The 144,179-nt window shown below is 37.3% G+C and overlaps 3 protein-coding genes and 1 long non-coding RNA gene across 7 annotated transcripts in view; 2 read left to right on the top strand and 2 right to left on the bottom strand.

Annotated features, from left to right (window-relative positions):
- Positions 1-10,082, bottom strand: part of ZNF382 (zinc finger protein 382) — a 22,233-nt gene extending 12,151 nt beyond the window's left edge. The window contains exons 1-4 of one of the 3 annotated variants that reach the window (XM_058530864.1): positions 10,019-10,082; positions 7,705-7,778; positions 5,254-5,405; positions 4,898-4,993 (exon numbers count right to left, since the gene is read on the bottom strand). In XM_058530864.1, the coding sequence (XP_058386847.1) occupies positions 4,898-4,993; positions 5,254-5,392 (235 nt within the window). In that variant the 5' untranslated portion in view covers positions 5,393-5,405; positions 7,705-7,778; positions 10,019-10,082. Of the gene's footprint in view, positions 1-4,897; positions 4,994-5,253; positions 5,406-7,704; positions 8,841-10,018 lie in introns of those variants that run through there. The other 2 variants (XM_058530863.1, XM_058530865.1) reach the window with 2 other exon arrangements.
- Positions 10,083-45,420: 35,338 nt separating this feature from the next.
- LOC131397771 (uncharacterized) lies at positions 45,421-76,268 on the bottom strand. 2 transcript variants are annotated; one of them, XR_009216787.1, is made up of 4 exons: positions 75,395-76,268; positions 72,732-72,938; positions 59,045-59,092; positions 45,421-45,837 (listed from the first exon to the last, which is right to left on the bottom strand). It is a non-coding gene; the product is annotated as an uncharacterized LOC131397771 (long non-coding RNA). The 2 variants fall into 2 exon arrangements; XR_009216788.1 differs by lacking the exon at positions 45,421-45,837 and adding an exon at positions 55,560-56,870.
- A 191-nt stretch (positions 76,269-76,459) lies between these two features.
- ZNF529 (zinc finger protein 529) lies at positions 76,460-111,271 on the top strand. Its single transcript, XM_058530816.1, has 5 exons — positions 76,460-76,522; positions 77,581-77,643; positions 101,730-101,823; positions 102,860-102,986; positions 107,858-111,271. Exons 1-5 carry the CDS (start codon positions 76,494-76,496, stop codon positions 109,276-109,278), a joined length of 1,734 nt encoding a protein of 577 aa, XP_058386799.1. The 5' UTR covers positions 76,460-76,493; the 3' UTR covers positions 109,279-111,271.
- Positions 111,272-140,214: 28,943 nt separating this feature from the next.
- ZNF260 (zinc finger protein 260) overlaps positions 140,215-144,179 on the top strand; it is a 15,682-nt gene continuing 11,717 nt past the window's right edge. The window contains exons 1-2 of the mRNA XM_058530822.1: positions 140,215-140,405; positions 142,921-143,132. The gene's annotated coding sequence lies outside the window, so the exon portion shown is untranslated. The remainder of the gene's footprint in view (positions 140,406-142,920; positions 143,133-144,179) is intronic.

Here is a 144,179-nt window from a genome sequence, read left to right as displayed (position 1 = left end):
TTTCATAAAGAGTACTGGTGTTTTTCTGGCATTCTGTGGCAGCCACAGAGTTGCACCACCAGGACCTCCCTTCAAGACAGAACTTGCCATCCATGTGCAAGAGGTGTAGTTACCTGACAGCCTCCAACTGTTAGCATTTTCAGGATGCTCTTCAGATTTTCAACCAAACCAGAGTCTCTCCAGGGAGTCCCCATCCAGTGACTGAACACTGAGATGGGACTAGAGGCTGGCCATTTCTGCCCACTGGGGACTCCTCTGATGCACAATCTTTGCTTCAGCCTGCCGTTAGGTTGGTTGAGACTTTGTCAGATCTGCATAATGGTCTGAGACTCTCAGCTTCTCCCTTGCCTTCCACAGGTATCAGATCTGTATCACCGTCTAATGGCTTTCTGTGTCCGATCTTACTTTCTTCTCCTTTTATCTTTCATAGATGTCACCTCTAAGAAATCTATTACACTCCTAACTCCATCTCAACATCTCCATCCTGGAGGACCCAACAAACACACAACAGTTATTTTTGGATTGGTTTAATCCTTGTGATGCTTTTGTTTAAGCTCTTTTATGGCAAATCTTGCAAAGTCTTTAATCTATGGCTAATCTAGACCCATTTATTAGGTGTGGCCTTTCTAGACTATCTAGTTAATGTCCTATATATTAACAAGTTCTCCCCACTCTGGCTGGAGGAAAATAAAATGATTCCTGGTGCAGTAGGCTATGGGAATTGTACATCTTACAACACTGTGGTAATTGTATTTTCCTTAGAACATGTCCTTGTCTTGTCTCACGGGGTTTCACCTATACACATGCAGACTCACATTTAGCCAAAGGCTCAAGGGAAACATTTTCCAGATTTACGGAACTCTTTCTCTGCATAGCCCCCTCTTTTTGAGAAGTGTACGCTACAAACTCTAGCCACCTCAATTTCCCTGAATGCCAATGTTGGTCCCCTCAAGTCAGTAAAACTGCCAGGTTCTTTTTGGATTCCTCTCTCTGCCCTGCAGTATGGAAGTTGCCTTCAGATGAAAGCCTGGAATGAGACAGGGTTCATCTCATTTATTTCTCTTCTCTGAGGAATCCAGGCCTGTGCTGTTGTTGTTCAATATCTGAAAATAGTTTTGTCCAGTTTTAGTTGTTTCCTGTAGGAGTATAATTCCAGACTCTGTTACTTCCTCAGGGCTGGAAGCAGAAGTCTTGAATTATAAAAATTCTGGCCCAAATGACTTAGTAATGATTTCATCAAACATCTAAGGAAGCAATAATACCAATCTTACACAAATTCTATAAGAAAATAGATGAAGAAACACCCCCAATTTGTTTGATATGACTGACATAATTCTCATACAAAAACTTTTCGAGGATATTACAAGAAAACCACAGACCACTATTCTTGGTAAAATTATGCATAAAAGCTTAAAAAAATATTAGCAAACCAATTTCAGCAATCTATAAGGATAACGCATCTTGTCCAACTGGGGTTCATCTCAGGAGTCCAAAGTTGGTTTAAAATTTGAATTAATCAATGTAATACATATAGTAACAATTAAAGAAGAAATACCATATGACCATCTCAACAGATGCAGAAAAAGCATTTGTTAAAATCAACACATTCATAATTAAAGCCATCAGAAAACTAAGAAAGGAAGACAACTTACAGTATCTAACAAAGAGCCCTTACAAAAAGCCCACAGTTAATATTAGGCTTAAGAATGAAATAGTAAATGTCTTCCTTCTCAACTGAGTGAGCTAAGAATGCTCACTCTCACCACTTCCATTCAACATTGTACTATAGGTCCTAGTCAGTACAACAGGGTAAGAAAAAGAAATGAAAGCAATAAAGTATGCAAATGTAGAAGCAAAATATTTTATTTCAGGAAGGCATGTTTGATATGTAGAAAATTTAAAGGAATATACCTAAACAAACAAACAAAGAACAGCAGCAATAAAACTTAATACCATCAGTATAAGTAGGCAAAGTCAATATATAAAAATCAATTGTGGCTACATATATTAACAACAAACTGGAAAAAGAAATTTTAAAAATCCTACTGTTTACAATAGCATCAAAAATATTAAAAGCTTAGAGATAAACTTAATGAAAGATGTATAAGACCTCTATGCTAAAAATAATAAAACATTGCTTATAGAAATTATAGAAGCTAACTAAAATGGAAAAATGTAGTATAGTCATGGACCAGAAGACTTATTATTGCTAAGATGTTAGTTCTTACCAATAAAAATTCCAACATGTTTATTTAACAAAATCAAGAAGTTGATTCTAAAATGTATTTGAAAAAGAAAATAACCTAGAATAGCCAAAAAAATTTTTAAAAAGAAGAAAGTTAGAGGACTTACTCTGACTTCAAAACTTATTATAAAGCTACAATAATCAAAGGCCAGGTGGTACTGGCAATAGGACTTAAAACACATCAAAGGAAAGAACAGTCTAAAAACAGACTGACACTAATACGATTAAACAATTTTTGATAAGATCGCCAGAGCAATTTAATTCAATTCAACAAGTGATAGAACAAATTGATATCCATATGGAAGAAAACAGACACTCAGCCCTTACCTCACATCATAAACAAAACTTAACATGAGATAGGCCAGAGAACTAATAAAAAAAGCAAAATATATATAACATTTTTTAGAGGAAAATACAGGAAACTAACTTTACAACCTAGAAGAAGGCAAATATTTGAGATGTCAAAGAAATAATTATAAAAGAAAAAAATAATAAACTGGACTGCATCCAAGTTAAAACTTGTGCTCTATGAAAGATACTGTTAAAATGAATAGGCAAGCCACATACTAGAGGAAATATTTGCAATATCTATGTCAAGCAAAAGACTTCTATCCAGAATACATAAAGAATTCCTACTACTCAAGGAAAAAATTATACTACCCAATAAAAAATGGGTAACACATTTGAACAGGCACCTCTGAAGAAGATATAAAAAGCACTTGAAAAATTTCTTAACATCATTAGTCATAAGATAAATCTAAATAAAAACTACAAAGACATACTACCACACCTTTTAGAACCACCAAAATGAAAATACTGATAACATCAAATGTAGCAGAGAATGTGGGGCAATCAAAATTCTCATACATTGCTGGTAAAAATTTAAAATGGTACAGTAACTTTTAAAAATTGGCAGTTCCTAAAAAAGTGAAATATATACCTGCCTTATGAGTGAGCAATACCACATGCTAGGTTTTACTGAGGAGAAATAAAAACATATGTCCACAAAAAGAGTTTGACAAGAATGTTCACAGTAGCTTTATTCACAATAGCCTCAAACTGGAACATTTCAAATGTCTATTAATAGGAGACGCATAGACAAACTGGTATATTCATACAATTGAATACTACTCTGTAATTAAAACACTTACATATACAAAAACATATAAATCTCTCAGATGTTAAGCTGAGTGAAAGAAAGTAGACACAAAAAAGGTCTAGAATAGACAAAACTAATCTATGTTGGTAGAAATCACAACTGTGATTGTCCTAAGGGAGGGACTGACTTGGAAGAGGCCTGACGGAACTTAATGGGTTAATGGAAGTGACCTTTATCTTGATTAGGGTGTGAGATACATGGGTTTAGACTTCTATCAGAACTCAAAGAACTTTACACTTAAGATCTCTAGGTAGGGCCGGCCCCATGGCTTAGTGGTTGAGTGCGCGCGCTCCACTACTGGCAGCCCGGGGTTCAGATCCCGGGCGCGCACCGACGCACCGCTTCTCCGGCCATGCTGAGGCCGCGTCCCACATACAGCAACGAGAAGGATATGCAGCTATGACATACAACTATCTACTGGGGCTTTGGGGGAAAAAATAAATAAATAAAAAATTAAAAAAAAAAAAAAGATCTCTAGGTACATTATACCTACAAAGCATGGAGTGGATTCTTGGTAGGGTAATAGCAGCCAATATTTCTCTAAACGTAAGACAAACAAGGAAAGCACTTACATGGGGAGTGATACTCAAAACTAAAATTTAGACTTTAGAGGCATGGAAGTCAGTCATGTATAGGCACCTGAAAGATCTCAGGTCTTTAAAAACAGATCCCTAATAAGATGGCTACTATCAAAACAAAAAAACAGCCCAAACCAGAAAACAACAGGTGTTGGTGAGGATGTGGAGCAACTGGAACCCTTGTGCATTGGTGGTGGGAACGTAAAATGGTGCAGCTGCTGAGGAAAACAGCATGGCAGTTCCTCAAAAAATTAAACATAAAATCACCATGTTACAGCAATTCTACTTCTAATCCTTCTGTAGACCCAAAAGAACTGAAAGCGATGACTCAAACAGGTATTTGTATGCCCATGTTAATAGCAGCATTATTCACAGTAGCCAAAAAGTGGAAGCAACCCAAGTGTTCACTGACAGACGAATGGATAAGCAAAGTGTGGTACATACATACAATGGAATATTATTCAGCCTTAAAAAGGAAGGAAATTCTGATACATATTACAACATGGGTGAACCTTGAGGACATTACGTTAAATGAAATAAGCCAGTCACAAAAAGGACAAATACCATAGGATTCCATTTAAATGAGGTACCTATGATTAGTCAAATTCACAGAGACAGAAAGTAGAATGATGGTTGCCAGGGGCTAGGGGGAGGGCATAGTGGGGAGTTACTGTTTAATGAGTACAGAGTTTCAGTTCTGCAAGATGAAAAGAGTTCTGGAGATGGCTGGTGGTGATAGTTGCTCAACAATGTAAATATACCTAATGCCACTGAATTATATGCTTAAAAATGGTTAAGATGGTAAATTTTATGTTATGTATATTTTACCACAATTAAAAAAAATAGATCCCTAAAAACATTCAAAGGTGTCAACGACCTGAGTCCACGGGACTTACTTTATCTGTACAGACTCACCTAGGCAGCTCTGACCTGGGAAAATCCTCTCTGTTGTCCATAGTTCTTCCCCTTGTTCCAACTTGCGGATCATATCGGGCTTAGTCATGTGAAACCCTGATAATAAAAAATGAGACTTGGTCTAAGCTGCTTGGGCTTCAAAACTATCGAAGAAAGAGAAAGATACAGCTCCAAGGCAGCAGACAAGGTACACATTAACGTCTTACCAAAGTTAATACCTTGCACTAAAGCAAGTAAGGATGGACTCATACTTTCTGTTAACAGAAAGGGATTCATCACCTCTGATCCCTGAAATTCAAAGTTCCATATGTTCCAGAAATTCTTGAAAGGAAATGCACAACAGGAGTTTTCATTACCTACAGAGATGAGGTGGCAATAGTTTTCCAACATGACGTCCCTGTAGAGGGTCTTCTGAGCAGGGTCCAGTTGCTGCCACTCCTCTTGGGTGAAGTCCACAGTCACATCCTTGAATGACACTGATCCCTGTAAGGGCATACTCTAGTTCATCCTAAAGTGATTGGAACTAGTGAGAACTAGATATTAGAGATCTAGTTCTGACCATGTTCAGTGGTCAGACTAGTTTTCATATTTTGTGTTTTATATAGCAGAACATTCTCTCTGAAAATACATTCATCTGTATTTACTTATTATCTCATGCTAAAAATATATGAGATCATGCTATTTGCCTTGAATGTGATTGGTTGCCTGGTGGACCAAAATGAATAAAACCTTGACCTTGCTCCTGAGAAGTTACAGGCTAAGAGAAAAGCATACATGTAAATACATACACCCAACAGATATTACAGATGCATTGACAGAAATATGTACAAGGGAAAGTGCTACAAAGTGAAGAAAAATTTCATTCTGTATTCCAAGGCTTCACTGAGGACATAAAAATTTTGTACTCACAATGATTTTGTTTTGTAGGAACACAGAGCATCGGCTTTTAAAATTCATGGGGAGAAGAAAATCAGTTAGTAAACTCAGGAAATAGCAAAAGGCACACTGTTTTAGGAAAGAGTCTTTGAGCTCTATGAAGAGAAAGGTATATGGAGGTAGGCAGTGGGCATATTTATGGAATAATACTGGGTTTTTTCCTATAGAGCAGTGGTCTCAAAGTGTACTGAGCACACTGCCAACATATTTGTATTTATTTATAAATCATCAGTAGGCATTAATGGCAATCCACATTGTTAATGATTACTGCTCTTGAATGTAAATTGCTAGTATTTTCCTTCCTTTCAATATACTGTCTTGTACATTCCATTGTAATGCATACCCCATTTTGGGTCTACTGCTTTTGGAGAATAAATATCATGAAGAAACGTTAAGTCAGCACACATGTTATGTGATAAAATTTGTACTTTAGAGGTAATACTCTTGAAGACTAGCGAAAGCTTGAGGTATGTTAGGTGGGAAAGACAATTAAGTAACCACTGTTAGAGATGTCTCCTAGACTTAGGTGGATTAGTGGTCTAGACAGGGGATAACTGGTTGCTATGATGAGCTGCAAAAGAATTGGTCATAAATTGGTTGTAGAGCGGGAAATAAAGAAGCACAGCTCTGGGGTTATCTGCACAGGCAGGTAGGTAAGAGCTGGGACTAGAAAATGGAAATGAGAAACAGAAGAAAGAATAGGCTGGACCAAAGGAGGTAAGGAGGTAAACCTTGGAAATGTACTTGAAGTGTCTATGGAACATACAGGTGGTGTTAGCTGTTGGAGGTTGGATATATGGTTTTGTCACTCTGGATAGAGGTCTAGGATGGAGAGAGGCATCTGAGGGTCACTGGAGTCAGATCAATATAACCTTTAGAGTGAATCTGATTGTGCATACAGAAAAAGAGATGGTGAAGAGAAGAGAACCCATTAGCATCTAGGGAAAACCAATAGTTTAAAGACTGTTAGATGAAGAGGAATTTTCTGAAAGAAAGATATGAAAATAGGTCAAAGGACTGCCTTTGGTTCAAAAGAATATTTCAACAGTGGACTAGCATATACATTACCTTCTCCTGCACCCACATATAAAAAAATTAGAAGAAACTAAAAAGATAAGACTAAATCTATAACAGCATTGAAATACTGGAAAGGTTTTCACTGGCAGGCCACAGTCTGTAGGAATTGCTGGCAGACATGGATAAAATAGACAGGAAGATCAGAGAGGAGGCATGCAAAATTTCAATTTTCTATACAAGGTTGCAAGCAAATCTCTATCCTGAAAACCTCACAAAACAGGACATCTTACCACAAATTAACACCACGATCTACCAATTCTACCTCCCAACATATCACTGCAAAACGTAGTCAATGGAAATGATCAAGGTTTTTCCGAGTCTGCTCCTTGACTCCTCACAACTTAGATCTCAAATCAGTGTCTAGAGAAGACAGATTCACTCAAGTAATATATTCCCACTTAAGTCAAGATAATACATTTCTGTTCCAGCAGTGCTTTTGTGATAAGACTGAGAAAGGAGATGATGAATGATATACCCAGTCAATATGTGAACATTGGCTACAACTAGAAGGTGCACTTGGGGAAGGCTTAAGTTTTTCTGGTTGGAATAAGAGAAACTGGGAACGGCTGCAACTAGGGTGAGGCTGGTGAGGCACCTAGGGTGCAAAATTCAAGGATGTACAGCCTGAAATTTTGCACGTATGCCACTTGCTTGCCTCACCCTAATCTGGGCCCTAGTGGAGACAAGTTTCACAGAAGCAAATCTCAATATCCAGGAAATTTAAGGATAGGGGAGCAAATGTTCATATAACCTGAAAACAAGGTATTTCAGAAAGAGAAGAAACATCATCTTACCTGAGGCATGGCTTTGAGATTTGCAAGAGATGAACCTTCTCTTTTGAGGTCTTCTTTTGGAACAGGAAAGAATCCTGAGATGGCAGAGATGGGAGGATACAAAGAGCCATGTGAAACCACATTTGACTTAGATCTCCCAGAATAACTCAGTTAAATCTGCATCAATATTCACTGTTTCAGCACTTGCCCACGCTGTGTACCCCACACAAATTCAAGATGGAGATTAGTGGGAAAATGGACAAATCCTGCTCCCTCACCAACACCAGAAACCTAGTCTCTTGGAGAGACAGAATGGATTCTGGGAATCTGTTGTAGCTTGGAGAGGGAATATTGTGCTTTCCCCTCTGCAGCTCTACCTTCCATCTCCCATGGAATACAGGTTTATTATATATTTCTAAATTGTTCTTCACGGACTTTCTACCAATTTACACTGTCACCGCAGTGTGTGAGAATACCTCCACATACACCGAAGAACGCAGTTGACAATAACTTTTTAATCTCTGCCTATCAGATATTGTAGTTCTAATTTACATGTTTCTTATTATGAGTGAGAAGAAGCTCCTTTTATTTCTTTTCTGTGATGGTATCTTCTTATAGGATGTCTATTTTTCTCACGGGTTTTTATTTCCTAATTGGTTGACATTATCTTCTTTTTTAATTTAGTAAATTAACTCTTTGTCTATTTTAAGTTGCAAATAATTTTTCTTAGTTACTCATATGACTATTAAAGCATTTTTGCCTTATGAAGATTTTTTTCCCTGTATGTTTTGTTTAGCAATACATATTATATAATCCATATTTTCTCAATTGATGTGAAATGCCATCTCTATTATATTTACATATCCCTATATACTTGAGAATATCTGGACCTTCTATTTAATTTCTCTACTTCATCTCTTTATTAATTCACCTGTATCACACTACTTAACAAGCATAGTTAATTACTGAAAATTAACTATTATTCATTATTAATTTACTAACAGCTAACTTAAGTATTAACTATTGAACAACACTTTTTAGTAGTACAAGTATGGAAGTAGAAAAGATATTGATCTTTCCACACTATAGGCTTCCAGGCAGAGAGGATAATATTTTGCTAAATGAAGTCTGAAGTATTGACTGCTACAGTATCTTAATTAGCAAAATAACTATTTTAATTACTACAATGAGACTGGCCTTGTGATTAAAATTACACCAAATACTTTTTATTATCTTAGAATGCCTGAAGAAGCTATTGACCTTGTCATCGATTTCATCCAAAAGCAGGAAACCTCACTCATATATCAGTGTTGAAAGTGCTAGGTATGGGTAAAAATTGTTTTTTCCTGTATGCTACTCATGGAACACTATTCATTTCAACACACTGGTTTTAGTTCGTCTAGTGTTTCCCTGAAATGAATCTTATCATCTGGGAATTATGAAATCTTACCTCTTCTTTTCCAACACTTATACCTCTATTTTCTTTGCTAAATTACTATTGAGTTACAGTTTTGGAGGCAGACTCTATGACCACCATTCGGATAATCAAATCTTACATACCTAACTAGACAGCGGTCATACAGAGTTTCTCAATCACAAAACCACCACAAATAATAACAGCAGGTTACAAACACATGCATAGTTACATTCAATCAAACGTATTTCAGAAAACCACCATCCCATAGCACCCACATGTCATTCACAACCTCAGACAGCACATTACATAATCTTGGCCAAGTCACAAAGTCACATCACAAATCACTTTCGTTTCTCCATAGTCACCTACAATCTCAAACACTGCTCACACCTAATCTAAAAATAGACACATGCAGAGACAACCCCAGGCAGCAACACGACTCCGTCCACTTTTCACACACAATCGGAAGCAACATCCCAGAGCAGCACAAACTGAAAACGCAGCAGGTTGGGCAGCGGAGGCCGCCTCTATTCGGTACGAACCCACGCGCGCGCGCGCGCGCACACACACACACACGCACTCGGCGCCCACCGTGTGAAGCCCTGCTCCCTGCGATGACCCTCCTCGGGGTCAAAACAAACAAAATCCCCCCTCGCGGAGCTCACTCCAGGTCGCACTCGATTGTCACCCTCAGGGTCACGCCCACGGACCACGCCCGAGGCCCCGCTTGCACAGATCTGAGTCGGGGGCTACCGCGGGCCCGGTTCTGGTTCCCTCCTCAGAATTACGAGGCCCGCCTCGGACTCCCGGTTTCCTCCCTGGCCTCCCCACCGGGTCCCGCTTCCCTAGTCTGCCTCCCCGGGCCGAGCTCCCAGTTCCCTCTGCCTCCTCAGAACCCCAACGACCCACGAGCCTCACCGCGGCCCAAGGATCAGTCGTCTGCGCCTGCGCACTCCCGCGTGGACAGGCGCTCCCAGGAGTCTGCGGGGCGGCGAGTCAGGGGCGGCGCGGTGGCTGCTGCGGGCGCGTTATGTTTGTGTCAAGTCCGCGCTTCTCCCTCTTGGTCTACGTTTCTCATAAGCCCTGAGAGAGCTAATGAACTTCGACCTCTGGTTCATTTTCCGCTAGGCTTGTGGTCATCGTTTTCCGTGTGGTGAGTTGAGGTGACCCGGGTCTGGGTGCGGGAGGAGCTCACCGCAGGACGCCCTGAGTTTCCCAGGCGCGCATGGGGCATGTGCAGGCAGGGGTCTCGGCCTGTGTGTGCGATTGTGTGACGGCGTCAGCGTCGGATGTGATTATGAGAGTGTATGTCAGAATGTGTGTGTGTGTGTGGTGGGCAGGCCCTGACTGGTTCCGGGACTGTGCGTGGGGGCGGGGCCTTTTGTACGACCGTGGTCGGCTGTGACTGTAAGGTGTGTCATAGTGTGACCGCGTGATCCTGTGACAGCGCTATTGTGACCTCCTGGGGACTGATCAGAACTGGCCTAGTGCAGCTTTTTTACTTTTAGGAGGGAGGGGCTTGATTTTTGCAGTTCTGGGGCCGAGGAATCTGTGGACAGGATCCCGGTGTGACTCGATCTCGGCCTGTCAAAGACTCCGAGGCCCTTGTTAGTCACAGAGGCCCCCTGCTCTGAAGCGCGGCCCTGCTGCCCTGCTTCCATTGCCCAGCCTAGCGCTTAATACACAGTAGGCATGCAGTACATTGTGTACCCTGTTCTGGAGCTAATCCTAAATTACATGGTTTCTTGCAATTTGTTGCACTGGGTTTTCTTTCACTGCCTCTGTCATTTCACCTTATAGCCACACTCATAGAAATGTTAGCTGCACAAAAATGGCTGTCAAAGGGGAGTTGAATATTTGAGATCTAGACTGAAGGTTCCAACTGAAAAAGCACAACTCTGGGGCCGGCCTTAAAAGCAGTTAAGTTTGGGCGCTCTGCTTTGGTGGCCTGGGGGTCACAGGTTCCTATCCAGGGCACAGACCGATGCACCGCTTGTCATAAAGTAGAGGAAGATGGGCACGGATGTTAGCCCAGGGCCAATCTTCCTCAGCAAAAAGAGAAGAATTGGCAACAGATGTTAGCTCAGGACTGATCTTCCTCTGTCTCTGTCTCTGTCTCTGTCTCTGTCTCACACACACACACACACACACACACACACACACACAGCACAACCCTGTGTTTATTATGGAGATTTTAGAGCTGGAATTGCCCTCAGGGCAGGGTCCTTGGAAGACATGATATTGAGGAACAAAGCATAGGATTCCTTCCTCCAAAGATTCCTTTTGGAAGCTCTATGGGGGCAAGCTGCATTTTGCAGATCCACAGCATTTTCACAGCTCTGTCGACAGGAAACTGCAGTGAACATAGAAACAGATTCCAGTCCCAGGCTTCAGTGAACCTGACTTTTCTTTGTGATACAGGAAAGGGTCAACAGTATTCCAGTCTTTCTCCTACTTACATCCGGGTATGTTTAATATGGATGATGGAGGCTTGCTAGTGATGAAGAATGTGTTATTTAGCCTGGCTGGGCTCCAAGAAAGGCCTGGTATGTCATAATTCCCTTTTCCTTCCAAGTTTTGCCTTATTCCAAAAGAAGAGCTATGAGAGGAGAAAAGCGTTGCAGTCGTACATCTCAAAGCCAAGCTGGAGGTCATTTTGAACTTTTTCCTTGCTTTATGAAATGCATTTTCTATTTTTCAGGATATAGAATAACTTCATCTGAGATGTCCTGCCAAATAGTGACTTATCCATTTACCTGGACTCTAGGCCTTCTCTTCCTAGTTAATGATGTTACCATGAGGGTAGATTCCCTTCTTTCCCAGTTTCTCATCAAATGCCCTTCCTACAGTTAATTTTTGTATCACCACTTGGCAACGCCTTCCCCTTACGCTCTTTTTGTCTCGTGATGCAGAAATAGTCCTCCTTTATACGGTGATTTAAGAAAGAGACCAATGCTTACATAGAATTACACATTAGTTACTTTAGATATTCTTCAGAGACATAAGTGGAAAAATGGCAAGGTAGGAGATGGTTTGATTGATTTCGGTAAGTAAGTAATAGTTTTCTGTTTTGGAGGCATTTAGTAGTAAGAAAATTGGGGTATATACAGAGAGATCTCTGTCAAGAAAGACAGGATTTTCTTCCCAGAGAACCCATGACGAGATTTATGTGATACCAACCGGTTCTTGTATAAGATTTGGCAGCATCAGTTTCTTTCAAGTCATATAATTGTGTCGACCAGGAGACAGTACTGTATAATGGTCTGTAAGTCTTGAGCAGGGGTCAGCAAACTATGACCCTGTGAGCCAAATCCACTTGTAGCCTATTTTTTTGTATGGCCTGTGAACTAAGACTGGTTTTAACATTTTTCAATAATTGACAACATATCAAAAGGAGAACAATAATTTATAACATGTGAAAATTATATGAAATTTAAATTTCAGTGTCCGTAAATAAAGTTTTGAATTTTGTCAATAAAATTTGTGGAGGGCCTGCCCTGTGGACTAGTGGTTAAGTTTGGTGTGCTCCGCTTCAGTGGCCCCAGTTCACGGGTTCAGATCCCAGGCACGGTCCTACACCACTTGTCAGCATGCTGTGGCGGCGACCCACATACAAAGTGGAGGAAGACTGACACAGATTTTAGCTCAGGGCTCATCTTCCTCAAGCAAAAAAAGAGGAGGATTGGCAATAGATGTTAGCTCAGGGCTAATCTTCCTCAGAGGAAAAAAAAAATTTGTGGAAATTTGTGATCTGTGTTGTTATATGAGCACCTACATAATATCCTTGATTTTGCCTTTTGGCCCACAAAGCCTAACATATTTACTATCTGGTCCTTTACAGAAAAGTTTGCTGACCCTTAATCTAGAGTTTCTGAATTAAAATCTTGGTTTTGCCACTTAGTATTTGTGAGTTTGGGCAATATATTCAATATCTTTCTGTTCCATAGTTTGTTGCTTGTAAAATGCAAATAATAGTACCAATTTCAAAGAGTTTTTATGAGGATTAGGAGAGTTAATAGTAACAGAGCACTAGAACAGTGCCTGACAATAATACGTGCTTAAATTAAAAACCTGTTATTTTGTAGATATTCTAAGTCATTCCCCATTCATAGATAAAGAGCAATGAAAATATGAAGTCAATAGTAATGGGCACTTGTAAGTAAGAAAATGAGCTGTATGCTCAGATGGTCTAGAACAGGAATCCTTCACCTTAAATGATTTGCCTTGGAATTGTAAACCAAATTATTGTATATTTATTTTATTAATGCATATTTTTCCTGGGGAAAAACTATAATTTTATGAGACCGTGAAAGGTATACATGACGCAAACAGATTTTTGAACCACTGACCTAGAATCAATAGCTTACACCTGGAAGTGAACTTTCGGAGGAGTTTGTACAAAAATAATTTCCTGTATTATATAAATATTAAGTTAATTACATTACATCTAGGTGATTAATATTATATAGATAGAGATTCTAATATAAAAAATATAAAATGTAATACTATGCAATATTCATGTTAATGAACAAAAAGTACACAAGAAATTGCTAAATTATAAATCAGTTTAACTATTATAGGCATTTCTTAGCAATTTTTCAAGGATTATATCCAATATGATACATTAATTGGTCATTCAATGGAGAAAGTCAATGATAAAGTTTATTTATCTGCATTATTAAGCCTTTACTATGGACCAAACACTGTTTAGTCTGAAAGTGTCACTTATCTGAATTGTGCTTATTCACATGGAAGGTGTCTCATTATGTTGATGAAATACGGGTAAAAGAAGGTACAAGGCTTGGTAGGTGTATTTATTTCGGTCACACTGGTTTTAGTACTGTTACCTGTCATTTTGCCAGCCTCTTTGCTCACAGTTTTGCTAATAAGTAGAAGATAGCCCTCCCTACAACTCTTTTTAGAAAAAAATGCTTTAAATAGAAATAGGTGTTGATATATATTCCTGATGATGGAATTAACACAGTCTTACTGAAAAAAAATTAGTAATCTAAGTTGAACTTATAAAATAGAAAGTTAAAGTACTCAGTTTTAGCATCCAGAAATAATCACTATTAACATTTTGGCGTACATTCTTCTAAATTTTTCCTTGTGCGTATGTTTATGTGATTTTGTTTTTTCAGAAAAGTTCATACGGATTGGTTATTTAAATGAGAAAAGACCTCTCTAACTCTTAGTTAGAAAAAGGAATTCAACCCAGTCATTTGTTATTTTGTTATACCTCCATGTATGTAGTGTCAAATGACAAAACAAACAATTTAGTAATGAGTTTGATGTCCTTTATTCAAGGGAAAACAGTCTGTGGATTGGAGGAGTAGAGTGCCTCACAAGCAGTGAAGCATTCTTCCAAAGGGATTTTGGGCAAGAGAGTTTTATAGAATGTTAGAAGAGGTAACTGGGAAACAGGGCATGATTGGCTAGGAGGTCAGGGATTTCCTAGGCTAGCAGGTCCTGTTTTCTAGGGTAAGGAAGCTAGCTAAAGCTGAGTTGGAGGATTGTGATTGGTGTGTGTTAGGTTTCCTCGATAGTGAGATGTTTCCCATAAGTGCAGGCTGATTTAGGCTTGGATTTGTGATTGGGCGGGTCCACTGGGGTGGCCTCCATTTTGTGGGTCCTGATATATGAATTAACTTTATCAGTAGGGATAAGAAGGAAGTGACAATGATGCCTAACTGATTTGACAAAACTTCTGAGTATTTGCACCTTTTGGAATTATACAGATATCAATTTATGCATAATTCCCAGAAAACAAATTATCAGGTAAGGCTACTCATCATTATGTATTTAATTTCTTTTTTTTTTTTTTACAGATTTACATAACTTTCACAAGACAGCACTACTATCTCAAGACCAAATGTCTTAGGAGATGCCATTATCTCATGCCATTAGTCATGCTGACAAGGTGGGTTTATAATTTCAGATAACAGAATTAGATATTAGTAGTTATAAATATGCATAAAAGTCTGAGTTAGGGAACGAGATTGAGTTTTGTTAATATTTTCAATTTGTTACCTAAATGGGTCAGATTCTCTGAACTAGTTTTACAGAGCAGAATGGTGTCCCTCTCTCTCTGTAGCTGCTGTCCTCATTTTCTTTCTAAAAATCTTTGTGGATAATGTTGTTAGTGAAGACGAACATTTGCAAGCTGTGCTCTGAAATATATATATATATATATTATATATATATTTCTCTGTATTATAAGGAAGAGGGGGCCTAAGAAGCTCAAATTTCACTTTCAGAAAAAATGGTAAGAACAGAAGAGAATTTCCTTTAATAGTAATGGATTATAGGACATGAAATAGTCTCTTCATCATCAATAAAAAATAGATAATATTTTCTTGTTGTTTTTTCACTTAAGCCTGACAACAGTTCTTTGAAAAACTATTGTTTTTCTCCTTTTCTGGATAAGGAAATCTAGGCAGTGCAGATACAATTCTTACTAAGACACATGGTAACTTTCAGAGCTAAGATTGACATACTGAAAGTTAAGCCACAGAGCTCTTATCTATGACTGTACATACCCTCTCAATTTTTTCACCTGCCTGTCTTACTCATTAATTCATTACAAATGTCTTTCCTCAACATTTAATGTAAATTAAGGTAATCATTTTTAAAAACTAACATACTAACCTATTAATAATAGCTACCCATAATTTTTTTTTTTTTCCCCCAAAGCCCCAGTAGATAGTCGTATGTCATAGCTGCACATCCTTCTAGTTGCTGTATGTGGGACCCGGCCTCAGCATGGCCGGAGAAGTGGCGTGCACTGGGATCCGAACCCGGGCTGCCAGCAGCGGAGCGCGCGCACTTAACCGCTAAGCCACGGGGCCGGCCCAGCTACCCATAATTTATTTAACCTCTTCCCTACCCTGAGATATTTACCCAAAACTACTCTGTGATGAGTATCCTTGAGATACATCTATGTTTGTCTGTTTTTATATCTATTTCCTGCCCACAATATGCCAGAACTTATTCTAGTACTTGAGGGGAAACAAGCACTAAAAAGAGGTAAGTTTCTCATTATTAAGCAAAGAAGATCACATATATATGGGCATAAATGTAAGGTAGACCAGGATGAAGTCTCTTAAAGAAGTCACATAACACATGTTGGGCATTCATAGGGAAGAGACATTCTGATGACAGCAGGCGTTCTCAGGTTGTGACCAAATTATCCTGAAGATGTAAGAGCTCTCTGGAAGTAAATATGTTTTATTCAGTAAGCTTTATGCCTGATAGTTTTTTATTGAGATCAGATGTAAAGTGAGACTAATAGAACAAGATTAAATAGGTATTTGGAGGGCATCAGAGCTAAAAGGAATGAATTAGAAGCAAATTAAACCCATAGATGAGGAAGACATGAAAGCAGCATTTAGAACATCATCAATACCTATGCGACTTCTCTCGGGGATCTTTAACCATTCTTTTCTAGGTAAAACTCAACTTCCTTGGCCATATGTAAAAATCAAAGTGTAAATCAGGTGTCAGGAGCTGAAGGAAACAAAGAAAAGCCATTCAGGCTAGGCACCTATTTATCCTGAGCATTTTCTCAAAGTTCAAGGGAAGACTGTGTGAGGCTACTTCTTAACAGTGGCCATGTATTAATATTAATATCTTTTTGAAGAAAAGCTTCCTTTTTACAGAATTTAAAAATGCATATTTAGATTAATACATGGTCACTACTAAGAAGTAGTCTTAAATAAAAAGAAAATCATACAGAACACAGAGAAGCAATGCTAACATAAGGCTGCATAACTTTCCAGACATTTTTCTTTTTCTCTATGTTTATATATACACATATTTTACAAGCAAAATGATATTTTATTTATGCACTGATTTTTTTACTATTGAATGTTTTAAATATTTTTTATATTCTTTTTTCCAGTTTTATTGCAATGTAATTGATCATATTCTTAACTGTAAATGCTTTTTGTAAATTTAAATTTAATGACTACATCAATAGTCATGAACAGATCTTCTGTAATTTATTTTAAACCAGTTATTGCTAAAGCTGAATCTTACCCAGGCCATTCCTTCTACTTGCTGTGCAGTTCCTGTGTCTTGACCAACTTTACCTCTCCTTCTGGGACCCTCTGGGATCAGGTGTCTGTCATTTCAAGTGTAGATGTGTTCAGAAACGTGGCATTGGCTTCTGCTGGGTGGAATGCAAATAACAGCAACCTGTTCACATGTATTTATTCAGGGGCGTAATGTAGGAACTGGATAGTTTACCCTATCAACTGGGTCTCACTGAATAAAAAGATCCTCACTATGTACCTCCCCATTCAAAATCTACCTGTTTTGAACTTCACGTAAGTAAAATCATCTTTTTTTTCCAACATGTTTGTGAAATTCATCCATGTTCTTGGATGAACATGGATGTTCATCCCTTTTCTTTTGCTGTATATTCCATTATAGGATGTGACACATTATCTGTTCTTCTATTGTTGGAAATTCGAATGGTTTCTAATTTTTCTTTTAGAGATACTGCTGCTGTGAACATTATTGTATGTGTGTTTTGTGGACATATACATTCATTTTTGCTGTGGAGACACACAGGGGTAGGATTTTTGGGTTATATATCTATGTTTAGTTTTTGTTTTTTTTTTTTTTGAGGAAAATTAGCCCTGAGCTAACATCCGTTGCCAGTCCTCCTCTTTTTGTCAAAGAAGACTGGCCCTGGGCTAACATCCATGTGTATCTTCCTCTAATTTATATGGGACACTGACACAGCATGGCTTGATAAATGGTGCATAGGTCCACACCTGGGATCCGAACCTGTGAACCCCAGGCCGCCGAAGCGGAGCGTGCAAACTTAACCACTATGCTACTGGGCCGGCCCCCTATGTTTAGTTTTGTAAACACTGCTAAACAGATTTCCAGTGTGTCATGCTCTCACAAGTACTGCATGAGAGTTCTAGTTGTAATAAGTTAAGCATAATATTGCAATCTTTATGGTAACCACTAAAAGAATAATGCATGACAGTATAAATTAATGGGGAAAACTAGAATAATAAAATTATTTGACTAATACAACAGAAGCTAAGAATAGTGGAATAAAAGAATAAAGAAACAGAAGAGGAGGGGCCGGCCCAGTGGCGCAAGCGGTTAAGTGCACGCTCTCCACTGTGGCGTCCTGGGGTTTGCCAGTTCGGATCCCGGGCGCACACCCATGCATTGCTTGGCAAGCCATGCTGTGGCAGCGTCCTATATAAAGTGGAGGAAGATGGGCGTGGATGTTAGCCCAGGGCCAGTCTTCCTCAGCAAAAAAAGAGGAGGATTGGCAGATGTTAGCACAGGGCTGATCTCCTCACAAAAAAAAGCAAAATAGAAACAGAAGAGGACACATAAAAGCAAGTGTTGATGCACCCAACATTATTAATAATTAAATTTCATAAAAATGTACTAAATACTCCAATAAAGAGAAAGTTGTCAGACTGGATGAAAAGAACAAAATCAACCATATGCTTTTAGCACCTGACACACTTTAAGTATAATGACACAGAAAAGTTGAATGTAGATGTTACCAAACCAGGTTAGTTTTTGCCCGTCGACCAGAAAGCCAATCACTGAGATGACAAGATTGCAGCAGAGAGAGGATTTAATCACAAGGCAGCCAAGTGAGAAAGCAGGAGAATAAGTCTCAAATCTGTCTCCCTGAAAATGGAGACTCAAGGATATTTATGGTGTAGGAGCCAGGATGGTCTGAAATGTGGGAATAGATGATTGGAGCTAAGGAGAAGTGAGGTACTTGATGATCTGTGCAAGCATAGTCAGGCTTCATGCCTCTTCATAGGATGCATGTTCACAAAATGACGGTGTTACCGTGATCCGAGGGTGGAGTTTTTAGCTCCTTGACATCAAAAAGGTCACTTGTTGGGCATTTGCACAGGCCCAAGTGATGGACTGGTGGTCTCAACAGGCCTGAACTGGACAAGCAGTCTCAGTTCCTGAAAAACCACTCTTTTTTTTTTTTTTAATTTTTTGTTTATTGCAGTAACATTGGTTTATAACATTGTGTAAATTTCAGGTGTACATCATTATACTTCTATATCTGCATAGATTACATCATGTTCACCACCCAAATACTAATTACAACCCATCACCACACACATGTGCCGAATTATCCCTTTCTCCCTCCTCCCTCCCCCCGTCCCCTCTGGTAACCACCAATCCAATCTCTGTCTCTATGTGTTTGTTTATTGTTGTTATTATCTACTACTTAATGAAGGAAATCATACGGTATTTGACCTTCTCCCTCTGACTTATTTCACTTTGCATTATACCCTCAGTGTCCATCCATGTTGTCACAAATGGCTGGATTTCATCATTTCTTATGGCTGAGTAGTATTCCATTGTGTATATATACCACAGCTTCTTTATCCATTCGTCCCTTGATGGGCACTTATGAAAAACCACTCTTAATTACTCTGTTGATAAGATAGGGTCAGTTGAGCTAGTCCTAGAGGGCCCACGGTTACACAGATGTGCCCAGTCTCAGGTCCAGGCCAGCATTAGCAGAGTGGAGCATGGGCCAGAAACCTGCTAAAGTATCCAGATCCTCCTTTCAGACAGGAGGACCCCTGCTTGGTGTCTATGCTTGTCTACTGGATTACTTGTGAGTGGAGGGTTTGGATTTGTCCAGAATCCCTCTTACCTCCCTCATTTTGTATGTATGTTGATAAGGTATTGTTTGTAGGCAGGAAGACACAAGAAAAAAGCTCATATTAATGTACATCATTTTGGGAGCTGAAAGGTACATCTGGTCTAATAGCCAACTTTTCTTTTCCTAGTTTTTGCCTCTGTGCTTCTCCAAGAGGGGACCCCTGAAGAGTACTGACAAGTTCTTAACCATTTTTAACCACAGCTTGGTAAGTCACTGTTTCTCTCTAGTTATTTTTTGAGGAAGATCAGCCCTGAGCTAACATCCAATGCCAATCCTCCTCCTTTTGCTGAGGAAGATTGGCCCTGGGCTAACATCTGTGCCCATCTTCCTCCACACAGCATGGCTTGACAAGCGGTGCATCGGTGCGCGCCCGGGATCCGAACCTGTGAACCCCGGGCCGCTACAGCGGAACGCGTGCACTTAACCACTACGCCACCGGGCCAGCCCCTCTAGTTCTTGAACATAGTTATATATTAGATCATGTGAACATTTCCTTATTTTGAAATAGCTTATGTAACAGAGATCTGTCTAAGAAGCTGTTCCTCCCATACCAGTGAGAGATGATGCCAAACAGCCCAAGGTTCTCCTGATGGGTCCCTCTATTCTCCCATTAATGTGTAGCATCTCCTATAAGTTCAGCCTTCTTTCAAGAAGCGTTATGGAGTAAAATTAAATCCGTTGAGAAGGAGCTATTTGACCATCCAAAGAATGGTGGAGGTATAATTAAGAGAAGTTGGTCCCATTTGACTACTCATGGAAAAACTTAGACATGCTTTGCATTTTCTAGGAAAATATAAGATTGGCAGTTGACTGGCTTCAGTGTTGGTATGTGTTGAGAACCCATGTTCTGTGAAGCTTTTAGGATTGGATAGGAGTAAGATTGGGACCTGCATACAGAGAGATTGGGGATCGACCTTGAGAATCAGTCTCAGAAAGATGAATACCAGGAGGAAGATCTATTGTGTACATGAAAAGATTGTGCTGGTTTAGCATGATTATCTATGTGATTCTGGACCATTCTGCATTCTGTATCCTCTAACTCAGGATCAAGGAAAGTATTCAGTGAGGGATGGTGGATTATCCAGATTTCAAAGGAGTAGATAACTATAGACTCCAATCATTAGAAAAGATGTTAGAGATTTTTTTCCCCAACCAAAGCATAGTATATAAAGTAGTATAGTATAAAAGAATAATTAAGGATGATATATATCTACAAGATGGACTATATTGGAAGTAGTAAGTGGAAATTCCCTGTTTTAACTCCATTCCACTTAGTATATTTTAAGTAGTCCATCTTGTAGATATATATCATAATAACAATACATCATTTTTTTAGTAAAAAAAATTTACTAAATAATTGGCATAAGAAAGATTAGTCCTTAGGATACATTTAAAAATAATGGTCTTACACCCAAACCCAAATAGGTTAGAGAATGATAATTCACTGTGAAATATGAAACCATTAAAACAATAACTAGAAAAAAAATGGTATGTGATATAATGATGCACATGAGGCTTGAAGAAATTCTTTAATTTTATGCAAACTCGATTATGTAAGCTAGAGATTTAATACTATATTGGAAAAGAAATTCCATGGATTATATTTTCTTAGTCTGTAATGGAAAAAGAGGATATAAGAATTCACATTTAGGGGCTGGCCTGGTGGTGCAGTGGTTAAGTTTGGCATGCTCTGCTTCAGCTGCCCGGGGTTCACAGGTTTGGGTACTGGGCACGGACCTACGCACCGCTCATCAAGCCATGCTGTGACAGCGTCCCACACACAAAAATAGAGGAAGATGGGCACAGGTGTTAGCTCAAGGCCACTCTTCCTCAAGCAAAAAGAGAAAGATTGGCAACAGGTGTTAGCTCGGAGCCAATCTTCCTCACCAAAAAAAAAAAAAAATTAACATTTATTGATAATTTATGAGGCAGGCATATGGCATGCAGTATGTTTACATTCACTGTTTCACTTAATTGATAAATTGTGATTATTTTATTCATTTCTAGCCATGTTTCTAGACATGTTTGGATAATTGAGGAATCACATAATAGGCAGTAACTTTTGTCTAACTCAAGTAGATGTCTTAAAAATATGTAGAGAATCTTTCTGAAGCACTAATTTCTTAACTCCTCTACCATAGACTTCTAGTCATAGCCTACTTGCTTGCTGTATAGCCCCTTTCTTGGATTTCAAACATTTATCTACTCTTTTTCTGTTTTGAAAACAGTTTTTGAATTTCACCAGTAATACTTGGGTTTGTGCTTTTAGGGATGGGTAACATTCAGGAATGTGGCCTTAGACTTCTCTCTGGAGGAGTGGGAATATCTGGGTTCTGCTCAGAAGAAGTTGTACTGGGATGTAATGATGGAGAACAGCAACTTGGTCTCACTGGGTAAGCTGTCTGCCTCAAAAAGGTCAGAATATGCTCTCTGGAATATCAAAGCTATTTTGAAAGAAACTAGGTGAATTTTTTCACCCTGCTTTCAAAGGAATGGGTTAAGCCTTGTTGTGTTGCAGATGACACCTCCATTAAACACCTTCACCATTCTTTGTGATTCATATTTCTCAGACCCTTCATATAATTTCTACCTTCCTTGATAGCCAGGGAGCTAGATGTGACTTGTGGGACATGTAAGGCATATTCATTGTCAGAGAAACAAGGTGTTACATTGTGTTTGAATTCAGAATTGGTAAAGACGCTCTATGTTATTTCTGACCCATCTTGAGAGAGTATAGTACCTGGGCCTTGAGACTGGCATCTGAAATGGAGAGTGGGAGGAGGACAGTCTTGTGGGACTGAGCCCTTAATCTGTGGGATCTGATGTTGTCTCCAGATAGATAGCGTCAGAACTGAGTTAAATTGTAGGACACCTGGCTGGTGTTAGAGAATTGCTTGGTGGGGGAAAGTGTATGGTCACCTCGCTATACATTTGGTGACCAGAAGTGAAGTGTGGTAGTAGCGTAAGAGTAAAGGAGAAACACAGGAGGAGCGTGTTTTTCGTATCTAATTTGCTAACGTTTTCTTAAGAAATCTTGCATGAAGCTTTTGGTACATCATTTTCTCTTCTCATAATGTCTTTGTCAGGTTTTGGTATTAGTGTAGTACTGGCCTCATAAAACAAGATGTGAACCGTCTCCTCTATTTTTGGAAAAGTTTCTTTGATTGGTATTATTTCTTCCTTAAATGTCTGGTATAACCCTATAGTAAAACCAGCTGGGCCTGGAGTTTTCTGTTTTTGATAACAATTTCTTTCTTTTTTTTTTTTTTAAAGATTTTATTTATTTATTTTTTTCCCCCCAAAGCCCCAGTAGATAGTTTTTGTCATAGCTGCACATCCTTCTAGTTGCTGCATGTGGGACGCAGCCTCAGCATGGCCGGAGAAGTGGTGCGTTGGTGTGCGCCCGGGATCCGAACCCAGGCCCCCAGCAGCGGAGCGCGCGCACTTAACCGCTAAGCCACGGGGCCGGCCCATGATAACAATTTCAATTTCTTTAATAGGTACTGGGTTATTCAGATATTCTATTTCGTCTTGTGTTTGTTTTATAGTAAGTTGTATTTTTCAAGAATTTTGTCCATTTCACCTGAGTTGTCAAATTCGTTGTAATGAAGTGGTTCACCCTTATTAGACTTCTAATATTTATATATTCCTTGGCGATAAGCTCTCTTTCATTCCTGGTGATTTGTCTTTGCAGTTTTTTATTTTTGATAATTCTAGCTACAGTTAAATCAATTTTGTTGCTCTTTCTAAAGAAATCACTTTTGGTTCGCCTAATTGTATGTCTATTTTCTATTTCATTTCTTTCTTTTCCTATTTCCTTCTAGGTACTGAGGGTTTACTTTGCTCTTCCTTTTCTAGCTTCTTAAATTGGAACCTCTGGTTACTGATTTTAGACCTTTCTTTTCTTCTATTATAACATTTAAAGCCAGAAATTCCCTATTTTAACTCCATTCCACAAATTTTTATATGTTGCAGTTTTATCAATCAGTTTAAAATATTTTCTTATTTCTCTTTTGATTTCTTCTCTAACCCATTGATTATATAGAAGTGTAGTGTTTAATTTACAAACATATGTGGGCTTTCTAGATACTTCATTGTTATTGATTTCCAATTTAGTCCCATTTGATCAGAGCATACATTGTGTATGATTTTGATCCTTTGAAATTCATTGATTCTTTTTGTATGCCCCAGTATATAGTCTGCTTTGGTGAATATGCCATGTGCACTTGAAAGGAATATATATTTGATGGTTGTTGCGTGAATTCTTGTATTGTAAATATTGATTAGACCAAGTTGGTTGATAGCTCATATCATTTATATCTTTACTGATTTTTTTTTTTTTTTCCAATTGTCGAGAGATGGATATTAAAATGAGGGCCGGGACTACAGTAGTGCTGATGTGAGTAAAGCACCTGAGGTTCCAAATTTAAAGAGGCAGTCATTCTTAGGGTCATGCAAGTGCAGCATTGTTTGATGCTGTGTTTTTAGGTACATACACATATATGATAATTATGTCCTCCTAATGTATTGACTCTTCTATCATGAAATGTCCCTCTTCATCACTGGAGTAGTTTATCTGAAATTAATATAGCCACTCTTGCTATTTATACTATATTTACATACAATATAAACCCCATAATACACTATTAAAATTTTTGCTTTGAATAGTCATGTGTAGTTTAAAGAAATTGAGATGATAGACAGAGTTATTACATTTATCCAGAGTTTCCATTTATGCTTTCTTCTCTTATTCCTGAAGATCCCGTTTTTCCGCTGGTAGCATTTTGTTTCAGCCTGAAGAGCTTCCTTTTAGCATTTCTTATAATGCAGGCCTGTTGGTGACAAATTCTGTTAGTTTTCTTTTATCTAAAAGTGTCTTTATTTGGCATTCATTCTTGAATATATTTCTCTGGATATAGAAGTCTGCTTTGTTAAAATTTAAACAATTTTTTAAATTGTTTACTGCACACTGACACCTCTAATTCCAGTCCAGTTTAACAGGGTTTATTAGACCTCTTCCTTTACATGTTTGTACCTCTCTTCTCTGACTGAGAATCCTGTTTCCAGATATTCTCAATATATTTACTTATTACTCAGTTACTCTACATGTATCCAGTCTGCCTTCCATGCAGACCATAAGCTCTTCCTGAGCTTCTCTGTGCATGTCAACACGTGGGCCTAGACCCTGATTCTCTCCCCAGTTGTGGGAGAGAATTTTGAGAAATTTCAAGATCGAGTTCCTCCACAAGCCCCAGCTTCTACCACTCTCCCAGAGGACACGTGAACCCTTCTCTTTTTATACTTATATTTTGAAATTTTGGGGGAAAAAAATCTCATAGAGGCTGTAGGCAAGCAAGCCCTGATACTAAGACCCACCACTCTCATGGCAAATATATATACCAAGTAAATCAATCTCCTTATCCCAGAACTCATCACTCTCATGGTCGACACTTGAGCCCCTGGCTGTGTATATCTTTTTTATTTGGAAAATTTGTATTTTTAAAAATCTGATTTGTCTTGAGATATAGTCTGTGGTTTTATTGATTGTTTTTCTTCATTGCTTGTTTGTCTTCTAGTGAACTTGCATTTGTAATTCTTGAATTCTATCACCTCATTTCTGAGTTGTTCTAATATATACTATTATTTTATTTATTGTAATATTTTCTCAATGTTTATTCTTGTGTAGTAAAGAATTAACCTTACACAGAGAGGTCTTGCCTTTGTCCTCGGCTCCTGGGAGGTGATCACTGTGCCGTCTGAATGTTCTGCCTGATAAGTATCTTTGTTTACCTGAGAGTAAACACCTTATAGTCTAACAATGTGATTTATGATTGGAGTTTTGAGTCATGCAGTATTAGCTCAAAGTCTGGAGGGGCTGGAAACTAAGATCAGCCATGCAGGCAGTCAACCATGTCTATGGGCTGAGCCTCAGTAGAAACTCTGGACACCATGGTTCAGGTGAGCTTCCCTGGTTGGCAGTGCTCCATGCTTTGTCACGCACCGTTGCTGGAAAAAGTTAGTATTGTCCACGACTTCACTGGAAGAGGACACCTGGGAGCTTTACTCTGGGACCTTTCCTGGGCTCTGCCCCGTGTGTCTCTTCCCTTAACTTACGTTCATCTGTATCCTTTCACTGTAATAAACTACAACTGTGACTAATAGCTTTCAGTGAGTTCTATGAGTCCTTCTAGCAATAATTCACCAGAATTATCCTGGGAACCCCCAAACTTGTACTGCCTAAAGTTTATTTTACTATTTCTCTTAAACTTTTTCTGACTTGTTTTTAGCACGATAAGACACTGAGTTTTCTTCTGAAAATAGCTCTACCTTTTCACATAAGATCTGATATCTAGTGTTCTAATTATCTTTTTAAAAGTTTTAAAATTTTAGTTTTTAATTCCTCTTTGACTCAAAAATAACTTAATAGAGTTCAGATGTGAAATTAGGCTTTTGGCTAGGTATATGTAAAAGTTCGATGGATCAAAGGCGATGATTTTTTTTTTTTAGCCTATGTCATAGATAGTGATTTGTACTTTATCAGAATACATATGATATTTGATAGACCCTCTCTTCAGGATGGAAAGATTTACAATTACATTAGGATGAAGGTAGTCTGATCCCTTCATTGTGTAGTTCCAGAATCCTTCTTATAATCTGTGTGGTCTTAGTTTTGCATTCTATGAGTATGTTAACCGTTAACCGAATGGCTTTACAATTGAAAGTCCTTATCCAAATAAAAAATGTTTTTCTAATTCTTTGAGTCTATCCACATTTATTAGTCTCATCATCTAGAGTTATTTGCTAACATTGAAATATAGTTCTACTGGGAAAGTCAGAAAGAATGCTTGATATTGCCTTTTATTTATTAATTTTTTAAGTAATTAGTGATCTTAAATGACATGAGATTTTTCTGGCCTTTTTTTAAAGTCTCACTATGCATTCATTGCTACATATTAAAGCAATATATTTTATTCTATCATATTTTTTAAAAGTATTTTTAAAATTAACATACAGTAAAATTGACCTTTTTTGTGTCGAATTATATGAATTTTAACACATGTATAGATTCAGGTAACTATACCACAGTCCGTATACAGAAGGGTTACATCAGAAAGCTCCCTTGCATGCATGATCCCTTTGTAGTCAAATCCTCCCCACAGCCCTAACCACTGGCAACCACTCATCTGTTTCGCGTCTCTATAGTTTTGTCTTTTCAAGAATGCTGTGTAAAGGATCATATAGTATGAAATCTTTTGAGACTGGCTTCTTTCATTCAGCTTAAGGCCTTTGAGAGTCATCTGTGTGGTTGCAGTTCATTCCTTTTTATTGCTGAGTAATAGTCTGTTGTATGAATGTACCACAGTTTATTTATCCATTCACCTATTAAAGGACATTTGGATAGCTTCCAGTTTTTGAATATGAATTTGAACTTGAATATTCAGTTATAAATAGAGCTGATATAAAACATTCATGTACAGGTTTTTGTGTGAACATAACTTTTCATTTCTCTAGGGTAAACAGATAAGAGTGGTATTGCTGAGCTGTATTTCAAGTGTATGGTTACCTTTATAACAAACTGCCAAATAGTTTTCTAAAGTGGCTGTACCATTTTACATTCTCACCAGCAGTGTATAAGAGTTCCAATTCCTCTGCAAGCTGACTAGCCCTTGATATTGTCAGTATTTTTCATTTTAGCTATTCTAATAAGTGTGGAGTAGTATCTTATAATTTTAATTTGCATTTCCCTAATGGCTAATGATGTTATGCCAAGTGTCTGCTAACTTGCCATCCTTTTATCATCTTTGGTGACATGTCTGTTGAGTATTTTGACATTTTATTTATTTATTTTTAATTTTTTTGGTGAGGAAGATTAGCCCATCTTCCTCTATTTTGTATATGGGATGCCACCACAGCATGGCTTGATGAGCGGTACAGAGGTCTGTTCCCAGGATCCGAACCTGCTAACCCCAGGCTGCTGAAGCAGAGCGCGCAAACTTAACCACAATGCCACCAGGCCAGCCCCCTGACTATTTTAAAACATAGTTGTCTGTTTTTTACTATTGGGTTTTAAGAATTCTTTATATGTTCTGGATTCAAGTTCTTTGTCAGATACGTGGCTTGCAACTATTTTCTCTCAATCTATAACTTTTCATCCTCTTCACATTGTCTTTTAAGAGCAAAATTTTAAAATTTTGATGAACTCTAATTTATCAAGTATTTGATGGATTGTGCTTTTAGTGTCATATCTAAGACTCTTTGCCTAATCTGTGCATTCTCAGTGGAGCTATGTTGCCCCTACAAGGGTCAAAATTGGTTCTTGGTAATGAAAGAAAATCATTCTTGATGTATAAAGCACATATATACATAGAGTATATAAACAGATACACAATGTATTTGTGGTATTAACATTTCATGAGGATACAATGACCAATTGCTCTTGAGCTATTCAAAGACTGAAAAGAGCTAGGGAGATTTATGCTGTGTTATAGTGATTCTACAGTAGCTGCCAATATAGTCACTGAGATAAAAGAATAATGTGTCAGAATTTTACCATGTTCCCAAATGCAATGAAATAGCTAATTTCTGTTTTTAAACAATCTGTTATTCATTTAAAGGAACAATGTGCAATTGATAGTTTTTAAGTGAGAGAGAAAAGCTATAATCAGCTGCAAAGAAGTAATAATAATCACTCCTGCAAAATTCAGGTTGCAAGCCAGCAAAGAAAGGCTAATATTGCACTTTCATTTAACAAAATAGCTTTCCCTTTGAAATGTTAGTAAATAGATTTACCTTGCTAAGATTTATAGAGACTATCAGAAATATGTATTAGAAGTTATTTATTTATTTATTTTTTGTGAGGAAGATCAGCCCTGTGCTAACATCTGCCAATCCTCCTCTTTTTTCGCTGAGGAAGACTGGCCCTGAGCTAACATCCATGCCCATCTTCCACCACTTTATATGGGAAGCTGCCACAGCATGGCTTGCCAAGCGGTGGGTCGGTGCATGCCCAGGATCCAAACCAGCGAACCCCGGGCTGCTGCAGCGGAGTGCGCATACTTAACTGCTTGTGCCACTGGGCCGGCCCCTAGAAGTTATTGAATCATCATGAAATGAACTCTACTTCTAGCCAAACTACAAAATGTTTATAGTTTTCTTTTGATTTTTAACTTTACTGCATACTTTTTAAGGAAAAGTAAATTGGGTTGTTGAGGTAGTTGGTGTTTGACCTGAGCACTTTTTTTTTTTTTTTGGTGAGGAAGATTGGCCCTGAGCTAACATCCATGCACATCTTCCTCCATTTTGTATGTGGGACACCGCCACAGCATGGCTTGATGAGCAGTGTGTATGACCTGAGCACTTTTTAAAGTTAACTCAGAGGAAAGATTTGTGGAAGGTTACAATAAAAGTATTCTGTGTTGAGCCATAAGAATGTCCCTCCTCCAACAAGAAAACTTTTGAAAGCTTAATTTTGGAATTAGTAGAAACTCTTCCTTTGTTAACCAAGATATTATTTAACGTAGAAAGCCAGTTAATAAAATGCCTTAGTTTTAGCATAATGGCAAAAATTTTTTAAAAATTCCTGGGGAGAGTGTAGCTAGGAAAAAAATATCTAAAAAGACTCCTTTAGGGGATACTTTTCTCCTGTTTTCTTCAAAAGGTTATAGTTCTATGTTTTACATTTAAATGTATGGTCCATCTTGATTTTGTATAAAATGTGAGTTTTAGGAAGAGAGGTTTTTTTTTTTTTTTTAATTAAATGGAAACCCAGTTGTTCCAACATCATTTGTTTAAAAAGGCTGTCCATTCTCCATTCTATTGCTTTTATAACTTTGTCAAAAATCAGTTGGCCATATTTGTGTTGGTCTATTTCTGGACTCTATTCTGTTTCATTAATATACATTTCTATCCCTTTGCTAATACCACATCGTCTTGATCGGTGCAGCTTTAGAGTAAGCTTTAAATTTGTGTAGTGTGATTACTCCAACTTTCTTCTTTTTCAAAATTATTTTGGATATTCTATTTCTTTTGCCTTTCCATGTAATCCTTAAAATCAGCTTATCTGTACCTTAAGAAACTCTGGCTGGGATTTTGATTGGAATTGTATTAAATCCATTTCCTCTAAGTTGTCAATTTGGGGAGCGTAGAGATCTTTACTTTGTTGTTTTCCAATCAGTGAACGTGGTATGTCTTTCTATTTATTTCTTTTATCAGCATTTTACAGTTTTTAGCATACATATTTTCTACATATTTTTTCAGGTTTATACCCAAGTTTTTCATCTGTGAGTGTGGGCTATAATAAATGGTATTGTTTATTTAATTTCATTTTCCAATTGTTTGCTGTTGGTATATAGAAATATGATTGATTTTGTGTGACCTTGTGTCCTGCGACCTGGCTTAACTCACTTATTAGTTCTAGGAGTGTTTTGTAGATTCTTTGGGATTTTATAGAATGACAATCATACCAGCTGTGAATAAGGACAGATTATTTCTTCCTTTCCAATCTGTATGCCTTTTATTTCTATTTTTTCTCATTGCATTAGCTAGGATTTCCACTACTACATTGAATAGGAGTGATGAGAACAGATATTTTTGCCTTGTTCTTGATGTTAGCAGGAAGCATTAATCTTTCACCATTTAATATAATATTATCTATAAGTTTTTTATAGATCCTTTTTATTATATTGAGAAAGTTCTCTTTTATTTCTACTTTGCTGAGCTTTTTTTCCCAATGTATTTTAACCTTTTATCACGTCACATAACGTAATAAACGTTATAACGTTTCTCCCCGCCCCCAACTTTACTGAGATATAATTGACAAATAACTTGTATATATTTAAGGTGTATAATGTGATGATTTGATATACGTATATATTGTGAAATGATTACCACAATCAAAATAATTAACACATCCATCACTTCACAGTTACCTTTTTTTTTTCTTTTTGGTAAGGAGAACACTTAAAATCTATTCTCTTAGCAAATTTCAAGAATACAGTATAGTATTATAAATTATAGTCACCATGCTGTATGTTAGATCCCTAGAACTTATTCATATTATAACTGAAAGTTTGTACCCTTTGACCAACACCTCACCATTTCCACACTCACCTCCCCCTTGCCCCTGGCAACCACTATTCCACTCTGTTTCTATGAGTCTCATTTTTTTAGATTCCATATGTAAATAATACCATATAGTATTTCTTTTTCTCCATCTAGCTTATTTCACTTAGCATAATGGCCTCCAGGTTCAACCATGTTGTTGCAAATGGCAAGATTTCCCTTTTTTTTTATTTTATGGTTCATCAGTATTCCCCTCTCTATATATACTCCCACCAACAGTGTACAGGGTTCCCTTTTCTCCACACCCTCACCAACACTTAAAAATCTCTTGTCTTTTTGATGACAGCCATTCTAACAGGTGGGAGGTAATATCTCATTGTGGTTTTGATTTGCATTTCCCTGTGGATGATTAGTGATGTTGAGCACCTTTTCTTGTACCTGTTGGCCATTTGTATGTCTTTGGAAACTCTAGATAAACTGATGTTGGAGGAAAATTACTCGCCAGAGCAAATATTTAATATGGATGAAAGCTCCTTATTCTGGAAATGGATGCCTGAAAGGACTTTGATCCATAAGGAGGCCAAGTCATTGCCATGTTTCAAGGCTTTTAAGGTCAGGATAACAGTTTTGCTTGGAAGTCATGTTGCAGGCTACAAATTGAAGCCCTTTGTGATCTGGCACAGTGAGGACCCCAGGACCTTCAGGTATATCAGTAAGCACACACTGCCAGTGTACTACAGGAGCAGTAAGAAGTCATAGATGACCCAGCTCCTTTTCCAAGATGCCCTCCTGAATTGCTGTGTGTCTTGACATGAGTACAGCCATGTTTGGCCGCTCCATCGACCTACAGCCACCAGCACAAAAAGAAATATAAAAGCTGCTTTCTGCGTGATGGAAACTGGCCCTTCTCCCATGGAGATAGTTGCAATGTGTAAAATTTCAAGGCCCTTCGGGCGCCGCAGCCTGGGACAGACTGGCCATCTGTGCTGGGCTGGGACGATAAGCAGGGTAAACAATACACATACTCAACTACTGGGCTGGGACGATAGCCAGGGGGCTCAGTGCACGTGTGCCACTGATAACCATTTGTGCATGGGAACACAAAATGCTTGCTCTGTAAACTCTGTAACTGCTTATATAAACTGCTGAAAACCGAGGCCTGGTGAGAGTTCCACCTGTGGAACGGACACCTTGCCCATGATGTGTGATTCCCGCCCAGCCGTGTCGATTGACAGGACTCTCCCAGCAGTGGGGCGTGGATGTTGTGAGTAATTGATTTATTGTGAAGCAATTGATCTGATGTGTTCTCTTTTCGGTCAACCTGGTGTTTCTCTTTCCGGTTGATTTGTGTCATTTCCCTTCAGTCGATCTGGTGTTTCCCTTCCCTCTTATTATATGACCTATTTGAATCTGCTGCTATCTCAGCCAATGTGGATATTTTCCCTTTCCAGTCGAGCTGGTGTTTTTTCCCTCTTATTATTTGACTTATTCGGATCTGTTTGCGGACTATCGCCTTTACTATCCTTTATATAATAAAATATACCTTCAGTCCATTTGTTTGGATTCGAAAGTTTCTTTTACGTCTCCGATCGAATCCCCAAACCTCTCATAACACTGTGCCAGCAAAATGGAGAAGTGCTGTTTGGAGAATAACATACCTTTCAAGATTCTGCTTATTTTTGATGATGCTCCCAGACATCCTCCTTTTATTGGTGATCTTCATCCCAATATCAAAGCAGTATTTCTCCCTCCAAACAGCACCTCTTTGATCCAGCCAATGGATCAAGGAGTTATAGCAGCTTTTAAGGCCTACAGCGTGAGGAGGACCTTCGCCCATGCTATTGCTGCAATTGAGGAAGACACTGAGATGACACTGATGCAATTCTGGAAGGATTACTACATCTATGACTGCATCAAGAATCTTGCTTGGGCTTGGGGTGATGTCACCAAGGAGTGTATGAAGAGCGTCTGGAAGAAGACACACAAGAGGTTTGTCCATGACTTCAAAGGATTTGCCAAGGATGAGGAGGTTGCAAAAATCAACAAGGCTGTGGTTCATATGGCAAACAAGTTTACCCTGGATGTGGATGCGGATGACAATGCGAAGCTCTAGAAGTGGTTCCTGAGGAAGTGACTAATGAGGAGTTCTTGGAACTGGAACAGGAACACACAATTGAAGAAGAGGCAAGAGAAAAGGAAAGTGCAGGAGAAGAAAACGAACTCTCCAGAAAATTCACAGTGAAGGGTTTAGCAGAGCTTTTGCAGACCTCAACAAGCTCCTTAAAAAGTTTGAAAATATGGACCCCAACACCAAAAGGTTTTCATTAATAGAGAGGAGTATTCATGGTGCATTCTTGCTTTCTGACACAAGATACGCCAGGCTTACCTGTACCTTCCCTTCCCCGAACCAGACACTTGAATTGAGACAAATGTGTTTTCCTGGCCATCTTTTTTCTGTGTCATTAGATATTATCCTTTATTTGTTTAAAATGTTTATAAAAAACATTTTTTATTTTGATTCTTGTCAGTTATAATGTTGGCCTGTTATAGCCATTTCGGGTTGTATCTGTGGCCTATTAATATGATCAGTTAGTATTCAAAAACTTACTTTTTCCTGACACAGGATGTTCAGGGCTCATCTTGTACTTTCTCTGCCATTGATCAACATTCAGACATTTCTTCGGGGAGTTCATAAAATGTGTATTGATATTTAGTGACCACAATATGAGCAATAGGGGTGCTTATGACTTTTTTGTCTTTATAATGTTTAAGTGTTTTAGCATATTATCTCTTTCTCAAAATTGATCTCTTTCAACTTTTTACGGTTTCTGGGGTTTAGATTATTTACTAGAATTTTTTCATTCATCTATTTCAAGTTGATTGGCATAGGACTCTTTTATCATTTAAATAGAAGTACATGCTCTGTGGAGGCTATTTGTCCTCTCGTTCGTATTTTATTATGCTTTTTAATATGTTTTTTAAACTCATTACAGTTAGTTGTTGCTTAACAAAAGGGATATGTTGTGAGATATACATCATTATGCGATTTTGTCATTGTGTAAACACCATAGACTGAACTTACACAAACCTAGATGGTATAGCCTACTACACACCTAGGCTGTATGATACTAATTTTATGGGACCACTGTCATATATGTGGTCTGTCATTGACTAGAACGTCATGTGGCACATGACTGTACATTCTACCTCTATGTTTATTAATTCCTTCCTTCTACTTTATTTTACTCTTTAATCCCTAACTCATTGAGGGAGATGCCTCATTTAGTTATCTTTATTACTTTATTTTTATTAATATAAGCATTAAAATCTATACTGGCTACTATAGTTGTATGCCCTAGATACTGCTGAAAAATTATATAATGTTTTTAACATCATGGTTTTCTAGAGGTTTTTTTCATTTTGATTATATTTCACAGTTGACCCAAAACCTATTTAGTAGATTGTGTATTTCCAAGTGAAAATGTTTTGGTTTCACTCATTATCATCAGTCTGTTTATTTTATTGCAGCCAAATAATGTTACTTGTTTTATTTCACCTTTGTTATACATACCATGCTTTAGTTATAGGAAAATTATTCTTGGTCCCACCTTACACATGGTCAGTCTATCACTTCTGATTTTCTTTAGGCTATTTGCTAATCTTTATTGCCATCCTCTAGCCAAAAACTAATGTATGATTTGTTGTAGAACCCATGGCACTCTGGTGCCATCAAGGCCTTTCTCCATATTATTGTTAGCATATTCTCCATTGTAGCTCCAAGCCTTTTTGATCAAAATTTTATAAGCTTTACAGTATGGTATACCTGTTAATAATATCTGAAAAATCTTTGAGATGCTTTTCTAAGAAATATAAGAATGGTTAACTTTGGATATGCTTTTATGCTCATCTGAAATGGAAATAATATAGGAAAGAGTGTATTTCATTACTATAGTAAAGTATCGGATGGGAGGCAGAGAGATATATACAGTAACTTAATTATTTATAGATATATACAGTTGCCTATTTTGGTTAAATGATATTCATCTGTCTTTTCAATAGCTTATCTTCCTAATATTTACTTTATTCTCACTGAAATTTCCTTTCTTTTATCCAGTAATTAACTTGTTCTCTAATTAACAACTGCATTGTCCTAGGAGCTTGTTATTTAGTGACATATGAAAGAATGATGGCCTCTGCCCCTGTGGATCTTTAGGGGTAAATAAATAAATGCATTAATATAAATAATTATTAAATAATAGAGAGAAATCAGTGTGTAATGGAGGCAAGGAACTAGGTGCTAGAATAGAAAGACATAGGCATGAACTTCTTTGATAGGGTCAGCTGATGTATCCATTTTGAGTAACCAACCTTTAGATCTGAGGGAAAAAAAGGAGGAAACCACACAATGAACCCATCCATGAGAGGTGAAAGAGATAGGTAGCTCTAAGAGATAAGAAATATTGCATGATCTGGGAACTAAAAAGAAGATTTTAGGGAAAAGGATAGAGCGGAATGAAATAAGTCTTTTAAGTAGGGCCTTGTTATCCATGAGAAATTGCTTGGATTTTATTCTAAGAAAAAAGAAACCATTTAAAAATCTTGTAAGTAGAGACTATCAAATCTTGATCTGCGTCAGAATTATCTAGTAGAGACATTAAAATACAGGTGCCTGGGACCTACACTATAGATGTTAATTCACTTCATCTGGGTTGGTTGCTGTACATCAGTACTTGCCACAACTTTCCCAGTTGATTCTGATCAACACCTAAATTTCAGAACCATGGACTTAACTTTTTGCCCTTTCATAACTTCCTTATCATGTATACAGTCTCTTCATTCTTTGAGTTTTCTTGCTTTTTTCGTCAAATTTCATAACACTATGCTAGCTGTTGACTGCTAATGTTCATTATTTTCAGTTTGGCTCTATGTTTTTAATAACAATTTTATTTTTCTGGTATAGGGAAAATAAAATCATTAGTTTCTTTTCTTCTGTTCTTTCAGATTTGGAGTCCAAATGTGAGACATTTTTAGAAAAAAAAAAATTCCAATGCAAAGTAATGGAAAGAAGTAAAATCCTTGACTGTGAGGACTCCATTTTCAGAAATAACTGGCAAAACAAAGATTGAGGTAAAGGGCTCAGGAGGGATGTTTTCACAGATACTGTGGAGGACAGAAGGAAGTTCAGAAAGAAAAGAGCTATCAAGAGCTTTCAACCCAGAATTCTAGGTCAGGATACCCTTCAGGAAGGAAGATGAAGAGAATTATGAGAATTTGTTGCCAGGGGACCTGCTTTAAAAGAACTGCTAAAAGACATCCTTCAGACAGGAAGGAAACGGTAACAGAAAGAAATTTGGAACATTTCGGATGAAGAAAGCATTGAAAGGAGTAAACAGATAAAAATAATAAAAATAAATACAGTAATGGACATCTCTTGAGTTTTAAAATTTTTTTGACATTTTAAAGCTAAAATTATTACATAGTCTGATGTGGTTCTCAATGTATGTAGAGGTAATCTTTAATACAACTATATCATAAAGTGGGAGAGGTTAAAGAGACCTAAGTCATGGTAAGATCTTTACTTTCCACATGAAGTGGTAAATGTTGATACTAGTAGACTGTGATGAGTATGCATATCGTAATCCCTAGAGCAGCCACTAAATAAAACTGTACAAAGAAAAATACTCATAAACAATATAAATTAAAATGGAATACTAACAAGTGTTCAAAAAAAACCACAGCAAAGGCAGGAGAGGGAAAATAGAAATGAAAGAGTAGGGAAATGATAGATTTGAAAAAAAAAAACAGTGGGGAGAAAAAGAACACAAATAATAAAATAGCAGACTTAAATCTTAACACCAGGAAGTATATTAAATATAAATGATCTAAACACACAATTAAGATTATCAAAATGGATCTTTTTTTTTTTTTGCTGATGAAGATTTGCCCTGAGCTAACATCTGTTGCCAATCTTCCTCATTTTGCTTGAGGAACATTTGCCCTGAGCTAACATCTGTACCAGTCTTCCTCTATTTTGTATGTGGGTCCCCACCACAGCATGGCTGCAGACGAGTGGTGTAGGTCTGTGCCTGGGAACCCAACCTGGGCTGCTGAAGCTGAGTGCGCCAAACTTAACCACTAAGCCATGGGGCTGGCCCCCAAAAATGGATTTTTTTTAATGACCAAAGTGTATGCAGTCTATAAGAAACTCACTTCAAATAATATAGGTAGGATAAAAGTAAACAGATGAACACATTAGGATGGCTACTCTCAAAAAAACAGGTGTTGGCAAGGATGTGGAGAAATTGGAACCTTTGTGCACTGTTGGGAGTGCAATATTATTAAGCAAAAAGGAACCAGAAATTAAATTTGGAAAATTCTCAGCCTATCCATACTGCAAAAAAATGAGAAAGCTTCTTCTGAAAAGAACACTAAAGGTGTGGCCAAACAATCATTTGATAAGGAGATTAGTATGGGTGTGAAGCCACCACAGCAGAGACACTATCAGTTTGAACTGAAGGGACAGAGATGGGAAGAAATGAAGGAAGGCTGTTAGACTTCGTAGATCCTGCAGGACCAGACCATAGAGCTCTTTGGCTGCAAACATGCTATTCTTCAAGACAAGGAAGAAAGACCCCAAAGGTGATTCAGAGATCATCAGGGCTGCCTCCTCAGTTTACAAAGCGGGGGGTCATTACCTTGGTTTCAACAGGCCAGTTGGCAGCCAGCTGGAGCCTTGGAGTGGGGCTTCCCGGAGCCTTGGGAGTGCAACCCCTACCAGGCAGACTCTTGGCATGGCCTCCATCTGACAGAGCCACAGAGGCAGGACTGTCACCCCAGTGGATCCAGGAAGTGGGACATTAAGCCGAAGAGGATTATTCTCAAACTTTAAGATGTAATGGTACTTGCCTTGCTAAGTTTTGGACTTGCTTGGGACGTGTCCCTTGTTTTTTCTGATTTTACCCTTTTGGAATGGGAACATCTATCCTATGCCTGTCCCAACACTGCATTTTGAAAGCATATAACTTACGTGGTTTCACACGTTCATGACTGGAGAAGAATTTTGCCTCAGGATAAACCATACCTCAAGTCTCACCTATACCTGATTTAGATGATATTTAGATGATACTTTGGGCTTTATACTTTAGAGTGGATGCTGACATGAATGAAGACATTGGAGCAGTTGGGGTGAGGTGAATGTATTTTGTGTGTGAGAAGTACATGAATTTTGGAGGGCCAGGGGTGGAATGTTAGGGACTGAACGTGTCTCCCCAAAATTAATGTTGATTGCCTCAAAAAGAATAAAATATGTAGGAATAAATTTAACCAAGGAGGTGAAAAACCTATACACTGAAAACTATAAGACATTGATGAAAGAAATTGAAGGCAACCCAAATAAATGGAAAGATATACTGTGTTCATGGATTGGAAGAATTAATATTGTTAAAATCGCCATACTACTCAAAGCAATATACATTTTCAAAGCAATCTCCATCAAAATACCAATGGCATTTTTCATAAAACTAGAACAAAAAAAATCCTAAAATTTGTATGGAACCACAAAAGACCCTGAATAGTCAAAGCAATCTTGAGAAAAGAAGAAATCTGGAGGTATCATGCCCCCTGATTTCAAACTATATTACAAAGCTATAGTAATCAAAATAGTATGGTGCTGGCACAAAAACAGACACATACATCAATGCAATAGAATAGAGAGCACAGAAATAAAATCACACTTATATGCTCAATTAATCTATGACAAAGGAGGCAAGAATTTACAAATGGGAAAAGACAGTCTCTTCAATAGGTGGTGTTGAGAAAACTGGACAGCTAGATGCAACAGAATGAAACTGGACCACTGTCTTACACTGTATACAAAAATAAACGCAAAATGGATTAAAAACTTAAGTGTAAGACCTAAGCCATAAAACTCTTAGAAGAGGACACAGGAAGTGAGCTCTTTGACATTGGTCTTAACAATATTTTGTTAAACCAGTCTCCTCAGGCAAGGGCAACAAAAGCAAAAATAAATGGGATTATATCAAACTAAAAAGCTTTTGCACAGCAAAGGAAACCATCAACAAAACAAAAAAGCAACCTACTGAAAGGGAGAAGATATTCGCAAATCACATATCTGATAAGGGTTTAATATTGAAAATATATAAAGAACTTACACAACTTAATATCAAAAAACAACCTGATTAAAAAATGGATAGAGGGCTTCAATAGACATTTTTCCAAAGAAGACATACCAATGGTCAACAGGCACATGAAAAGATGCTCAACATCACTAATCATCAGAGAAATGCAAATCAAAACCACAGTAAGATACTACCTCACACCTATCAGAATGGCTATTAACAAAAAGACAAAAAAATAACAAGGTTGTAGAGAAAAGGGAACCCTCATCCACTGTTGGTAGGAATGTAAATTGGTGCAGCCACTATGGAAAACAGTATAGAGGTTCCTCAAAACATTAAAAATAGGGCTGGCCTGGTGGCCCAAGCGGTTAAGTGCGCGCACTCCACTTTGGCGGCCCGGGGTTCGCAGGTGCGGGTCCCAGGCATGCACCAATGCACTGCTTGTCGTGCCATGCTGTGGCGGCATCCCATATAAAGTAGAGGAAGATGGGCATGGATGTTAGCACAGGGCCAATCTTCCTCGGCAAAAAAGAGGAGGATCGGCATTGGATGTTAGCTCAGGGCTGATATTCCTCACAAAAAAAAAGTTAAAAATAGAACTGACATACAATCCAGTAATTCCACTTCTGGATATTTATCTGAAGAAAACAAAAATACAAATTTGAAGAGATTTATGCACCCCTATGTTCATTGCAGCATTATTTACAATAGCCAAGATATGGAAGCAAACTAAATGTCCACTGATAGATGAATGGATAAAGATGTGGTGTATATATACAGTGAAATATTACTCAGCCAAAAAAAGGAATGAAATCTTGCCATTTTCTTTTTTTTGTGCGTGTGAGGAGATCAGCCCTGTGCTAACATCTGCCAATCCTCGTCTTTTTTTGCTGAGGAAGACTGGCCCTGGGCTAACATCTGTGCCCATCTTCCTCTACTTTATATGGGACGCCACCACAGTGTGGCTTGGCAAGCGGTGCGTTGGTGCACAGCTGGGATCCGAACCGGCGAACCCAGGGACGCCGCAGTGGAGCGCGTGCACTTAACCACTTGCGCCACCAGGGCAGCCCCGAAATCTTGCCATTTTCAACAACATTGGTGCACCTAGATGGTATTATGCTAAATGAAATAAGTCAGGCAGAAAAAGATAAATACCATATGATCTCACTTATATGTGGAATCTGAAACAAAACAAACAAACAAAACTAAACAGAAACAGACTCATAGATGCAGAAAACACACTAGTGGATACCAGAGTGGGGAGAAGTGGGTGTGTGGGTGAAACAGGTGAAGGGAATAAGGGGCACAGACTTCCAGTTATAAAATAAATAAGTCATGGGGATGTAATGTACAGCATAGGGAATGTAGTCAATAATACTGTAATAACTTTGTATGGAGTAGATGGTAACTAGACTTATTGTGGGGATCATTTCATAATGTATATAAATATCAAATCAATATCATGTACATCTGAAACTAATAAAATATTCTATGTCAATTATTCATCAGTAAAGAAAAAATTCATGTTGAAGCCCCAGCCCCAAATGTGATGGTATGTAGAGGAGAGGGCTTTGGGAGATAACTAAGTTTAGATGACATCATGAATGTGGGTGCCCGTGATAGGATTAATGTCCATACAAAAAGAGGGAAAGACTAGAGCTTCCTCTTTCTCCATCATGTGAGGACACAGTGAGAAGGCAGCTGCCTGCAAGCCAGAAAGAGTGTTCTCACTAGGAACTAAATTTGCTGGCACGTTTATCTTGGACTTCCTGGTATACAGGACAGTGAGAAATAAGTATCTGTTGTTTAAGCTGTCCAGTCTGTGGTATTTTTTTTTTATAGCAACTAGAGCTGACTACAACAGAGAGGAAATTTAAAAATATATAAAACTGAATGAAAATGAAAATACTACATATCAAAATTTGTGATGAGCAGCTAGAGCAGTGCTGAGAGGGAGTTTATAATGCTAAATGCTTTAGAAAGCATTAGAAAAGTAGAAAAGTCTTGTTCCAATTATCTAAGTCCCTACCTCAAGAAAATAGAAAAAGATGAATAAAATAAACCCAAAGCGAGAGGAAGGTAGGAAATAATAACAAGAGTAGAAATCAAAGAAATTGAAAACAGGAATTAATTGAACAATGAATTAAAATAAAAACTGGTTCTTAAGAAAAAAATTCAATAAAATTGGTAGACTTCTACCAAGACTAACAAAGGTAAAAAAGAGAAGATACAAATCTTCAATATAGGAATGAAATGGAGATATATCAATGCTGATCCTGCAACTACTAAAAAGATAAATAGGGAATACTATTGTGGTAGGCAGAAAAATGGCTCCCCTAAAATGTCCATGTCCTAATCCCTGGAACATGTGAATATGTTACATTACATGGCAAAGGGGAATTAAGTTTACAGATGAAACAAAGTTTGCTAATCAGCTGATTTTAAGTTAGGCAAATTATTCTGGATTATCCAGATGGGCCCAGTAAAATCACAAGGGTCCTTAAAAAGTAAAGAAGAAGGCAGAAAAGGAGATTAAAATGATGTGATGTGGAATAACATCAGCAAAATGGCAGACTAGGAAGCTCCAAGCTTCTCATTCAGTCTTTTCAGCAAATGGTGCTGGGAAAACTTGATATCTTTATGCAAAAGAAAGAAGTTGAACCATTACCTTACACCGTATACAAGAATTAACTCAAAATGGATAAAGACCTATACATATGAGGGAAAACTGTAAAAATGTTAGAAGAAAACATAGGAAGAATCTTCATGACACATGATTTGGCAGTGATTTTTTGGATATGACACTAACAGCACAACAAAAGAAAAACAGGCAACAAAAGAAAAAATATATAAATTAGACTTAATGAAAATTAAAGACTTTTGTGCATCAAAATGTTTACACTATCAACAGCTTCACACTATCAACAGAATGAAAATGCAAACCACAGAATGGGAGAATATATTTGCAAATCATATCTGATAAGGGGTTAATATCCAGGATATTTAAAGAATTCCTACAACTCATTATTAACAGCAACAAAAACCAATTTAACAATGGGCAAAGAACTTGAATAGTCTTTTGAGCAATAAGCACATGAAAAGATGCTCAATGTCACTACTAATTAGAGAGATGTAGAGTAAAACCACAATGAGATACCACTTCACACCCACTAGGATGAATTTTCTTTTAAAAGGCAAAACAAAATAAGTGTTGGTGAAGACGTGGAGAAATTGGAAGCATTGCTGCAAGGAATATAAAAGGGTGCGGCCACTGGTGAAAACTGTTTGATAGTTTCTCAAAAAATTAAAGATAGAATTTACCATCTGATCTAGCAATTCCTCTTCTGGTTATATGCCCAAAAAAATTGAAAGCAGGGACACAAATAGATATTTGTACACCCATGTTTATAGAGCATTCTTGACAATATCCAAAAGGTGGAAGCAACCCAAATTTTTGAATGGAATATTATTTACCATAAAAAGGAAGGAAATTCTCCCACATGCTACAATGGATGAACATGGAAGACAAACTGAGTGAAATAAGCCAGTCACAAAAGGACAAATATTGTATTATTCCTCTCATATGAGGTGCTGAGAGTAGTCAAATTCATAGAGATAGAAAACAGAATGATAGTTGCTAGGGATTAGGGGAAAGTGGAATGGGGAGTTATTGTTTAATGGGTATGGATTTTCATGTGGGAATATGGAAAAGTTCTGGAGATAGATGGTGGTGATGATTGCACAAAAATGTGAATGTACTTACTGCTACAATTGTATACTTAAAATGATAAATTTTAGAGTTAACTATGTTAACTAGCTGAGATGATGGATGTGTTATCTTGATCTTGGTAACCATTCTACAATGTATATATATATTAAATCATCACACTGTACACTTTAAATATATACAATTACTCCTTGATAAAGTTTAAAAAGGTAACTTTTATGTTATGTGTATTTTACGACAATAAAAAAGAAGATACAAATAAGTTGAAAATGAAAATATGGAAAAAGATATTCCAAGCAAATAGTAACCAAAAGAGAAGATATTCCTTTACTAAAATCAGACAAAATACATTTTAAATCAAGAATTGTTACAATAGGGCCGGCCCCATGGCTTAGCGGTTAAGTGCACGTGCTCTGCTGCTGGTGGCCCGGGTTCGGATCCCGGGCGCACACCGATGCACCGCTTCTCCGGCCATGCTGAGGCAGCATCCCACATACAGCAACTAGAAGGATGTGCAACTATGACATACAACTATCTACTGGGGCTTAGGGGGAAAAGAAATAAATAAATAAAATAAAATAAAATAAAATAAAATAAAAAGAATTGTTACAAGAGACAAGAATTTCATTATATATTGATTAAAGGGTAAATTAAGATAAAACAATCATACCTATATGCACCAAACAACAAAGCCCCACAATATATGATGCAAATATTGATGGAATTGAAGAGAGAAATAGAGATTTCCACAATAATAATTGGAGACTTCAATGTCCACTTTCACTCATGGACGGAACAATCAGACAGATGATTAATAAAGAAGTAGAGGATTTTGGTAACACTATAAACCAATTAGACCTGATAGACATATACGGAACAGTCCACCTGCCACAGGATAATACACATTTTTCTCTAGTGCATATTGAACAGTCTTCAAGATTGGCCATATATTAGGCCACAAGAGAAGGCTTAATAACTTTTTTTAAAACTTTGTAATCAGACAATGTATCTATTCCAGTCACAATGGAATGAAACTAGAAATCAATAACAGAAGGAAAATTTGAAAATTCACAAATATATCAAAATTAAACAACACACTCTTAAACAACCAACAGGTCAAAGAAGATATCACAAAGGAAATTAGAAAGTACTTTAGGAAGTAAGAAAATGAAAACACAATATACTTAAACTTAAGGGATATAACAAAACCCCTCAGTGGGAAATTTATACTCATACCTTAAAAAAGATCTCAAATCAATAACAACTTTATACCTTAAGGAACAAGAAAAAGAACAACAAACTAAACCCAAACTAGCAGAAAGAAAGAAATAATAAAGATTAGAGCAGAGATAAAATAGAGAATAGAAAAACAACAGAAAAAAACAACAAAAGCAAAAATGGGTTCTTTGAAAGAATCGATACAATTTACAAACCTTTAGCTAGATTGACTAAGGGAAAAAAGAGAATATTCAAATTACTAATTAATACAAATGAAAGTAGGGACATTACTACCGATTTTACAGAAATGAAAAGGATTAAAATAGAATGCTATGAACGATTGTATGCCAACACATTTGATACCCTAGATTTAATGGACAAAATCCTAGAAACACCCAATCTACCAAAACTGACTCATCTAGAAATGGAAAATATGAATAGTGCTATAACTAGTAAGGAGATTTAATCAGTAATCAAAAACTTTCTAAGAAAGAAAAAGCTCAGGACCAAATAGCTTCACTGGTGAATTCTACCAAGGAAGAGTTCACATTAGTCCTTCTCAAACTCTTCCAAAACACTGAAGAGGAGGAAACACTTCCTAGTTCATTTGATGAGGACAGCATTACCCCGATACCAAAGATAGAGAGAGACACTAAAAAAAAAGGAAAACTACAGTGATATCCTTTAGGAATATTGTAAAATTTATCATAAAAATACTAGCAAATCAAATTTAGCAGCATATTAAAAAGGTTATACACCACAAAGAAGTGGTTTTTGTGCATGAAATACAAGGATGGTTCATCATATGAAAACTAATCAATACAATACACCATATTGATAGAATGTGGGAAGATACCCACATGATTTTCTCGATGCAGAGAAAGCATTTGACAAAATTCAATACCTTTTCATGATGAAAAAAAAACACCCAATAAACTAAAAATAGAAGGAAACTTCCTCAGCCTGATAAAGGCCATGAAAAACCCACTGCTATAACATCATGTTCAGTAGTGAAAGACTGAAAGCTTTTCCCCGAAATCAGGAGCAAGGTTAGGATTCCCACTTTTCACACTTCTATTCAGCATAGTATTGGAAGTTGTAGCTAGAGCAATCAGGCAAGAAAAAGAAATAAAATGTATCCAATTGGAAAGGAAGAGGTAAAATTATATCTGTTCATAGATGACATGAGTTTTTATGTTGATAACCCTAAAAATTCCATTAAAAAGCTGGTCAAGAGGGGCCGGCCTGGTGGCATAGTGGTTAAGTTCATGTGCTCTGCTTCAGCGGCCTGGGTTTTGTGGGTTCAGATCCCAGGTGTGTACCTATGCACCACTTATCAAGCCATGCTGTAGTAGGCATCCCACATAAAATAGAGGAAGATGGACACAGATGTTAGCCCAGGGCCAATCTTCCTCAGCAAAAAGAGGAGGATTGGCAACAGATGTTAGCTCAGGGCTAGTCTTCCTCACCCCCCCAAAAAAAAAAAAAACAAGCTGGTAGAGGTGATAAACAAATTCAGCAAAGTTGTAGATTACAAAGTCAACACACAAAATCCGTTAGGTTTCTATATGCCAGCAATGAACAATCAAAAAAGCAACTAAGAAAGCAATTCCATTTACAATAGCATCATAGAAAACAAAATATTTAGGAGAAAATTTATCCAAGGAGGTTATATTAGTCTGCTCAGGCAGCCATAACAAAATACCACAGACTGGGTAGCTTAACCAGCAGAAATTTATTTCCTCACACTTCTGGAGGCTGGAAGCCTAAGATCAAGAGGTCAGCAGGGTTGGTTTCTGGTGAGATCTTTCTTCCTGGCTTGTAGAAGTGTCACACATGTGTTCTCACATGGCTTTTCCTCTGTGCACATGCATTCCTGGTGTCTGTTCCTCTTCTTTTAACGACACCAGTCCTAGTGGATTAGGGCCCCACATTTATGATCTCCTTTAACCTTAATTACCTCCTTAAAGGCTCTCTCTTCAAATACAGTCACATTGGGGGTTAGGAATTCAACAGTTGGATTAGGGGGGGACACAATTCAGTCCATAACATTCCACCCTCTGTCCCACAATAGTTATGTCCTTCTCACATGCAAAATGCATTCACCCCATCCCAACAGCCCCCAAAATTTTAACCCATTCCAGCATCAACTGCAAGTCCAAAGTCTCATCTAAATATCATCTACATGAGGTATGGGTGAGACGAGGTATGATTCATCCTGAGGCAAAATTCCCCTCCAGTTGTGAACCTATGAAACCATGTAAGTTATGTGCTTCCAAAATGCAATGTTGGGACACACACAGGATAGATGCTCCCATTCCAAAAGGGAGAAATCGGAGGGAAAAAAAGGAGTGAGAGGTCCCAAGCATATCCAAAACCTAGCAAGGCAAATTCCATTAGATCTACGGCTTGAGATTAATCCTCTGAGGCTCATTGCTCTGCCCTCTGGGCCCACAGGAGTGACAGCCCATTTTCCAAGCCCACCAGAGTGGCAGCCCTGGCCACCACAAAAAACACAGCTAACATTATACTTAATTAAATGCTTTCCCCTAGTACTGGGGACAAGGATGTCTGCTCTCACCACTCTTATTCAACATATTCCTGGAAGTTCTAGCTGCTATAATAAGGCAATAAAAAGAAAGAAAAGGCATATAAATTGGAAAAGGAGACATGAAACTGTCCCTATTTGCTGATGGCATAATTGTCTACATAGAAAATCCCAAGGAATCTCAAAACAAAACATACTTCTAGGACTAATAATTGTTCTCATGAAGAATATAAAATTCAAGGTCAACATACAAAAACCAATCACATTTCTATATACTAACAATGAATATGTGGAAACCAATATTAAAAATAAACTGCCATTTGCAATCATTCTGAAGAAAATTAAGTACTTAGGTATAAACAAAACATGCACAGTGTATGTATGCTGAAAATTACAAAATTCTGCTAAAACAAATTTTTAAAAACCTAAGTAAATGGAAAGATGTACATAAATGGTGCTCATGGGTTAGAAGATTCAACATAGTAAGCATGTCAGTTCTCCCCTAATTGATCTATAAGTTTAATGAAATTCCTTTCAAAATCCCAGGAAGATTTTTTTGTAGACATAAAGAAGCTTACTCTAAAATTTGTATGGAAGGGCACATGACCTAACATAACTAAAACAATTTTGAAAAAGAAAAATAAAGCATGAGGAATCACTTTAACAAATATTAAGACTTACTCTATTGCTACAGTGATCAAGACAGCATTGTATTGGCAGATCAATGGAACAGAATAGAAAATCCAGAAATAGAGCTACACAAATATGACCAAGTGACTTTCAATAAATGTGCAAAGGCCGTTCCATGGAGGGAGAATAGTCTTTATAACAAATGGTGCTGGAGAAATTCAACATTTATGAAAAACAAAATGAAGCTTGATCTAAAATTCATACCTTACACAAAAATCAACTCAAAAGGAATCACAGACTTAAATGAAAAATGTAAAACTATAAAACATCTAGTAAAGAATGTAGGAAAATACCTTTGGCATCTAGGATAGGCAAAGGGTTCCTAGCCATGGCAACAAAAGCTTGATCCATAAAGGGAATAATTGATAAATTGGGCCTCATCAAAATTAAAAACTTTTGCTGTGAAAGACTCTTTTAAGTGGGTGAAAACATAAGCTATAGACTAGAAGAAAGTATTCACAAAACATATCAAAGTACTTGTACATAGAATTTGAAAGAACTCTTGAAACCCAACAGTAAAAAATCAAACAATCCAATTAGAAATTGGACAAAAGACACGAACAGACATTTCACCAATGAAGATATACAGATGGCAAATAAGCACATGAAAAGATTTTCAACTTGATTAGTCATCAGGAAAATGCAAATTTCAACCACAATAAGGTATCTATCAGAACCATGTATCTATCAGAACGTCTAGGGGGCTGGCCCCGTGGCTTAGTGGTTAAGTGCGTGCGCTCCGCTGCTGGCGGCCTGGGTTCGGATCCCGGGTGTGCACCGACGCACCGCTTGCCTGGCTATGCTGAGGCCGCGTCCCACATACAGCAACTAGAAGGATGTACAACTGTGACATACAACTATCTACTGGGGCTTTGGGGGAAAAATAAATAAAAAATTAAAAAAAAAAGAACGTCTAAAATAAAAAATTGTGATGGCACTAAATCCTGGCGTGCTTGCAGAGAATCTGGGTCTCACATACACTGCTGGTGGGAATGTAAAATGGTACAGCCACATTGCCAGTTTCTTAAAAAACTAAACATGCTATTACTAGATTAACCAGCAATTGCACTCTTCAGCATTTATCCCAGGGAAATGGAAAGTTATGTTTAAAACCTGTACAAAAATATTCATAGCACCTTTATCCATAATAGCCAAGTACTATAATTAACCCAAATGCCCTTCAACAGTTTAAGCTGTGATACGTTCATACAATAAAGTACTACTGAATAATAAAAGGGAATGAACTGTTTATACAACAACAACTTGGATGGATCTGCTGAGTGAAAAAAGTCAATCTCATACATACTGTATGATTCCATTTGTATAACATTTAAAAATGACAAAATTATAAAAATGGAGAACAGATTAGTGGTTTCCAGGGGCAAGGGAGGTGGAGGGAAGAACATGGCTAGAGCTATAAGAGAGGAGCACAAGGGATGCTTGTGAAAAAACTGTTCTGTATCTTGACTGGTTTGTGGTTACAAAATCTACATGTGATGAAATTGCATTGAATTAACTACTATCACACACAAGCACATGTAAAACTGATGAAATCCCAATACAGTCAGCAGATTGTATCAATGTCAATGTCATGGTTGTGTGGTTGTACTACAGTTATGCAGATGTCGCTACTGGGGAAACTGGGTGAAGGATATATAAGATTGCTCTGTATTATTTCTTAAAACTGCATGTGAATGCACAATTATCTCAAAATATGATAGTTAGAGGTTCCCATTATTAGGACTTCTTTGGATGTTGACAACTTTCCAAGTGGTTTGACAAATCACAATTCCTCAACGGAGTCTCCGTTTGAAGATGCTATCTGTTACAGTTAACTTGGAAGGGGTCTTGCTTCCATTGGCCAGAAAAGTTAGAAAGACCTGGTGATCCTCAAGTACCTCAGAAATGAATCTAGTGATTCCTAGGTCACAGTGGTGTGTCATTGTGTGAGATTTTTCACTTGCGAATGAAACCCAGCAAGAACAATTATTGGCCAGGATGAGGGCTTCTGGTGTGTTTTATCTGGGTGATTTCAAGTGGGAAAAGCTTTACTGTACTCCATCAGTGCCTGTGCTGTGGGAGGCACAGTTAGCCTCTATGACCATCTCATGTAACATATACATATTATAATCAGGACCAAGGAGAACAGAGCATTCCCTTAGTGGTGTGAATAAAGTGATCAGTAAAACTTGTAAACCTCAGAATAATCTGGGGGATAATGATTTAATTGTCATAATTAAAACCTATCTGGAAAGCCTCACCATCTTGCAAATACACTAAGGTTGAGAGACAAATGATAAGCCTGGAATGTGGAACTACGATGTTGAAGAGGCAGGGAAATCGGCAAGGGAGTCTACTTCAAGTGGGAGTAGAGACTAAGTGAATATTAGTGACAACTTTTTCTAATTGATGTTTTAATAATTTATAACATTGTGAAATTTTGGGTTGTACGTTTTTGTTTGTCCATCACCATATATATGTCTCCCTTCACCCCTTGTGTCCACCCCCTACCCCCATTGCCCCTGGTAACCACAATACAGATTTCTCTGTCCATGTGTTGGTTTATATTCCACATATGAGTGAGATCATACAGTGTTTGTCTTTCTCTTTCTGGCTTATTTCACTTAACATAATACCCTCCAGGCCCATCCATGTTGTTGCAAATGGGACGATTTTGTCTTTTTTTATGGCTGAGTAGTAGTCCATTGTATATATATACCACATTTTCTTGATCCAGTCATCAGTCGAGGGACGTATAGGTTGCTTCCACTTGTTGGCTATAGTGAATAATGCTGCAATGAACATAGGGGTGCATAAGCCTCTTTGGATTGTTGATTTCAAGTTCGTTGGATAGATTCCCAGTAGTGGGATAGCTGGATCATAGGGCATTTCTATTTTTACTTCTTTGAGGAATCTCCATACCGTTTTCCATAGAGGCTGCACCAGTTTGCATTCCCACCAGCTGTGTATGACGGTTCCTGTTTCTCCACATCCTCTCCAACATTTGTTGTTTTTTGTCTTGGTGATTATAGCCATTCTAACGGGTGTGAGGTGATATCTTAGTGTTGTTTTGATTTGCATTTCCCTGATGATTAGTGATGTTGAGCATCTTTTCATGTGCCTATTGGCCATCTGTATAACTTCTTTGGAGGAGTGTCTGTTCATTTCCTCTGCCCATTTTTTGATCGGGTTGTTTGTTTTTTTGTTGTTCAGTTGTGTGAGTTCTTTATATATTATGGAGATTAGCCCCTTGTCAGATATATGTTTTGCAAATATTTTCTCCCAGCTGGTGGGTTGTCTGTTCATCTAGATTCTGGTTTCGTTTGTCTTGTAGAAGCTCTTTAATCTGATAAAGTCCCACTTGCTTATTTTTCCTTTAGTTTCCCTAGTCTGGCTAGGCATGTCATCCGAAAAGATTCCTTTATGACCAATGTCAAATAGTGTGTTGCCTATACTTTCTTCTATGAGTTTTATAGTTTCAGGTCTCACCTTCAGGTCTTTGATCCATTTTGAGTTAATTTTTGTGAATGGCGATAGCAGATGGTCCACTTTCATTCTTTTGCATGGGGCTGTCCAGTTTTCCCAACACCATTTATTGAAGAGACTTTCCTTTCTCCATTGTATGTTCTTAGCTCCTTTGTCAAAAATTAGCTGTCCATATATGTGTGGTTTTATTTCTGGGCTTTCAGTTCTGTTCCATTGATCTGTGTGTCTGTTTTTGTACCAGTACCATGCTGTTTTGATTACTATTGCTTTGTAGTATGTTTTGAAGTCAGGGATTGTGATGCCTCCAGCTTTGTTCTTTTTTCTTAGGATTGCTTTAGCTATTCGGAGTCTTTTGTTGCCCCATATGAATTTTAGTATTCTTTCTTCTATTTCCGTGAAGAATGTCATTGGGATTCTGATTGGGATTGCATTGAATCTGTAGATTGCTTTAGGTAACATAGACATTTTAACTATGTTTATTCTTCCAATCCATGTGCATGGGATGTCTTTCCATTTCTTTATGTCATCATTGATTTCTTTCAATAATGTCTTGTAGTTTTCCTTGTATAGGTCTTTCACCTCCTTGGTAAGATTTATTCCTAGATATTTTATTCTTTTTGATGCAATTGTAAATGGTATTATCTTTTTGAGCTCTCTCTTAGTTCGTCATTAGCATACAGAAATGCAACTGATTTTTGTAGACTGATTTTGTACCCTGTGACTTTGCTGTAGTTGTTGATTATTTCTAATAGTTTTCCAACGGATTCTTTAGGGTTTTCTATATTTAAAATCATGTCATCTGCAAATAGTGAGAGTTTCACTTCTTCGTTGCCTGTTTGGATTCCTTTTATTCCTTTTTCTTGCCTAATTGCTCTGGCCACAACCTCCAGTACGATGTTGAACAGGAGTAGTGAGAGTGGGCAGCCCTGCCTCATTCCTGTTCTCACAGGAATGGCTTTCAGTCTTTCCCCATTGAGTATGATGTTGGCTGTGGGTTTGTCATTAATAGCCTTTATTATGTTGAGGTACTTTCCTTCTATACCCATTTTCTTGAGAGTTTTTATCATAAATGGATGTTGGATCTTGTCAAATGCCTTCTCTGCATCTATTGAGATGACCATGTGGTTTTTATTCTTTGTTTTGTTGATGTGGTGTATCACGTTGATTGATTTGCGGATGTTGAACCATCCCTGCGTCCCTGGTATAAATCCTACTTGATCATGGTGTATGATCTTTTTAATGTATTGCTGTATTCGGTTTGCCAATATTTTGTTGAGGATTTTTGCATCTATGTTCATCAGTGATATTGGCCTGTGATTTTCCTTCTTTGTATTGTCTTTGGCTTTGGTATCAGGGTGATGTTGGCCTCATAGAATGATTTAGGAAGTGTTCCAACTTCCTCTATTTTTTGGAATAGTTTGAGAAGGATGGGTATTAAATCTTCTTTGACTGTTTGGTAAAATTCACCGGAGAAGCCATCTGGTCCTGGACTTTTATTTTTTGGGAGGTTTTTGATTACTGTTTCAATCTCTTTACTTGTGATTGGTCTATTCAGATTCTCTATTTCTTGGTTCAGTTTTGGGAGGTTGTATGAGTCTAAGAATTTATCCATTTCTTCTAGATTGTCCAATTTGTTGGCATATAATTTCTCATAATATTCTCTTATAATCCTTTGTATTTCTGTGGTATCCATTGTAATTTCTCCTCTTTCATTTCTAATTTTATTTACTTGAGCCTTTTCTCTTTTTTTCTTAGTAAGTCTGGCTAAGGGTTTGTCAATTTTGTTTATCTTCTCAAAGAACCAACTCTTTGTTTCATTAATCCTTTCTACTGTTTTTTTTTTTGTCTCAATTTCATTTATTTCTGCTCTGATTTTTATTATTTCTCTCCTGCTGACTTTGGGCTTTGTTTGTTCTTCTTTTTCTAGTCCTGTTAGGTGTAATTTAAAGTTGCTTATTTGGGCTTTTTCTTGTTTGTTAAGGCGGGCTTGTATCACTATGAGTTTACCTCTCAGGACCGCTTTTGCTGCATCCCATATGATTTGGTATGGCATATTTTCATTTTCATTTGTTTCCAGATAGTTTTTGATTTCTCCTTTAATTTCATCAATGATCCATTGGTTGTTCAGTAGCATGTTGTTTAATCTCCACATTTTTGTCACTTTCCCAGTTTTTTTTTTTCGTGGTTGATTTCCAGTGTCATAGCATTATGGTCTGAAAAGATGCTTGTTATGATTTCAATCTTCTTAAATTTATTGAGGCTTGCTTTGTTTCCCAACATATGGTCTATCCTTGAGAATGTTCCATGTGCACTTGAGAAGAATGTGTAGTCAGCTCTTTTTGGATGGAGTGCTCTGTATATGTCTACTAGGTCCATCTTGTCCAGTTTTTCATTTAAGTCCAGTATTTCTTTATTGACTTTTTGTCAGGATGATCTATACATTGATGTAAGTGGGGTATTAAGATCCCCTACTATTATTGTGTTGTTGTTAATGCCTCCTTTTAGGTTTGTTAATAGTTGCTTTATGCACTTTGGTGCTCTTATGTTGGGTGCATATATATTTATAAGTGATATGTCTTCTTGGTGGAGTGTCCCTTTTATCATTATATATTCCCCTTCTTTGTCTCTCTTAACTTGTTTTATCTTGAAGTCTACTTTGTCTGATATGAGTATGGCAACACCTGCTTTCTTTTGTTTGCCATTAGCCTGGAGTATTGTCCTCCATCCTTTCACTCTGAGCATGTGCTTGTCTTTAGAGCTGAGATGTGTTTCCTAGAGGCAGCATATTGTTGGGTCTTGCTTTTTAATCCATCCTGCCACTCTGTATCTTTTGATTGGAGAGTTCAATCCATTTACATTTAGGGTAATTATTGATATATGAGGGCTTAATGTTGCTGTTTTGTCACTTATTTTCCGGTTCTTTTGCATTTCCTTTGTTTCTTGTCCCATTTGTTTTAGACTGCCAATTTAGTTTGGTTGTTCTGTCTTATGACTCTTCTAGTTTTCTCTTTGTTTATCATATGTGATTTTGTTTTGATTATTTGTTTAGTGGTTACCTTGAGGTTTGTAGAAAAAATCTTGTGTATGAGATAGTCCATTATCTGATGGCCTCTTATTTCCTTATACTAAGTCAATTCAGTCATTTTCCTCTTCCCCTTCTAAGTCATTCTTGTTATACCTTATTCTATCTTGTGGTGTGGGTGTGCGTTTACAGTGATGAGGTTATATTTATTTTTGGTGAATTCCTTCCTTTGATCTTTGATTTTGGTATTTAAGTGGTTGCTAACCTATTCCGGTAAAGATCTACTATTTTTCTGATTTTGTCTACCTATTTTTCTCCTTGCTCCAAGCTTTGTGTTCTCTTTCTCTTCTTTTTTTCAGGCCTGAGGGCCTTCTTGATTATTTCTTGTAGTGGGGGTCTTGTGGCTATGAACTCCCTTAGCTTTTGTTTATCTGGGAAAGTTACTATTTCTCTATCATATTTGAAGGATATTTTTGCTGGATAGAGTATTCTTGGCTGAAAGTTTTTGTCTTTAGGTATTTTGAATATATCATTCCATTCTCTCCTAGCCTGTAAAGTTTCTGTTGAGAAATCCGCTGAGAGCCTGATGGGAGTGCCTTTGTACGTTATTTTTGTTTTTGTCTAGCTGCCCTTAATATTGTTTCTTTGTCATTGATTTTAGCCAGCCTTACCACTACATGTCGTGGAGTGGGCCTTTGCCTGTTGACGTATTTAGGCAACCTATTGGCTTCACACACTGGTATTTCCTGCTCCTTCCCCAGATTTTGGAAGTTCTCAGCTATTATATCCTTGAATAGGCTCTCTGTTCCTCTTTCCCTCTCTTCTCCCTCAGGAATACCTATAATTCTTATGTTACATTTCCTAATAGAGTTAGATATTTCTTGGAGACTTTCTTCATTTCTTTTTAGCCTTAGTTCTCTCTCCTCTCCATCTGGAGCATATCTGTATTCCTATCCTCTATAATGCTAATTCTTTCCTCCATATTGTCAGCTCTGTTCTTTAAAGATTCCAGACTCTCCTTTATCTCCTCCATTGTGTTCTTCATCTCCATCAGTACTGATTGGTTTTTCTTTATGATTTCAATCTCTTTTGTGAAGAAACTCCTAATCTCATTGAATTGTCTGTCTGTGTTATCTTGTACTTCGTTGAGTTTTTTTATGATAGCTATTTTGAAATCTCTGTTGTTTAGGTTATTGTTATGAGAGGTTCAGGGATTCGATCGGAGACGTAAAAGACACTTTCCACTTGAAACAAATGGACTGAAGTTATATTTTATTATATAGAGGATAGTAAAGGCGGTAGTCTGCAAACAGATCTGAATAGGTCAAATATTAAGAGGGAAAAAACATCAGCACGACTGGAAAGGGAAAACACCCACATCGGCTGAAGAGAAATGACACAAATCAACCAGAAAGAGAAACACCAAGTTGACCGAAAAGAGAACACATCAAATCAATTACTTCATATCAAATCAATTACTTCACATCAAATCAGTTACTCACAACATCCACGCCCCACTGCCGGGAGAGCCCTGTCAATCGACGCGGCTGGGCAAGGATCACACGTCCTGGGCAAGGTGTCCCTTCCACAGGTGGAATTCTCACTAGGGCTCAGTTTCCAGCAGTTTTTATACCATCAGTAATTTTCAGAGTAAGCAATTACAGAGTTTGCAGAGCAAGCATTTAGTGTTTCCATGCACAAAATGGTTATCAGTGGCGTACGTGCACTGAGTCCCCTGGCTAACGTCCCAGCCCAGTAGTTGTGTACGTGCATTGTTCTCTTTGGTTATCGTCTCAGCCCAGCACAGATGGCCAGTCCATTCCGGGCTACAACGCTCCAAGAGCCTTGAAATGTTACAACTTGCAACTCTCTGTGGGAGAAAGGCCAGTTCCCGGGAAAAGGCCAGTTCACCCCACACAGAAAGCAGCTTTGTATTTCTTTTTTGTGCTGGTGGCTGTAGGTCAATGGAGCGGCCAAACATGGCTGTACTCATGTCAAGACAGTTATGAATTTCTTTGTCTTCAGGGTTGGTTTCTGGGTGCTTGTCATTTTCCTCTGGTCTGGTGATTTCATGTACCTTTGCATTGTGGTTCCTGTATTGGCTTTGTTTTTCCTCATCCTGGAAATAACTGGTTGCAGTTTCCACCCACTGCCACTGTGTGGTAGTTAAGGGCTGTGTAATCTCAGCCCCCTGCGCTCTGCCCTGGCTGTTCGCTGCAATCTGCCAGCCGCTTGCTCTGGTCTGGTCTAGTCGGCTGAGCTGCAGTGTCCGGCATGCAGGGAGGGGGGGCTCTCTCTTTTGCCCGCTGGGTCCCTGGCATGGGGGGCTTCTCGAGAAGTTTGCCCCTCATTATCCACTCTCCTGGGGTTCTCAGATGTTGATGGTACCCCTGTAGCAGTGAACTGAGTCCTCTGTGTGGGAGTTTCCCACTGGCTGAGACAGCCTGAAGAGCTACGGTTTCCCCACAGAGGGCCGCCCCTCCCCCCACTCTGGGAGCCATGCAGACCGGGATCGCTGATCTGATGGGGAGGGAGAGGAGTTCTCCTTACCTCTCCCCACGTCCTCCAGGGGCCCAGCACTTTCCACTCTCAGATGTGTGGCAGTGTGGATCTCTCTGATCTTGCTTTTCGCTGTCTAGGAGACTGTTGTTGGTCTGTGACTGTTCCTTTTGTTGTATCTTATTGGAGGAAGAGTTTACGGGAAAGCTCACTCCGCCATGACGCTGATGTCACTCTCTAGTGACAACTTCATAAGTCAGAGAATGTCTCTGTTTCATTTCAGTTATGTGACAGTGCAGAATAGGGTATATTCTGCTTTTTGACCAGAAATGGAGCTTCAGACACAGAGTTACCTTTGTATTGTAAAATTATACATCTTTGCCCTTTGCCACATGACTTTTCAGTTCCTCCAACAACAGGCTATTTCCCCACTTCATTGTTACTGGGCTTGAACATATGACTTGCTTTGACCTCTGGAATGTTAGTGGATGTACATGAGCAGTGACCTTAAATGTCCTTGTATGGTTTGGCTTAGCTCCGGTGCTCAAGCCAGTCTCCATGGAAAGAATGTGCCTTGGGAAACCAGTTTTCAGAATGGGATGAACAGTCAGAAGAAAATGAGACACATGGAACATATCTAAACCCAACCAGCAGCCTGGAGCCTGAAGCCCCAGCCTACACCAGCTGAGTAATAGCCAACCTGTACAAGGAGCAATTTAATGGAGATTAGGATTTTTTTATGCAGCATTAATGTAGGAATAGTTAACTAATGAATAACTAGAAAATCTAGAAATTCAACATGTATTTCCATCTCAACCATAGAATTATTTAATAGAGTTTTAAAAAGCTTTATTGAGGTAAAATTGCACATGAATTATATAATTTGATACACCTGTGAAATCACTGCTGCAATCAAGATAGTGAACATACCCATCACTGCCAAATGTTTCCTGTGTCTTTTATAATCTTGTTCTGCTCCTCTCTGTGCCACTTTCCCTCAGGCAATTACCAGTCTGCTTTCTATCACTATAGAGTAGTTTGTATTTTCCTAGAATTTTATATAAATGAACTCATACAGTATGTACTTTTAGATAAGAAATAAGTAAAAGAAGAAGTTTCTTTTAGTCAGCATAATTATTTTGAAATTTATCCATGTTGTTTAGTGTGTCAGTTGTTCATTCCCTTTTATTGTTGAGTAGTATTCCATTGTTAAGATACGCCACAATTTGTTTATCCATTTACCAGTTGATGGACATTTGAGTTCTATCAAGTTTCTGCCTATTACAAATAAAGCTGCTATGAACAGTTGTGGACAGATCTTTGTCTGGACCCATGCTTTCATTTCTCTTGAGTATATATCTAGGAGTGGAGTATTTTGAGGTTAATTGGGGAAATGTTTATAGGGAAAAGATAATAGGTGATAATAGGTAACTAATATTAATAATCAAAAGTATGATAACTTGAGGTAGGGCTATGACAATGAATGTCTTTATTTATGTCTCATAGGAGAAGATGAAGTACTTAAGAATGAAGTGACATCATGTTTTTCTCTCAAAAGAATCATGCACACATATCAATCAAATATGTTAAATGGGAAGAATGAACGATCGTCAAATCAAGTGGAGTTTATATGGCATTCATGTATTTTTACATTTCTGCATGTTTGAAAATGTTCATAAAGTAGGTTGGAATAATATGGAATACCTAGTCTTAAGTTCAACAAAAAGTTGTAAAAACTTCTAATAAAATGTTTTAAAATTTAATGTGAAACATATGAAAAGACCTAAATAAAACAGCTATTAAAACACAATATTAGGGCCGGCCCCGTGGCTTAGCGGTTAAGTGCGTGCACTCCGCTACTGGCGGCCCGGGTTCGCATCCCGGGCGCGCACCAATGCACCACTTCTCCGGCCATGCTGAGGCTGCGTCCCACATACAGCAACTAGAAGGATGTGCAACTATGACAGACAACTATATACTGAGGCTTTGGGGGAAAAATAAGGAAGGAAGGATTGGCAATAGATGTTAGCTCAGAGCTGGTCTTCCTCAGCAAAAAGAGGAGGATTAGCACGGATGTTCGCTCAGGGCTGATCTTCCTCACAAAAAAAAAAAAAAAGAGTACATGCTATCAAGAAAATAAAATTGAAAAAAAAACTTAAAAAAACCACAATATTATAAATATGTTAAAATTTCCAATTAATTTGTAGATTTTATGTAAACCAATAAAAATGAACTGAGTTTTGGTTTTCATATAATTTCACTAGATGATTCTAAATTTCACATGGAAGCAGAAGAGTCCAAGAAGTAAGACAATCTTAAAAATAAAGAACAAGTTTAGAAGATTTGATATTCTGTATACTAAGATAGTATATAGCAAAGATGGATAAACTAGGACAGAGTAAGGTTATCACAGGTTTAGGCCAAGAACACAATACACAGCTCATAAATAAACCTAAATGAATATATACACTTGATATATAGCAGCTCATAAATAAACCTAAATAAATATATACATTTGATAAATGAATATATATACTTGATGTATATGATGATATTGCTTATCAGTAGGAAACAGTTTTCTCAGTAAATTGTGTTAGGGTCCATATGGAAAAAAGAAAACTAGAACTTTATCAGTCTATATACAGGAAAAGACTCCAGGGATATTAATTATATTAATATGAAAGATAATAGGTGATAATAGTGGTATCCTTATATGTATCGTGCAGAGAGGGATTTCTTAAATAATAAACAAAAAACAACAGCCAACAAGAAATTGATATATTTGACTACGTTAAACAGAAAACGCCTGTTTTAAATACGATCTTCGGCCCTAAAGACAAATCTTGGTGTCACATTACATCCACCACAGCTTACCCTTGTACCTTTGGGAACAGCTCTTCCAGGATTCTGGGGCCTCTTTTCCTAGAGGAAATACAAAATAGGAACATTTGTGGGATAAACAATACTCCAGCCACTGCAGCTAGTCTGAGGGTCACAAATGATAATCAACATTCGCCTAATCTACAGTACTTTTGTTTCTAGGTTTCCCTCTGATGGATTGGGCAGGTTATCTAGTGATATAACCCAGACTCTTATTTCCTAGAGGTCTAAACCCTTGTGCTTCATGCCTTTTTCAGGTAATGGCTGCTTTACTTGTCCGTTTAGCAACAAAATGGGGCAAAAGTATACTAAGACACATCCAGGTATATCGCCTGGGTGGCAAACATATTCTATCCTTCCCCAATTGTGTAATAGCAGTCATATCTTCTTCTAATAATCAGAATAATTTCTTTTCTTGCCTGCTTGTACTTGGCACAAATATCCTCAAGTGCCTGGAAAACAGTCATAAATTATAGTCCAATGGTCTCTTGCTCTGGCCATTGGTGGAAGCATTCTGTTTTGCAAATCAAGACCTCTAAATCCTCAGTGTCCAGAGATATTGGGGTAACACAACTTCCCCAAGTGGTTCACTGAGCAATGGTAAGTGAGGCCACTCCTGATTGCTACTCTTGGTTTCCAGACCCATGATTCTACCTACTGGTGAAAGGGTACCATAATACGGTCATAGATTTAGAGTATATATGCACTGGGGAGACTGGTGCCTTATCCTTACTTTCTGAGCTGGCACTTCAGCTGGGCCTCCTCCTGGCCACTATATCAGTTTGGTACTTTTGGTACCAGCGGATCCCAAGGTTATATGGTTACTTCCATAACACCTTTGCTATAAAGTGCTTCCTGTGCAGTAATGCAACATTATGTGGGATCTGTGTCAGTGAATCAAACACTCGGTAATCTTTCTTATAGGTAGCATGGGTAGAAAAGACAAACCAATAATTGAAATGTTGCCTATCTCAGTCAAAACGAATCACTGTCCTTCCTAGCTGGAAGGGATTTAATGTGGTCTATTGACACCAAAGAATTGGTTGGGCTTCTTGAGGGTTGGAGATACTGCTTGCTGAGCTTTGATTTCTAATATTGGCAAATTTGGAAAATCAGAATGACAGTAGTTTTGTCAGTCTTGTTAAGCAAGATCCCATGCTGTTGGGCCTATAGTAGCCTCCCTCTGCCCCCACGTCTACTCTACTAATGTGCTCATTTTTCTAGCACAGGGGTGGATGTTGACAGAAGATGAGCCCAACTTGTAGAGCAATTCTGTCTATTTATTTAGTGCCACTTCCATAATAGATGCCCTCTGGTGGACTTTAATATGTGATAAAAGATATTCACACTTAGGGTTACTTCCATAGGTCCATCTTCATGTCTTTAACCAAGAACTTTTTTCCCTGATCTTCTCCCTACTTCTAGGTCTCTGACCAAATCAAGCTGTCTGATACTTCTCCTGGATTCTTATATATTCTAGTCTCGAGTCCTTCTCTTTACTCACAAAGTGCATGACAAGGTACACCACCCACATCTCTGGGCTTTGGAGGACTTTTCCTCACTGCTGTCTTTCAAGAAACTCCATGAATAGGGCTGTACAGATGCCAAAGCCCAGTTATGGCTTGCCTCTGAAATAGTGAATCAACTCATCTATGAGCTGTGGTTGGCTTTTCCTGTTCTCCATCAGCTAGTCATAAGAGACCTTCCATGCAGCCAAAGTCGTGTATTGAATTAGAGGTGCTTGTGCAGGAATGTTGGATGACACATGGTCTCTGCCACTTGCTCGTGCAACTTGTTGTGTCAGCCCTGCTCATGAGTGATCCTGGATACATTTCTACCTTATCACGGATTGTTGTGGGCCTGCCTGACCTTATGACTTAGTAGGTCTGAAAATACCTAACTCATTATGGGAATCCTAATCACATGGTCACTTGGTTGATCATGGTCATGTTTGCTGTCTCTTGCATGTTTTTCAAAAGTTGTATAGTTCTTCTCTGAAGACAGCATGGACATGCTCCAGAACCTTGGAGGTCTACCTTGCATGTCTCCTGTGGAGTCTCCCCATTTGTGGAATATGCTGCATCCAGAATCCAAAGAGGCCAACAAGGAATTATGCTTCTTCATGATGAGAGGTGCAAGATGCAATAATTTGTCCTTTATTCCAGAGGGAATGTTCTGGAATGCCTCAGACCACTATGTCCCCTAATATTATCATTGCTGTGGTGATACTTTAATCTTCATAATATTTATCTCGCACCAACTGTTGTGTTGTGTTTTACCAAATCCTTCAAGCTGGTTACCATCTCTTGTTAATTCAGTCTTATTCGCATGATTTCAGTCATGTCGTGAACCAGTATGAAGTCTGTGGGATTTCCAGCTGGTTCAGATCTCTTTGAAATATATTATGACAGAAGGAAGTTGAGATAACTTAATCCCAACAAAATTAAGCAAGAATAAAAATGTGTAATGGCCATACTAAGTGAATGTGGACTGTTTGTGATCCTGCTTTCTGACATGGATGGACAATAAGCAGTCAATACAATGATTGGATAATGTATTTATTTTCTACTGCTACACAAGAAATTACCACAAATTTAGGTTAATAACACCCATTTGTTATTTCACAGTCTCTGTCAGAAGTCTGGGCACAGTATAGATGTGTTCTCTACTCAGGATCTCACAAGGCTGAAATCAAGTGCTGGCTAGGACTGTGATTTCATCTGGATCTAGGGGTTCTTTAACAAGCTCACTCAGGTTGTTGGCATAATTCAGTTCCTGGCAGGTGTGTGATGGAGGTCCCATTTCCTTGCTGGGTGTTCGCTGAGGGTCACTTTCATCTCCTAGAGGCCACCCTCAAGTTCTAACCATATGTTCCCCACCATAGACAGTTCACAATATGGTTGTTTGCTTTTTTCCACTCCAGTAGGAGTGTGTCCCCTGCTGCTTCTTGTCTCTTTTAAAAACTTCTCTAATTAGGTGAGGCCCACAGGGATATTATTGATATGGTTGGATTCATGTGTGCCATTCTACATTTAATTTTCTATATGTATTGTCCTTTTTGTTCCTCTATTCGTAATTTACCACATCCTTGTACATTAATATTTTCTAATGTATCATTTTGATTTAATGACTTTTGCTATATTATTTTAGTTATTTGGTTTTTGAGATATCTCCTTAAATCTTGCTCTAGGGCTTATCAGAAACAGGTTCAGATTTATGCTAACTTAATTCCAGTAAGATAGAGAAATGTTACTCCTATATAGGTCTATTCCCTCTTCTCCATTTTTGAGGTATTACTGTTATACATACTATGTCTATAAATGTTAAAAAACCTAACAATACCTTGCTGTGATTATTACCGCATATAATTGTATGTATTTTAAAGAAGCTAAGAGAAGAATAAATATGTATTTACAGATTTTATTATATTAACTTTCTTACTTATTATTCTGGTTCTCCTCATTTTTTCCCTATGAGTTTGAGGAACCATCTGGAGTCATTTTGTTATCTCAGTACAGCTTTTCTTCCTCCCACCTCTTTTGTTCTTCTGTGCTGTTACATTACATTATATACATATTGTTTTATATTTCTTTTTAAATAATAAAGAAAAAATGTACATTTATACTGTCTTTTATATTACATAATTACTTTTACCAGGGGTCTTTGTTTTTCATGTAGATTAAAATTACACTTAGGGGTCATTTGCTTTCAGCTTGAAGAAATTACTTTAGTAGTCTTGTAAGGTGCATTTACAGGCAAAAAAAAAATTCTCTCTGTTGTTTATCTTGGAAAGTCTTTATTTAGCCTTCATTTTTGAAAGCCAGTCTTGCTAGATATATGATTCTTGGTTAATAGATTTTTTTCTTTCAGGACTTTGTCTTCCCACTGCCTTCTGGCCTCCACTGTTTCTGATAAGAGGTCAGCTGTTAATCTTATTGCAGCTCCCTTGTAAGTGATGAATTGTTTTTCTCTTGGTGCTTTCAAGATTTTCTCCTTGCCTTTGCTTTCAGCATTTTTACTGTGCTATGTTTGTGGATTTCTTTGTATTTCTACTACTTAGAAGTCGTTGAGCTTCCTGGATGCATAAATTATTTGTTCTGACTTTGTTAAATTAACATTTGTTAAGTGGAGCACAGAGTGCTGGATGGTGAGCCATGGTTCAACAATAGACTATAAGAGAAACTGAAATAGAGAAGTTTATTACTCACAGATCCTGGAGGAAGTAGATGGCATGCTTTGAGGCCACTTTGGAGGTCAAGGCAGAGTACAGACAGACAGATAGAGGCAGGACCTGGGGCATTTGCCTTTATTAGAGTCCAGGGTGGAGTGCTTTGGAGTTCCTGCACTGGGGCTGGATTGGTCAATTCCAACCAGAAGAGTGGCATTTTGGGAAGTCTTGTGAGGGTCTTATCTAAGGGGCGCATAAGGCATAGGTGGTGGGAGGCAGGGAAGACTTGACCCCAAGGGCTTTTGGGGAAGCCATATTAGGAACTTCCATTTGCTGTGACTCTGCAGGCTGTTATCTAGGGCATGTGCTTGCATGAGAGGGTTAGGGTCAGTTTAAGGTCCTGGCAGGCTGCTTAAATAAAATGAATGCTAAGGCAGTAATACCATGGAGTAGATTAACTATCCTCTTGACATTATTGTTAATAAATTGGGAAGCTTTGAGGTTTTATTTATGCTCTTTTCTCCCTCTGTGCTCATTCTGATATTCTCATTGTGTGTATGATGGTGTACTTTATTTTTTTTTATAATTTTATTTATTTATTTTTCCCCCAAAGCCCCAGTAGATAGTTGTATGTCATAGCTGCACATCCTTCTAGTTGCTATATGTGGGACACGGCCTCAGCATGGCCAGACAAGTGGCGCGTCGGTGCGCGCCCGGGATCCGAACCCGGGCTGCCAGTAGCGGAGCGCGCGCACTTAACCACTAAGCCACGGGGCCGGCCCTGATGGTGCACTTTAATGGTGGCCACATTTTTCTGAAGATCTGTTCATTTTTCTTGATTTTTTTTTTCTGTCCTTCAGCTTATACACTCCCTAATGACCTATCTTTAAGTTTACTAATTCTTTCTTCTGCTAGTTCAAATCTACTGTTGAGCCCCTCTTGTGAAATTTTCATTTCTAGGATTTCCATTTGGTTCTTTTTTAAAAAAGTAATTTCCATCTTTATTGATATACCTTATTTGATGTAGCATTGTCATCATGCCTTCCTTTATTTCTTTAATCATGGTTCCCTTTAGTTCTTTGAGTATATTTATAATGGCTTCTTTGAAGTCTTTGTCAGTTAAATCTGACTTCTGGTTTATTTCAGAGGCAGTTTCTCTTGCCTTGTTTTGTTTTTTTTTTTTTTGGCCAATGTATGGATCATACTTTCCAGTTTCTTTGCATGTCTTATAATTTTTCCTTTGGCAAATGGGCATTTTAGATAATATATTATAGCAATTATGGGCACTGGCTTATTATTTGCTTATTTGTTTAGTGGCTGGGTGGGTTATATTAGTGAAATCTATTGCCCCCTGCAGCTTTAAGCCTCTGTTCTTGCTCCTCAGTGGGAGACAACCTTGGGTATGCCACAGCCACTCTGGGATGACAGTGGGTTTTGACAAGGCTCTTTGCCTCTTGATCACACCCAGGTGTTAAGTTCCACTCATTGTCAGCTGAATGCTGTATTATTTTCAACAATGCCCTGGAAGACTATTCTAGATTAGTCTTTGTCTTCTTTTTTCTGTATTCACCAGCTGAAGAAAGTGTCAGGAGAATGATGTTCTCAAGAAGAGATGGAAGCAGGGCCTGAATTGTTCCATGGCTACAAAGACCAGTTAGGGGTGGAAATGGACAAAAAAAACAAAGTGAGTAAGAGAGAGATCTTTTAGAAAACAAAAAGGATACACAGTTTGACTCTGGGAAACTCATTTTTGGTTTCATGGTTTAAAACTTGCTCAAAAGTGCAATATTCATTTGGGCTTTATAATAAAGTGTCTGTTGTATTTTGCATTACTTTCTTTCTGACTGTAACATGGAAACTGCTGAGGGAAGAAAAGGAAAGCCTGGAATATACAAGGGCTAGCCGACTGCAGCTCCAGACTTTACTCCTAGCTGATGGAAGAGAGAACAAGAGAAGGGGGAAATAGTTTATTGCTTTTAAGTGTTTGGTCTGATGTCTACTTTGCAACCTCTCATTCTTTTACTGTATTTTAGGGCTTTTTGATATAAATTTTGTATAAATGGGTATGAAAAATATCAACTGTCCTTATCAGTTCAGTCCCCCTGAATATGAATATTGACTTTATCCATTTTATGTGAACAGTATGAAAAAGGAAACCTTGCATATTAAATCATATTTTCCCTTTACTTTCTCAATAACCTTAGAGATCAAGGTATGTTCCTATAGGAAAATGTTTCATTTTTAAAGAGCATTAAAAATCTATTTAGAGTCTTTATTTCCACTTCAAGAACTGTTGTGCTTTGTCATTGTAAAAAGTGCAATTACAGGCATTATATTTGCCCAGCAAATTCCTAGGAAAAAGTAAAATAGATAAGTATTCATTCATTCATTCAAGAAAAGCGAAGCTGGCCCACAAACCCAAAAACTCCTGCATAATATGCAGTGATTCATCTCAACCTTAGTGCTAATATCCCAGCACAGAATTGAGAACCTAGAAGGTAGGAACAGCTTTCCAGTTTCCTCTTATTAGAGACTCTGCAGTATGGTATCATTATTTAGTTTGAGGATTACTAAATTCCAAGATTATTAAAACAACCATATCTAAATATAAGAGAAATGTATTTCAAACCCAAACAAAAAAGTGTAGGCAAGATAAATAGAAAAGACAAGGGAAAAGATTTAAATTACCTCCTATCTTGGACTATCCATAATATTGTCTATTGACAATATTAGGAATTGGTTATTGAAAAGTCTGTCAATTCTAAGCAAATACTGCTGGTTGAATTAACCCTGATAACTCTTTAGGTGTTACACATTGGGGTTCAGGGGGCACTTGTGAATCCTATTGACCATAAAGCAAAAATCCAGAACTAAGTTAGCTGTTGGATTTTGTGGACGTCAATCCCAACTGAAGTCTCCTAGCAGCCCCCTCTGCTCTCTCCCTACCTTATTTCCATTTTGAGGTACAAAGCCCATGTTTTAGTTCTGTTTAAATACAACCCTGCCCAGCTAGTCTCTGTTCATCTGATTCCCAGTCCATTCTATGAGGAATTCCTGAATGTTGGAGGTAGAGGATGTGCAAGACTCCAGAGAAAGTCCCTTTGCCCTCCCTTCTCTTGGTGCCATTGTGAGGGGCTGTGAGTCTGACCCAGAATGAATGTATCTCGTTCTACTTCTCTATTTTTCTATTTTTGTCATGGCCGTTTTGAATCTTGTCATTCACTGTCCTGATTTTCTCTTAGTGCTGTGGGTCATCACTATGTTGCTGAGGTGGAATAGTGTTCATTTCAAACCAAGGGCATCAGAGGTTTGGGAAATAATTATGGACTTGAGGAATAGGGTAGACAACTCTTTCCACCACACTCAATTCAAATCATGAAGTATTTACTCACTTTTACCTTTGAATATGGGACTGTGGTTCTCCTATTTAAAGGCAAGGCACGGAGTGAATGGTAGGAGGGCCCAGGAATGCCATGAGGAAACCTGCCAATATCTCCCTCACGCCACTGAATGAATATTTCTTCATGCCACTCCTGGAGGCCACATATTATGCATATGACCTATGCATAAGACTTTTGTTAATTAAAGTGACACAAAGATCCTCAAACTCTTTGTTTGAATAAGTAACCCCTCAAGGCATGGGTTATTTTTATACCACTTAATTGAGATATAATTCACATACCAAACAATTCACTAATTTAAAGTGTACAATTCAATGACTTTTAGTATAGTCCACAGTTACACATCCATCACAATTTTAGAACATATCCTTATCCCCAAAACAAATTCTACTCCTTTTAGTCCCCATATGCTCCAGCCCTAGGCAAACACTAATACACTCTGTCTCTACAGATTTGCCTATTCATTTTATGTAAATGAAATTATACTATATGTGGTCCTTTGTGACTACCTTCTTTTATTTAGCATAATGTTTTGAAGGTTCATGTAGTAGGATGTATCAGTATTCATTTCTTTTTATTGCTGAATACTATTCCATTGTATGGATATGCCACATTTTATCTGTTCATCAGTTGATGGACGTTTGAGTTGTTTACATTTTTTGGCTATTATGAATAATGCTGCTATGAACATTTATGTGTGTGTTTCATGTGGACAAATATTTTCATTTCTCAGGTTTATACCTGGGGTGAACTGTGGATCTATGTTTAACCATTTGATGAACTGCCAGATTGTTTTTCCACAGTAACTGCACCATTTTACATTCCCACCAGCAGTGTATGTGAGTTTTGATTTCTCCACATCCTTGTCAATACTTATCTTTATTCTTGATTATAGCAAACCTAGTGGGTGTGAAGTAATATCTCATATTGTTTTGCTTTGCATTTCCCTGATGGTTAAAAGACGGTCATGGCATTTTAGTATACCTTTATGCTGGAAGGGAATAAACAGAATTCCCTCAACATAAAAACTCTCAAAGTATTTATGGCTTTTAGTAAAACACAGATGACAGTTTAAAACTTACTACTAGAGCAACAAATTGTGAAGTAAATAACTAATTAGGTTTACAGAGGATTTAGAAGGTAAGGGACAGGAGAGTAAGGCTGATATTTAATGTTCTCAATTCAATACTTTATCAGGTTCTTTGAAAAAGATTTTATGACAGAATGTTGTCACTTCCCCGGGAGCTCCATAGGGAGAGGGAGGACATTTCCTCCATATTTTTCTAAGATGTCTTTTTACTACTGTTAATTAGGTGGGTCTGTATCCTTAGGCTCACAAGTTTACTTGTTTGCATTATAAGACAAAACAGGACAGAAAAGCTCAAAATATATTATAAGGAAATGGAAAATGCAGAAGATAATTTTTTAAAGATACAATGTAATGCAGAGCATGTAATATTCTACAGTTAGGATGAGATTTCATGTTCCATCTTGTACAATACTGTCTTTGCCTGATCTCTCATTGTCACCTCTCTGCCTCATGATGAACATCTGGGCTGCGTAAACAATGTGGCATGTAAACCAAGAAACAATAACATACTTATTAGCTCACAAGCTGTAAGGGTAAATGTAAGATGTTGCTTAGAGATCCATAGTTACTGAACCAGCTGGGAACTGAGCTGTGTGGTGTTGTTACATATCATTAAGCTTCACATCCAGTGATGGATCCAGTCAGGATCCAGGTTCTCATTACCTCCTATCCCACCAAAACCCAATCACCCATATTGCCACTGCTGAGGAATAAAGGAAAGTGGACATGTCAAGGTGACTGAAAGTAGTTAATAAATAAGCAAGAATTCATAGTAATCTCTTCTGTATGCATAGTGCCTTATGCTATACAAAGCAATTTTCCAGCTATTATTTTAGTTTAGTTTTGAGACAGGTAGAAAAACACTAGTTTACTGAGTGACAACACTGCAGACACTTCATATACTTTGTCTCATTTCGTTCTCACAACAGATCAAGTGAAGAGGACTAATTCCCTCCATTTACTGATGACAGGTATAGGAGGAATGTTGTCTTCATTTTTTACTGAAGAGTATGAGGCTCAGTAATATTAAGGGATATATATAACTAAATATGGTGCAGGTGGGGATCAAATCTAGATTTGTTGACCCCAGAGCTCATGAACATTGTCCTGCAACTGACTGTCTCTCCTGAGCTTGGATCTAGGAACATCTGCTGGGCAGGAGGCAGCGCATTTCTACATCAAATTATACAAAAACTTCACACTCATCCTTTAGCTCCTATAAACCTCTGGACTGGGAGTAATGGGAAGGCAGGAAGCAGAAAGTGATATGCCTGAATATTTAACCAGTTCTCTTTCCTCTTCTCTGCAGTCAGCATTTGGGTTTGTTGTGTTTCTCCCCACAAACTCAGAAAGGCAAGGACACTGCACTTCAGCCTTAGCAACCTCACCAACATGCTCTTCTGCTCAGTCTTCATCCTCCAAGAGCTGTTACCAGGCCTCCCTTTAGCTCACAGCCCATCTCCCCACTTTCTTTTTAATCAAGCTTGTACTTGCTTCTTCTGTTGATTTCTATGGGATCAATCAAGTCTTCTTTATTCTGCTTTCCCCTCTACTGTATTAAAAATATTATATTGCTTTTAGAGGTTATCTTTAATTTTTTAAACTTGTATCTTTGATTTGTAATTAATTTGTATCTCAAAACAGTCCTTGGAATACTTTAAGTACTTTCTTTGTATTGTTATCTGGTGCTTTTAATCTAATTTGTTTTGAAATACCATTAAAATTAATCACTATTACTTAGTATAAGCTTACTTAGACCTTCCAGCATATTTACCAATTTATCTCATAATATCTTTCTGGGTTTAACTTACTTCTTGCTAACGTACATCCTTTAGAAATTGTCCAGTGAGTCTATGAAAGAACCCTCCATCTTTCTCTTAAAATGTCTTTATTTTGCCCCATTTTTTATTGTTATTTCTCCTTTATCACTTTGAAGATATTATTCCATTGTCTTCTAATCTCTCATGTGCCTAATCATTCCTTTTAAGTAACATTTGTTTTCTTTCTTTCTCTCTTTCAAAAGATTTCCTTGTAATTTTGCAGTATCATCATGATGTGTCTAGGTATTACATCTGCTTTCATTAACCTACTTGAGACTTATTGATCTTGAAATCATGACTTTCTTCAATTATGAAAAGTTCTAAACAATTTTCTTTTCTGCTGCCTCCTCTCCTTTATTTTTCTCCTTTTATGACATTTCTTGGACACGTATTGGACCTTTTTACTTTCTTCCATATCTCTTAGTTTCTCTTTTATATTCCACTTTATCTCTGTGCTGCATTCTAGGTAATTCCTCAGATATATCTTTAAGTCCAACCATTTACTTTTCAGTTGTGTTAATTGTTTAAGTTCTCTATTCTATACTTTCAATCGATTTTTTATTTCTGGTAATTCTCTTTGTTCTTTTTAATATCTGCAGTTTCTTTTTATATAGTGTGCTTTTGTTATGAGTTTTCCATTTTAAACATTTATTTTATATTCTTTCATGTTGCCATATTATACACGGTTATAGTGGGTGCCAACTTTTTTCTCCCCAGTTTTATTGATATAATTAACATACAACTCCATATAAGCTTAAGGTGCACAGCATAATGACCTGACACATATATATTGTGAAATGATTACCACATTAAGTTTAGTTAACATCTGGCACCTTACATGGTTATAAAAATTTTTTTTCCTTGTGATAAGAACTTTTAAGATTTACTCTCTTAGGAACTTGCATATAATATACCATACAGAATTGTTAACTGTAGTCATTGTGTTTTTGTTGTACATTCCATCCCCACTACTTATTTGTACCTTTTGACCACCTTCACTCAATTTCCACCTCCCCAACTTTCTTATTTCTTTACCTGCTGACTCTCCCATGATGGCTTTTTCCTTGTTGATCTGTAGTTTTTGTTTTGATTCATTTCAGTGGGGAAGTGGTTTTTTAATTTTTTTAACCGAATGTTATGCGCCGAGTTGAAAGAATATCTAAAACAGTGTTGTTACATTTATTTCTTGCTGAGTTGCTGTTAAGGGCTTCAGTAGAACTCAACCACGTTCCCTATGTAGGAATTTTTTTAATTAAAAAATTAAATTTCTTTAATAAATACACAGAGATTCCTTTTTCCTATTTCTTCTTGAGTCAGTTTTGGGAAGCTGTGCTTTTCAAGCAATTAGTTCATTTCATCTAAGTTGTCTAATTTATTGACATCAAGTTGTTCATAATATTCTCTTATTTTTTACTATCTGTAGGATATCTCCATTTTCATTCCTGACATTGGCAATTTGTGTTTTCTCTTTTATGAACTAGTCTTAACAGGGATTTATAAATTTTAAAAATCTTTCCAAATAAAACAGCTTCTGGTTTTGTTCATTTTCTCCATTGTTGGCTAATTCACTGATTTCTGTCCATTTTTATTTTTCTTCTACTTATTTTGGGTTTATTCTTTTTCTAGTTTCTTTTAAACCGTTCTTCATTTAAAAAAATTGTGATAAAATCCACATAACATAAAATTTACTATCTTAACCATTTTAAAGTGTATAGTTCAGTACTGTTAAGTATATTCACATTGTTGTGAAACCAATCTCCAGAACTTTTTCATCCTGCAAAACTGAAACCATATCCATTAAACAACAAATCTCCATTTCCTCCTCCCCAGCTCCTGGCAACCATCATCCCACTTTCTGTTTCTATGAGTGACTACTCTAGATACTTCATGTAAGTGGAACCATATAGTATTTGTCTTTTTGTGACTGGCTTATTTCACTTAGGATAATGTCCTCAAGGTTCTCCATGCTGTAGCATGTGTCAGAATTTTCTTCCTTTTTAAGGGTGAATAATATTCCATTATATGTATATACCACATTTTGCTTATCCATTCATCCATTAATGGATATTTAGGTTGCTTCTACCTTCTGGCTATTGTGAATAATGCTGCTATGAATTTCCTGTTTTTTAATATAGTTATTTAACATCCCTCTAGACACTGTTTTAGCTGCATCTATCAAATTTTGTTAATGTTGTATTGTCATTTTCATTTAGTTCAAAATGTTTTCTAATTTCCCTTATGATTTGTTTTTTAACCCATGGGTTATTTAGAGGTGTGTTATTTAATTTCCATGTATTGAGGGATTTTGTAGATTTCCTATTGTTACTGATTTCTAACTTACATCTCTTGTTGAGAACATATTCTGTAATTAAATCTTTTTGAACTTTATTGAGACTTATTTTATGGTCTAGTGCACAGTCTATCTTGGTGAATGTCCGCGTATAGGAATTAAATGTAATTTTTCAGTTGTGGCATGTAGTGTTCTGTAAACATCAATTAGGTCATGTTGATAGATTGTGTTTTTAACATCTTCTATATACTACTGCAAATTTTGCCTATATGTTCTATCAATTACTGAGACGTGATTACAGATTTCCAACTATAATTGTGGATTTGTCTCTGTTCTGTTGTTTTTGCTTCATGAAATTTAATGCTCTCATAATGAGTTCATACCAGTATACATATTCCTGATGAACAGATATATGCATACACATTCCTAATGCATCACTTTTTTGATTATGTTACATCTCTATCTCTTGTAATACACACTGTCTTGAGGTCTACTGTCTGATATTACCCTAGCAATGACAACTTCTTATACTTATGTATGTATTTTTCTGGGCCAGTTTTTAAGTTAATTTCTTGGCTTAGACGTTCTGTATCACCCATGCAGTATAAAACTAAGTATTTACATTCCATATTCCCAGGTCAAGTCCTAGAGTTTCCAAGTCCCCTGGGTGAGCTCCCCACTTCCACTATCCCCCTAAAAAAATCCAGAGACTGCACACTCCCTCATCTCTTTGGGCCAGTGAGTAGCATTTTTCTAGAAATAGTTTATAGGACTAAGCAAGGTCTTAGTTCCAGCTCTCTGCCCCCTGTTCCTGTGTAGAAATTAGAACTCCAGACCTCAGTTAGAGGTCTTAAGCATTATATATGGGATAAAAATTTCTTTGGGGTTTCTGAGGTGTCAGCTTAAGGTTACCTTTGCATTTACTGTTTTGATTCATCTCCTTGTTTCTGGATGCAGAATTTTCCTTCTTTCTTTCCTTTTGAACTTGACAATTTTTAAGACATTTTCTTTAGTTTAGATGGCATTTCTATGTGTTTGTAGGGGGAGTAGGTACAGGCATCGATTTGTTATGCCCCTCTTTTTAAAAAATTTCTTCTGCACTTTGTTCTTGCCTTGTACCTGGAGGAAGGAAAAAAACTGGAATGATTTCTTCACCTTGTAGAAAACCTAAGGGAGGAGTGGAGAGGAAAACAAGAATGGGCAGTATTGAATTAACGTCTAAAGGAAGGCTTAGGGCACTATTCCTTCTTTTACTGAGGTTCAAGGCCTGCTCTATTCCTAGGCTCCTGTCACCATGGACCTGCTCCTCTTGTCCTCTCTCTTCTCTAGTGCTTTAGTATGTAGAGAGAGTAGGTTTTCCTTTCTGCTCTTTCAACCAAAGACTACTTCCATGGCTTTGATGCCTGTTACAGAGTGGAAGCATATAAATGGGACAAAGCAATCCTGGGATATGACTACAAAGGAGAGATGAAGAAACATGATCCAGAGGGTGAGTTGGAGGGGAACACAGTGTAACACGGGGACCTCCGTTCTTCCCATACACCAACATTGTAATCGACTGATTTTACTTCCGTCTTTACTCACTAGAAAACCAAGGTCTATGGACATAATCAAATCTTTTCCTTGTTTAAGCTCTTATAAGCACTCACTACTCAGACATAAAATCACTGCCTAGACAAGAAAGGTTCATTCAAGGAATAGATTCTTATTTAATTCAAGAGAATGTATTTCTGTTTGTGGGCACGAGAAAGGAGCTGCTGAGTGAAATACTCAATTAATAAGTGAAAATTAGTTAAAATTAGAAGCACTTGGAGAAGGCACAGGTTTATCTGGCAAGAATAAAAGGAAACGTGGACCAATTTCATGAAAGGCAATCATATCTCCAAGAAGTTTCATATATGCTAGGGGGAAAAAGACTATTTCAGACAGGAGAGAAGAAACATCACCTCATCTAAGCCCCAGCTTTAGGATTTGCAAGAGAGAACCTTTGCTCTTTTGGGTTGCTTTTTAGAAAAGTAAACAAGGGAGAGAAGGGTGGCAAAAGAAGCCATGTGAAACCTCACTTACCTTAGAGTTTCCATAATAACTTGGTTAAGTAGTGAACATTTACTATTAAATATTAATTAATAATCATTATGCTAAATATTAACTACTCAGTAATATGGTTGGGGAAATGGAGAAGAAACGGATTATGTACTTTTCCACACTGCAGGCTCCAATCAGATAACAGAAATTTTTCCTTTAAATGAGTTTGAAATATTGATTTTTACAGTAAATATTTTTATTAGAAAATGATTATTTTAATTACTATGAGATGACTTTGTGATTAGAAGTATTTCAGATACTTTTCCTTGGCTTAGAGTGTCTGAAAGAGTTATTAAATCACCCATGATTTCATCCAGGAACAGGGGAAAAAAAAAAAACCTCACTCAAATCTGTTAAAAGTAGTACATAGAGGTAAAAAGAAAGTATTTTTCTTGTGTGCTACCTATTGAGTCCTAGTCATTTCAACATATTAAAATTAGCTCATATGGTATTCCAAGTATGCAATACTATCATCTAGAAATTATAATTTTACCTCCTACTTTCCAAATCTTTTGTTTAATAACATATGTAAGTTTAAGGTATACAATGTGATGATTTGATGTATATATGGTGAAATGATCACCACAACAAGGTTAATTAATACCTCCAATCTCTCATATAATTACTTGTTTTTGGTCGTAACAACATTTAAAATCTACTCTCTTAACTTTCAAGTATATAATACACAGTATTGTTAATTATAGTCACCATGTTGTACATTAGATCCCCAGAACTTATCCCTCTTATACCTGGAAGTTTGTACCATTTGACCAACATCTCTCCACTTCTCCCACTCCCCCCTCCCACCATTCTACTCTCTATTTCAATGAGTTCAGTTCTTTTGGATTCTACATATAAGTGAGAACATACAGTATTTGTCTTTCTGTCTGACTTATTTTACTTAGCATAATGCCCTCGAGGTCCATACATATATATATACACACATCACATTCTCTTTATCCATTCGTTGGTCAGTGGACACTTAGGTTGTTTCCATGTCTTGGCCATTGTGAAGAGTGTTGTAGTGAACATGGAAGTACAGATCTCTCTTTGATATCCTGTTTTTACTTCCTTTGGATCTTATACTGCTATTTGACTTGATTAGAAAGTTATAATTCTGCAAGCAGAACCAAAATGACACATACCTAACGAGGCACATAGAGTTTCTCAGTCATCCACTAATATCACTTACGTGGTGAGCCACTTTCACAGTCACCATGGAATGAACACACAAAAATGATAAATAAGAGTTGGTACAGATAATGTTTCAGTTTCCTATGTTCTCATCCACTTCACAAAACCACAATCCCACAGAACCTACATGACATTCACAGCTACATTGAGCCCATCTCATAATTCCATAAAAGAATATCAAATCAAACTCAGAAACCACTTACTCCATAGTCACATATAGTCTCAAACCCAAATCACTCACAACTAATCATTCTACAAGGTTTGTCAGCTTCTTAGAAAGTTAAATATAAACTTACCTATTACCCAGTATTTTTTCTTCTAGGTATTTCCCCAGGAGAAATGGAAACATGCCAGCTTTATTTATAATATATACATAACCTGGAAATACACTAAATGTTCATCAAAAGAAAAATGAATAAACAAAATGTGGCATATTGGCACAATGGAATGCTGTTCAGAAATTAACAGAATGAACTACACAACATTAATAAATCTTACAGAACTAGAATGAGCTAAAGGAGACAGGGACTTGCAGAAGTGACAAAACTCAATTACGGAGACGTATACAAACCAGAACCACAGCTGTCTCTGTTGTGACACTGACCGGAAAAGGACACTAGAGGACTTCCAGGCGGCGACGGCCTAACACACGCACAGGGCGGGCCCACGCACACCGCGCCGCGGCTCCGGCCTTCTCAGGGCAAAACTGACACAAACAGGCACGACAACAACAAAACCCGTCACCTGTGGTTCACGACCACGGACCCGGGGTCCCGCACGTACAGGCCTGAGTGAAGCGGCACCGGCTCCCAGCTCTCCTTCTCCGACGCGAACTCCAGCCCCCGCCTCAGCCCTTCCCAGCCCGGCTCCCTCACCCGGTCCCTCCCCTCCTCGAGCCTCCCCGGCCGGGGCTTCCGGTTCTCACCCGGTCCTCCCGGACCCAGGCTTTTCCGTTTTCCTCCTCAGCCCGCCCCGGGCGGGCTTCCGGTTCCCTTTTCTGCTCTCCCCGGCCCAGGTCCGTGATTCCTGCCTCGGCTCGGGCTCTCGTTCCTTCCGCCACCCACCCTCGCTCCCAGACCACCATCACCTGGCGCTCCGGCGTCCGGAGGAAGCAGAGCGGCGACCCTCCGCCGGGGGCGAGCGCCCAGCCCCGGCCCTCCCAGGAGGCTCGCGGCCGCGGCGCGGCCCCCGCGGCAGTGCGCTCAGCGCTCCGCTAGACCATCTGGACACTGTCGGTGATGGACTACGTTTCCCACAGGCCCCAGGGCCGCGAGTGAACGTCGACCTTTGGTTCCCCTTCCGGTGTCGTGGTGCTTATTGGGTTATGCCCGGTGAGTCGAGGTGACCCGGGGCGGGGGTGCGCTCGCCGGGAGGCGTCAGGCTCCTGGGGTGCGGATGGGCCGTGTGGAGCCTGGAGCCCGTGTGTGCGTGAGCCGCGGACGCGATGGTGGCGGGGGCTGTTGTTTGTGGCGGGGGCTGTTGTTTGTGGCGGCGTCGTTGTGGCGTGTTACTCCGCGGGAGTGCGTGTGTGTGAGCGAGAGAGAAACAAGAGTGTGAGTGCGAAGGGGCCCTGGAGGGCCCTGACTGATACCCAATTGGGCTCGTGGGAACTGTCAGTGGGGGCGGGGCCACTTGTGTGACCGAGGTCTTTGGTGACGAGGGTGTCTGACACTCTGACCGAGTGATCTGTGATAGCTCTGTTGTGACCGACTGTAAGTGTGAACGCAGTGGAGTGTGGTTTTTTTTTTTTTTCAATGAGGTTGTAGGAGTTTGGACCAATGAACCTGTAGGAGTGTGTAAAAATTTTTTTTACTTATATGCACATATATCCTTATGTGTATATATATATATCCATATATATCTCACCTTGTTGCAGTACCCAGCCTAGTGCTTAACACAGAGCGGGCACTGGTGACATGAGTGCTGCCCACCCAGGGTCCAATTGTAGGTTGCACGGTTTCTTGGAAGTGTTTCCCTGGATTCTCTTCTGTCGTTGTATCCTATAGTCACTTCCATCTAGCTGTAGAGAAATGGTTGTCAGAGGGGAAGTCATGAATTTCACCCCTAGAATGAAAGTGCCAAGCAGAAAAGTACATCCTAAGTCATGGGATAGGAATTTAGGCTTGCACTTGCCTTCAAGACAGGCTTCTGGGAAAACATGAGGGGGAGGGCACAGGTGTAGGATTCCTTCCTGGGTGAACCTCTCTTGGATGCACTTTAGAGGCCATTTACACGTTTATGAACCACAGCATTCCCTGAGCTGTGCCCTCTAGAAACTGCTGTGAACTTACATTCCAGCTCTGGGCATAGGTGATGCTGACCTTTTTCTCTGATACTGGCAAAAGTCAGCAGGATTCTAGTTTCTCTCTTACTTCCATCTGGGTGTGTTTTTGGTGGGTAATGGGCCATGTCTGATGGTGAACAGTGTGTGATTATTTAGCCAGTCCAGGGTCTCACAAGTCCCTTCTTCTTGGTCCTGTAGTTCTGCAAGAGAAGCTCCTGAAGTGGAGGAGAGCATTGCTACTTACATAATGGCCCGTTCAAGGTCAGTTTGTGTTTACTTGTTGTTCTGTCATACGTTTTTGTTTTACAGAACATAAAATATTTGCTTTGCTTCTCCTAAATTGCCCTACCTAATTGTGACCTATCCATTTACCTTCCCTTCCCAATTAATAATGAGACCATAGAGATGGGTCCCCTTGTCTTCCAGTGCCTTTCCAAATACCCTATTCCTGTCCAGTTAATATTCACATACCCATTGGGTAAATCATTCACTTCCCCCATGTATTCTTTTCTTCCCAAAGGATGATATAGAAATACAACTCGTGGAGGATAAATTAATGACTTCTTTTAGAGTGTAATTTGTTAAGGAAGAGACCAGTGGTTAGGTGGAATAATACACCAGATATCTTTGATTTTATTCACAGACTTGATTTTCAAACAGAGCAAGGTAGGAAATGGTTTGAATGAGTCCAGCCAGTAAGTGAGAAAGTTGGCTTTGGAGACATTTAGGAGTGGGACTATGATGGGAGTTTTGTAAAGAGAGGTCTATGTGAACAAGGGCAGGGAGCTTTTCCAGAGAATCCATGAGATTTGAGTGGTGACAACCAAGTCTTGTTTGAGGTTTGACAGTATGACTTTGTTTCAGACCACGTATTGGTGTGGACTGAGAGAGGCAGCATGGTATAGTAGTATTTGAGTCTAAAGCAGCACTGTCTAATGGAAATGGAATGCAAGCCACTCATGTGGTTTTAAAATTTCTATTGAAAAGTAAAAAGAAACAGTTGAAATTAATTTTGGTAAGGCATCTTATTTAAACTAATATATCTAAAATATTATTTCAACATGCAATATAAAAAAACTGAGATATTTTACATTCATATCTTCATAATGTTTTCAAAATCTGGTGCATATTTTACTGTTATAGCACTTCTCACTTTGGATGCTAAATTTTCAATGGTTGAGGTGAAATATAATCGCACCAAAACAATGAAATTGTGTTTAATTGAAAAACATTTTATATCACTTTTGTGTTTTAATTAAAATTAAATTAAAAAATCAGTTCCTTGTTCACACTAGCCACATTTCAAGGTCAATAGTTATTAATCTTTGTCTTTTACAATTTCTTGTTGTAAAATGTAGATAATTACATCACTGCCTTAGGGTTTTTATGAGCAATTGATACATTAATCTGGGCAAAGCCCTAGAGCACTTAATATGGGCCTTGCACTTAATAAGTCCTCAAGGGAAAAAAAAAAGCTGTTGTTATTATGTGGACAGTCTAATAAATTTTCTGTAAGTTAAGAGCAATGAAAATATACAGTTAATTTTGATAAGCACTTAAAAGGAATTTTTAAAAGCCAGATATGCAAATGTCCTAGAATAGAAATTCTTAACCTGAAGCAATTTGACTCTTATTTTGGTGTTCACAGGGGACCACAGATCTATTGAAATGGTGTTCACAGGGGACCACAGATCTATTGAAATTGTGTTCAAAATTATTCTATATAATTTCTAATATGTTTTGTTTGCGGAATGTCTGTAACTTCATGGGGTTACATAAAGTATATATAAGCTTTAAAATTAAGTTAATCACATTACATAAATGTGATGTAATACCATGCAGAAAAGAAACTGTGGAGTTAGTCAAAAGGAAAAATGATTAAGATATAATGTTATACAATATTTTTACATAGGAAAAAGAACACTTCAAATTGTTAATATTGTATATGAATTGATCTTACTAAGATTGCATTTGTAAGCAATCTTGCAAGAATATATCTAAAATGGTATTAGTTATTGAATAATAAAGTAAAGGAATGAAGCCACGTATAATAAGCACGTACTCTGTACACACACATTTCTGCCTCCTTTACATGCATTTTCTTATTTAGTCTGAAAATGCCACCTTCCTGAATATTATTAGTTCAGGTATGTGAATAGTGAGTGTGCCCTACTGCATTAGTGAGATACAGCAAAAGGATGTTCACAAGTTTGTAGGAGTAATTTATTTCACTCTCAGATTTCCTTGATGTTCCTACTCATTTTGAAGATCTTTTTGCTTACAATGTCCTTAAACAGAAGGAAAACTTGCCTCCAACTCTGTTAAATCTGTTAAGTGGAAATAACTTACTTATATGTTTCTGATGATGAAATTAATGCAGGTTTGTTGCAAAATACTCAGTTTTTAAGGAACTTATACAGGAGAAAGTTAATAATTACCCATACTCTCATAATAATCATTTAATGTACATTCTTCTAAACTTTTTCTCTCTGGGTGTGTTTTTCTTTTTTTTTGAGATATAATTAGTTTCAGGTGAACAACATAATAATTCGTTATTTACATTTATTTTGAAATGACCACCATAATAAATCTAGTTAATATCCATCACCACACATAGTTACAAATTTTTTTCCTTGTGATGAGAACTTGCAAGATATTCTCTTAGCAACTCTCAAATATACAATACAATATTATTCACTATAATTACCATGCTGTACATTATATCCCCATGACTTATTTATTTTATAACTAGAAGTTTGTACCTTTTGACTACCTTCACCCATTTTGTCTACCCTTCCCCCCGACCTCTGGCAACCACCAGTCTGTTCTCTGTTACCTATGAGTTTGTTTGTTTTTTAAGATTCTACATATAAGTGAGATGATATAGTGTTTGTCTTTCTCTGACTTATTTCACTTAGCATAATGCCCTCAAGGTCCATCCATGTTGTCACCAATGGCAAGTTTTCCTTCTTTTTTATGGCTGAATAATATTCCATTGTGTGTGTGTGTATAAAAAGTTATATATATTTTGGTATATATATATACACAAAAAGATATATGTACCCCCATGTTCATGCAGCATTAATTATAATAGCCAAGACATGGTAACAACTTAAGTATTCATTGATGGATGAATGGATGAAGAAAATGTGGTATGTAAATATATACCTATATGTAACACACATATATGTGTAACACAATTAGTAACAGCCAAAGATAAGATTCACAAACTGAATTTTGGATGACAGATTCTATGTTCTTTATTATGACAGTATACAACCTCCAATCATTTTTTCAATCTAATTGTGTAATTCATTAAAAATGTTTTTCCTCAACATTAATATGGATCAGTGTCGTCATTGTTAAATACCACATACATATTAATAACATATAGCTGACTGTACTTTATTTAACCTATTGCCTACCCTTAGATATTTAGAATTATCATAAACTACTCTGTGATGTAGATCTGTGTAATAGAATTTTATCTACTTTTATATCTGTTTCTTAAGGAAAAATTTCTAGAAGCTGCATTTATAGGTCAAACATCAGATATGTATTAGGCGCCTACAATATGCCAATCTTGTTCATGTTACTTGTGGGGATACCAGCATTAAAGAGACATAGTTGCTACCCCTTAACATGTTTATAATTTATTGTATAATATAAACTATGAATAGGAGTAAAACTATGGTAAGGTATGATAAAGACCATTAAAGAAAAGAGATGACATGCCTTTGGAGTTGATGAGGAGAGACATCATGGAGGCAACCCCAAGGCTGTTAGGTTTTGACCAACTTATACTAAAGCCATGGTTTGTCAGAGTTCCCCAAACCCATCCTCAGATTTGATGATTTGCTAGGACTTACAGAACTAAGAAAAACTCTTATGCTCGTGGTTATGGTTTATTGCAGTGAAAAGGTACAAATTAAAATCAGCAAAGAGAAAAGTCACACAGAGTGAAGTCCAGGAGAAACTAGATGTGAGCTTCCAATGGAATCACACAGACAGCACTTAATTCTTCCAGCAACAATTTGTAACAACATGTGAAGTGAGCCTGGGAAGCTCACCTGAGTCTCAGTGTCCAGGGTTTTTAGTGAGGGTGAGTCGCATAGACATGGAGCACCTGTGTGACTGGCCTTAGCTACTCAGTCTCAAGTCCCTGCAGAGGTCAAGTTGATGTAGTGCAGCCTAGGGCCCCTGGCAAACAAAAAGAGTTGTTTGTCATAAATCACATTGTTAGCATAAACTATCTGGCATAGACCAAAGATGCTCTTATCAAGAAGGATATTATAAGGGCTCAGAGGTTCTCTCTCAGGAGCTGGTCAGTGGCCATTACTTTGGAAAGTGTAGGGTTTGAGTACTCTGAGCCCACTGAGTTAATTCTTTACTGCACCCATAAGATATCCATGGAGGTGAATGAATTTATTTAATATTTAAATTTAATATTTAAAGCATAAATATATAATATTTATGCTTTAGTATATTTTGTTAGGTTATATACTATTTCTAACTTTCCAGCGAATTACTCATGCTCAGGTTTCACTCCATAATAAATTCTGAACTACAGAGGCAAGAACCAGAGTTAGAACTGGCTATGTAGTAAAAGAAGCGTGGACAAAACTCAGCTCTGCCACTTACTTTTGTGTGTATTTTCCTGTATTTTTTTCCTAATTGAAACATAACAATGTAAACTACACAGACCATATTCTAAAGTTTGATTGTTTTTAACGTGTGTGTATATATATATATGTGTGTGTGTGTATGTAACCATCACACAGGTAAGATATAGCATATTTCCAGCACTCTGGGATGCTCCCTCTGTTTCCCGCCAGTCATTACAAATTTGCCCCTACTCCCAACAAAGGTAACCACTATTCTTATCACTAGTACAATAGATTAGTTTTAACTAGCTTGGAAGTTAATATAAATGGAAACTTACATTATGTATATTTTTATCTGGCCTCTTGCTCAACCTCATGTTTATGAGAATTATCTGCTGTTTGTTCAGTTTTATTGTTAAGTAATCTTCCATTATAGAAATATATCCAATTTTATTTTTCCTTACTTGTATTGATGGACATTTGGGTCATTAACAGTATTAAAAAATGCAGCTAAAAATCATTTGTTTACATATTTTTTGACGGAGAGAAACTTATTTCTTTTGGGCCTATACAGAAGACTGAAACTGCTAAGTTACAGTGTATATATTGCTTTATCGATCTTGTGAAATAGTTGCTGAAAGTTGAAATAGTTTGCACTCAACAACAATAAGGAGTTTACAGTTGTAACAAGTAAGGAATGCATAAATTAACTTCTAGGGCAGAGGTCAACAAGCTTTTTTCTGTAAAAGGACAGACATTAAATATTTATGCTTTGTGGATTATACGGTCTCTGTTACACCTGCTCAACTCTGCCACTGTAGCACACAAACAGCTATAGATGATATGTTAAGTGAATGAGTGTGGCTGTGTTCCAATAAAACTATGTACAAAAACAGGCAGAGGGCCAGATTTGGTCTGTGGCTGTAGTTGGCTGATTCCTGCTCTAGCACTGTGTTTCTAAACCTTTTTTCCATTATTGCCCTCCCCAGGAGCATTTTTAGATCACTTTTTTCCTAATTGGGCACCCCCATGAAATTTTAGAACCACAGATGTACCTGTTTATTTGTTTATGTACAGTGTGTATATCTGTGCTTTATACATAAAAGGAGTAAGATTTTTTTGCCCCCTCAAACCAATTTTCACACATTTGGGGCAATATTACCCTCATTGAGAATACATGCTCTAGTATAACCACTAAAAGAATTATATGAGGATATATAAGAGAAAATCTAATAGTGGAGAAGAAGTGCAATAATAAATAATACTTGATTAATCCAAAAAAGTGAAGAAAAGAGGGAGAGCCGAGTGCAGATGGGACAAATTGGAAACAAAAAGCAGAGCAACAGGCTTAAATCCTATAAAGTACTTTAAAGGTAAAAGGACTAAACACTCCAAATAAAGACACTGTCAGATTGGATTAAAAAAAAAAAGAACTCATTTGCTATTTACAAGAGATACATTTGAAATAAAAGGACCCAGAAATATTGAAGATAAAAGAATAAAAAGAGATACAGTACGCTAATGCTACAAGAAAGTTGATAAAAGCAATATTATATCTCCAAAGTGTATTTGAAGCCAAGGAGTATTCTGAACAATAAAGGAGCATATTTCATAATGGTCAGGGGGTCATTTTGAAAGGAAGAGAAAACAATACTTACTTTGTTTGGACCAACGTACATAGCTTCAAAGTGTATAAACAAACATTAACAAAATTAAACTGAAAAAAATACAAATCTATTATCATACTTGAAGATTGAACACACGTCTTTCAGGAATATATACAACATGGAGTATAAACGTCTGTGTGGGCAGGTAGAGTTTTAGTGTGGTAGAGGCTGCTAGGTTTTGTTAGTGCTGTGTTCTACTCTCTGTCTGTGGCAGCCAGGCAGGAGGTTCTAATGTGCATGGTGTCATCCCTTCTCAGCTCTGGAAGGTGCGGATAGGGGAGGACGATCTGCTTAGGGCATGTCTGAGTGGCACGATCTCAAGTCCAAATCCACATCAACGAAGTAGTGGACTGGCTAGACACCTTTTTGCTGCAGTGTCTGTTCTCTACATCAGTGCAGAAGGGCCTCTACTCTGAGTCCATTACTGAAGAACTCTGTTCCCTGAGGTTTGTCTGTTGTCCATCTTATTGCATACATTTTGTAAGTGCAGGAGGAGATGTTTGAAAGCAGGAAGATAGAAGAAAAAATTGTATTAATTCAAGTCATTTTGTGAGCTGTGAGACACATCTAGTCTAATAGCTTCCTTTATCTCCCCCAGCTCTGGCATCTATGGAATCTGCTTCTCCAACCAATGAACCAAAGAAAGACTGACCAATTTTTTTTCCTGCTACTCCATATTTATTTATAACAGCTTTATTGAGGCATATTCACATACTACACAATTCACCCATTCAAAGTATACAGTTTAGTGTTTTTTAGTGTACAGTCATGTACCACATAACAATGTTTTGGTCAAAATAGACCAAATATATGACTGTGGTCCCATAAGATTAGTACCATAAAGCCTAGGTGTGTAGTAGGCTGTACCATCTAGGTTTCTGTAAGTACACTCTATGATGTTTGCACAACAATGAAATTGCCTAACATTTCTCAGAATGTATCCCTGTTGTTAAGCAATGCATGACTATATTCACAGACATGTGCATACATCACCACCACTAATATTAGAACATTTTCATCACCTCAGAAACCCCATATCCTTGATTGAGCTATCACCCTTATCCCTCTATTCCACCACCCCACATCTGAGCCCCCAGAAAACATTAATATACATTTTGTCTTACAAGTTGCCTATTATAGTCCTTTCATATAAATGGAATCATATAATATGTGGTTTTTTGTGTTTGATTTCTTTCACTTAACATGTTTTCAAGGTCCATTCATGTTTTAACATATCTCAGTGCTTCCTTCGTTTTTATGACAGAATAACATTCTGTTATATGGATATACCACATTTATCCATTCATCAACTTATGGACATTTGAGTATTTTTCACCTTTTGACTATTATGAATAATGCTGCAAATTTGTATACAAATTTTTGTGTGGACATAGATTTTCATTTCTCTTTTGTATATAACTAGCAGATGAAGTGCTGTGTCATATGGTAACTCTATGTTTAACATTTTGAGGAACTGCCTGACTATTTTCCAAAGTGACTGCACTATTTTAAATTCCCATCAGCAGTGTATGAGGGTTCTGATTTATCCACATCCTCGCCAATACTTGTTATTATCTGACTTTTTGTAGATATCCCAGGAGGTATAAAGTAGTATCTCATTGTGGTTTTTTAAAATACTATGCTACAATATATGTAAATAAGATTTACCATATTAATCATTTTTAAGGTTCCAGTTCAGTGATATTAAGTACATTCATATTGTTGTGCTACCCTCACCACAGCCCATCTCCAAAACTTTCTCATCTTCCCAAACTGAAACTTTGTACCCATAGTGACATGTTTTGATTCTCTTCTCTTTTCCTTTTGTGTATATCCTATAGATATCTAGTTTGTGGTTACCATAAGACCTACATATTACATCCCAAAGTTATAAGTCTATTTTAAATTGATACTAACTTAACTTCAATCACATAGAAAAAATACTCCTTCACCTACTTTAGGTTATTGAAGTCACAAATTACATCTTTATGTATTGTGTACCTATTAACATAGATGTATAACTATTTTTTATGCATTTGTCTTTTAAATTCTGTGGAAAACAAAAAGTGGAGTTACAAACCAAAATTACAATATATACATATACATATATATATTTGCCCGTGTATTTTCCTCTACTGGAGATCTTTATATCTTCATATGGGTTTGAGTTACCGTCTAGTTTCCTTCCATTCCAACCTGAAGGTGTCCCTTTAGCATTTCTGGTAGGGAATGTCTAGTGGTAATGACCTCCCTCAGCTTTTCTTTATCTGGGACAGTCTTCATTTCTCCCTCGTTTTTGAAAGACAGTTTTGTCAGATACAAAATTCTCAGGTGTCATTTTTCTTTCATCACTAAATATATCATCCTGCTGCCTTCTGTACTTCAAGATTTCTTCTGCAAAATCCTCTGATAATCATATTGAGGATTCCTTGTACATGATGAGTCTCTTTTCTGTTGCTATTAACATTCTTTGTCTTTCAACAGCTGTGATGTTGGTACAGGTCTCTTGGAGTTTATCCCAGTTTTTAGTTCATTTAGCTTCTTTGAAGTTTTTGGCATTATTTCTTCAAATAATCATGGCCCCTTTCTCTCTCTTTTTTCCTTTTGGGACTCCTATAATGCAGGTATTGGTCTGCTTGATGTTTTCCCATAAGTCCCTTAGGCTCTGTTCACTTTTCTTCATTGTTCTTTTTTTTAGCTCCTCAGACTTGCTAATTTCAAATGAACTGTTTTTAAATGTGCTGATTCTTTCTTCTGCCTGTTCGAGTCTGGTATTGACTCCCTCGACTGAATTTTTCAATTCCGTTATTGTATTTTTCAGCTCCAGAATTTCTTTTTGGTTCCTTTTTTAAAAAATAATTTCTCTCTCTTTGATAATATTCTCATTTTGTTCATGTCATTTTCCTGATTTCCTTTACTCCTTTGTCCATGTTTTCTTTTAGCTCTTTGAGCATATTTGACAGTTGTTTTAAAGTCTTTGTCTAATAATTCCAATGCCTGTGTTTCTTCAAGAACAATTTCTGAATATTTAGTTCTTTTGATTGGACTAGGTTTTCCTGTTTCTTTGTATGCCTTGTGATCTTCTGTTGAAAATTGGGAATTTGATAAAACAGCCTCCTCTCCCTGTCCTTGCAAACTGGTGGGGAAGACCATCACCTATCAGTAAGGCATGTTCTGAGCCTTGGGATCATCCCAGGGTGAAAACCTAATGTCGTCTTAGCTTTTTTCTAGGAATGTATCATGACCACGCCTGTAGATGTGCTTTTTTTTTCCGTTTTCTCCGGTACACACAGCTGCTTTTAAATGTTTTAATTTCCAAAGAATCTCACCCTATCGTCTTTTTATGGCTTTAGGAGATCTATTTCTCTCCCTGCAGTCTTTTGCCCCAGGCATCTACAGGTCTGCAATCCCTCTGCAGCTTTTATATACCATAGTACCCACCACTGCCTTCCGTGGCCTTTTGCAACATGATATCTGAGCTGTGCCACCTTTACCTGTCTGAACTCCAAGTAAGGTAAAACAGAAAGCAGTCCATTGGGCAGCCCACAAACAAGTCAGAATGTTGCAAATTAGTTCTGTTTTGCTCCTTCCAGCTCAATGGAGAGAAATGTGAACTGGGCAACTTCTTCCTAACTGCAAGCAGTGGAGTAAGGACAGGTGAAAGTGTCACAAATTTTTCTATCATTTTGAATGTAGTTTTACTTGATTAGGCATTTGCTTGGTTGCTGTGGGTCTTTGAGTGATTTCTAGAACTCCTATAAATTTATTTTATCCAGTTTCTAGCCTGTTTTTCTTTTTTTTTTTTCAATGTTCCTGTAAAAGAACAATGGCCTTGAGTTTCCAAGTCTGCCACCTTGCTGATGTCACTCTCATTGTGGCTTTGATATGCATTTCCCTGACGATGACTTTTAGCATCTTGTTGACCATTTGTATATCTTCTTTGGAAAATGTCTGTTGAAGTCTTTTGCCAATTTCAACTTCAGTTGTTGGTCTTTGTTGTTGAGTTTAGGAAACTTTATATAATTTGGCTATTAAACCCTTATCAGATATATGATTTGCAAATATTTTCTCTCATTTTGTAGGTTGTTTTTTCAGTTTTTCCTGTAATGTTTTTTGATGCACAAAGATTTTAATTTTGAGAAAGCCCAAAATTTTAATTTTTTTCTTGTTACTTGTGCTTTTGATGTCATATCTAAGAATCCATTGCCAAATCTAAAGTCATGACGATTTACTCCTTTATTTTATTCTAAGAGTTTTATAGTTTTAGCTCTTATATTTGGGTCTTTGATCTATTTTCTGTTGATTTTTATATATATTGTGAGGAAAAGGGGAATTTCTTTCTTTTGCATGTTGATATACTTTTTTCCCAGCACCATTTGTTGAAAAGACTGTCCTTCTCAAGGGTCTCAGCACCCGTGTAAAAAATCAGTTGACCATGGTCACATGGATTTAATTTTCAATCAATTCTATTCTGTTGACCAATATATCTAGCCTTATACCAATGTCTCACTGTATTGATTACTGTAGCTTTATAGTAACTTTTGAATTGTGAAGTGTCAGTCCTCCAACTTTGTTCTTTTCTCAGATTGTTTTGGCTATTCTGAATCCCTTGCAATTTCATATGAATTTTAAAATCAGCATGTCAATTTCTACAAAGAAGCCAGCGAGGATTGTGATAGGAGTTGCAGTGAATCTGTAGATCGCTTTGAGAAATATTGCCATCTTACTATTAAGTAGTCCAATTCATGAACATGTGATGTTTTTCCATTTAAGTAACTTCTTTAATTTCTTTCACTAGTGTTCTGTATTTTTTAAAGTATACAATTTACACTTTTGTTAAATTTATTGCTAAGTATTTTATTCTTTTGGATACTGTTATAAATGGAATTATTTTCTTAACTTAATTCAGATTGTTATTGTACATCTATAGAAGTACAATTGATTTTTGCATATTGATTTGTTTTTTTTTTTAATTTTATTTATTTATTTTTTCCCCCAAAGCCCCAGTAGATAGTTGTATGTCATAGCTTCACATCCTTCTAGTTGCTGTATGTGGGACGTGGCCTCAGCATGGCCAGACAAGCTGTGCATCGTGCGCGCCAGGGATCCGAACCCGGGCCACCAGTTGCGGAGCGCGTGCACTTAACTGCTAAGCCACGGGGCCTGGCCCTGCATATTGATTTGTATTCTGCAGTCTTGCTGAGTTTGTTTATAATTCTAATAGTGTTTTAGTGGATTTTTTTAGGATTTTCTGTATACATGGTCATGTCTTCTGTTAATGGAGATTGTTTTCTTTTTTTATTTCCAATATGGTTGCCTTTATTTCTTTATCTTTCTTATTTGTTCTTGCTAGACCACTAGAACGATGTTGATTAGAAGAAACAGAAATGTATGTCCTTGTCTTGTTTCTTATCTTAGAGGATAAGCACCATTAAGTTTGATGTAGCTGTCACTTTATCATGTTTAAATAGTTCCCTTTTCTTCCTAGGTTCTTGACTGTCTTTTGTTTGGAAAGGGTTGTGGGTTTTGTCAAATGCTTTTTCTTCAAGTATGAAGATGATTGTGTGATTTTTATTTTTTATTATATTGATATGGTGTTTTTAGATATTAAATCAACCTTGCATGCCGGGGACAAATCCCACTTGGTTACGGTATATAATTCTTTTTGTATGTTCCTGGATTCAGTTTCCTGGTGTTTTGTTAAGAGTTTTTGCATTCATATTTATAAAAGATATTGGCCATAGTTGCCTTTTTGGGTAATGTCTTTGTCTGATTTTCCTGTCTGGTTAATACTGTCTTCATAGAATGAGTTACAAAGTTTTTGCTCCTCTTTTACTTCTTAAAGAGTTTGTGAAGAATTAGTATTACTTTAAATGTTTTGGTTGAATTTAACAGTGAAGTTATGTGGACCTTGGCTTTTCCTTGTGGGTAGTTTTTTGATTACTAATTCAGTCTATATACTTATTATAGGTTTATTCAGATTTTATGTTGTCATGAGTAAGTTTGGTAGTTTGTATGTTTCTAGGAATTTGTCCAATTCATCTAGGTTTTCTAATTTGTTGGTGTTCATTGTATTCCTTTATAATCAATGTTTATTTCTGTACGGTTGGTAGTAATGTCCCCTCTTTCACTTATGATTCTAGTAATTTGAGCCTTCTTTCTAGTCATTCTAGATTATCTAAAAGTTTGTGAACTTTTAAAATCTTTTCAAAAAACCAGCTTTTGGTTTAATTTATTTTCTCTATTATTTTTTTACATTCTGTATCTTTAATTTCCACTGCAATCTTTATTATTTCCTTCCTTGTGCTTGCTTTCGATTTAGTTTGCTCTTCTTTTCCCAGTGCCTTCTGGTGAAAGGTTAGATTTGACTTAGGTATTTCTTTTTAATTATAGGCATTTTAAGCTGTAAATTTTCTTCTAAGCACTGCTTTAGCTGCATCTCATAAGTTTTTATGTGTTGTGTCTTCATTGTATTAGTCACAAAATATTTTCTAGTTTCTCTTGTGTTCTCTTTTTTCATATATTCTATTTCCCTGTTGATCTTTTCCGTAATTGTTCTATCCATTATGAATGTGGAGTATTGAAGTCTCTGACCATTATTGATGAATTGTTTCTTTGTCTCTTCATTTCAGTCAGTTTGTTTTAATTGTGGTAAAATATACATAACATAGAATTTGCTGTTTTAACCATTTTAAAGTATACAATTCAATGGCATTAAGTACATCTACCGTGTTGTGTAACCATCACTGCTATCTAGTTCCAGAACTTTTTCATCACCCCAACAGGAAACCCTGAACGCCATAAGCAATCACTCCCCATTGCCCCTTCCCCAAGCCCTTGCAACAACTAATTTTTCAATCCCTATGGTTTTGCCTGTTTTGGATATTTCATATAAATGAAATAAGAATAAGTGGCCCTTTGTTTCTGGCCTCTTTCACTTAGCATAATGTTTTCAACATCATCGTGTTTTCAACAACATGATGTAACATGTACGGCTAAATAATATTATTTTTTAATAATATAATTTATTATTTAATATTATTTTAATTTAATATTATAAGCCTTTCCTTTGGATGGCTTAATAACATTCAATTGTGTTGTGGTTTGTTTTATGGCCTAAAATATGGTCTCTCTTAGAGAATATTCCGTTTGTACTTGAGAAGAATATGTATTCTGCTGTTATTTGGTCGAGTGTTCAGTATATGTCTGGGAGGTCTAGCTGATTTACAGTGTTGCTGTAGTCATCTATTTCCCAATTAGCTTTTGTCTAGTTTTTCTATCCATTATTGAAGTTAGTTTACTGAAGTCTCCAGTATTATAGAACTGTCTTTTTCTCCCCTCAATCCTGTCAATTATTTCTTCATATAATTTGGGGCTTTAAGGCATATATGTATATAATTGTTATATCTTCTTGACAGAGTGACCCTTTTATCAATATATAATGTGTTTCTTTGTCTCTTCTAAGAATAATTGACTTAAAGCATATTTGGTCTGATATTAGTATAGCCATTCAGCACTCTTTGATGACTATTTGTATGTAATGTATTATTCCATCCATTTATTTTCAACCTATGTATATCTTTGGATCTAACATGAGTCTCTTATAGATGGCATGCAGCTGGGCCATATTTTTTATCCATTCTGCCATTTTGATACTTGTTTTCTATATATACTGTGTCATCTTTGTTTTTCTATCCTTGATTACTGACTCATTTTCTGTTTAACTGATTTTCTTATACTTTACCATTTTGATTCCCTCTTTTCCTATTCATTATACCTTTTAGTTATTTTCTCAGCATTTATCCTGGAGATTACAACTAAAATTTTACATTTATAACAAACTAGTTTGAAATAAAACCAACTTTGTTCAGGGTCCCCAAGACCACTCTCAGGTTCAGTGATTTGCTAGAAGGACTCACATAACTCAGAAAGGCTGTTGTACTCACAGTTATGGTTGTTTTCAAGTGACAGGATACAGATTAAAATCAATAAATGCTGGATATTCCAGGGGCTGGAGGTAATCTACCAGGGACTGGTCAAGGGCCTAGACCTTGCTATGGAATGGGCAGGGTTTAAACATTCCAGACCTGCTGAGGCAACCCTTTACTGCACACCACCTTAGCTGTAATAGTATATAAAATTTCTGCTCCTATACATTCCATCCCTCCCTTTTTATGTTGTTTTTGTCTCAGATTATATTTTTACACATTGTGTGCCCTTTAACATAGGTTTACAATTATTATTTTATGCATTTATCTTTAAAGACATTTCAAAAAAAGAGAACCAGCAAACTCAAAATACAATAATATTGGGTTATATATTTACATTTTTAGCTGCCTTTACTGCTGTTTAGCTGTTCTTCATTTCTTTTATTTTTATTGAGATATATTTGACATGTAGCATTATATTAGTTTTAGGTGTACAACATAATGATTTGTATATATCATGTATATATACATACATATGTATATATTGCAAAATGATTACCACAGTAACTTTAGTTAACATTCATTATCACATATAGTCACAATTTTTTTTGTCTTCTGATAAGAACTTTTAAGATTTACTGTCTCAGGAACTTTCAAATATACAATGCGGTATTGTTAACTATAGTCACTATGCTGTACGTTACATCCCCAGGACTCATTGATCTTACAACTGGAAGTTTCTGCCTTCCTTAAACACCTTCACCCACTTCACCCTGTACTGACCTCCTGCCTCTGGGCCACCACTAATCTGTTCTCTGTATCTATAAGTGGTTTTTTGTTTTGTTTTGTTTTGAGATTCCATATATAAGTGAGATGATTTGATATTTGTCTTCCTCTGTCTGACTTATTTCACCTAGCATAACACCCTGAGGGTCCATCCATGTTGTTCCAAATGGCAGGATTTCTTTCTTTTTTTATGGCTAATATTCCACATATATAGATATAGATATAGATGTATACCCCACATATATATATAAACATAGCATCTTCTTTATCCATTCATCTACCAATGGACGCTTAAGTTGCTTCCATATCTTGGCTATTGTAAATAATGCTGCAGTGAACATAGGGGTGCATATAATCTTTACGAATTAGTGTTTTTGTTTTTGTTTTTTTGTGAGGAAGACTGGCTCTGAGCTAACATCCATTGCCAGTCCTCCTCTTTCTGCTGAGGAAGATTAGCCCCGAGCTAAAATCCGTGCCCATCTTCCTCTATTTTTTTTTTTTTTTTTTTTTTTTTTTTGTGAGGAGATCAGCCCTGAGCTAACATCCGCCAATCCTCCTCTTTTTTTGCTGAGGAAGACGGCCCTGGGCTAACATCGGTGCCTATCTTCCTCCACTTTATATGGGACGCCGCCACAGCATGGCTTACCAAGCAGTACTTCGGTGCGCGCCCGGGATCCGAACCAGCGAACCCCGGGCCGCCGCAGCGGAGCGCGCGCACTTAACCGCTTGCGCCACCGGGCCGGCCCGCCATCTTCCTCTATTTTGTACATGGGATGCCACTACAGCATGGCTTGATAAGCGGTTCGTAGTCCTGCCCCCAGGATCCAAACCTGCGAACCCTGGGACAGCGAGGCAGAGCACGCAAACTTAACCACTATGCCACCGGGCCAGCCCCTAGTGCTTTTGTTATTTTAGGATAAATACCCAGAAGTGGAATTGCTGGATCATATGGTAGATCTATTTTTAATTTTTTGAGGAAACTTCATACTGTTTTCCATAGCAGTTGCACCAGTTTACATTTGCATCAACAGTGCACGAGGGTTCACTTTTCTCCACATCCTCACCAACAGTTGTTATTTGTTGTCATTTTGATACTAGCCATTCTGACAAGTGTGAGGTAATATCTTTTTGGTTTTGATTTTTATTTCACTGATGATTAGTGATGTTGGGCATCTTTTCATGTGTCTGTTGGCCATCTGTATCTCTTCTTTGGAAAAATGTCTATTCGGGTCCTCTGCCCATTTTTTAATTTAATTGTTTTTTTGACATTGAGTTGCATAAGTTCTTTATATATTTTGGATATTAACCTCTTATTGGATATATCATTTGCAGATATACTCTTCTATTCAGTAGGTTGCCTGTTTATTCTGTTGATGGGTGCCTTCACTGTGTAAAAGGTTTTTAGTTTGATGTAGTCCTATTTGTTTATTTTTGCTTTTGTTGCCCTTGCCTGGGGAGACAGACCCATAAAAATATTGCTAAGACCAATATCAAAGAATTTACTACCTATGTTTCCTTCTAGGGTTTTTATGGTTTCAGGTCTTACAGTTAAGTCTTTAATCCATTTTGAGTTTATTTTTGTATATGGTGTAAGAAACTGGTCCAGTTTTCCCAACACCATTTATTGAAGAGAGATCTTTTCTCCATTGTGTATTCTTGCCTCTTTTGTCGGAGGTTAATTGGCCATACAGGTGTGGGTTTATTCCTGGGCTCTCCATTCTGTTCCATTGATCTATGTGTCTGTTTTTGTACTGCTTCCATACTGTTTTATGACTATAGCTTTGTAGTATAGTTTGAAATCAAGGAGCATGATACCTCCAGCTTTGTTTTTCTTTCTCAAGATCGCTTTGGCTATTTAGAGTCTTTTGTGGTTCCTAAAAATTTTAGGATCATTTGTTCTAGTTCTGTGAAAAGTGCCATCCAGGCGCCTTTCTTAACTGACCAAATACTGCCTTGTTTGGCCCCTAAATCAATAAGGTATATTAAAAGCTTGTCAAATATATGTATACATATATGTTTTTAATTAAAAAGTATTTTAATAGAGATTGCATTGAATCTGTAGGTTGCTTTGGGTAGTATGGTCCTTTTAACAATATTCTTCTAATCCATGAGCCCAGTATATCTTTCCATTTGTTTGTGTTTTCAATTTACTTCATCAGTGTCTTATAGTTTTCAGTATACAGGTTTTTACCCCTTTGGTTAAATATATTCCTAGGTATTTTATCCTTTTTGATGTAATCGTAAATGAGATTATTCTCTTAATATCTCTATCTGATAGTTCATTGTTAGTGTATAGAAACACAACTGATTTCTGTATATTTATTTTATATCCTGCAGCTTTACTGAACTTTTATTAGTTCTAATAGTTGTTTTGGTGGAGTCTTTAGGGCTTTCTATATATCGTATCATGTCATCTGCAAATACTGACAGTTTTACTTCTTCCTTTCCAATTTGGATGCCCCCCTTTTTTTTGCTTATCTGATTGCTGTTGCTAGGATTTCCAATACTATGTTGAATGAGGGTGGCAAGAATGGGTATCCTTTTCTTCTTCCTATCTTATAGGGAAAGCTTTCAGCTTTTCACCATTGAGTATGTTAGCTGTGGGTTTGTATATGGTCTTTATTATGTTGAGGTATATTCCTTCTATACCCACTTTGTGGAGAGTTTTTATCATAAATGGATGTTGAATTTTGTCAAATGCTTTTCCTGCATCTACTGAGATGATCATATGATTTTTATCCTTAGTTTTGTTAATGTGGTGTGTCACGTTGCTTGATTTGCAGATATTGCATCACTCTTCATCCCTGAAATAAATCCAACTGGATCATGGTGTATGATCCTTTAAATACGTTGTGGAATTCAGTTTGCTAATATTTTGAGGATTTTCATCAGAGATAGTGGCCTATAATTTTCTTTTTTTGTAATGTCTTTGTCTGGTTTTGGTATCAGGGTAATGGTGGCTTCATTCAGTGAGTTTGGGAGTGATCCTTCCTCTTCGATTTTTTGGAATAGTTTGAGAAGGATAGGTATTAGCTCTTCTTTTATGTATTTGGTAGAATTCACCTGTGAAGTCCAGGACCAGATGGTCCTGGACTTTTGATTGTTGGGAGTTTTTTGATTACTATTTGATTTCATTACTAGTAATCTGTCTGTTCAGATTTTCTGTTTCTTCCTGATTCAGTTTTGGAAGACTGTATGTTTCTAGGAATTTATCCATTTCTTCTGGGTTGTCCTATTTGTTGGTGTATAATTGTTCGTGGTAATCCCTTATGAGCCTTTGTATTTCTGGGCTGTCATTTGTAACTTCTCCACTTTCATTTCTGAGAGAGCCCTCTCTATTTTTCTTGATGAGTCTGGCTAAAAGCTTATCAATCTGCTTTATCTTTTCAAAGAACCAACTCTTAGTTTCATTGATCTTTTCTATTGTTTTTTTAACTCTTTATTTCATTTATTTCCACTCTGGTCTTTATCGTATCTTTCTTTATACTAACTTTGGGCTTTGTTTGTTCTTCTTTTTCTAGTTCCTTTAGATGAGAGTTAGATTGTTTTAGATTTTTCTTGTTTCTTAAGACATGCCTTTATTGCAATAAACTTCCCTCTTAGAACTGCTTTTGTTGTATCCCAAAGATTTTGTACCGTTGTGTTTCCATTTTCATTTCTCTCAAGGTATTTTTTGATTTCCTCTTTGATTTCTTCATTGATCCATTGGTTGTTTTGTAACATGTTGTTTAGCTTTCACATGTTTGTGATTTTTCAGTTTTCTTCTTATAATTGGTTTCTAGTTTCATACCATTGTGGTCAGAAAAGATGCTTGATATGATTTCAGTCTTAAGTTTATTGAGACTTGATTTGTGGCTTAATGTGTGATCTGGCCTGGAGAATGTGCCATGTGCATTTGAAAAGAATGTTTATCTTGCTGTTTTGGGGTAGAATGTTCTGTGTATATCTATTAAGTCCATCTGGTCTGCTGTGCCATTTAAGGTCAATGTTTCCTTATTGATTTTCTGTGTGGATGATCTATCTATTGATGTAAGTGTGGTGTTAAAATCCCCTAATATTGTGTTACTGTCAGTTTCTCACTTTATATCTGCTAATATTTGCTTTGTGTATTTAGGTGTTCCTATTTGGGGTGTATAGATATTTATAGGTGTTGTATCTTCTTGTTATTGTTCCCTGTATCATTATGTAATGCCCTTGTCTCTTGTTACAGTATTTGTTTTAAAGTATATTTTGTCTAATATAAATATTGCTACATCAGATTTCTTTTCATTTCCATTTGCGTGGGATATCTTTTTCCATTCCTTCACTTTCAGTTTGTGTCTTTAGATCTGAAGTGTATCTCTTGTAGGCAGTATACATATGGGTCTTGTTTTTTCATCCATTCTGCCACCCTAACTCTTTTGAATGGAGCACTTAGTCCATTAACATTTAAAGTAATTATTGATAGTTGTGTACTTATTGCCTTTTTATTCATTGTTTTCTGGTTGTTTTTGTATTTCTTCTCTATTTTTTCTTCTCTTGCTCTCTTCCTTTGTGGATAACTTAAAGTGTTATGTTTGGATTTCTTTCTCTTTATTTTTGTGTATCTATTATAGGTTTTTTGTTTGTGGTTACTACTAGGTTTATATATAACAACCTATGTATATAGCATTCTGTTTTAACTTGATGATCTCTTGTGTTCAGATGCATTTTAAAAGCCCTTTTTACTCCCCCCACCCCGTTTTATGTTTTGGATGTCATATTTTACCTCTGTTTTGTATATGCCTTAACTTATTGCAGATATAGATGATTTTACTACTTCTGTTATTTAACCTTCATACTAGCATTATAAGTGCTAGTATTATAAGTTGATCCATTACCTTTACTATTTGTTTGCCTGTACCAGTGAGATTTTTCTTCTTTCATAATTTTCTTATTTCTATTTGTCGCCTTTTCTTTTCTGCTGAAAGAATCCCTTTACCAGGGCCAGCGCCATGGCTTAGCGGTTGAGTGCGTGCACTCCGCTACTGGCGGCCCGGGTTCGAATCCCGGGCACACACTGACGCACTGCTTCTCCAGCCATGCTGAGGCTGCGTCCCACATACAGCAACTAGAAGGATGTGCAACTATGACATACAGCTATCTACCGGGGCTTTGGGGAAGAAAAAGGAGGAGGATTGGCAATAGATGTTAGCTCAGAGCCGGTCTTCCTCAGCAAAAAGAGGAGGATTAGCATGGATGTTAGCTCAGGGCTGATCTTCCTCACAAAAAAAAAAAAAAAGAATCCCTTTACCATTTCTTGTAACAAAGTGGTGAGGAACTCCTTTAGTTTTTGCTTCTCTGGGAAACTCTTTATCTCTCCTCAATTCTAAGTGATAACCTTGCTGGGTAGAGTATTCTCAGCTGTAAGTTTTTCCCTTTAAGCACTTTGAATACATATCATGTCCCTCCCTTCTAGCTTGCATAGTTTCTGCTGAAAAGTCAATTGAGAATCTTATGGGAGTTCCCTTGTACAACTTGTTGCTTTTCTTGTGCTGCTTTTAAGATTCACTCTTTATCTTTAATTTTTGACATTTTAATTATAATGTGTCTCGGTGTGGACCTCTTTGGGTCATCTGGTATAGGCCTCTCTGTGCTTCCTGGACCTGATGGTCTGTTTCCTTCCCCAGGTTAGAGAAATTTTCAGCTACTATTTCTTCAAATAAGTTCTCTCCCTCTTCATCTTTCTCTTCCCTTTCTGGGACCCCTATAATGCTAATGTTAGAATGCTTGATGTTCTCCCAGAGGTCTCTTAAACTATCCTCATTTTTTTAAAATTCTTTTTTCTTTTTTCCTGTTCAGCTTGGTGATTTCCACTACTATCTTCCAGATTGCTGATCTGTTCTTCTCTGTCATCTAACCTGCTGTTGATTCCCTCTACTGAATTTTTTTATTTGTTATTGTATTCTTCAGCTCTTACTGGTTCCTTTTTATATTTTCTAACTCTTTGTTGATGTTCTCACTGTGTTCATCCATTCTTCTCTCAAGTTCAGTGAACATCCTTATGACCATTGCAGATTGTTTATCTCTATTTCATTTAGTTCTTTTTCTGAGGATTTGTCTTGATCTTTAATTTGGAACATATTCCTTTATCTCTTCATTTTGTCTAGTTCTCTGTGTTTATCTTTGTGTAATAGGTAGATCAGCTATGTCCCCCAATTTTGGAGAAGTGGCCTCATGTAGGAGATGTCCTTTGGGGCCCAATAGCATGCTCCTGGGCCTCTAGCCACCAGAGCTAGATACTCCAGGAGTGTCCTCCGTTTGGGTTATGTGTGCTTTTCTGTTGTGGCAGGGACACAGCTGCTGCAGGCGTGTTGGTAAGTGGGGCCGGCCCCTGGGCTGGCGGGCTGCAAGGCCCAGCTGTGTGCAGCTGCTGCAGGCATGCTATTGGGTGGGGCAGGCTCCCAGCATGATCGGCTGCAAGTAATGGCTACTGCAGGTGCACTGTTTGGGTGGGGCAGTTCCCCATTGCAGCTGTCTGGGAGGCATGCCGTGCACTACTGCTGTGGGCATACTGGAAGGTGGGGTGGCCCCCAGTGCAGATGGCTGCAAAGCCTGGCACTGCACAACCACAGCAAGTGCTTTGGTGGGTGGGGCAGACCCCCAGCATGGCTGGCTGCAAGGCCCAGTGGCACGTGACTGCTGGGGGCATGGCTGGCTGCAAGGCTCAGCAGCACACGACTTCTGCAGGCATGCTGGAGGGTGAGGCAGACCCTCAGTGCAGCTGGCTGTGAGTCCCAGTGGTGTCCAACTGCTGTGGGTACACTGGTGGGTGGAGCAGTTCCCTGTGCTAACAGGCTTGAGAGAGGATTCCAGAATGTCTGCCATCAGTGTCTCAGTCCCTGGGGGGATTCCAGCTGCTCCTGCCTCTCTGGGAGGTACTCCAAGCTTAGTAAGTATCTCCTTCACATATGGACTATGCACTTTTCTATATGATGTTTTTGCACTGGTTTCCAGGTTGAGGGCATCTGTGTATGAGCCCTTTAAGAGCAGATTTTCCTTTCCTTGTAGTTTTGTAGTTTTCCTGGACATATTCCCTCTTGGCTTTCAAAACCAAGTGTTTTGGAATTTCGTCTCTCCTGTGCTGGATCTAAGGGCTTGGATGCCGAATGTGGAGCTCGAATCCCTCATTGCTCCAGGAAATGATCCATACTTTTGAGATCACTCCTGACCGTGAAACTTCATAGCTAGGGTGTGCTTTTTCCCTCAGCAGCACCGTATTGCTTCCTCATCTACCCTTTTTGGTGTTGTCCCTTGTTGTGAAGGCTCTTTTCATCCAGTTTCCAGATCTCCCTCAGAGGAAATTATTCCACACATAGTTGTAGAGTTGTGTCCGTGGGAAGAGGCAAGCTAAGGATCTTCCTTCACCACCATCTTCCAAACTCTGGTTGAAACTTTTTTAGTACTTTGTATATACCATCCTACTGCCTCTGGTCTCCATTGTTTCTGATGAGATGTCATCAATTAATCTTACTGGAGTTCACTTGAAAGTGACAACTCATTTTCCTCTTCAAGATTCTCTCTTTTCTTTTGGATTTCACCACATTTTTACCATGATGTGTCTATTCATAGATCTCTGTGCATTTGTCCTACTTGGTATTTGTTGAACTTCCTGAATGTATAGATTAATATTTTTTAATAAATTTGGAAACTTTTCATCCATTATTTATTTGAATATGTTAAAATGATCCTTTCATCTCTTCTTTTACACCTATTATGCGTACATTGGTGCCCTTTATGCTGTCCAACATTTCTCTGAGGGTCTCTTCATTTTTCTTGCTTGTTTTTTCCTTTGTTCTTCAGATTGCATGATCTCTATCAACCTATCTTTAATTTTGCTAGTACTTTCTTCTGCCAGTTCATATCTACTGTTGAGTTACTCAAGTGAAATTTTCATTTCAATTATACTTTTCAAACTCCACAATTTTTACCTGGTTATATTAAATAACTTCTATTTCTTTATTGATATTCTTTATTTGATGCAACATTGTTATCATACCTTCATTTACTTTAAGCATGGGTTCTTCTGTTTACTTGAACATATGTATAATGGCTACTTTCAAGTCTTTGTTAAATCTGGTTGCTCTCACAGGTAGTTTCTGTTGCCTTTTTTTTTTTTTAATGGGTTTTATTTTCCTATCTCTTTGCATGTCTGTTAATTGTTTGTGGAAAATAGACATTTTAGATCATCATTTCGACTGTGGTACTTGTGTCTGCTCTTCCCACCTCCACAGGCTTGTTATTGTCATTTGCTTGCTTTCTTGTTTAGTGACTGGCTAGGTTAATTAAGTGAGGTCTATCTCCCCCTATAGTGTAATTCTCTCATGTTGCTCCTTGGTGGTACAGCCTTGACTATTACCACAGTCACCCTTGGATGACAGTGGTTTTGACAGGGCTTTGAGTGTCTCTTTACCTGACTACACCCTGCTGGTAAGATCCTAATTGTGACTCATGGCACTATTGTTTTCAGCAATGCTCTGGGGTGTATCTTGCTTCACAGACTAATGGAATCAAGTCAGTGTTTGACATTTGTTCTGACAATGGGAAGGGCTCCGCAAGTATCTTTATCTGATTCTTTCCAGCAAACTAGCCAGCCTAAGGTTTAGCATTTATCTCCAATGAATCTTTCAGTCTTCTCTCAATAGCCTTTCACCAAAACTTCCACTGTTTTTGAGAAAGCCCTTAGGCTTGAACTACTCCACACTGTGTTGCAAATGAAGTCAATTCCTTTGGAGAGGGATATGGAGATCTCTCTGCTATGGCCTGCTTTTCCCCCTGGACAAAATCTCTGAGCCACAGCTCTAGTGCTCATGGTAGGAACAATGGCATGCTTCTCTCTGAGTGACATCTCTGTTTTAGGAACTGAATGCTTGGTAGATGGGGGAGTGCAGCAGCCCCAGGTCTCAGCTTGCCTCTCTTGGCATGGAACTCCTGTCCCACAAGCCAAGGCAAAGACAATTGGAACTCCAGTATTCTCAGAAGTGCCACACCCAAGGTACAGCCTGCATTTTGTGTGTGGATGCTAGGCAGAAGAAAATCCCCATCCCTTGGCTGCATTTGCCCGAACAACAAGTAGCTGGGGGCAAGATGAGAAATGCTGGTGTCCTACTCCTCCCAGGAAGATGGCCATATGACTAGGAGCAGAGGTTGAGGAGTGAAGAAGCCTGTGTCCTTGGCTGTCCCAGTTTGGAATGGAGTCTTTTTCTCACTAAGATGGGATAGAAAAGGAATGGTGCAGATTTGGTTCAAATACTGCAGTCCCTCACAGTGCTTAATAAGTTTTAGTAGATTCTCTTGAACAAATGTTTCATTTGCTGTATGTTTTTATATATAATTTTCACCAGTTTTGATGGGGAGCCTGTCTGTGGAGCTCCTCATGCTGTCATGCCAGAAGTGGAATTCCCTGACCAATTCTTGACAGTTCTAACTATGGACCATGTAAGTTGCTATTTCAAGTCTCCTTTGTGAACATTTCCTTTTTCTGAATCTTCTTACCAAACAGCCCAAATAAAGAGCCTGTCCCACATCCCCATTGTTTTGCACTTTCTAGTGTGGGCTGGAGTCAAACAGCACAGTGTACCTCCTGTATGCCTATCTATTCTCCAAATAATGTTCATCACTCCTGTGTGTTCAGTCTTTTGTCAAGAACAGCTATAGAGTAGAAATGGAATCCCTAGATGGAGGTATTTACCATCCTCTGTCATAGTCCTGGATAGAGAAAAAGAGCAGATGGATCCATTTGATGACATATGGGCAAACTGTACTTCCCCTTAACAAACCTGAGTTTCCAGGTAGATTGGATTTGATGTTGAATGATCTCAGTCATACATAAATAGTAGATGATTACAGACTTCCAGAATTGGAGATCTTATCCAACCTAAATGTCTAAGTATAATTACAGCTGATAGATTTTCACCAAGTAGACTACTCTGTAGCCACTAAAAAATATTTACTAAATATAGTAAAAATTATTTACTAAATAATTTGTCATTAGAAGTAATAATTCTTATCATATAATGTGAAATGGTGAGAACATAGTGATGAACTTGGGGCTACAAGAAATTTTAGAGTATTGTTCATATCCCATTTTCTAAGTAAGATATTTTTGCTGTACAAAGGAACAAGGATATAGAAACTCACCTTTATTGATAATTCATGTAGCATGCAATGTGCACGTATACACTATTTCTTTTAATTTGTAAAATGATTATTTTGTTTATTTCCAGGCATGCTTAGCTAATTAAAAAACCCCACATTATGGAAAATTACTCTGAGTTAAATGGATTCTTTAAAGATATGTAGATAGTCTGTTTTGGAAGCACTCATTTCCTTACTTTCCATACTACAGACTTCTACCCCTGGCATACTTGTTTACTATTTAGTACCCTTCCAGTAATGCAATTGATTATTTCTTGTGTTTTTCTCAAAAATATTTCTTTCAATTTTACCTATAACATGTGGTTTGTTGTTTCAGGAATTGTTGACATTCAGGGATGTGGTCATCAACTTCTCTCAGGAGGAGTGGGACTATCTGGATTCTGCTCAGAGGGACTTGTACTGGGATGTGATGATGGAGAACTACAGCAACTTAGTCTCACTTGGTAAATTTATCTGCTTCACATAATTTAGAATATGCTCTATAGAATATCAGTTAATATTCAGTGGACCCAAGGCTGTTTTTTAAGAAACTAAGTACATTTCTTTTCCCTGTTTCCAATGGCATGGGTTGAGCATTGTGTTGGAGATGACACCTCCATTAAGCATCGTCATCATTCTTAATGATGTTCATACCTTCTCAGTCCCTTCATATAATTTCTACCTTCCTTGATACCTAGGAAGCTGGATTTGACTTGTAGGACATATACAGCATATCCTTTGAGATATGTGTTATATTGTGTTTGAGCTCAGAATTGCTATAAATGCTTTATGTTATTTTCTTACTCACCTTCTTGGAGAACAGCTAAGATACTATGTCCTGATTTGTTATGATTATTAAAAGAATCTGTATAATTTATATGTTGTTAGATTGTTAAACAAAATTCTTATTCATTACCTGCCAAGAATATTGTCTGATACCTGCTTTGTGGTTCAAGAACTTTGCACTTAACATTAAGTCAGTATTCCAGCAAGGACCTTTTAATGTTTTAGAAAGCTACTTATTTTCCTCTCAGCTCACACAGTTCTTGCCTTGTACCAGGTGTTGTTCTAAGCACTTTTAATCATTTAATTCTTCAATAACCCTATGTAATAAATACTACTTGTATTGTTGTTTTTAATAGTATTTTTCCCCCCCAAAGCCCCAGTAGATAGTTGTATGTCATAGCCGCAGATCCTTCTAGTTGCTGTATGTGGGACGCGGCCTCAGCATGGCCGGAGAAGCGGTGCGTCAGTGCGCGCCCGGGATCCCAACTCGGGCTGCCAGCAGCGGAGCGCGCGCACTCAACCACTAAGCCACGGGGCTGGCCCTGTATTGTTGTTTTTAGAAGAGACTGCTAAGACTAAGAATATATAGGCAACTTCTCAATCTCCTCACATTTCTCTTCTCCAAAGTCTTTATCATTTCAACTTCATTTATTAAAAACTTAACAAATTCTCAAAAGTGTTATTTAGAATTGGTTATAATTCTATTTTTTATACATTGTTACATTTCTTTGTTGTAAGCAGGGTGTTCCATTTCTAAGCCACTTGTGATCACCTTATTGGAGGAAGGGAAGTTGCTCTGGAGAGTTGTGAGGGATGTGACAAGAACACAGGGCCAGGTATGTGAGGGCTGATGAGGCAGGAAAAGTCATCACCAAAGTAAAAAGCCCTAGCTGTTCCGGGAGGCAGTGGGCCCTTGTGATGTTTTTGGGCAACTCTCCTCAAAGCCCTGTGGTTAAAAAGCTTGACACTTGGGGAAGCAAATTAAGATCCCCAATGCAACCAACATTTTTTCCAGTTCCTCTTGTATTTAGACTTATACAAATGCCTCTGTTGACTAAAAAAACCTTGGTCATTTATATACTCAACATTTAATAGGTGTCTACCTGTTACCTGAGATATTGTGCTAGCCCCGTCAGTACAATGGTGAGAAAGACCAATACAGATCCTGCTCTTATGGAATTGACATCCTAGTAAGTGAGATGTATAATAAACAGGTAAACAAATAATTAGAAAATATATTATGTATAGTGATATGTGCTATGAAGAAAAATAAGCAAAATAAAGGGCTAAAAATGATGGAGAAAAAGCTAATTCAGATAGCATGGTCAGAAGGAATCTCTGTGTCTTAGTTTGGCATTCTGTGGATATACAGTTCTTTATCATCAATTCACCTAATGATTTTTACAACTGAAAATCTTCATTTGAATCAGTGTTTTTCTAAAACCATCCTACCTTCTACATTTTTTACTTGCCCTCATGCTCTTTGGTAAACTTGAAATGTAATTCTAATGGGAAAGGCAGGAAGAGTGATTATGTTCTTTACATGATCCTAACTAATTAGCCACCTTAAATGGTGCACTTGAAATTGTCTGACCTTCTCTTATTTATGTCTCATCGATTTATTGATTTTCATTCATTCAGCATACTTTAGCCCACCAATCTTTGATTTTTGATGCCCAGTTTTATGACTGTTGAGTAGTTCCTTACAGTTATTTCTGTATACTTTTGACTTGATCCTTTAATCTTGGAATTTATTCTTGCTTTCTGAAGCTTTCCCAGCTCACCCTATACTCTCCCTATCCCACACCAGACACCTGAATTGGTTAAAAGTGAGTTCTTCTGGTCTTCTATGTTTTGTTTTTTGTTCTTTTTTAAAAAATCAATACTAGGTATTAATTTTAGTTAGTTAGCATGTTTTAGTACACAAACTTTTTTCTCCCTTCTTTTGAGTCTTGTATTGTCAAAATGGTGGTCTCCCTTAGCTCCTTCAGGTGATTTCTCTGTCTTTTTGACACAACCCATTAATGTTATAAAACTTTCTTGCTTTCTGCCACAACAATCAAGGGCACATCTTCTACTCCAGATCATGACTCAGATCTTAGTTTTAGGAGCCCTGGTTCATTACCTGGTTTATTGCCACAGTGTGGGCAATAGGCATGCATATGATTGTGTCAAGGGAGGTGAGTCTTGACAGTTTTATCTCTTTCTAGCAAATTCACCTTTCTCAAACTTTATGGCTTCCGGGGTTTTCAACATTTATTTAACTAGAAAATAGTTCATAAGTCAATATTTTCAAGTTTATTAACATAGGAGTCATAACATTTTAAAAAATACCTTCTCTAAAACTGTATTGGGGTTACCAGGAGCAGTGGGGGTAGGGAGTGGGCACAAGGGGTGAAGGGAGACATATATATGGTGATGGACAAACAAAAATGTACAACCCAAAATTTCACAATGTTATAAACTACTAAAACATCAATAAAAAAAAATACCTTCTCTAGTAATTCTTTCTCTTTTGTCATTTTATTTTTTGTATGTTAACTATATTGTTTATATGTTTTCTAACTCATTACATTCTGATTGTCTATTTATTGAATTCTCCTCTCACCTTTTCTTCAGGTTACTTTGTTGTTTTCTGTCTTCTTGAGTGGGATGCATACATTGGTTATTTTTATTTCTTTATTTTTATTAATGTAAGCATTTAAATCCTTTTTATGTGACTATTGTTGAGTTCTATAGATTTTAATATGTAATATTTTCAATGCCATCTGAAAATTTTGTAGTTTCACTTACATTTCCACATTGACTAAACAGTTATTTGGTAGAGAGCTTCTTCATTTCTAAGTGGAAGTGCTTTTGATTTACTGATACTGGCATTGATTTATGATTTTACTGTTTTAGTCAAATAAGATGTTTGCATTATTTCACCTTTTCTTATACTTAACATAATTTTGTCACAGGAAATTATTTTTGTCCTATATCATGCAATGTTTATCAGTTACTTTGGATTTTCCTCATGTTGTTCCCTCATCTGATGGCCAATCTCCAGCCAATGTCCAACAGATCCTTTGTTACAAAGTGCCTTACACTCTTGCCCACCAACGCCACCTTTTCCATATCATTATGTTAGCGTATTCCCCTTCTCAGCCACAAGCTTTGCTCAGAATTGCATAAATATTATAATATGGTATATACCTATTATAATATCTAAAATATTTTTGGAAATTACAGCAATGGCTGGTTTTGAGTATAGGAAAATGGAAAGGAATATCTGTGAAAGAGCATGAAGGAAAACATTTACCTAGAGACTAGGATTTCAGTAGGATAAATGAGTAATAGTGAAAATGCTACTTAAAACACCTCAGCTTTATTGACATGTGAGATGAAGAAAATCGTGGTTCTGCATAGGAATGAATTAACAGCAGTGATGGAGACAATATGCGTAGTTGGACAGGCAACTGGCAAACAGTCATTTATAAACACATTAATCATATATGTGAATGTATCTTAATATGCTATCAATATATATATAATCACTGTAGTATAGTGTGAGGGTTGGGAGGCCTGGAGATGTGCTATAATTTTGCATTATTCTTATGGTTATATAATCATTTTGATAATCAATTGTGTTCTCTAGTGACTATCTTTGTAATATTTCCTTTATTCTTATTTAGGTGCCTTAAATCCAGTGATTTACTTTTCCTGTAATTATCAACTACTATGTCCTTGGGACTTTTATTATTCAGTGGTATGTTAAAAAATGATTGCATTTGTCCTTTCAGAGTTTAAGGAATAAAGAAATAAACAGTATCAACAGAGAAAATTACTGAATACACAATTGAAAAAAATGGATATGAGGGCAAGGAACTAGGTATTAGAATAGAGATATAGATATGAACTTACTTAGAGTCAGACAGTACATCCTTTTGAGGGTAGTAACTTTTAGACCTGGACAATGAAAAGGAGGTGGTATATAAGGAACTCATTTCTGAGAAATAAAACATCCTCTGGGTAGCTCTATATGATAAGAAATGTGGTTTGATGTAGGAGATCAAAGATTAGGTGAAAGGAGATAATGAATTAAAATGAGGTCTTAAAAGCAGCACCTTGTCATCCATGGTAAAGTGTTTGGATTCTATTGTGTAAAAAAAAAAAACAAAAGAGAAAAATCACAAAATTGTAAGTATGTATAGATTATCAAATTTTAGTCTGCATTAGCAGTGTCTCTATGAGATACTGATGACTAGGTCTACATCTACAGATGTTGATTCAGTTTATCTGGACTGGTTCCTGAAATCAGTACTTGACAACAAGCTTACTAGGTAATGATCAATGCCTGGATTTCAGACCCACTGACTGAATCTGTTTCCCTTATCACAAACCTTATATCATGCTCTTATCATTCTCTGAGCTTTCTTTACCCTTCAGACTTCATAACAGCATTTTAATCATTCACTTATATTGTGAATTATTTTCAATTTTTCTCCTCTGTATTCTGTAACTTTTATTTTTGTAACACATGAAAAAATATTTTTTTCTTTTCTTTCAGATTTGGAGTCCAAGTATGACACAAAGAGTTTATCTATAGGGAAGGACATTATTGAAAACAATGGTTCTCAGTGGAAAGTAACAGAAAGTGGTCAATTCATTGGCCTTGAGACCTCCATTTTTAGAACTGACTGGCAAAGCAAAAGCAAGATTGAAGTACAAAGACCTGAGGTGGGATATTTCGGTCAAATGAAAATCATCTCTGAAAAAGTGCCCAATTACAAAAATCATAACTCTATTAAATTACATCAGAAAATTTATGATAGCAAGAAGCCCTATGAATGTAAAGAATATGGGAAGTTCTTTAGTTGTGACTTAAACTTTGCTGAATATGACAGAATACATACTGGTGAGAAAACCTATGAATGTAATGGATATTGGAAAACCTTTGGAGTAGATGACCCACATACCCTACCACTAAATAGTCATATTGGTGTAAATCCTTGTAAATATATGGAATATGAGAATGCATTTCATTTTTATGAAGACTTTAGTGTTCATCAGAAAATTCATGATGATCAGAAGTGCTATAAGTGTAAGGAATACGGAAGGACCTTCAGAAGAGTTGAAGAAATTGCTCCACTTCAAAGAATGCATGATGTTGAGAAACCCTATGAATGCACATTCTGTGGGAAATCCTTTAGAGTGCATGCACAACTTACTCGACACCAGAAAATCCATACTGATGAGAAACCTTATAGATGTATGGAATGTGGCAAGGACTTTAGATTTCATTCACAGTTAACTGAACACCAGAGAATTCACACTGGTGAGAAACCGTACAAATGTGTACAATGTGAGAAGGTCTTCAGAATTAGTTCACAGCTTATTGAACATCAGAGAATTCATACTGGTGAGAAACCTTATGCATGTAAAGAATGTGGAAAGACTTTTGGAGTCTGTAGAGAACTTGCTCGACATCAGAGAATTCATACTGGTAAGAAACCCTATGAATGCAAGGCATGTGGAAAGGTCTTTAGAAATAGTTCATCCCTGACTAGACATCAGAGAATTCATACTGGTGAGAAACCCTATAAATGTAAGGAATGTGGGAAAGCTTTTGGAGTTGGTAGTGAACTTACTCGACATCAGAGAATTCACAGTGGTCAGAAACCATATGAATGTAAAGAGTGTGGAAAGTTCTTTAGACTTACTTCAGCCCTTATTCAACATCAGAGAATTCATAGTGGTGAGAAGCCTTATGAATGTAAAGTATGTGGGAAGGCCTTTAGACACAGTTCAGCCCTTACTGAACATCAGAGAATTCATACTGGAGAGAAACCATATGAATGCAAGGCATGTGGGAAGGCCTTTAGACACAGTTCATCCTTTACAAAACATCAGAGAATCCATACTGGTAAGAAACCCTATGAATGTAAGGAATGTGGGAATACCTATAGTATGGGCAGGCACTTTACTTGATATCAAAAAAGTTATACTGGTAAGAAATCTTTTGAATGAAAGATGTGTATAAAGGCCTTTTGTTTCTGTTTCACTGTAAAAAGCTGTGTATTTAATAAGAAGTAATCAAGAGGATTCAATATATCTTTCTTATTAAATCTGTTTCCAGACTCATTTATGACTACTCAGCAGTAGAATTGGTTAGGAATAGGTGATATATACTTTCAGCTTTGTTAGATATTGCCAGATATTTCTCCTTTTATATCAGTTAACATGCTAAATGTCCATTTATGTAGGATGATCTTTATTAATCTGTTTCTGAAATGTGTGGAAAATGTATTTCCCTAATTATTATTTGAGTTATTCTTATATGAGTTTCTTGTGTAGGCAGGTTTTGCTTAGTTACTTTTGGTGTTTTTGTTCTTTTGTCTATTCATTGTTTTTGGCTTACTGATTTGTAATATTACTCAAATACATCTTTTGCATTCTAATTTTTTGCTTGTTATATATGACATACTTATCTTCTTCCAGAGAGTTAGAACTCCCAGTCAGATACTATGTGGTTTTAAAGTCTTGTGGCCCTGCATGGTGTTTGTATAGATTTTTTTGTTTTGTTTTATATTGTTTTTGTTTTAATGGTAGATGTATAATCTCCTTTCCATTGTCATCAAATGGTTGACTTCTTCTTGAATTTCTATTTTGACACGACAGATTTCGCTAAATACCTACTACAACAAAATTCCTTTAAAGGAGGCTTTTCACCATGAGGCAGTACCAGTCAGGATCTAAATGAAAGGAGCACTTTTAAATATTTCATAAACTTTACTAACCCAATCTTATGAGTCTCTTAAATTTGTTAACCATCTTTAAAGGGAGGCAAAAATCTACAACTATTGCAGTGATTATAGACTGATAACTAAACTTACATTAAAAGGATTTATAACTTTCATTACCATGGCTTCAACTGGGTTTTGTATCTATTCATAATTTTCCTTTTTATTTCCTCTATGTTGCCTTACTAGGTTTTGGCAGTTGAACAATCAATAGACCTTTGATTTTAGGGATCTCACTGGACTCCAAAAAAAAAAAAAAGAAAGAAAATGAGAACAGTCAGAGAGATAAGGTTGCAAATCTTAGCTGTCCATCATCTCTTCTTTAGGACAGTTGTCCTGGGTATGCAGTCAATGTGATCATGAGCCACTGGTTATTAGATTTTTATAAGAAAATTTACCTATTATGTTTAGATACATTTATGTCACCATCATCCATTAGATTTTAATTATTAAAACTGGTGTCTTTCCCAGAATTTATGGACTCCTTAAAATTTTGTATGGTCAGCAGTAGTAATCAAGTCATTTTCTCACTGGAATACATTGACTTATGTTTTCTTTAAATATTCCTTATTAATATTTAAATTAGTTCTTAAAATATGTAATTGGTAGATATTTCATGTCCTACACAGTAAGATAATGAGTCTCTGTTGTTACCGTTTTTATTAGGATATTTTCTATTTCATAACTTTGAAACACTTCAACTATATTTATTATAATTATTAATAGTTCACTCTATTTACTGAGCTATTATGTGCCTACACTGCTGATTTGCTCTTTGATCGCACTCTACCTGGTTATTCTGTTACCACCAGTGCTGATTAGTTTCCCTCCTCTTGGTGTAGTACTCCACAACTACTTGCCCTACGCTTCTTTGTGTATGTTCTAAATTTTTTTGCTTGCTTGAACAAATTAGAACAATGAGCTATCTAAGTCTTATATACAGACTTAAAATTAATGACAGAAAGAAAATAACCATGTGTCTTGGCACTTACTTTTTGAAATCATTAATGAATAAATGAAAAATTAATGAATTCTCATTATGTCTCCCTTATTTGTAATTGCAGCTACATTTTGATCACATTACATTAACATTTTTCTTTGAACTTTGTTATGAATTATTGTCATTTCACAGACTGCTACCCCAATAAACCATAATATAATTATTGTTGTTAACACATGTTCTTTTTGCTACTTTTTTTGTGGCGCTCAAATTGATAAAACTTTATTCCTTTCCATTTTCATTTGCTCCTTTATCCTGTCCACATTTTCCTTAGCCAACTTGGAAACTTTTGGGTTTTTTTCCAAAATACAGGAGGATGTTCCAGACCTATCCTGTTTATTGCTGCCCTGAACCATGAAATTAACTACCCCCAATGAAGGAATCCTTGTTCAATTTAATGGTGAAGAATTCTAACTAATAAATGTAAAAGGAATGAAGGAAATAGGAAATCACCATATAATAATAAATTATATACAAAATCCATTGATGGATGCTAAAATTTGAAGGTCTGAAAGTTTGAAGAAAAACAGGATATTAGAATTGTCTCAAAATATCTCTCCCAAATATTTAATTACAAAGAGAAAACATTGCATACACCACCTTAATTAACCAAATAATCACCAGTAGTAAGACACTGGCATCATATACCACCCAAGGTGATGTACTAAGGGCACATCACTTGGGTAGTATTCTCACCAAAAAATGCATAACTATGATCTAATAATGAGGAAACAGCAGACAAACCCAAAATGAAGAACCTTCTGTAAAATAACTTACCCAGTATGCCAAAAGTTCATGATCTTTCAAGGTCAAGAAAGGCAAGGGAAGATTGAGAAACTCAAAGATTGGAAAAGACTAAGGAAACCTGACAACAAAATACAATGCAGGATTCTGGATTCGATCTTTGGAAAATTGGTGGAGAAAACATGGTGAAATCCAAATAAAGCTGTAGTTTAATTGATGGTATTATACCAGTGTTAGTGTCCTGGTTTTGATCATTATGCTATGGTAATGTAAAATGTTACTATTAGGCAAACTGGGAGAAGGGTGTATGGAAACTGTACTCTTGCAATTCTTATGTAAGTCTAGAATTTTTTTTTTTAAATACTCTGTTTCCAGCCAAAATGGAGTAATAGAGACTGGATTTACCTTCCTGCCTAAAATAACAAAAACACTAGATAAAATATAAGAAAACGATGGTTTTCAGATATTGGACATCAGACAATACAACGGTAATGCCTAACAAAGTATAAACAAACGTGATCCATACACTTGACCCCACCTACTGCCTAGAAGGCATTTCCATATCTCAGCACAGGGAGGAGGAATGCAGGGGGAACCTCGTGATCTCCCTAAATTGACAAGATGGAACTGAGAGTCCAGGGAGGCCATGATGGCTAGAGTTTGCAGGGCAGAGCATTGAGCAAAGTTCTGATGGAGCACGGGTGAGGTTATGAGAAGACCACCTGAGGCCAGCAGCAAAAGAAATGCTTAATAAAGAGCATAAGTACTCCTTGGAGCTCACACAGAATCAGGAATAGTTTGTGTCCCATCAACCAGAGTGGTAAACCTCATAATTTACAGGGAACTGGTTAGATTACTCAAAAGGTTATTGCCTCAGTAGAGAGGCAAGTTAGCAATAGACTAAGGATTCCCTGGTCCTGGGGCTGGCCTGGTGGCATAGCGGTTAAGTTTGTGCATTCTGCTTCGGTGGCCCAGGGTTCACTGGTTCAGATCCTGGGCGCAGACCTACTCACAGCTCATCAAGCCATGCTGAGGTGGCATCCCACACAGAAGAGCTACAACTCTACAACTAAGATATACAACTATGTACTGGGGCTTTGGGGAGAAAAAAGAAAAAAAAGAGGAAGATTGGCAACAGGTGTTAGTACAGGGCCAATCTTCCTTAAAAAAAAGAAAATATTGAAGGATTCCCTGGTCCCACCTAGCAAAGCTTAAAGCAAATCTTGAAAGGAACAAACTGTTTCCAGGTAACATAAGTATATTCCAGAACAAAGCCTGAGTACATTTATAGAAATGCAAAAATACCAAGCACACAGAAGGTAACTTTCACAATGTCTGGTAGTAAATAAAATTTACCAGTCATGTAAAGAAAAAAGCAGGATTGGGGCCGGCCCCGTGGCTTAGCGGTTAAGTGCGCGTGCTCCACTGCTGGTGGCCTGGGTTCAGATCCTGGGTGCGCACCGATGCACTGCTTCTCCAGCTATGCTCAGGCCACGTCCCACATACAGCAACTAGAAGGATGTGTAGCTATGACATACAACTATCTACTGGGGCTTTGGGGGAAAAAGTAAATAAATAAAAAATTTAAAAAAAAAAAAGAAAAGAAAGAAGCAGGAATACATGACTATAATAAGGAGAAAAATCAATAGAAACATGTAGACATGACAAAAATAGATTTTATATTGGATTTACCAGATTTTATATTTGGTAATGAATACTAATAGTACAATAGTCATAACTATATACCAAATGTTCAGCAAGGAAGAGGAGAGACTGATATGGTAAGTTGGGATGTGGAAGATATTAGAAAAATGCAAACAAACTTCTAGAGATAAAAGCAATGTCTCAGATTTAAAAATACAGTTGATGTGATTAATAGATTAGACACTGCAAAAGAAAACAGTAAATTTGGAGACATAGCAATAAAAACTATACAAACTGAAACAGAGAAAAACAAACTAAAAATAATAAGAGTATCTGGGGCCAGCCCAGTGGCATAGTGGTTAAGTTTGTACACTCCGCTTTGGTGGCCTGGGGTTTGTGGGTTCGGATCCCAGGCGCGGACATAGGCACCACTTATCAAGCCATGCTGTGGGTGGCGTCACATGTATAAAGTAGAGGTAGATGGATACGGATATTAGCCCAGGGCCAATCTTCCTCAGCAAAAAGGGGAGGATGGCAATGGATGTTAGCTAAGGGCTAATCTTCCTCACACACACAAAAAGAAAAAAATAATGGAGTATCAGAGCACTGTTGGACAACTTCAACCAGCTAATTATGTGTAATTACAATCCCTAGAAGAGAGGAAAAAGAATGGGCAGGGAACAGAAAAAATATCTGAAGACATAATAGTCAAAAAAATTCTAAATTTGATCAAAACTATAAATCCACAGATCCAGGAAGTTCAACTCATCCCCAGCACAAGAAACATGGAAAAAAAAAAAAAAACTACTCCAATACAATCATAACAAAATTGATTAAAATCAGTGATAAAGAGAATCTTAAAAGCAACAGAAAAAAAGATTCTATACATGCAGAAGAGCAAAGAAAAAAAAGAAACCATAGTTCTGGATATAATAGAGTAAACACATTTTGCTCTATTCCTCCCTACTTATAAGACTTAAAATCCATGGGAAAAAATACATGAAACAAACTTAAGAATCTGAAAGTTGGAGAAATGAAGGCAGACCGTCTACGGACCTTGGAACTCGAAGAACAACCCAGCCCAGTGGTGAGTTCCCTGGAGGAGAGTTGGGTTTTTTTGTTTTGTTTTGTCTTCCTATGTATTCCACCCAGGGCACCAGAGAAGCTTACAAATTGGAGATGCCACAGGAGCAAAAAACTACCAAAAAAACACACCACACAATAATGAAAAAAACCCAAGATATGCCTGCTTTCCTTGGCCAAAGGGTTGAGGAGGTCATGGCCCTGCAGAATAAAACCCTTTAGACAATGCCAACTCTACACTGGCTAAACACTACAAACAAAAAATGCCAATCTCTCACACTATTATGCATGACAGCCAGCATACCACTGTCCTTTCTTGCCAGGAAGCATCTGCAGAGGCTTTATATGTGCACAACCCTTTCATCCTAGCCCAGCAGTAAAGTGACAATGCCCCTTCTCCCAAGCAGTGGGCACATGCAGATGCTGTGTGCATGACCAGAGCACTGACTTCCATCCTGGCCCATCAAAAATGGGCACCTACAAAGATTATATATGTGATTGTATATGTACATGTGGCTGGAGCCATCCTAGCCCAGGAATCATTAAGCATCCCTCATCTCTTCCTGACTGCCATTAGGAAGGTGTGAGGATGAGTGGAGCCTGGACTACCATTGTGACCTGGCACTAATTAGGTGGTGTTCCTTCCCCTACTGGCTGGCAGGCACTTGCAGAGGCAGTATGTGAACAGACCCTGACTAACACTCCAAAGCAGCAGTAACAAAGATCCTTTCCCCTTCTAGCCAGAGGCCTCCAAATATTATGTGAATGAACAGAGCCATGCTAAATTCCAGCTCATCAACAAGTAATAATATTTACAGAGGAACCCGAGTGTCATGATTATAATCCTATGATTATATCCCACATCACCAAGGCACAGTCTAAACTTATTCATCCTAGCAAGAACCAGGAATATTCAACCTGAAAGAGAAAAGACCATGACAAAACACCAACAACAAGATGACGAAGATGTTGGAATTATATTACTAGGATTTTAAAGCTACTATCTTAAAAATGCTTCAGTGAGCATGGAATGCACCTAAAAACAAAGCTCCAGAATATATGAAGCAAAAACTGACAGTTTAACAATAGTTAGAGCCTTTAAACTCACTTTCAGTAATGGCTAGAACAACTAGGAATACAGTCAACAACAAAATAGAAGACTTGAACAACATTATAGACCACCTGTATAATAGACATCAATAGAAACTCTACCCAATAACAACAAAATACACATTCTTCTCAAGGACACATAAAACATTCTCCAGTATAGAATACATCTTAGGCCATGAAACAAATCTCAATAAATTTAAAAGGATTAAAATCATAAAAAGCATATCTTCCAATCACATGATATTAAATTAGAAATAATAGAAATTTCAGAAATTCACAAATACATGGAAATTAAACAACACACTCCTAATTAACCAGAGTCAAAGAAAAAAATCATAATAAAAATTAGAAAATACTTTCAGATGATTGAAAATGAACCGTATGAGATGTATATAAAGCAGTGCATAGAAGTAAATCTACAGCTGTAAATGCCTATATTAAAAAAAGAAGGGGCTGGCCCAGTGGCATAGCGGTTAAGTTTGTGTGCGCCATTTCAGCAGCCCGGGGTTTGCAGGTTTGGCTCCTGAGTGTGGACCTATGCACCACTTATCAAGCCATGTTGTGGTGGCATCCCATGTAAAGTAGAGGAAGATGGGCATGGATGTTAGCCCAGGGCCAATCTTCCTCAGCAAAAAAAAAAAAGTGGAGGATTGGCAACAGATGTTAGCTCAGGGCTAATCTTCCTAGAAAAAAAAAAAGAAAGAAATATCTCACATCAATAACCTAACTTTATACCTTAAGAAACTAGAAGACCTAAAACAAGAGGAAGGAAGGAAATAATAAGGAATAGAGGAGAAATAAATGAAAGAGAATAGAAAAAAATAGAGAATATAATTCAAACCAAAATTTGTTCCTTTAAAAGATAAAATGACAAACGTTTGGCTGGAATGACCATGAAAATAAAAAGGGAGAAGGTTCAAATCACTAAAATCCAGAGTGAAAAAGAGCATGACCCCTGACCTCACAGAAATTAAAAGTATTATAAGGAAAATGATATGAAAACTGTATGCCTGCAAATTAGATAACTTAGATAACACAAATTCCTAAACATATGTCTACCAAAACACACACAAAAAGATAGATAATCTGAATATGCCCGTATCTGTCAAAGAAACAGAATCAATAATAATCTTCCAAAACAGAAAGCATTAGACACAGATGGTTTCACTGGTAAATTCTACCAAACATTGAAGGAAGAAATGATACTTATTCTATACAATCTCTTCCAGAAATAGAATCAGATGAAACACTTCCTAACTCAATTCTATGAGGCCAGCATTATCCTAATACCAAAATCAGATAAAAATTATAAGGAAAGGAAAATTACATACTAATATCTCTCATGAACGCAGAAATAAACATCCTCAACAAAATATTAGAAAACCAAATCAATGATGTATAAAAGGAACTATACACCACCACCAAGTGGGATTTATCCCATGCATATAAGGCTGGCTCAACATTCCAAGATCCAGTAATGTTATCCATCACATCAACAGGCTAAAAAGAAAAATCATATGGTCGTATCAATAGATGCAGAAAAAGCATTTGAAAAGATTCAATACCCATTCATGATTAAAAAACTCTCAGCAAACTAGGAATTTTTCCTAGTTTTTCAACTTGATAAGACCATCTACCAGAAATTGACAACTAACATCATATTTAATGGTGAGTGATTACAGCCAAGGTTGCAAGATATAAGGTTAATACAGATCTTCCTCAACTTACGATAGGGTTATGTCCCAATAAACCCATTGCAAGATGAAATATCATACGTCAAAATTGCATTTAATACACGTAACAGAACGTCATAGCTAACAACGAACTAACATAGCAACATCATAGCTTAGCCTAGCCTACCTTAAAACGTGCTCAGGACACTTACATTAGCAAATCATCTTACATTGGGCAAAATCATCTACTACAAAACCTATTTTATAGTGAAGTGTTGAATATCTCCTGTAATTTATTGAATACTGTACTGAAAGTGAAAAACAGAAGGTTGTATGGGTACAGAATTGTTGTTAAGTGTATCTGAACTGATAGCTGTTTACCCTCTTGATCACAGGGCTAACGGGGAGCTGTGGCTCACTGCCGCTGCCCAGCATCACCAGAGAGTATCGTACCACATATTGCTTGCACAGGAAAAGGTCAACATTCAAAATTTGAAGTACAGTTTCTACTTAATGTGTATCATCTTGCATCATTGTGAAGTCAAAAAATTGTAAGTTGCACCATCATAAGTCAAGGACCGTCTGTATTCAAAAGTCAAGTACTTTCCTACATACCAATAATGAACAATTCTGAATTTAAAATTAAAAACACATAACCATGGGGCCGGCCCCGTGGCTTGGCGGTTAAGTGTGCGCGCTCCGCTACTGGCGGCCGGGGTTCGGATCCCGGGCGTGCGCCGAAGCACTGCTTCTCCGGCCGTGCTGAGGCCACGTCCCACATACAGCAACTAGAAGGATGTGCAACTATGACGTACAACTATCTACTGGGGCTTTGGGGGTTGGGGGACACATAACCATTTACATTAGCACAAAAAGAAAGTACTGAGGAATAAATTTAACAAAATGTGTACAAGAGATATATGAGAACTAGAAAACTCTGATGAAAGAAATCAAAGAACTAAATAAATGGAGAAATATTCCATGTTCTCATATAAGAACACTCAGTATTGTTAAGATGATAGTTCTTCCAAACAACCTATAGAGTCATTGTCATATTAAAATCCCAGCAAGTTATTTTGTGGATACTGACAAACTGATTCTAAAGTTTATATGGAAAGGCAAATGACCCAGACTAGTGAAAACAATACTAAAGATGAAGAAGCTGGAGGACTAACACTATCTGATTTCCAGATTTACTATAAAGCTACAGTAATCAAGACAGTGCACTGGCAAAAGACTAGATCAACAAATAGACCAAGGGAACACAGTAGAGTGCTCAGAAATAGATCCACACAACTAGAGCCAACCAATCTTTGACAAAGGAGCAAAGAAATTTCAGTGGAGAAAGGTGCAACAAATGCTGCCAGAACAACTGGACATCCACATTAAATAAATAACTCTGCACAAAGGCTTTACAGCTTTCAAAAGATTCAAAATTGATCATAGACCTAAATGTACAATGCAAAACTAAAAAACTTCTGGAAGATAACATAGGAGAAAATCTAGGTGGCTTTAGGTTTGGCAATGACCAACACCACCAAAAGCATGATCCATGAATGATAAAATTTGGTCAATTAGACATCATTAAAATTAAAAATTTCTGATGTGCAAAAGACACTCTTCAGAGAATAAAAATACTAGCTACAGACTGGAAGAAAATATTTGTAAAACACACATGTGATAAAGGACTTGAATCCAAAATATGCAAAGAACTCTTAAAACTCAACAGTAGACAGCAAATAATCCAATTTAAAAATGTACAAAAGATTGAACAGACACCTCACAAAAGAAGATATACAGATAGCAAATAAGCTTATGCAAAGATGCTCAACATCATATGGCATTAGGGAATTGCAAATTAGAATAATGAGATACCACTATACACCTATTTGAATGTCTAAAATCCAAAATGCTGACACCACCACATGCTGGTAAGAATGTGGAGCAACATGAACTCTTATTCTTTACTGGTGGGAATGCAAAATGGAACAAAGACTTTGGAAGACTTGGCAGTTTCTTAAAAAGCTGAACAGTCTTACCACATGATCTGCAATCTTTCTCCTAGTTATTTACCCAAATAAGTAAAAAACTTATGTCCACAAAAATCCATACTTGAATGTTTACAGTATATTTATTCTTAATTGCCCCACACTGGAAGCAATGAAGAGGTCCCTAAAAGATGAATAGATAAAGAAACTTTTGTATATCAGTCAGTGATAAAAAGAATGAGCTATTAAGCCACAAAAACACATGAAGGAATCTTAATTGCATATTGCTTAGTGAAATGAGTGCCTTTTTATTTTCTGTATTTCTGATTCTTTCATACTTGGGGACTTACTGACTCTGGAGAGACTGTGCCTCCCAGGGTAGCCAATTGCTACAGATATTTACAAACAACTCATCTGTGAGCATGCCTTTCATATGCGAACTAACTAATCAGAGCACCTGCTTCAACCACCTCCTTTATCAGGCTCTCACACCCAGGGCCACTATTCCCCTGCCCTAATCACTCCAGTGCCATATTCTAGCAACTAGGGACAGCACTTTGCCCCACAGCCCTCTGAAATTGTTCAAACTAACCAAGTCTAAGCCAGCTTACCCTACCCACCCCCCCGCCATTTCTTCCTGCAGAAACAATTAGTAAAGTCTCTTGCCCATGTTTTCTCCTTGTTCTTTCTACCTCCTGACCCACCCTGGTGCTTCCCCATGTGGGCCTGTGTGGCATACTGTGCCTCCTATGAGTATAAAAAATGTCTTCCTTCATGACAGTCATTTCCATGTCTGTGTGTCTTAACGTAACTGAATAAAACAAATCCTTGGGGCGGCCCAGTGGCATAGTGGTTAAGTGCGGGTGCTCTGCTTCAGCGGCCCAGGGTTCACAGGTTTGGATCCTGGGGGCAGACCTACGTACCGCTTATCAAGCCATGCAGGCGTCCCACATATAAAGTAGAGGAAGATGGGCACGAATGTTAGCTCAGGGCTAATCTTCCTCAGCAAAAAAGAAAAAACAAAACAAATCCTGGGTACATTTTAAAATAATGAACCAATCACAAAAGCCTACATACTGTATGATTCCAATTATGACATTCTGTGAAGGCAAAACTATAAGGACAGTAAAATTATCAGTGGTTGCTAGGGGATAGGCATGCAAGATGCATAATTGAAGCACCGGGGATATTTAGGGCAATAAAACTGTTCTGTGTGATGTTGAAAAGCAAATCAAAATCACAATATGATATCATTTTACGCCCATTAGGACAACCATAATCACAAGACAGACAATAAAAGCATTGTGAGGATGCAGAAAAATGGAAACCAAATCAATTGCTATTGGAAATGTGAAATGGCGCAGTCACTTTTGAAAATAGTTTGGCAGTTCCTCAAAAATGTTAATCATGGAGTTACCATATTGCCTAGCAATTCCACACCTAGGTGAATTGAAAACCCAAAAGAATTGAAAACATATATCCACACAAAAACTTGTAAATGAATGTTTATAGCACTTTAATTTATAATAGCTGAAATTAGAAAAACCCAAATTGTCCATCAGTTGATAAATGGATAAACAAAATGTGGTATACCCCTACAATGGAATATTATTCAGCCATAAAAAATGAAGTACCGATACATACTATAAGAGGTATGAATCTTGAAAACATTATGCTAAGTGAAAGAAGCCAGATACAAAAGGCCAGATATGTATGATTTTGTTTATATGAAATGGCCAAAATAGGCAAATCCATAGAGACGGAATGAATGTACATTAATGTTTAACAGGTGCTGGGGTGAGCAATGAATGGGGATCAGCTGCTGCTGAATGACTGTGGGGTTTTTATTTGGGATGATATAAAAGTTCTGGAACTAGATAGTGGTGATGGTTGCACAACTTCATGAATATACTAAAAGCCACTGAGTTGTATACTCTAGAAAGAGTGAATATTTTGGTATATGAATTATAGCTCAATAAAATGAAAGAGAAAAATCATAGACCTAAATGTCTACGTTCAAAACTATAAAACTTATAGAAAACATAGAAACAAGTCTTTGTGAGCTTAGGATTGGCAGCTTTCTTAGATATGACACCTGAAGCACAAGATAAAAAGTAAAAAATAGATTAAATGGACTTCATCAATATTAAAAACTTTTGTGCTGCAAACAACACCATCAAGAAAATGAAACGGGAGAAAATTATTGCCAATCATATATCCAACAAGGAACTTATATGCAAAATATATACAGAACTCTTACAATTCAATAATAGAGGTACAATAGCTGTGATGACTAATTTTATCTGTCAACTTGGCTAGGCCATGGTACCCAGATATTTGGCCAAACGTTATTCCAGATGTTTTTGTGAAGGTATTTTTTAGATGTGATTAACATTTAAATCAATAGACTTTGAGTAAAGCAGGTTACCTTCCATAATGTCAGTGGACTCATCTAATCATTGGGAGACTAACCTCCCTTGATGAAGAGAGATGCTGCCAGCAAAACTGCAACTCATCCCTGGGTCTCCAGATTGCAAATTTTGGACCTGTAAACCTTCACAATCGCCTGAGGCAATTCCTTAAATTAAATCTCACATCCTCCTGATTCTTTATCTGGAGAACCCTGACTAATACACACACACACACACACACACAAATGGCCAATCAGCACATGAAAAGATGCTCAACATCAGTGATGTGGAAAAGGCAAATCAAAACGACAATGAGATACCACTTCACACCGACTAAGATGACTATAATCAAAAAGACAGATAATAACAAGTGGTGGTGAGGATGTGAAGAAATTGGAACCCTGCTACATTGCTGGTAGGAATATAAAAATAGTAGATATTTTGGAAAACAGTTTGGCAGTTCCACAACATGTTAAACATGGATTTACCATATGATCCAGCAATTCTACTCTTAGATAAATACCCAAAAGAATTGTCTAAAAACAATATACATCCACACAAAAATTTGTACACGAACGTTCTTAGCAATATTATTCCTATTATTGTAACAACTGTTATTATAATAGTTAAAAAGTGGAAATAACCCAAGTATCCATCAACTGATGGATGAATAAACAAAATATGGTAATCCTTGTAATGTACTATTAAGTAATAAGGAGGAATGAAGTACTCATACACACAACAACATGGATGACCCTAGAAAACATTATGCTAAGTGAATGAAGCCAGTCATGAAAGACCACATATTTTATTATTGCATCTTATGGAATTTCCAGAATAGGCAAATCTATAAATGCAGAAAATTTACTAATGGTTACTAGGGGCTGGGGTATGGGGGAATGGGGAGTGACTAATAATGGGTGTAAGGTTTCTTTTCAGGATAATAAAAGTTTTCTAAAATTAGATTGTGGTGATTGTTGCACAGCTCTGAAAGATTTACTAAAAACAACATTGAATTATACACTTTAAATGAGTGCATTTTATGGTATGTTAATTATATCTCAGTAAAGTGGAAAACAGGAATTAAGTTGAAATAATGTTATTCTCAGAAGAAAGAAACCTAAGAGAATTTGTCACAGGCACACCTTCCTCAAAAGAACAGCTGAAACAAAACCAACACATGGACAGAGAAAACTGGACTGTGGTTACCCGGGAAGTGGGGGTGGGGGGTGGGCACAAGGGGTGAAGGGAGTCATATATGGGGTGATGGACAAACAAAAATGTACAACCCAAAATTTCACAATGTTAGAAACCATTAAAACATCAATAAAAAAAAAAAAAACAGCTGAAACAGTTGTTGAGAGAGCAGTAATGATAAAACAAAGGATGTTAGGAACATCCGATTACAAGAAAAAACAATGGAATGAGTAAATATAACAGTCTATTTTTCTCCTCTTGATTTTTATGCTGAGGTTGTAAAATGAATCTGGGAGTGTTCCCTCCTCTTCAATATTTTGGAGGAGTTTAAGAATTGGCATTAATTCTTTAAATGTTTGGTAGAATTTACCAGTAAAGCCATCAGGTCCTGGGCTTTTCTTTGTGGAAGGTTTGTGATTACTGAATCAATCTCCTTATCCAAGATTAGACTGTTCAGATTTTTTATTTCTTCCTGAATCAGTCTTGGTAGGTTATATATTCTTAGGAATTTATGCATTTCTTCTATGTTATCCAACTTGTTGACATATAATTGTTCACCGTAGTCTCTTAAGATCCTTTGAATGTCTGTGCTTTTAGTTGTAATGTCTTCTCTGTCGTTTATAATTTTATTTATCTGAATTGTCTTTCTTTTCTTAGTCTAACTAACGGTTTGTTAATTTTCTTTATCTATTCAAAAAAACCAGCTCTTAGTTTTGCTGATCTTTTCTATTTTTTTTTTTTCCTCTGGTCTCAATTTAATTTGACTTCTGCTCTGATCTTTGCTATTTCTTTCCTTCTGCAAACTTGAGGCTTTGTTCTTTTTCTAGTTCCTTAAGGTGTAAAGTTAGGTTGCTTATTTGAGATTTTTTTTCTTTTTTTTTGTGGGGGGGGGGTAGCTGAGAAAGATTAGCCCTGAGCTAACATGTGTTGCCAATCTTCCTCTTTTATTGCTTGAGGAAGATTAGTCCTGAGCTAACATCTGTGGCAATCTTCCTCTATTTTGTATGTGGGTCACTGCTACAGCATGGCCTGACAAGTGGTGTACATCTGCGCCTGGGATCTGAACCCACAAACCTGGGCTGCTGAAGCAGAGCACATAGAACTTTAATCACTCAGCCACAGGGCCAGCCCCAAGAGATTTTTTTTCTTAAAGTAGGCATTTATTGCTATAAATTTCTATCTTAGTGCTGCTTTTACTGCATCTCATAAGTTTTGACATAATGTGTTTACATTTTTGCTTTTGTCAAGCTATTTTTTAAATTTCTCTTTGATTTCTTTTTTGACTTATTGGTTTTTCAAAAGTGTGTTTAATTTCCACATATTTGTGAATTTTGCAGTTTTCCTCCTGTTACTGATTTCTAGTTTCACACCATTGTGGTTGGAAAATATACTCAATATGATTTCAATGCTCTTTAATAAGACTGCTTTTGTGATCTAACACATGAGCTATCCTCCTGGGCAATGTTCAGTGTACACTGTAGAAGAACATGCACTGTGCTACTGCTGGATGGAATGTTCTGTATGTCTGTTAGGTCCATTTGATCTAAAGGATAGTTCAAGTCCAATATTTCCTTATTGATTTTCTGTCTGGATGACCTATCCATTGTTGAAAGTGGGGTATGGAAGTCCCTGACTATTACTGTATTATCTATTTCTTTCTTCAGATCTGTTATTGTTTCCTTAATATATTTAGATGCTCCAATGTTGGGTACATGTATATTTACAACTGTTACACCTCTTGAGGAAATGACTCCTTTATCATTATATAAGGACCTTCTTTGTCTCTTGTTACAGCTTTTGACTTAAATTCTACTTTGCCTGACGTAAGCATAGTTACCCTCCTCTATTTTAGTTTCCATTTACATGAAACATCTTTTTCCATTCCTTCACTTTTATCCTATGTGTGTCCTTAATGCTGAAGTGAGTCTCTTATAGGCAGCATATATTTAGGTCTTGTTTTTTAAATCTATTCAGCAACTCTATGCCTTCAACTGAATAAATTAATCCATTTACATTTAAACTAACTATTGATAAGTAAGGTCTTACTATTGCCATCTTATTAATTGTTTTCTGGCTGTTTTGTAGTTCCCTTTTTCCTTTCTTCCTCTTTTCCTGTCCTCCTTTGTGAATTGATGATTTTCTGTAGTGGTATGCTTTGATTCCCTTCTCTTTATCTTTTATGTATCTACTACAGGTTTTTGCTTTCTGGTTACTAAGAGGATTACATAAAACATCTTATAGATATAACAGTCTATTTTGCACTGATAAAGTATTAACTTAAAATGCATTCAAAACTCTACCCTTTTATCCCCCCAACACACATTTTATCTTTTTGAGGTAACAATTTACATCCTTTTTATGTCATGTATCTATTAACAAATTATTGTAGCTATGGTTACTTTTAATACTTTTGTCCTTTAACGATTATACTAGAGTTAAATGGTTAAGACACCACCATATTACAGTATTAGAGTATTCTGAATTTGACTATATACTTACCTTTACTAGTGTGTTTTATATTTTCACAATTTTTCATGTTATTAATTAGTACCATTTTATTTCAGCTTGAAGAATTCCTTTCAGAATTTCCTGTAAGGCAGGTGTAGTGATGATGAATTCGCCCACCTTCTTGTTTGGGAAAGTCTTTATCTCTCTTCCATTCCTCAAGGACAGCTAGGCTGGGTAAACTATTCTTGGTTGGCATTTCTTTCTTTCAGCATTTTGAATATATCATCCCACTCTCTCCTGGCCTACAAGGTTTCTCCTGAGAAATCTGTTGATAGCCTTATATGTGTACACTTGTATATGAGGGGTTTTTTTCTCTTGCTGCTTTAAAAATTCTCTGTCTTTGTTATTAGACAATTTTATTATAATGTATCTTGGAGAAGACCTCTTTGGATTAAATCTGTTTGATGACCTATAAGCTTCATTAACTTGGCTGCCCAAATTGCTCCTCAGATTTGGGAAGTTCTCAGTCATTATTTCTTTAAATAAGCTTTCTGTCCCTTTCTGCTTCTCTTCTCCTTATGTGACTCTGATAATGCATAAGTTGTTTTGCTTGATAGTTTCCCATAATTCACATAGGTTTTCTTCAACATTTTTAAGTTCATTTTTCTTTGTTCTTCTCTGACTGGATAATTTCAAATGACCTATCTTCAAGTTCACAAATTCTTGCTTTTGGTTGATTAAGTCTGCTGTTTACGCCCTGTATTTCATTTTTTATTTAATTGTATTCTTCAGCTCCAATATTTCTGTTTGGTTCTTTTTTTACTATTTTTATCTGTCTGAAAAACTGGTCATTTTGTTCATGTATTGTTTTCTTGATTTCATTGCATTGTCTTTCCGAGTTTTCTTATAGCTCACTGAACTTCCTTAAAACAATTATTTTGAATTCTTTATCAGGCAATTCATAGATCTCCACTTCTTTGGGATCAGATACTGACAATTGTGTTCTTTTGGTGGGGTCATGTTTCCTTGATTTTTCATGTTTCTTTAAGTCTTGCATTGCCTAGAGAGGGAGAGAAAAGGGTCACTGGAGAGAGTGGTAGGTGGACAGAGGGGGAGCAAAAGAAATATCTGGGAATGGGTTGGTGTGCTGATGAGAAAAAGAGAAATGGTCTAAATATTACTCAAAATCTAGATGAAATAAAAGAAAATATTGAAACCACGATGAAAACACATTCCTAGAAAGACATAAACTGAAAGTGACTCAAGAAGAATTAGAAAATCTGAATAGCCCTCTAAGAAGTAAATAAACTGAGTGAGCAATAAGAAACACCACCCCCCGCCCCCCCCAAAAAAAACCCTAGGCCCACATGGATTCTTTGGTGAGATGTATACAATTTCTAAAGAGGAAATAATATCAATTGTTCACAAACTCTTTCAGAAAATAAAGGAGGGAACACTTCTCAATTCATTCCATGATGCCAGTATTGCCCTGATACTAAAGCTAGAAAAAAAGTCATAAAAACTACAGACCAAAATACCCATGAACATTGACATATAAATTCTTAAAAAAAAAAAAAAAGCAAACCAAGGTCAGCAACAAACAAAAAAGATTATAAAACAGGACCAAGTAGTATTTATCCCAGGAATGCAAGATTGGCTTAATAGCTAAAAATCAATTAATAAAATATACCTTATTAATAGAATAAAGGACAAAAATTTCATGATGATGTTAATTGATGATGAAAAAGCACTTGACAAAAGCATTCAAAATAAAAAAATTCTCAACAAAGTAGAAAACTTCCTCAATCTGATAAAGAGCATTTACAAAAAGCCCTACAGTTAACATTATTCCAAATAGTAAAATATGGAATACTTTATCCTAAGATAGAGAATAAGACAAGGATGTCTGATCTCAACATATCCATTCAATATTTTACAGCATTTTCTAGCCAATGTGAAAAGGCAACAAAAAAATTAAAGGATTACAGTTTGAAAAACAAAAAGTAAAATGGTGTTCATTTGTAAATGACGTGATCGTGTATATAGAACAGGGATTAGCTCTGCAGTATGTAGATTGCCTACAAACTACAAAAAAAGAGCACCTGATTTTGTGGATTAAATACTACTGATGCACAACCCTGACCAGTCATTTATGTAGTATTGCCTATGGCTGCTTTCGTGCTACAACGGCAGAGTTGATCAGCTGCAAAAGATACCATATGACCACAGTCCTGAAATATTGACTATCTGATCCTTTAAGAAAAAATCTGCCAACATCTGGTATAGAAAACACAAAGACATTTAAAAACTTTACTAAAACTAATAAGCAGATTTAGCAAGGTCACAGATATAAGATCAATACACAAAAATCAATTTTATTTCTATATGCTATATGCAGACTATGAAAATGAAAACTTTAATTAAACACTTTCACAATAGAATGAAAAATAAAATACTTAGAAATAAATATAACAGAAGTATAAGACCTTTAAACCATTAAATATTGCTGAGAGAAAGTAAAGTTCTAAATAAATGGAGAGAGAGTCAATGTTTTTGGATTAGAAGACTAAATACTGTTAAGATGGAATTTCTCCCCAAGTTGATCTATAGATTCAACACAATTCCTAGTAAAATCCCAGCAGGCTTCCTTGCAGAAAATGACAAAAAAAAAATCCTAAGTTTTATATGGAAATATGAAGGAACGTTCGCTTTTGAAAGAGAACAAAGATAGAGAACTTACACTATGTGATTTTAAAATTTACTATAAAACTACAATAATCAGACAGTGTGGTACTAGCATAAGGACAAATATAGCTCAATGAAATAGAAAGTCCAAAAAGAAACCCTTACATTTATGGTCAACTGATTTTTGACAAAGGTGCCAATGTAATTCAACGAGGAAAGGACAGTCTTTTCAAAAACTGTGTTGGTATATTTAGATATCCACATGGAAAAAGAAAAAAAGAAGATCCTCACTTCACACCATACATAAACATTAATTCAAAATGGATCACAAACCATAAGTATAAGAGATAAAACAGTAGAAATCCTAGAAGAAAACACAGGACAAAATCTTTGTGACCTGGGATGGGGTCAGATTTTCTTAGCTTAAGATGAAAAGCACATTTATTAAAAGAAAAAAATCATAAATTGTACTTCCTCATAATTAAAAATCTTTGCTATTCAAAAAGATATTTTTAAGGAAATGAAAATAAAACTCAAACACTACGAGAAAATATTTGCAAATTATGTAGCTGATAAAGGGTTTCTATCGAATATATATAAAGAAATCTTACAACTTAGTACTCAATAAGAAGAAAGCAAACAATCCAATTATAAAAATGGGCAAAAGAGTAGAATATTTTACCAAGGAAGATATGGTAACAGCTGATAAGCACATGAAAATACATTCTACATCATCAGTAAAGGACAAACTAAAACCATAATACAATACCACTGTACACCCCCAAGACTACCTATAATAAAAAAATTGACAATACCAAGTTTTGGAAAGGATGTGGAGAAACTGCAACACTCCTACATTGCTCGTGAAAATGTAAAATGGTATAGTTACTTCAATAAACAGTTGGCATTTTCTTAAAATGTTAAATGTAAACCTACCATGCAACTCATCATTTCTACTCCTATGTATTTATCCAGGAAAAAATGAAAACATATATCCACACAAGGACTGGCAAGTAACTGATCATAGTAGCATTAATCATCATAACAAAACGCTGGAAACAGTCCAAATATTTATTAACTGGGGAGTGGACAAATAAAATATAGTAGAGCCAAATAATGGAATATGATTCAGGAATAAAAAGGAACTACCGATCAGTGATACAACATGCATCCACCTCAAAAACATCATGCTGAGTACAGAAAAGCCAGACCAAAAAAAGACTATATGATTTCATTTATATTAGATTTCCAGAAAAGCCAAATCTGTGTATATACAAAGCAGTTCAGTGGTTGCCTGAGCTGGAAGTGAGGGCAAAGACTGACTGCAAACAGCACAGGGATCTTTTGGGGACGATGAAAAGGTTTTAAAATCCAATTATGGCGATGGTACACAACTCCTATAAATGTACTAAAAATCATCAAACTGTACACTAATAATAAATGAATTTTATTGTATCTAAATTATACCTCAAAAACTGTTATTAAAAGAGTTCATTCATTTTGATGTTGACACATGTTACTGAATTGCGCTTCATAAAGCTTATGCCAATTAACATGAACATCAATAATGTATGAAAATGTTTTCCCACACCTTGAAGAATCTAGTTGATATTAAACTTCCATTAAGTAAAAATTTAGGTTTAATTAACATTCTATTTCAGTGAGGATAAATATCGTTTCACATTTTTATGGACTGAATTGTGTACCCTAAAATTCACTTGTTTAAGCCCTAACCCCTCAAGTAACTATATTTGGAGATTAAGCCTTAAAGAAGGTAATTAAGGTTAAATGAGGTAAGAGCGGTATCCGTACAAGAAGAAGAGATACCAGACATATCTCTCACTCTCTCTCTCTCTGTGAATGCATAGAATAAAGGCCATATGAAGACAAAGAAAGAAGGCAGACATCTGCAAGCCAGGAATAGAGTTCTGGAGGTTCTGGTCCAAGACAGCAACATAGGAGTCTCCTGAACTCGTCTCCTTCCATGGACACAGTAAATCTGCAGCTACGCACGAAACAATCACCTCTGGAAGAAATCCAGAAACTAGCTGAGCGACTCCTACACACTGGATTAGAGAGAAAAAACTCACATCAAAATGGGCTTGGTAAACCTCAACCACTGGGAGCCACAATGAAGAGAAAAAGCTGCTTAGCTTTTTTTTTGCTTAGAAAATCAAAAATGTTTGAGAGACAACCAAGAGCTAGGGCAGCATTGAATAAGAATGTTCATTTAAATGTTCATTTAAATGGCCACTCCTTCAAGACTGGGAAGGTGGCTGCTTTATCTAATGCACAGACACCAATAAGAGAGTCAAGAAAAATGAAGAAATATATAAGTATGTTCCAAATGAAAGAACAAGATAAAACCTCAGAAAAAGACCTTAATAAAACACAAATAAGTGATTTACCTGATAAAAAATTCAAAATAATGGTCATAAAGATACTCACCAAGGTCAGGAAACAATGAATGAACAAAAGGAGAAGTTCAACAAGAGGTAGAAAATACAAGAAAGTATTCCAGAAATGTAAGAAAATAAATTTTTTGGGGGCCGGCCCCGTGGCTTAGTGGTTAAGTGCGTGCTCTTGATGCTGGCGGCCCGGGTTCAGATCCCGGGCATGCACTGACGCACCGCTTCTCCAGCCATGCTGAGGCCGCGTCCCACATACGGCAACTAGAAGGCTGTGCAACTATGACATACAACTATCTCCTGGGGCTTTGGGGGGAAAATAAATAAATAAATCTTTAAAAAAAAAAAAAGAAAAGAAATTTTTGTTTAAGTCACCTGGTCTGCAGTATTCTGTTATGGCAACGTGAGAAGACTAATACACTCATAGTGAAAAGCCATTTTTATTTCCTGTTCTATGAACTATCTCTATATTCCTTGCTCATTTTTCTTTTGGATTATTTTCCCCCCTTACAGATTTGGGATACCCGTTTCATTAAGAAAATTAGCTATTTTTCTGTGATATATGTTGCAAGTAAATTTTCCCACTTCATCATTTGTCTTCTGAGTTTTTAGTATTTACAAATATTTGCCATGCAAAAAAATCAATCTTTTCTCTTATGGGTTCTAGGTTTTATGTTAGACTAGGTTTTCATGTTCTGAGGCTATCAAATTTTTTTCCCACATTATTTGTTGAATGTTTATGATTTCCTCTTTTACATTTAAATCTCTGATCCAATGTGGAATAATAGATATGAAATGTTAAGGATCTAATTTTCTCTTTCTGAATGGTTACTCAATTGCATTATAAACCAGGTACTCAATAACCCCTATTTGCACCCCTGACTAGAAATACCACCTTTATCATACAGAAAGTGCTATATTCTATTCTATATTTGGGTCTATTTCTGGACTTTCTACTTAGTTTCACTGATCCATTGGCTCATTTCCCAGTACTATGCTATTTTAATATTGCTATTTTATAATATATTTAAACTTTTATAATATATTTAAACATGTAAGTGTACTCAATTATTCTTTTTTAGAATTTTCCTGGCTATTCTGCCATATTTACATTTCCATGTGAACTTCAGAAACAACTTATCTTTTATAAAATAACTATCAGATTGGGATCACACTAAATTTTTATAAATTAATTTTTTAAATCTTTAGGAGTTTGAGGCTTTCTATCCTATGCTTTACTTGTTTTCTGTTTGGTCCCTCTGTATTCAAGTCCTCTTCATAAGATTATGCTTATTTCTTATTAATTTAATTCATTAGTAGCTTATATTTCTGTGTCTGTTGTTGCTGGGGGTCTAATTTTTTCCTATTAATCTTCTGTTTGTTTTTTTCATATATGCACATATATCACGTTGATTGATTTTGGTGTGTTTATTTTTATACTCAACCACCTTGAAGTCTCTTATTGTTTAAAATTGCTTTCAGTTTATAAATTGGATGTTGAAATAGAACGCTCTCTGTATCAGTTTCTCCTGAGCAACCAAAGGGAAAAAATCCAATAGGTGTCAAGTACCCCACATTCCAAAATGAGGTTCTGGATACACATACTAGATTTGAAAACTAAGAACTGGCTATAGACAAGTTTTGCCACCCTCAGTTCAACATACCTCAAGGGTATTTGAGAAACTGCAGAGGATGAAGACAACTGTTTTTGTGAGACAGGACTATTTTTGGAAAGAGTTGTTGGTGTGCTATACATTCCCAGCCCCCTGGAGAAAGGAGGTAGGTTTTCCTCCTCTCTTCAAATCAAGCAAGTTGACCCTATAGATCCCAGTGCCTCTGAGACCCAAAGCGGAGTGTGGTGAAGGAGTTCTTAGGAGAATTTTCCCCTTTTCCCTGGCATCTGGGGGAAAACAAGAGATGGGAGCCTAATTCCCACCTGGTGACTGGATGTGGACAACATGGAGGGATCTGGCCTGGGGCAATGTGATCCACCAGAGAAGAGTGACCATTGCCTTGGGGTAATATAAGGATTTTAAGTGGCCTGTGAGGAAGATGTGCCAGCATCATGGCTTCCCTTGCAGTTGGATATCTCCAAGAAGGGATTTACTCAGAAACCCAGAGAGGCACCTGACAATAAGAAAAAAGGTCAACCCTGAATATGCACCAAGGTAGGAGAGAATCAAAAACTGATTACAGCAGTGTGAGTTAAGTAAGACTGTCTTCTTTCCTATCTCTTACCTTTCTTCCCTTCCTTTGCTCCTGCTTTAGAGAGGTTGGGACAATCTAGTGTTGGGGAAAGATGAGAAGAACCCAGAGGGGAAACAGAGAAGTGGCTCACATTCTCCTTCTTCCAGAGGCTTCTATCTTTAAGTAAGACTGAGGTGCTGAGAAGTTGTGAGTGTTATTAATTAAATGATTAGTTAGCAGCTGCAATAAATGTAGAGGAAACCCAATTTAAAAAAAAAATGAGACTGAGCTCTAGGAAGGGAGAATTTTTCATTTTAAAGAGTTTGGAATACAGATCAGTAACAATGTACTGGGCATTTTATTTAGCAAACAGAGGCTGATCCATCTTGTCCACTGGACTTTTTATTAAGAATAACAATCCAGCTATCCCACTACTGGGAATCTATCCAACGAACCTGAAATCAACAATCCAAAGAGGCTTATGCACCCCTATGTTCATTGCAGCATTATTCACTATAGCCAAGAAGTGGAAGCAACCCAAGCGTCCCTTGACTGATGACTGGATCAAGAAGATGTGGTATATACATACAATGGAATACTACTCAGCCATAAAAAAGACAAAATAGTCCCATTTGCAGCAACATGGATGGGCCTGGAGGGTATTATGTTAAGTGAAATAAGCCAGAAAGAGAAGGACAAACACTGTATGATCTCACTCATATGTGGAATATAAACCAACACACGGACAGAGAAAACTGTATTGTGGCTACCAGGGGCAATGGGGGTAGGGAGTGGGCACAAGGGGTGAAGGGAGACATATATATGGTGATGGACAAACAAAAATGTACAACCAAAAATTTCACAATGTTATAAACTATTAAAACATCAATAAAAAAAAAAGAATGACTGTAATAACACTCGCCAAACATTTCATCCAGGGGTAGGAAAAAAATATTATCTCACAGAGAAGAGCTGAAAGGCAATTATGGAAGAATATGTTCTTTGAAAATACAAAATTGGACTCTAGAATGGATTAAAGACCTAAAGTGTAAAGTAAAACTACAAATTAATAGATTAAAATGGAGAATTTTTTCACGACCATAGAGCAGAAAAAGACTTCTTAGATAAGAATTCAATACTGTAAACCACAAGGGAAAAAATACATAACTGTGATATCAAAATAAAGAATTTTTGCTTAATAAGAAATAAACAGAATACATGTAGAAGGAGATTATTTGTAGAGTTTAAAGCTGACAGTGAATTAATATCTAGAATATATAAGAAACTCTTGCATATCAACAAGAAAAAGACAGCAATCACAATTAAAATATAAGTACAAGGTACAAACAGGCAATTTACAAAGAAGCTCAAAAAGCTAACAATCATAAAAAGATGCTCAAAATCATTGGCAATCAAAGAAAAGCAAACTGACATTACAAGGAGATAATACTTTAGATCTTTTATACTGGTAACTATCAGAAAGCTTTGTAGTGCTGTGTTCATGCAGATATAGTAATATGGAAACACTCATGCAATGCTAGGGGAAGTGTGGACTTGCACAACCAATCTAGAGAGAATTTGGCACTACTCAGACAAGTAAACTCATACCCTATGACCTAGATATTCTATGGCCCAAGAAATTCTCAAACAGGTCCATAAGGGATATGTACAAGCATGTTCATTTCATTCCTTATGGTGGTAAGGTATTGGAGGTAACCTAAGTGTCCAATCCCTGGAAGAGTAGATAGGTAAAATATGGTCAATGCCCTGACATAAATGTTTACACAGTGACAGACGGATTGTAAAAACGTGGTGGTTAGTGAAAAAGAAGGAAGGAATAGGAGACATACTACTTATATAGAAAAAAATACACGCATGCTAAATATATGATTTTTTAAGAATATATATTTAAGTGTACAGATTTTTTTTTTTTTTTTTTTTTTGGTGAGGGAGATCAGCCCTGAGCTAACATCCATGCTAATCCTCCTCTTTTTGCTGAGGAAGACCGGCTCTGACCTAACATCTATTGCCAATCCTTCTCCTTTTTTTCTTCCCCAAAGCCCCAGTAGATAGTTGTATGTCATAGTTGCACATCCTTCCAGTTGCTGTATGTGGGATGCGGCCTCAGCGTGGCCGGAGAAGCGGTGTGTCGGTACGTGCCCGGGACCGAACCCGGGCCGCCAGTAGCGGAGCGCACTCACTTAACCACTAAGCCACGGGGCCAGCCCCTGTACAGATATTTTGAATGAGCGTTACATACCAGTAACAGGGTATGGGAATGAAAGATTAACAGAGTTCTTGCATGAATTAATGATTAGTGAGTCTGTTTAACTTCAGATTCAGAGGGTGATAAAAAAATTATAAACATTTTTCTTTTCTGCATAACTCCCTATGGAATCATGCATTTAATGATAATATTACTTCCTCTTTCCAGAATTTTTTTTACCTCTAAGTTTTTTCTTGTTTAACTGCTCTAGCCAGTGCCTTAAAAAAAAAAAAAAAATGTTAACTAGCAGTAGTGATAATAGATATTCTTGCCTCATTCCTGATTTAATGGGAATGCTTCTAGTATTTCCCAATCAAGAACTCAACTGATTTTTAAGAATAAAAACTGTGTATTTTATTTTCTTGTGCACTTTCTACTATAGTCACTGCATTAAGTTATTAAGTCAGAACAGGTAATAATCCCCATTGAAGAGACAGTGAATTTCAGGGTGTAATCAGTATAAGGGAGCAATATAGTTAGGGAGAAGGAAGTTAGAACTTCTCAATATAGACTTTGGAACAGAATGTACTGGGTAGAACACAATCCATGTCTAAGGAAATTTAGGTGGAAAGGCTGTAGACTCAGTGGCACTGGAGAAACTGATTCTCATCCTGACTTTCACTTCTAAGAAACACCAGCAATACCCAAGTGATTGTAATCCCACTCAGAGCACCAAGTCCTCATCTTTGGAAAATACTCTTACTAGTCTGTTACCTATCCCTATACCCTTTAATTTTTACATATAACATGAAAGGGCAGCCAATGTGATAATCATTAGAAGGGCTCAAACTCAAGACTGGATAATGGTGACAAGTTATTTCAGCTACCTACTTCAAGGCAGAAACCAAAGGTGTCTCCCATACCAATTGTCTTCTCCTGGGAAAAATGGCCCCAGCAGGTACAATCTGCATGTTTCTTTGGCTTGTGCCTGTGTCAAGACTAATTAGAAACTTCAGTGTCATTTTTCATTCTCCCTTTTCTTCCTACATCAAATCCTTCAGCAAATTCTAACATTTTCCCCTCTTAACTGTATCTCAAATCCATCTATTTCTCTCCATCTCCACTACTAACACACCAGTTTGGGCCACTACTGTCCCTTCCTTGAATATCACAATTTCCTTCTTCTTTTTCAAAATCTCTCCCCACTTTTTATTTTTATTTTATTTTTTTGAGGAAGATTGGCCCTGAGCTAACATCTGTTGCCAATCTTCCTCTTGCTCTTTCTTCTCCCCAAAGCCCCAGTACATAGTTGTATGTCCTAGTTGTAGGTCCTTCTAGTTCTTCTATGTGGGACACGGCCTCAGCACGGCTTGATGAGCGGTGAGTAGGCCCACGTGCAGGATCTGAACCAGTGAACCCCGGGCTGCTGAAGCGGAACAGGCGAACTTACCCGCTACAGCACCGGGCCAGCCCCCGTTCTCCACTTTTTAAATCTCCCTACTTCCAATCTTGTCTGCTGTTTTCATGTTTAAAGTAACCAAAAAAGTAAGCCTTACTATTCTGAAATCTGTTTCCAATGAGTGTGTGTCTGTGTGTGGGGGGGTTCCCCCACACCACCAAGCAATTCTCCAACTCCACCTTGATGTCCTACAATTCAACTCAATTCTAACAATATCTACCTGGAGATAGCGTCAGATCCCACAGGTTAAGGGCTCAGTCTCACAAGACTACAACACCCCCACCCCACCCACTTTACACGCCAGTTGCAAGCCCAGGTTGTCATTTGTACTTCTAACCAACCAGGTATAGACTGGAGGTCCCAATAACCCCCTCCTTGGGTTCAATTAATTTGCTGGAGTGGCTCACTGAACTCAGAGAAACAAAGTTAAGAGATACACAGGGCAAGGTATGGGGAAAGGGCGTGAAGGTTCCATGCCATCTCCAAGCATGCCACTCTCCCCAAGTCTCCACATGTTCACCAACCCAGAAGCTCTCTGAACCCCGTCCTTTTGGATTTTTATGGAGGCTTCATGACATAGTCATGGTTCATTAAATCATTGGCCATTGATGATTGACTCAACCTCCAGCCCTTCTCCCCTCTAATCACAGGGTTGGGCCCCTAGCAATCAGCCCCATGCTTGAGTTACCAAAGGGCTTTCCAAAAGTCACCTCATTAACATAACAAAAGACACATTGATAGCTCTCTATACTTCTTAAATTCCAAGCGTTTTAGCAGCTCTGTGCCAGAAAAGGGGACAAAAACCAAATACATATTTCTTCTTATAAATCACAGTATCACACTTACTAAAGTTGTGATGAATAAATGAAAAGCAATAGGATACATTGGAGTATATGAGGAAGCCATCTGGTTTAAAACTAATTCGGCCTGACCTTTTTTTCCCCCGAAAGACCTGAGTGGCCTGTTGAACATGCATTGTACATCTGCTTTAAACATTTACAATGTCTCAAAGACAAGAACTGATGACCTTAAAGATAGAGACGTAGCTTCCCCCATATCAGCAGTCCTTTAAGTATAAATGTCTCTTCTCAGAAACTAAGGATTAATAACAGACCTGCTGTGTTCACTTTGTGACCACTGACCTGCCGTGCCAGCAAAGCAATCTCGTGACTGTTGTAAAAGGGATATTCCTGTCATATGTCATGTATGCTCTTTGTTCTAAGACGGTATATAACCACTCTGTACACCCCACTTCTTTGAAGAGCTTCCTTCCTTGCTCGAAAAGTTCTCCCAGGCTATAGTCCTCAATTTGGCTCATAATAAACTTACTCCAATTTTGATTTATAGATTGATTATGGATTATTTGCATTGACAGTTGTAACTGAACTTTAAATAGTTTAAGGAATTTATACTAATCACAACTAGTAATCAAGTTTAAATGCTCAAGAAAAAATGGTTACTGATACTTTGTTCAGTAGACATAGAAATTTAATAAAGTAAACCTTGAAGAAAACACAAACTACAATGAGTAACAGTGAATATCTCTCACCCCACATCAAAAGTTCTGTGTATGCTGAAGAACTCATAACCTGGCTTATTATATCCATTGGTACACCACTGCCCTCCCCTAGAGATAGAGTTAACACAGGTAATCGTAGAGAGAATAACACAAACCTAAGGCATTGTGTACATGTTTCTTCTGTGCAACCAGAAAGAAACTAAATAACTGTTATCTTTTATTAAGTACTTACTATTCTTTCCGCAATCAAATATTTACTGCGAGTCAACCATGTGCTAGCCACTGTGGTAAATGCTGAAGACTTAATTCAACAAAAAGACAAGGAGAAGCAGCCCCTGCTTTTGCAAACATCAGTCTAGTTACAAAGATGATAATTAAAATGCTACTACACATTTCCTGCATCTATAAGTAAATTCTTTTTGCTTACCAAATAACTTTCATACAACATATACAATTTAAAATCCTCTGTTCTCATTTAATATAATATTGTAAATTCTCATACCCTTCCTTTCCTAGTAAACCCATGGTCATCCGATGGCTGCTCGACGTGCAGCACCATATCCACGTTCCAGGCAGAGTGGGAAAGAAAGAGGGTCAAAAGAATACATGCCCGTTGAGCCTGCCCTGCCCCCATCCCCACAGCTTTAAACAACTAAGAGGCCAATCGAACAACTTTTGTTTACATCCATAAGGGAAGCTAGGAAACATAGTTGCTTTTTTTTCCTGTTTATTTTTCTTTCTTTAAACTGGGCATAGCGCTCCTTCAAACAAAATCAGGATTTTTATAGCAATCAAGGAGAGGATGGATATTGAGTTAGTCACACATGTAACAAAACAACGAACAGTATCTGATATTAAAATATTCTCAAAGAACTTTCAACTATGTGGGAAGTTACAGTATCACTAATAATTAAAAATATATACACATATACGTATACACGCACATATGTGGATATGTATCTACATGTTTATATATGTGTATATACGTAAAACCAAAATACTCAGCACACAAGATAAACTGAACCATTTGCCATATTAATAAGAAAAATTAGGGAGTGCAAAGAATATTTCCAAAGAGAAAAAGTAGGTTCCAGGTTACTTGATGGGTCTTTGTTAGGCGTTTCCCAAGAAAGAAAAAAACCCACGTCCTGAAATAAAGCATTTCAGGCACAAAGAGAAAATACCAAGGCACTTTAAAATGACTTCCAGATGTCACAATCATTATTTCCTCCTCCTCTGGAGATCTCTCTTGCAGAAGGATAGAGATGGGGAAGGAGACAATAGACCTTTCTTGGGGCCCAGATGACAACGTCATCTTGCTCCGCTTGCCCCTCCCCCAATCAGGGAAGGGCTATCAGAGGAGACTCGGGCTTTCATCTCAATCTCAGTGTCATAGAGAAGAGTCAGGGTCTTTACTGTCAAGGGGCAGAGCCGTCCTGTGCTCCCATATATGTGACACAGTCTCCCCACATCCACACACACCCACCACTCGACACAGTAACACCCTCAGTCACAAACTCTCCCTCCCTCCCACACTGCGCTGCACCGTCACAATCCCCACGGGGGTACAGCCACAGAAACACCGTCACAAAGCTCCCTACGCCTGTACAGATAGGAATACGTGGTCACACAGTCACAATCACACACTCACCACAGGGACACACAGCCACAGGTAACCCACACCCGCACACAGCGTCACGGACGGTCACACATTAACAATCATACCACGAGGACTCACAGTCACACCCACATAAAGCTCCTCACATCCGCACATGCTATCACACACACACAGTCAGACACAATTTCACAACAGCCCCTCCTCAGCCCGTTCCGCTCGAAGAGACTTAATACTCAGTCTCCGTTCCCGCCCCGGGCTCCCGACTTTTCACCTTCGGTCTCCCGGGATCGCGTCAGCGGCCGAGGGGAACCGCTCAGACACCACCACCTGAGTCCAGCACAGCTCTGCTCAGAGCCGCCCGCCCCGCCGTGGGGAAGCGCGGCGGGCGCGGCGCCCTCTGGGAAATGTAGTTCAGCGCCGCACTCGCGACGGACAGGATGGCGCCCATGTAGAGCCCAGCCAGAGAGATCTCGCCACCATACACCACCAGCCTCTAACCGCACCCTCGACTCTTCTGGCGCTCCTGGCGTGGCCTCGCACCGTGGCTCTTACTTGGAGTGAGCCTGGCGTGCTTGAACTGAGCTTGTTATAACCCAAGACATACCACTGACCGCTCCCAGAGGTAGAGTTAACACAGGTAGAGTGTTAACTTGAGTCCTCAGACTTGGCCTACTTACACTTCTTCCCCCACCAGGCAGACAGTCCCACAAGCTCTAGCGGAGGAAAGAAAGCGCGAAAAGCTGACTCGAACCACTAAAACTTCTGGGAAATGTAGTCTACACTCAGAAAAACATAGGACCAGCCAACATCGACTGATTCCGTCCGGTACTGAGCCCGGGATTGGCGGAGCCCAGGAGACCTCTGGGAGTGCTAGCCAGCCCAAGGAGTGCGCAGGCGCAGACTTTCTGGCTGGGCACCGTCGTCTTTGTCTGCTGGTGAGTTTGGTGTCGGCTCCGCGACGTGCACATCTGGGTGTGGGACCTGGGATTCTGGGCTCAGGATCCAGTCAGGGAGGCTCTAGGGAAGGATTCGCGGAGCTTGCGACGGGGCTGGGGAGGCCAAAGGGGGAAATTGCCTCCTGTGACGTTCGGTGTTCACAGCTTCTGTGGATGGGGGCAGGGGTACAGGAGGAAGCTGGAGATGGGTGACCGGGGATGTGAGGGGGTGTGAGAGGGTTGTAGAGTTAGAACCTGTGTGAGAAACTGTGGTTACAAGTTTGTGAGGATGGATGGCATTGTGAGCTTTGTGGGGTAGTAACCTCTCAACCTCACTTTTCTCGTTCCTAAAATAATAAGGATGCGTTTTTCAGGAGCATCGTTTTTCTGAGAGATTACAGAGGAGAAAGGCTAAGCAATTAAGCGATAAGTAAATTTTTAAGCGATTTTTATATCAAAGCAGACTCGTTGTGGAGTGGAAAAAAATCAGCATTAATTTTTTTTTTAAGAGAAAAGATTTCTAAAAAACTTATTATTGGTGTCTAGAATCCCCATAGGTTTTAACTTTTCTTAATTCTTTGGAGGAACTTTGGTGCGGCTGCTTTAGAGAAGCCCTGGACTAAGGAATAGCTTTAAGAGAGAGTTTCCACTAGTGCACACAGCGCAGAATTGGGAAGCAAGTTGTCCTGTCTGGTGCAGAAAGATGAAGGAACCAATTTAAGACACCTCAGTTTGGCAATGAGCATGGCGATCTGACTCCTAACTTGACCAGGTTTTCCCCAGACCAAATGGCCTTTGTAAATATAGTGAAACAAATTTTCTTCCAGTGTCTGAAAGACACTTTCTTTCAGTATTTTATCACACTTAACATATTTTTCAATAAAATGAAAAAGTAAAGTACCAGGGTACAAAAAGTCATATACAGAAATAATACCTTTGACATATATATATATAAAATAATCAGTAATTATAAAGACAATACTTTATTTACAATAGCAACAAATCAGATAAAACACCAAGGGATATACAAGAAATGTACAAAAAAGCTATATGAAGATTATTTTTAAATGTTAATGAAGGACCCAAAAGAAGACTTGAGTAAATGGAAATATTTATCATATTTTAGATTTTAAAAGTCTGCGAGGTATTTTGTTACCCTGAAGAAAGCAAGACACACATTTGGTGTAAAACACTATGTTTTTGAGTTAGTGCAGATGAGAATGTATATTTGTACTTGCATGAAGAAACTTTTAAAGTTTATGCAGAAAAACAGTTGTCAAGGGGGAGGGAGATGCTGCAGCTAGGGCCAGGGTAAGAATCCCATTTTTACTTGCCTGTTTTGTACATTTCCATTTTTAACTGGGATGGAGGAATTAGATTTCTGTGTTCGCGCCATTCCTTTCTGGTTGTTTATCATTGCCTCATTCTTGAATGTTTCCTTGATTTCTGTGATTCTACACTCATTTTTATAATTCCAGTCAAAACCAAAGAACAACCCCCCCACACACACACACCCCGCAACTCTGTTAGTGACTTATGTTTCTGATTGCCCCTTAACTATTAGTGTTCTTAAGTTTCTGACTTTGATCATCTTTTTTCACCTCTAAGATCTCTATGAGCAACAAAATTCCACTGCTATGGGTTCAGCTGACACAGATGACTAACAATTGTCCATTCCTGATTGACACTTGTCCTGAGCTCCTCCATCCATGTATCCAACCGCCTAGTGGACAGCTCCACCTGGAGGTTGCACAGGAACTTCAATTCTTTGTGTCTAAAATGTCTACTGATACATCCTTCCTTCTGCAGTTTGCCTCTGTCCATACCGCCTCTGTATTACCTGTTTCATCAATTCAGAGCACTGTCCAGCCAGAGTCTAAGCCTCTTACATCTGAGTAAGAAAAGAGCTTCTGAGTCAGTTTAACCCTTTTATCTGTCATACCCCATTACAAATTGGAGACTATGGTCTCTTCATTATACGTAATAAATGATAAATATATATGTTTGCTGAATCAATATATGTCCATGTAATTATAGGACCCTTATAATATTTAGTTTCTTCTAGAGTACCATAACCTAGATAAAATATTAGGCTTCTAAAATTTTTAAGAACTCTGATCCATGAATAATACCAGAATAACTTCTTTTACATTTTATCCATATCACTCATGGTTGGTGACTTCATATTTATGAGAAAAGTGTTATTAGGAGGAAAATGATATTCAAAACTATGTTCAGTCAGGAGCAAGGCTACAAGTGACACCTGCTCAAAGGTACCCGTATGGGTTGTGATTCTATAGAATTCTAGCAACTCAGTCTCATAGTTTCTCTGTATAACCTAAATTCTGAAAATAAGGTACCTTCTGTTTCCCATTTCTGAAATGTATGGAGCCTTTAAATGGCATAATGGGTTTGGCCTGAGATGCAAAATATACTCTTGTTTCCATGTGCTCACATGTATGTGTGCTCCAGCTTCCAAGCCAAAGGGTCATCATTACTTTGTTCTTTTTCCCAGGCCAGCTTCCTTGTGCAGCCCCAAGAGCTGCGGTTTCCTTATCCTTCAAAACCTCTGAGGGTCCTAAGCTTTCAGCCTGAGTTCTGGGATGCTGCTTTGACCCTCAACAGTAATGTCTCAGTCCTGTGGCACTATTTAGAAGTTTAGTCACCAGTTCAAACAAGAAGAGCAATGGATGACTGAGGAAGAAATGTAAAGGAGGTGTTCCCCAGGTGAGTAAATAAGACCTCAGCAGGTGTGAATGGGATAAAGGCTCATTACAGTTATTCAGTGAGTTTACAACCTCTGAAATTTTTTTTTGAGGAGATTTTCTTAACAGCCCATGTTTTTGGAGTGACAATTGCTGGAAATTCTTTAGATATCTAAATAACATTTCTAGATACTCTTCCTGAATTGGTGCTCTTCTTTTCTCAGATTCTGGAGGACTGCTTGCCCCTCTAACTTCTATTCTGGATGCCAGCCTCTCTTCCTCATTTGCAGTCTCAATTTTATGATTTTTACAGCCTAAATTTCCTGTTTGTCCTCCCTTTCACTAACATTCTCTATTTTTTACTTCTCCCTGTATGCCTAGGCTCATTTCCTTAAGCATTCCATCCTTCTTGCCAAGGGTTATCGATGTGTAATCTTTCAAAAACAGGCATATAGATTCTGTAAAATTTAACTTTCTATCATTTCTCCTTCCTTCGATTGTTATATACCTCAGAGTTGAATTTTACCCTCTTATTCTTATTTCCTATTGTCTTCTTCCCTCCAGCTATCATAGTTCAGTATTTCTGTACCTCCTGCTTTTTAACAATATTACAGCCTTGGAAATTAGTGCTGACTTCCTACTAGTTCACCTCCCTGTTACTTTTAAAGAGAAATAATACTAGTATTTTTAAAATTTAATACATACACTTGACAGACGATTAAAATAATGGGTATATCTCCTCATTCCTGGCCCTCAGTTCTCCATTTCTGTTCCCTAGATGCAGCCACTATCAACAGTTATGCTTCTAAATGTTTTTAAGAGTATACAAGGAGGCTTCCAGGCAGAGCAATGACATGATTTGGCTATGACAAGATTACTGTCGCTGCTGGGTTGAGAAGAGTTATAAAGAGGCAAAGGCAAAAGTAGGAAGAACAGTGAAGGGCCCATTAAATAATCCAGGCAAGACGTGATGTGGCTTAGACCTTGGTGATCCCAATGAGGATTGTGAGAAATGGCCAGATGCTGGGCATATTTTGAAGATAAAGCCAACACGATGTGAAGATACAGT

Source organism: Diceros bicornis, chromosome 34 (assembly GCF_020826845.1).
Source record: "Diceros bicornis minor isolate mBicDic1 chromosome 34, mDicBic1.mat.cur, whole genome shotgun sequence".
Classification (NCBI taxonomy): domain Eukaryota; kingdom Metazoa; phylum Chordata; class Mammalia; order Perissodactyla; family Rhinocerotidae; genus Diceros; species Diceros bicornis.
Note: the sequence above shows the minus strand (reverse complement) of the source record. Positions and strands in the feature narration are given on the sequence as shown.

Coding starts and splice junctions, on each gene's coding strand:
- ZNF529 (XM_058530816.1), top strand. CDS start 76,494: ATGGGCCGTGTGGAGCCTGGAGCCCGTGT. Junction 101,824..102,859: donor CAGTTCTAACTATGGACCAT/GTAAGTTGCTAT, acceptor TTGTTGTTTCAG/GAATTGTTGACATTCAGGGA. Junction 102,987..107,857: donor CAGCAACTTAGTCTCACTTG/GTAAATTTATCT, acceptor CTTTTCTTTCAG/ATTTGGAGTCCAAGTATGAC.